The following is a 144,179-nucleotide window of genomic DNA, read 5'->3' as shown; positions in this document are numbered from 1 at the left end:
CATATCGAATTATGCATAAGCAAAGCTAGATTATACTATTAGATGGATCGCAACTACCCGCCGTATTGTGTCTCTCCTTTGAACTTGAACTACAATGTATCCTGTGCATGTAGTCTGTGGAAAGACAACAAACGAAGAACCACATAGATACATAATCAGTTCACTTATTCCTGCTACGCCATGACATCATTCCATTTGAAGCCTCAAGCAAAGACAGAGCTGAACGAAAGCGCAATATTTTTTCCTTTGAAGTGCATTTACAGGCGAAACTATCGTGCGTGGTGATGATGAAAGGTGCTAGCACTTACTCGCTTTTTCTACTGGTGTTAGCATTGGCTGTTAAATCATCGTCTCAGATTGCTAAGCGCAATAATGTATTACTGTTTGTGTTGGACGATTTTCGGCCGGCAATTGGTGCCTTCGGCGATACAAAGGCTATAACACCTAACATCGATTCCCTAGCGAAAAATGGATTCATGTTCACGAATGTTTTTGCACAGGTAGGTACGTAATTTAATTATGGAGACCGCAGACAAAAGTTCGATTTTTCCAGCAATCGCTATGTGCCCCGAGCAGAAATTCTTTTTTAACAGGCCGAAGACCGGATACAACCAAGCTGTACGATTTCTATAGCTACTGGAGACAATCCGCTGGAAACTTCACTACGATTCCTCAGTACTTCAAACAACATGGTTACCTAACCCAATCTATAGGAAAAATTTTCCACCCAGGAATTTCGTCAAATTATTCAGATGATTATCCACTTAGCTGGAGTTCTGTGCCATTCCATCCTTCAACGGAAGAGTTTATGAATAAACCAACATGCATTGATATGGCATCGGGAGACGTAAGCAAGAATCTGCTCTGTCCGGTTGTTCTAAAGTTGCAACCCGATGAGACGTTACCCGATATTCAGAGTACATGGGAAGCGAAAATGTTTTTGACAGAGCATCAAAACTCTACAACACCATTCTTTTTGGCAGTTGGATATCATAAACCACACATCCCGTTTAAGTTCCCCGCAAAATTCTTAGATTTGCATGACATTCAGAAATTCGAAGCCCAAGATCTTGACTATCCTCCACATGGTTTACCGCTTGTAGCTTGGAGCTCGTATTTGGATATCAGAAGCCGAGATGATATGAAAGCTTTGAATATCAGCTATCCTTTTGGGCCAATCCGCGAGGGAGTCAGACTGAAGATTCGACAACACTATTACGCCTCCGTTACTTATGTGGATGATTTGATCGGGCAGCTATTGAAGGATGTGAACTTTGATAACACTATTATTTTGTTAACATCAGATCATGGGTGGTCTCTGGGTGAACATGCTGAGTGGTCCAAATACAGTAATTACGATGTTGCCTTGAATGTACCGTTAATAGTCTACAGTCCAGATATGTTGCCAAAGGTCAATAAAAAGATAGATAAAGTGGTCGAGTTATTGGATCTATTTCCCACAATGGTAGATTTGGCAGGTTTGCCACCGATAGAAAAGTGCACCACTGATGTAGAGACGGCAACCTGCGTTGAAGGAAAATCTTTACTGCCATATATTTTAGATAATCCTACAGACGGCTTAGTGGAAGAAGCGTTCAGTCAGTATCCGCGACCAGAGGCGTACCCGACCTTCTATCCCAACAGTGACAAACCAAAGCTGTACCAAATTAAAATAATGGGCTACAGTATTCGTAACCGTCGTTTCCGATACACTGCTTGGGTTGGATTTGACCCTGTGACCTTCGGTCGAGGTAAGTGGAACTTCATAGTAGTAAAAATTCTCATACAAAATGAATTATTTTAAATACAGATTGGACAAAAATTTACGGTGAAGAACTCTACGACCACAGCATTGATCCTCAAGAGAATATAAATCTAACAGATCGTCCACAGATGCAAGAAACAAAGAATTGGCTTTTGTCGCGATTGAAGAAACAATTCGTTTGATTTTTGCAAGTTTTGCATTTTGTAATGAGTTTGAAGCAATCGCTAGTAGTAAATAAAGTAATCTTAGAATAACGAGCATATGCTGCCAAGACCCTTATTAACGCATCGATAATACTCCGTTAGTCCGTTTTGTTGAGGATAATATAGCAAAATATATACAATATATAATATGTATGTTATGTAGTGAGAGTGAACAGAATGAATTTGAGGGTAATACAACATACCGTATTAATTCACTTATTGATGAAGATACTGGCAAGAACTTAGAGTTGAGTGGTCTCAGCAATGGAACTTGACATATTTATTCGTGTTATACATTAATTACAATCTTTTCAAAAAAAGTTACTTTCAAATACATGCGAGATTGTTTTTAAAACGTTTCACAGCTCCATGATAAAATTAATAAGACGCACGTTGTACCATCACAAATCTGTTCGAGAAATCGATAATAAATGGTTTGTTGTTGCCAAGATGAAATACGAAATAGTTGTAATCTTTTTTTTATTTCATATAAAAGGTAATGGTGATACCCCTTCTATTTAATAGCGCACAATTAAGTTTTATTATTTCGTATGCGACTATGCATATGGAGTCTAAGCGCATTTTAAACGTGCACTTTATTTGAAATCTTAATTGCACGGTGCTCCCACAGACGGTTAGGTATTATAGAAAAAATGGACCAAAGGTTCAGAGTATATAATTCGATTCGTTATGACGTCCTGCATCTCCAGTCAAAATTTCAAAATCGTCGCACGGTACATTTATACCTTTAATGCCTTTTTGAAGGTCGTAGAGTACAAAAAAGTAATAGAAACACGACGAAATATTTATTGTAAAGCACTTTATTCAACCACCATACCATTAAATAACTTCCAAAATATTTTCTTTATATTCCAAGTGTTATATTTCATGACATTTACAATTGGTGGAATGATTAATTTGAAAATCTCACAGTGCACAGTGACATACGTAATTATCGGGGAATAGGTATAATTTCTTGCATTCCTAAACTGTTCGAAGCAATGCTAACAACTATTTCTCCAAATTAAAAACCGAATAACCGGAAGCAACATGACTTCAACATCGACCAATTTACTTGAATTTATAAATTATTCATTGAATGCAATGGATAATGAAAACAACATAGCAGCTCTTTATACAGACTCTAGCAATAGGGACGTTGCGATACCATTAAACATCGATACTTAGGATCAATACCTGTATCGAAAGCGAGTACTGATATTCCGATAGCATCGAGGCTAACGTATCGATACCTGAATGTATCGTTGTGCGATACCAGTTCATTCAAAATATGTCATAATTCTTTTTTATTATTTATTCCTCAAAACGTTTAATTCAATGAAACCATTTATATAGACAATTTCACGAGACGTTTCTGAACTCAATCTATGAATCAAATTTTGACAGAAAGCTCGGAACCGCTGACATAACGCACGTAAAAGCAACATCATCAACAGCAGAATACGTGACACCTGTCAGTTCGTAAAATGGTCTATGAATTTACTGAATCTAGAAACTTCAGCTTCTGCAGAAACTTAGTCGAAAGTCGATTATTTTTTTTTAGGGGTGGGCGAAACGGCTCTTTTGCAAGAGCGGCTCTGAACCGCTCACTCACGGTGAACGGCTCATGGTTCACAATGATTCACGAGCGTTGGCAGTTCGTGTTGTCTCGGTAAACTTCGGGTTCGCGCGAACCAAACAGCTTTGGTGCGCTCAAAGTACCGTGGTTCTTTTTCGTGAGCCGTTTGTTCTTTCGCTCTTTTTTAAGAACCGGTTCATATGAACGGCTCGTGAGCCGTTCGCCCATCCCTAACTCTTTTCCTTAATAATTGATCCTGTTTCGAAAAGAGCCGCTTGCATGGCTCTGTAGATTTTACCTTCGGATCTGAATGACCGTAGAAAAGGATCGTTCCCGTAGATTAATCTACAGAAATTTCTGTTAAATTGGCATTAACCATGAATAGTTAAGTAATATCGTGAAATTTTTCAAGTATAATTGTTGAGCTTGAATCAAAGTCTGAATGTCACCCGCCGGGAATGGGTTAATATTATACTGTAGATTTTTTAATAACTGCTAAATTTTTCACGTATCGGCCAAAGAATTATCGCTTTCTTCGTACAGTTTAAACGTCGTATCAATTTGCTCTATCATGAAGTACAACTTCTTGAGAACATCTTTGCAAATTTTCATCGAGCAATAGAGAGAAAGTTGAATAGAATTTTGGTACGGCTCGTCACGGCGCCATAAGCTAAACTTGAAACTCGATATGCATAAAATGCATAAAATGGCTTTGCCGAGTTACAGCCGGTTTTCTTCTATTTTTTATGAATGATCGTTATTAACGTCTTCGGTCGTGAATGATATTTTAATAAACAAATAACGTTCTCGGCAGAAACCGAGACCCGGCAATAAATTTTCAGTGTGTAATTAATTTCCTTTGAATAATCCAGTTGTTGAAAGTTTATCCATATCTCAACTTATGCACTCTATTAACACATACTATGTAATTAAAGAAAATAAATTAAATTAAAGAAAATTGAATTAAATTAAATTAAAATTTCATTTACTTGCTAGATATCTTTGATATTATGTCTTTCTTACATCTCAAAATTGCCTTCCGCCCTTTATTACATTTTTGGCGGTTTTTGCCAATGCGCCTGCATCAGAACCTTCAGCCATGTGCTAATTTAACACGTGTGCCGAACATAAGTTAAGACGCAGTTAGCTTTGATTTCCTTACGACTGGCTTCATACCAGGCGAGTGGAGGACTAAAGTCAAATGTAACTTGTAGTCAGGACAGGAGTGTTTGCGTTGCTACACACAAAAAATAACAAACTTCAGTGTACCTCAGGTTCAGAGTTTGCTTGGAAAAAAGACAATTTAAGTAACTTACATTTGTCGTGTGTGACTGAAAGACAAGCAAACTATATATATTAGGGTGGGGAATCGTTATATGAAAAAAATGAAACTCGATAGCAGAAAGCCAGAACCAAGTTTTGTTTTTGTTCTATTTGGAGCCCCAAACAATCCTAGATTTATCGAAAGTCGATTGGTTTAGTCTCCGCTTGGCGCATTGCATTTCAAATTTATAGTGAGATTTGTATGGAAAAACCAACGTTCCATTCTAAAGAGTCAAAGTGGCTCAAACCATAGGTTTCATGACTTCAAATGGTAGGTTTTTTGATGCCTAACAACTTGGCCGAAGATATCAAAGAGCTAGGGTGTCCCAAGAAATACTGGAGCTGTACAAAGTTGAGTATGTCGAAATTTATGTTGCAAATCATTTTTTCTGCCAACACTGCCAGTGTACCGGCGTTAGTCAGATTTCCATCAGAAGTAACCTCTGAAACACGTTGTAGATTCTACCTACGACTAGAATATTGACCTGACTTTGTTTGTTTGATCCACCTGAGTGTATAAACTCGTTACGACAGGTTATTTCTGATGGGAATTCTACTGGCGCCCGCCGGTACATTGGTAATGTTGGCAGAAAACAAGATTTTCTGCTTTTAAATCGACATTCTCAACTTTGAACAGCTATAGCTTTTCTTATGGACATCCTAGCTTCTCAGTGCCTTCTGCAAAATTGTTAGGCATCTAAAATACTATACTTTTACATAATGTAGTGCATTATTAGATCACTAAATTGAGCTTTTTATTCATACAAATCAAAATGCAATGCGCCAAGCGGAGACAAAAGTTTAGAGTTGTTTGGGGCCCCAAAAGGAACCAAAAAAAAATTGGTTCTGAAAAATCGATCACTTTTCCCCACCCTAATATATATATATTCCGACGATATCGTTTTGCAGCATATTTATTCGGCTACACTTGTACCTCTTACTTACTTTACTTTACTTTAAAGGCGACAGACCGATTATCGATCCAATGCCGAATCCAGAATACGTCGCCATGTCCCTCGGTCTTGGGCTGCTATCCTCCAATCGCCCCTAACACCTATTTCGCGTGCATCCTCGTCGACAGCACACATCCAACGAGTGCGGGGTCTACCTCGAAGTCGTCGACCTCTATCGGGATTCCTGCTAAATATAGCCTTCGCTTGACGCTCATCCGGCATTCTCGCTACATGCCCAGCCCACTGAAGCCTGCCGTGTTTTATCCGCTTGACTATATCCGCCGATTTGTATGCCTGGTACACTTCATGGTTCATGCGTCTGCGCCAAACACCATTTTCTAGTTTGCCGCCAAGGATTGAACACAAAATCCTACGCTCAAAAACACCAAGAGCTCGCTGATCAGCCTCTTTCAGCGTCCATGATTCGTGGCCGTAGAGGGCCACCGGAAGAATCAGTGTTTTATAGAGTGCAAATCCGAACTAAAGATTTGCAGACTGCGGGACCTTAGCTGGTTGTGTAATCCGTAAAAGGCCCTGTTTGCGGCTGCTATCCGTCTCTTTATCTCACGGCTAACCTCGTTGTCACATGTCACTAATGTGCACAGGTATATAAATTCGTCGACTACTTCAAATGTTTCCCCATCTAGCACCACCGCAGCACCGATGATGTCGATATCGTCCGCAAAACCGAGAAGCATGTGCGACTTCGTAATGATGGTGCCGCTTCTCTGCACACCAGCCCTCCGTATAGTACCTTCCAATGCGATGTTGAACAATAAGTTCGACAGCCCGTCACCCTGCTTCAAACCATCTAACGTCACGAACGAGTCCGATATCTCACCGGCTATCCTGACGCTTGATGTAGAACCTTCAAGGGTGGCACGTATCAGCCTAATCAGCTTTGTTGGGAAGCCATGTTCCATCATAATCTGCCATAACTCATTCCTCTTGACTGAATCGTACGCTGCCCTAAAGTCTATGAACAGATGGTGCGTCTGCAAGTTGTATTCTCGAAATTTATCGAGGATTTGTCGCAAGGTAAACATTTGGTCCGTCGTCCCCCTCGAAAACCGCATTGGTACTCGCCAACAAAGGTCTCCTGCAACGGCCTCAGTCTGTGGAACAGGATGCGGGAGAGAATTTTGTACACGGTGTTGAGAAGTGTTATGCCCCGATAATTGCTACAGTCCAGGCGATGGCCTTTTTTGTAGATCGGGCATATGAGACCCTCTAACCAGTCCGAGGGCAATTCTTCATCAGACCACACTCTCAGCATGATCCGATGGATGGCACGATACAGCTGTTCGCTCCCGACTTTGAAGAGTTCGGCGGAAATGCCGTCCTTCCCAGCTGCCTTGCAGTTTCTCAGCTCTTTCACTGCTTTCTTCACCTCGTCCATGGATGGTGGATCCACAGCTTGACCATCATTCTCAATAGTCATCCTGCTCCTTTCGACTCCACTGTTTCCCTCACCGTTCAACAGCACACTGAAGTGTTCCTTTCAACGCCTGGCCACCTCTGTTTTATCGGTTATCAGGTTCCCCTCTCTATCGTTGCACATGACAGGGGCTCACACGTTTCGATTCCTGATTCCGTTGACCTTCTTGTAGAAGCTCCTCGCATCGTGCCTGGAGAAGCAACCTTCCGCCTCCGCAAGAATACGCTCCCAATGCTGTCGTTTCTTCCGGCGGTGGAGTCTCTTTTCAGCGGCTCTTGCATCTCGATATCTACTCATGCTCTGGCGAGTCACATCCGTGGTCAACATGTGATCCCTGGCGCGGTTCTTCTCTTCCGTCACTCGCTGGCACTCAGCGTCAAACCACTCATTGGGCGCAGCTGCCGCAGTTGTACCCAACACTTCTCGCGCTGTAGTGCTGATCGAACTGTGGATGTGCCTCCACTGTTCATTCAGGTTCCCTTCAGCTCTTTCCTCAATCCGTTCATCAACTTTCTGCGAGTACTCTGCAGCTACTTCTTCAGTTGATAGCCGCTGGATGTTCAACTGCATCCTCCTCGTTGCCTTGGATTTCAGCACATTGGACAGCTTGGCGCGGATTTTGGCTACTACGAGATAGTGATCCGAGTCAACGCTCGGTCCTCTGAACGACCTCACGTCTGTAACGTCTGAAAAGTGCCGTCCATCAATCAGAACGTGGTCAATTTGAGAGCAAAGCTCTCCATTCGGGTGCATCCAGGTGTGCTTACGTATGTTCCGGCGTGCAAAATAAGTGCTACAGATAGCCATTCCCCTAGCTGCAGCGAAATTAACAAGCCTCAGGCCATTGTCGTTCGTAGTAGAGTGGAAGCTTTCCCTACCAGTTACGGGGCGGAAGAAGTCTTCCTGCCCGACCTGTGCATTTGCATCTCCGATGACAATCTTTATATCGTGTCCTGGGCACTCATTGTATGTCTTTTCCAGGAGCTCATAGAACTCCTCCTTTTCGTCATCGGGTTTCTCGTTGGTCGGCGCGTACACATTTATTAGGCTGTTATTGAAGAATTTGCCCTTAATTCTCAACACGCATATACGGTCACTGATCGGCCTCCATCTAATGACACGCTTCATCTGTTTTCAATTAGCACGAAACCGACTCCTCTTTCTGCTTTTACGCCGCCACTATAGTAGATGTGGTACTTAAATGAAGTGTCCGCAATAGGATCTACTGCTCGGAATTCGCGTTCTCCCGATTTCGGCCACCGCACCTCTTGGATAGCTGCAACCTCCACATTCACCTTCCGCAGCTCTCTAGCCAGGATACTTGCGCGTGCCGGTTCGAGTAGAGTCCTTACATTCCAAGTACCGAGTTTCCAATAATCGTTGTCCTTTTTCGTTCGCCTAGGTCCATGTCGATTATTCCGTTCCGTATTTATATCTGGATTGTTCGTAGTATTAAATATTCAGTATGCTGCCTTACTAGGGCTGCGATACCTAGTCTCGCGACGGGGCTGCCGTCTTTGATATAGCTGGCGAGACACCGCGTTTCATGATTCAGCCGCCCGTTCCGGATCAGACGCTGTTGTACGCCGCCCCTAACATGGGGAAACAGCCTTTTACCTCTATCTAGGCTAAATTTCTACGCACCTATTCGACAACTTCGAAATCAAAACATGTTTGCCATCAATCATTACCGCACAAAATATGCAAAATTCGGACCTTTCAATTGCATGATAACCACTTACAATCAATACTGCGATGCTATTGACTTTACAATATCTCGGCATAAACTTTAACACTTTTTTAGCTCAATACGCAATCACACCGCTTGTTAAATTAAAAATAGTTTGTGAGTAAACATTGTATTGGAATACTGTCCACTTCTGTTTGACGAAATGAATAAATAAATATATGTAAACAAAGTACATTTCGTCACAACACTTTTGAGGTTTAAACACCTTGTGTGTTACTGTTCTTTTCAGTGGTTTTTTAACCGATTTGAACGGAATTAGTTTCTATTAACTAAATGTTTTTGGGGTTAAAAATTACATGAAGTAACGTACTCAATCAGTTTTATAAATACATTTTTACCTAAAACCCATAAAATTTTTGAGTCCTATTGTTGGATCACGTTACTTTATGTAACATTTATCTCCCATTAGTCAGAGACGTCCACTTGCAATTAATTACATTCAAATCGGTTACAAAATCACTGAGAAGTACAAGTTTTGTTATTTCCATATACACCCCTAGCCATGAAAACTCTATTATTGATCAACATTTTATTTGAATATTGAAAATCAGGCTAGCTCTCTCAGAGACAATTTAATGAAGAAGGCAAGTGTATGAAATTCAAACACATGTATAATATATCGAGTACGATGAACTTAGTATATAACACTCGGGTCATAGAGCCTTGATTAGTTCATTATGTCTTGTTTAGAAACTTGTTTTTTTTGCAGTGATTGCAAGATAAAAGAAGGGTTGTTGGAATAAAACCAAATACAAATTTTTATTAACATGTTCATTGACATTTTCTGCAAGAAACCTGCACTTTGCTAGAAAGTGTTTAAACTTTGAGTCGCTTCTTGGTCTGAGGATATAAAATTCAAACCTCTTCGTATATATTTCGTAGTGTTCAAGCTTTCAATCTCATTTTTCTTCTAGACTTTCGGATGGTTTTTGAAGTAGAATACTTCTCTCAGGAAGTTCGGCTACATAGGGATGTGAAATGAAAATCTATAACCGAGAAAAGTGAAAAATATGTCCAATTTCAAATGCTAATAAGTCGGTTAGTATTCGATGGATATCCTTCGTTCTTGCAGCAATAGATTGGAAAATCTTCTAAGATTCTTCCAAAAAGAAGATAATTGTAATTTTATTATTCACACTATTGTACTATTGAAAATAGTCAAGCCTTGTCAAAACGAAAAATTCGACCTCTGATTGGTCGTTATATGATTGCTTCCCAAGCACGGTCGACATAATCATATACCTTGCAATTGAAAACATGCTATTTGGCCTATATAAGAGCCTGTGTCAGCCGAAGCCGCTCATAATAGTTCTAGACAGCGACAACAGCAGTCGTCCTTCCTTAGCAGCAGCACTAGCCCTTGTGTGTCACTACATCTCAGGAGCAGCGCGGTTTTTCTCAGCGTGTGTCGTCAGACTGCCATTATTCCCCCCGTGTTGGGGCAGCATGAAGATTGCCATCAGGAAATCCAATTTTGGAAATCAAAATGCCTTTTTCAAGGCAAATAAACAAGTCATTGAAAGTTAATAATTTTTGACAACGCAAGAGAGCATTCTGTGTTGGATCCTAGCAATTTATATCTGTCGCGCCCGGCTAATTCACTGAATGTGAAATAGCTTCCACAGTGCATGTTGTCCGTATATCTTAATTCCCCCACTGTTAGGCCAGCTCAAAGGTTGCGATCAGCAACCGATTTTGAACCGCAAAATGCCTTTTTCAAGGCAAATAAACGAATAACTTAAGGTTAATAATTTTCTGGCATCAACACAAGCGGACATTCTGTGCGAGATGCAATCAAATTCTGTTGTGGTTGTCTAATTTTTACTTTATTTAGTAAACCCCCCACTGTAGGGGCAGCGCAAATGCTGCGATCAGCATAACCGACTTTGAAAAAAAAAACTGCCCTGTGAGACCGCATTCACAAAGACAGTTAGTTCGACTATGCAGAGCTAATATGAAGTCGATTCAATCAATTAGCATCAACAGAATTTTGTCGTCTCCCAGCTGCCAAGTTGCAACGTGATGCAACACGCAACAGCGAGCAAACGAAATCGCTTGATGTTACAAACCGTAATAAGATACGAGTTAAAACCGTTGCGTGTGTGAGAGCAAGAGCACCATCGGTGTTTATTCGCTGGATACAAAAGTCAAATGCGAATTGTGGAATAATTTGTCTGAAGAACATTAGGGAATGGAACAACTGAACTGAAAGGCGTGGCCTATTTCATAACACCCTTCGACTATAAAAGAGTGTTTCTGGGAAAACTAGCTACATTCATTAGTCGGAAGGTGAGCTGGATGGACCGTCCGGGTTGCGCCTGTGGCTGCCTTCAAATTAAACAAATCACTTGCCCTGTGGTTGGTCACCACGTCTCAGGCCTCTGCCTGAGAACGAACGCCAACGCGAGCGATCGGGCGAGATTTTTGCCGTACATCAGCCGGCACTTCCTCTAATGGAAAAGTTGGATCATTTTGTTCAGAAGAATGAACAATTGTTCTTTTGAGGACAAATAAAACACTTAATTTGAAGAGTTAATAGTTTTGGGTACCAGTAGCAGTATGGTAACAGCCTCAGCGGTAGGTGCAGCCGGTACTTCCATGAGGCGGATGTTATAAGGAAGTAAATGGAAGCAGCACGGCGAAACAGTTCGGGTGTGCTTAGACGCGCGTCATTTTTCGTTGTTGATATTATTCCCCACATGAAACGACGCGCTTTCGTACGATAGCGGCGGTATGAGCGGTAGATGCATTTTCCAACACTTACTCCAGTAAAGCCGAGTCTAATTTTCAATGTGAAAACACCTTTCTATTGTGTTGGCCGTGCGCATTAGGCCTCTGCCAGGCTAAACGCGAAAAGCGGCGCGAACCGATTCGCCCGGCCGTAGGTTAATGTACAGCCTTAAGTAGAGCTGTGTAAAAGTATTCTACTTCAACCTTGCGGTCGTGGCTTTGCACACAACCCTCCTGTGATTTTTTTATTCGGTTTCATAGCGAAAATCACGAGCCCTACAAATGATTTAATAGATGCATTTTTTTTTAGAAAAGATAATTGCCGAATAGTTTTTTGAATAATGATTGTGTTTATTTTGCCATTGTTCCACAAAGTTAACTTCGACGGGACAACCGAAGTTCGAATGCAGGTAAAAAGTCTAATCAATAACAATAAAAACAATCGAAACATTAATACTTTGGTATCCAGAAAAGAATGAACTTTGACGATTACAAAAATACTTGTACGTTTGATGTGTTGGAGATGGAAATACTGTCCGTTGAACAGATTTGAGGAATTATAAAGAGGCGATAGTCAAGGTCTATAATAAATTCTTACCTTTCTCATTTTTTTGAGTTGGTGAACAATTTCTTTCAACTTATTATCAACACAGCTCGCAGGGATTCTTCAGAAAAAAAGACACAAACACATTTACTGCCGTTGTCAAGTGTATAATATTACTCAAATCGATTGGTGATTTTAAAACAGATAAAAGCTTACTATCGAAACTAAAAATCCTTCGTAGCACGTTCGATAAGGCTTTCGCTGAATTCCCAAAGAAGTCTCTGCTTGCGCTCGTTTCTTGTGCTATCGGCCGGTCCGCAAATGTAGCAATTGTTGAAGTAAAGTCCAGTCAGTCCGTTTAGCTCTGGGGCTGTGGCGCAATAAACGGTAGTGCTGGCTGCTTGCTGAACGGATTTCGTGAATGGTCTTATAAGTACGAAAAATAATCTCCAGAACCAATAGTTACGATTAATTTCTGTAGATACTAAGCTACCGGGATGAAGGGCAAACACGGCAATACCACGACTTCTCCAACGCTTAGCTAGCTCGAATGCAAACATAACATTGCACAATTTGGCGTCGTTGTAGGCACTGTAACTTATAAATGTTCGCGGTGGTGCAGCCAGCATACTTTCGTTTATGTCGCTAGTGCGCAGGAAGCTTGCGCGATGCAATTCGGATGAAACCACGATTATTCTGGATGTGTGATCGAACGTATCTGAGAGCAATAAGGTTAGATAGAAGTGCGACAAATGACACACCTGAAATGTTGTCTCGAAACCATCTTCAGTAAGATGTTGGGGTGGGCTGTAGACTCCAGCATTAAGAATAAGCATATCAATGTGTTTATACTGGGCTTTAACTTGGTCGGCGAACTCTTTTGTGGAGCGAAGACTGGCCAAATCTATTTTAATAAACTTGCATGCTTTTCCAGCAGAGTGCTTAATTCTTTTGATTTTCGCAATCGCTTTGCCCGTTGTTGCTTCATTGCGGCATGCGAAAATCACTTCACATCCATGCAACGCTAGAGATAAGGCCGTTTCATATCCAATTCCTGTGTTGGCTCCTGTCACTATTGCCACTTTTCCAGTGAGATCTTGTCCTTCAAGAACTTCGAGAGCACTTGTTCCACTGTTGAAACGTTGTCGCAGTTGACCCATTGTTTGCGGATCCGCTTCAACGGCAGATGCTAGTCTTGGGTCGATGTAAGTCTTTTCCTGGGTTTCTTCTTTGATAAAAGCAATTTTCCCGGTTGCTTCTTCCACTTGTTTAGTCCAGCCCTGTGGAAGATCGCGGGGAATACGTTTTATTTTCCCTGTACGGGGATGAGTCAGCTGAGTAGCGTGCTTTCCGCGATCTAGGTAGTACACAAACCCATCGTCAGTAGCTAGCTCTTCCCACGGTGGTAGCAATTCATCGTCAATTTCTGGAGTTGAAACCGACATCGTGCTGAACTATCTTTTCTAACTGGCAAAACTTTACTGCTTTGATAGTGCAAATTTAGTTGGAATAAACTATTGGAAAAGCTTCGACTGCACGCATCCCACCTAATAGTTAACAATGTTTTCTTTCTAGCAGCATTAGTTAGGTCTTGCGTGTGCAAATATATACACTTAACTGAAGTCAAACCAATGCGGCGCGAGTAAACGAAAATGAAAAATTAACTTTATCTAATCGAGCGCATGTGTACCTGCACAATCGAAATTCATTCATTGCAAACATAATTGCTTCAGTTGTTGGTGATGTATATAATGTTGGTAGTTTGCAAGATCTAATTGACCCTTACATTATGTTCTTGAATGAGTTTTCAACAAATTAGAAAATCTCTCCGTCTAGTTATCCTGATTGTTACCTTCAGTTAGAAGCGAGCTGCGAAATTATATTCAGACGCTTTTCAAACTAAACTAGTAGTTTAGTATACCATAAAGCACATTGGATAGCTTGCTACGCGAGATTCCGTACCGGATGAATAGGAAAAACTCATTACACATGGTTGCAGTGAAACCATTAAATGTGCATTACCATAACAATAGACGTCAGTTACTAACATTCAACAAAGATTGTTTTTTAGTAATTTACGATAATATTTGCTAACTGCAATCGTAATTAGTTTCAGATCCTGAGGTGTTAATTGTTATATACGTAGGTAAAAGTTAAAAAAAATCACCCACACCTATGCGAAATACACTCAACTTCTATGTGATTTATAAACAATATGACAGAAATGTATGCTGCGATCGCTGCGATACTCCACAGAACCTGGAATTACAGAGAATCTTCAAAAATCTGTCCATATGGAATGTGCATGGCCCTTTATTCTTGTTTACTTTCTTATTGGACTTTCGTGCGAAAAGATCATTTGAAACGAATTTTAACAATAAGCGTGGGTATTATCATTTTTGACTGAGCTGAGCACAGGGAAGTTCAAACTGATTCAAACAAAAGTGGGAATGCAAATTTTTACGTTCGCAAGAATTTGATTCGAAGGAAGACGAAGAGATATCTATTACAACACGCGTGGGACCCAAACGTCAACAGGTAAACCGGGCCAATAAAAAATCACCACCTTGCCCACAATATGTTGACATCATGGAAACTTCGTTTTGTTATGAAATCTTAAATCGACGACGAACCTAATTCCTCAAAACTCTTCCAATCACATTCATAATGTATCGGAAATTCATATACCTATTTTGATTCAGATTAAATCGATCGGTCGGACGCTTTTCGAACCTATTTTACCTATTACGAGTGCCAGATACGATAACGATGATTTTCGGAATGACAAAAATTTCTATCTGTAGTTAGCATATATTTGTGTCTTCATTTCAAACTTTATTCAGATAAACAATTAGTATAAGTAGATAATAAGTATCTCCCAAGACAACTTAGGTTCAATCTGATCTCTCGATTGAAATTAAACAAAAAAAAACTCAAAGTGAATAAACTCCAATTATTAGTTTGTATCAAAAAAATCTACAATCGTGACCTGAAATTAGGTTAAACCACAGCATACCATACAATACCGAAATACTTTCCACCACATGAGTTTGTGTGATTTAAAACGATTTTAAGTAGTTTTCAAATATTTTGTTATATTTCGACAGGGCACATTTAATTGTTGCGCCAGTATGAATATAGCAGATACAATAAAGACAATAACACCAAAAGGATTCTTCAAAACTTTGAGACAAGTAAGAGTGCATACATCCGGTGGTCGCTTGTACCATAAGAACGATATTCACCAACTTAGGAAATCATTGTGAAAGGGTTAAAACATACAGGGATCTGAGCATAAAACTACTTGATAATCCGTTCGATCATGCTCGCGCTGAGCTTCCAAAGCATTTCTTGCTTGCGTTCGTTTTTCGCCCCTCTACTGGGCTCGCAAACGTAGCAATTGTTGAAGTACAGTCCGGTTAGCCCGTTCAGTTCGTGCGCAGTGGCGCAATAAATAGTAGTACTGGCAGCTTGCTGCAGCGACTTGGTGAACGGTCTTACAAGGGCAAAAATCAACCTGTAAAGCCACCAGTTGCGAGAGATGTCCGATGAAATCAAATTGCCGGGATGTAGTACAAACACGGATATACCACGAGTTTTCCATCGTTTCGCCAGCTCAAACGCGAATAGAACATTGAATAACTTCACGTTGTTGTATGCAATCATGCTCCAATATTTGTTGGCGGGCAGCGAGAGGTTGCTTTCGGTTATATCACTAGTGCGAAGCATGCTGAAGCGGTGTGATTCGGATGAGACTATAACCACTCTGGATGTATGGTCCAAGATATCAGACAAGAGATTGGTTAAATAAAAGTGCGACAAATGACACACCTGGAATGTTGTCTCGTAGCCATCTTCAGTTAAAGAGTGAGGCAAAGCAAATACCCCGGCGTTAAGAATAACCATGTCAATATGCTTATATTTGGCTTTAATTTGTTCTGCAAACTCTTTTGTAGAACGCAGGCTGGCTAAATCTAGTTTGAAAAATCGGCACAACTTGCCAGCTGATTCTTTTTCGCTTTGTATCCTGGCAATGGCTTGATTAGTTGTTTTTTCATTACGGCAAGCGAATATAACTTCACATCCATGCAGTGCTAAGGAGCGGGCTGTTTCATATCCAATGCCAGTGTTGGAGCCAGTAATTATCGCTACTTTTCCGCTTAAATCGCGACCATGCAGCACCTGAAGGGCATTCGTCCCACTATCGAAACGTTGTCGAAGTTGCCCAACTACCTGAGGAGCTTCTTCAACGGCGAAGGCTAGTCTAGGGTCGGTGTAAGATTTTCTCTGGGTAGCTCCCTCACTGAACACTATCTTCCCAGTTGCTTCTTCAACTTGTTTGGTCCAGCCGATCGGAAGTTCACCAGAAACCCGTTTCATCTTCCCAGTGCGGGGATGCGTCCATTGAGTAGCTTTACTCTGATGGTTTACGTAGTAAACAAATCCATCCGTCGTCGCTCGCTCTTCCCACGCAGGAGGTAATTCATCCTCTGAATCCGAATCGGGAAGTGGCACCGGCATAGCACACTGAACTTTCTCTTTAAGCTAGCAAAACTTGACTAGTTGTTACACTACGCTAACCGGTTGCTTTTACTGCAGAAGAAACTAAAGCGCGATTCACTATTTACGCCTTAATCTATCAATCTATGCAAGCATAAAATCATCTGTACGATGCACGATGTAAGTACGACTAGTGATGGGAAACTTATCGATAATATCGATAAATGCAGGTCATCGATATTATCGTTAATTTTTTACGTTAACGATAATTATCGATATTATAAGGTCGAGCACAAGTCAGTGCGGCTGGTTACTGGAGGAGACCCAAAAGAACCTACCCTACCCCAGGAGTTGCTTTTGCCGCTAGGTATTTGTTGGGTGCTGCTATTCGACAAGATTTAGCATTGTTGGGGTGGTGTAAAGGTTCGCCCCGGGTGTCACTGAGTTTCTGAGAAATAATGGTGACTAAAAAGGTATTTATAGTTTTTAGTTTCCTAAGAACAGGTGAATTCGACAACTCAGCACTGGAGAACTTTAAAAAAAATATCCAAACTTTTTGCACCATCTCATCAAAAGCAATGATTCGAAATTGTAATAAAATGCATTTTCTTTGGCTTGCCAACTCTTATAATATGATGGACATGCATAGCGGTAGTCTATTGGCAATTCTCTGGTAATTGTTTAGTTTAACTTGGAATTGTTTAAGTTTAAAGTATCTGTTACCCAACAAACAATGTTTAGTTCCACTAAAAATCCAAATGAACGAAATTGTTGCGCCAAAAAAGTATCTTGATTTATACATGGGATAGACAAAATAATTGGGATAAATAAAATTCTCTCTAAGTTTAAATGGCCAGAACTTTACGAAAAATGAATCAATTTTGATAACCGGTTTCATTTCACTGGAAAACAGTATTATATTAGTATTACTTGGGAACTTGGTGTGACCAACCTACACCGAAAGTGTTTCGGATTTCAAGAGTGTGTGTCAAAGTGTACATTTTTGCAACGCATAGAACGTTTTAGGCAACTAAATTGTTTATCTAAAATACTTCATTTAAAAAAATCTGAGATCACCGATATTTTCTAAAATCATTTTTTGTTTTTAAAATAATATTTTTTTCAGAGTAGGATCTTTAACTCATTTTTTATATTTTTGAAGGAAAGTTCAGATAATTTTTACAAAGATATATTGATTCATAAGAAAAAGGTTCAAATACAGTTAGGTTTTCTTACGCGGGGGTTACATGCCTCGTGAAAAAAACCATGTTATTCTTGATAAGCCGCTTTAATTCAAAAATTCGCGTAAAAAAACACGTTAATTTGAAAATCTGCATAAATAACCTTTCAGAGAAAATCCGCGTGAAAATAATCTGACCTTTTTAAATGTTAATCCAGATAACTTTTCAAACACAAATTCGCAAAGTTGCTTGGTTTAATAAGACCTACACACCCACTATGTTCGATTGAATTCTGCTAGAGTGCTGCAAGCTCAAAGAAAACTAGTACCCAACAGAAAAAAAACCGCCAAAATCAACACCCATACTTAATAAATTCATACTTCAATGATTCCTTGGCGAATTTTCAATCTTTGGCTACCAATGAACCCGAAACAAATTCTGATTTATTGACAGCATATAAACCTAAGTGAAACAGAATGTCAGGAAAAGTTCTACGCGTTGCAAAAATGTACACTTTGGCACACACTCCGGAAATCCGAAACATTTCCAGTGACCCTTGGTCACGTCCAGTTTTCTAGTAATACTGGGAAACTAGGGCAGTTTTCCAGTAAAATGAAACCTGTTTTGTCCGAATTGATTCATTTTTCGTGAAGTTTTGGACGTTTAAAAATTGACAGAATTTTGCCTGCTTCAATTATTTCCCTTATTATACAACCTTCAAAGTGAACTTCGGCTTGAAACTACTCCGTAGAAAGCACTCCCGGCGTAAAACCCGAAGACTTTCCAAAACAAACTGTTTAACTCGTCCGGTTGTTTGAATTTTCATTTGTAGTATCGTAAGATTTGTCATTCAAGGCCTCAACACAATGGATACGTCGCGGATGCGTTTGCGGCAATTTGATAGTTAGCTCATACATTCACTGTCACATTGACGTCAACGCAACGCGAACGTATCCATTCTGTTTGGGCCCTCACTGTTTCTGTTTTTAACAAATTTATATAGCAAAATCGCATTTGGTGAAGAACGTTTGCGGTAAAAAAAAATTGGCAAAAATTGCCAATATTTCATGGGTTTACCTTTAATAGCACTGACGAAACTACTCATGCATCATCACTCATAGTAACCCATGAGTTAGCGAAAAAAAATTGACAGCTCTATCAGTCAAACTCTAACTGTGATGGCGAAAAAAGTGAAGCTACTCCGTTCAGAAGTGTGCGCGTTCATAGAATGGTACCCCGCCGCGTCAAAAACGGACATCGTGCGGCACTTTGTGGACGCCGGGTATGCCGGTTCTGGCATCTACAACATCTTGACACTATTGGACAACGATCAGAGCATCGAAAGAAAGCCCGGTTCCGGACGGCCAACGACCCTGAGCGACAAGAAGCTTCAAACGGTGCTGAAGAGGAAGACCGAGGAAAAAGTGGCTAAATCGCAGCGTGCACTTGGCCAAGAGGTTGGTGCATGCTCTAAAACAGTGAAAAAGCATCTGGAGACGTGGATATACATGCAGGAAGCGGGAGTCCCGTCCACTGGTCTCGCTCGGAGCTGCAGGCAATGACGCAGCGACAGCGGTTGGATAAGATGGTCAAGTCGATTTTCCCGGCGAATCGCGACGCGGCAGTGGTATTGGACGACTAGACCTATCTCACCCTGGAAGGCAACGACTAGCAGGGCTCTTCGTATTTTACCTCCCCCACGAAGGAAGTGAGCACCGAGGTAAAGTTTATTTCACAGACCAAGTTCCCCAAGAAGGTGCGGTTGTGGCTAACAATCAGCGAGAAAGGGATGTCAAAGTTGCTCTTCTTTCGCTCCGGGCTGGCCGTGAACGGGGAAATTTATAGTACGAAGTGCCTGACAGAAGTTGCGTCGTTCATCAAGAAATACCATAAGCGCGAAGATACGGTGTCCTGGCAAGATTTGACGTCGATCAACTACTCGAAGCGATCGTTGGAGGATGTGGTACCGAAGTCGGCGAATCTGCCCATTGTCCCCCACCTGCTTCCAATCGAGAATTTCTGGGCAAACGCGAAGCGCAAGATCTATTCCAAAAATTGTCGCGAAAACGGAGGAGGAATTAATAAAAAAAACGAAGAAAGAGCTTAAAAAAGGCTACACGCATGTTTTCGTCCGCCATGGCGAATGTTCCGGTTAACTGCCGGAAGACTGCACGCGAGGACGTAATATTTTTTTGTGAGGAAGCTAACATGGTAACCTTCCATGGGAAATTTATCCAACTCAACTATCTGTCATAGTTTATTTTTTCATCACCATCTGAAAACTTTTTTTTTACCGCAAACGTTAGCTGTCAAATTATCGATACTTATCGATAATATCGATAGAAGCCCCGGAATTATCGATTGTTATCGATGTCCGTTTTGGGCGATATTTCCCATCACTAAGTACGACACGTAGTAAAAATAAATGCAGGATTCGATTTTCATTCGCGTTGACGGTGTTGCTGGTATTTGTTTGGTTTTTGCATGCGAAAAAGAAGGAGGGAAATATTTTTGCTTTTGTCATCACGCACATTTTGACAATTACATATGAGTGTTCACGTAGGTGCAAACAGCCTTTAAAATCTCTTTCAACGCGAATAACCGGAATAACCCGAATTGGTGGAGTTGCTGCAGGCTGCAACCCAAGTATGATGACAGTTCTACAAGGTATGCTATTCACGTCGATGCATTAGTATTAGTGATCGTTATGAACTTTTTCCAATTTTGTATGAAATTTGAAATGATTTTGCATTTTAAACTAAACTTATAAAACATGCTTTCCTGAAAAGTTATAGAAATGATGTTGAAACATGTTTGAATTGTGGGGAATACATAAACATGCTGCGGTTTAGGTAAAATATGCTGTTTTTCATCACCTTTTTGCACTTTTCGTTTTTTTTGTACTCTAATAGCGCTTCTAAATAGAGTCGCTTATGTTTCATACAGTAACAAAAGTCATGAGCTATGACAATGACTAAGATTATGCTCCAACTATTAGAAATATAGCATTTTTATATATTTTATTTCGACATATTGTCGCAATCTTTCACACTTAATCTAAATTAATATCAATTTCTAGTGTGTTTCAACTGGAGATTCACTCTCCAACCAAAAAAAAAAACAGATATGAAACAACATAAAACGAGATATTTCCAAAAATGTTCTGAATTCCATACACAACGCGAAATTTTTCATTTGTTTGTGTGCGTGGATAGACAAAAATGTAGCATACCTTGTAGAACTGTCATCATACTTGGGGCTGCAACTATAAAATGAACACATAACAGTGTTCATTTGTAGCCGAAAGGATCGAGTTTACCAGGTTTACCCGTTTACCACGAACACAGTTATGTGTGAAAAATAATAACGCGTGTAACGTGTTGTGGTTGTACCGGCGATAGAAATGTCACTGTTCAAGGTTCAAACCTTCAAACTGATCAGCTGTAGTTTCGTTCATCTTTATCAATATCTTTACTAGTTTACCTTCCACCGCAAACCGATAGAATATTAAATAATTGTTCGTGAGTAAAGCATTTACAAATTTCGCTCTGTAAGAACACAACAGTACTGGACTTCTAAAAATTCATACAGGCGCCCTGGACTTCAAAAGTAAGCATACTGTCTATTAAGCAAGGTGTCAAAAAATAAACGGGTTAGAGATTAGGATTATATTTTGCTAGGTAGCAACGTGTTAAGTAAAGAATAAAGTTCTAATCTAACCAAAATTGTTTACCAAGGTTCCGCATTCTTTGAGCTTGTGCGTCGTTTTACACATTTTTTTGTGAAAGTGGCAAAAAATTAGAAAGGTTTACGCCCAAATACAAAAAATTGTTTTCTCTTAGCAATCCAGTTGTAAAATTTTTGATTGATTGGTTCTATAAAAGTTTCCTAACTGGCTTCAGGTCTAATGAGCTAGGCGTATGTTTCGAACCCGGGTTGGGAGAGACTGACTGTGTCAGTAAGAAGATCGTTGCACTAGTCCTCTAATATATATCCTTGTACATCATCTGTTGGTTGCGAAATTTTAATAAACAGAAGGTTGATACATAAAGTTCACGAATTGATAGAGAAATAATTGAGTACTGGTATGCATCGTTATGATGTAACGTGCCTTACAACGCAACCTCTTTATTACGTAAAGCGATTAAATGTGATTTTGAAATTTAAATGTTTTTCCTGTGTACTACAGAGTATCTAAACATGCTGAGATGGTCAGAAATCTCTTCAAGGTAATCGAAAAAAAAAAAAAACAGCTGATAAAACATGTGATATATTTTTTAAATATGTTCGTTGTTTATGTCACTTTATTAATTATACAATTTTTACTGTGAGAAATATCGAGAATATCGTATTATAACAATAATGATAGATATTGAAACGTACGATACATTAAAATTGTTAATTATGTTCCAAACAAGATTACCAGTTACTTTTATGGTAAACTAGCTGAAAACCCGATCTTGCTCGGGATTCAATATGAGCTCTTGTTATTTGGCTTAGAAGTTACTATGGTCTGATTGGTTGAACTCGGAAAATTATAATAACTGATAGCGTATAAAAGAAGCAGAAATTCTATATAAACAATATAATAAGATGTAATGACTTCCAGCAAACTAATTCATCAAGTAATTTTTCTTGTCTAAATGAAACGTTCTCTCTTTCACTGTCGCAGCTTCTCTTTTTTTCTTCAAGATGTCTTCCTTTTGATATTCTTTTTCCATTTTTGCAATTTTCTCTTGTCTTTTTCTGTGCCTATCTCTCTCTCTCTCTCTCACCACTTCTTACCTCTTACTCACCAATTATTCAAATAAATTATTTTCTATTCCAAATCAGCCATCCCACCCATTTCTTTAATCATTTACCCTATTACCTACTTTTCCTAAAAACTTCGATGCCTTCACCTCAACCATTTCTTCAATGATTACATGGTACGCTATAATTATTGCAACAAGAAACAGAGGACCGTTAACTGTGTTTTTGGGAAGTAAGAGATAACTTTTGAAATAAAAATAATTTATTGAGTAAAAACAATCAAAAACAACAACTGTTTCCATACAAACACCCGAAAAAACAGGCTCTTTCCGATGCGCAAACAACAATAATGCCGTTTACATATTGACGCGTCCTGCACTGCGGAGACGGTTCGCCTTGCCGTGGGTTAATGTACAGCTCTACTTAGCGCTGTACATGAACCCAAGGCAAGGCGAATCGTCTCCGCAAAGCAGAACGCGCCAGTATGTAAACGGCCTAAGGATCGTGCAATGCAAGAATCTTCTTGCCCGGACCATTTGTCGCCCACAACTCGCAAAACGACCGAGTGCTCGCACGAACATTAGGAGATTATGATTCAGTTGGAAGAACGATCCTTCGCTTGTTTCACCCAGCTTCTGTGATGGTTTTTGCTATAGTGATCGCCGATTCGCGAACCGAGCTGTTTTTCTTTGAAAAGGAATAAAAGTCGATGATGATTACTACCCGGATGAGATTTTGAAGAAGAATGTACTGCCCATAAATGCATAACAGTCCCATGTGAGTTTTCATCACTTTTGAGATAAACCTTAGAAACTTCTTTACATTACGTGTGCTCTCGAAAATTTACAACAAAAGTTAGGTTTGTTACTGAAATGATGAAAAAAATATTGATTTTGGTCAGTCCCACGTTACGAATAAACGCATAACAGGCTTAGAGCTGAAACCAATTAGCAGAAAATCATGGTAACTTTCATTAAAAGGCCAAATAAAGTGTACTGATCGGAACAACAATAACCTTATTGCATATAAAAGTATTCTGCACAAATATATTTACCTTGGATGAATGCTTATTTTAAATTTTTGTTTCTTTGATTGAACCCATAGGAAGGAAAAAATGCTATGGTTTACCTGCGTCTACTGCGTTTTACTCAGTTGTAGGTTTTTGGCAGTGTGACTCTTATGCGTTTATGGGCAGTGTAAGTCATGTAAGACGGTGCCCCGGCTCACACAAAGAAGACCGTTCAAGTTTGGTACAAGTCCAACACTCTCTCTGTCATCACCAAGGATGAGTGGCCTTCAAACTCGCCATATCTCAACGTAATGAACTTCTTGATTTGGGGGATGTTAGGAGCAAAGGCCTGCTTACGAAAACACACAAATTTGTACGAGTTAAAGAAGTCTGCTCAAAGCTTTGAAGGAAACTCCTCGAAAAGAAACTCGGTCCGCCGTCGAGTCTTATCCCAAGCGTCTCCGAGCTGGCATCAGAGCTAAAGGAGGACACATTGAATGAGTTGTTTTTTGAACTGCTTTTACTAAATAAATTATTTTTATTTTAAAAGTTCTCTCTTATTTGCCAAAAATGTGGTTAACGGTCCTCTGTTTCTTGTTGCAATAATTATGGCGCACCCTGTATACGATGTTTTTCTCATTATTTGGATCTCCTCCCTTATCGAGAAAATATTAAAAAATATTTACACGATAGTCTCAAAATCGCTACAAACAGGAAAAAATGCCTAATGAATGATGTTGGATGGAGCATACCGGAAAATATCGATTCACTTTAAATAAAAACCTTATCTTGAAAAAAGTGTTTGATACAAATAATTGTTCAAATTGTCACCTCTATCAATCTCTTAGTCGTCATACCGATCATTTTAACTGAGTGTTCATTGGGTGCCATTCTCGACAGTAAATTACCGAGATTCGGTAGTAATGTGTAGCAGTTTTTCGTGTACACTACAAACACTAACAGTTGGCACTGATTATTAAGCATTAATAACACAGCTATAAAGCAGCATGAACGAAATTATAGTTTTTCTCTTTCACTTCACTAAATTTTCACCTATGAACATAAATATAATTTTGATTCAAAACTTGTATGTTTTCTTTTCTGAGTACATTGAATATGAATGATTGATGAATTATAGACACGTGAAAACACTTATTGTGCAAATTGAATTATATCTATATTCAAATGGCGTAGTAATTATAGCTTACCACAATATTCATTGAATAACAACTGCCCCCTTATTCAATTACATAAGTGTTCTGTTTGTCCATGAAGTTATATTGACAAAAACTTGTTCTTGAGTGCATTGCAGCAAAATCCCTTTTTGAAATCCTTCAAAGTATTCCTACTTGTTCATTAAAGTTTCTGTAATCTCAAGGTATTCTAGACTTCTGACCCAGTGTCTACAGCTCAAGAGCAACTAATTTCCTTACTTTCATTTCCAGTTCTTCAACTGTAGTTGTAGACGAAACTGATACAGTAGGGCCGTTTTGATTGAAGAATGCAAACCATCACGGGGAGGGGGATGTCACTTTAACCGGCATTTTTTAGTTATAATCAAACTGATCCACCACAAACTAGTTATTTCCATACTGCTTCTTTGCGCTCTCTCGTCTCCTGGTGATCTTGTCCTATCTGGAATAAGGTGAGAAACTAGTATTTTCACTGTGACCAGCCTATCCATGTCCATATGTTGGTGTCTACAGTTGTAGGTAGTTGTACTCTTCACGCAGTGTGTATGAAGTAATCAATAAAACCTGCATAGGTTTCTGATTCAACTTGTACTTTTCAACGCTGGTTACTAGACTGAACTTTGTTTAGTAACGATAAGATATGCGGTTTTGCAGTTTATTAATGATCATTTTAGCTCACCCAATACATACCTACGATAAACCGGTACGTCGTGTATAGTAACGAAGATAGAGGTATGAAAATTATAGATGCAATGCGTCATTTAATAAACGTTATTTTCTGTATATTCTGCAAATATACTGATCAAAATAACAGATTTAAATTTAAATTTAAAGTTCAATATTGTATTTCTATTTTATAATATAATGATCCAGTGCGACTTATAGCTTTCAGTATTTTTCACACAAATAGCTTGCGTAATTTAAACCAAAATCTACTTTGCGAAAAAGCTCCAATAATTTTTCGTAGCACAAATGAGTTCTTGGGTTTATAAGAATAATCGTTTTGTTAATAAATAATAAACATACAAAAACTAAAACATTTTATTAGACAAGCCAAAACAGCCAAATGAAACCACTTTCTCTTTTATCTAGATAATTTACGTAGTTACTAATTATTTTCGTTTACAGTTAACAACAGCAATTTGAAGATCAACTGACTATTTCAATGACAGTGTTGAGCAACGCTTGCTCACAATGAGTGATCTGGAGCAGCCCGCATCGAAAAAGCCGCGACTAGCAACTGCCAAAGTCGATGGTCTAAATATGATACACTCCGTCCTATCGGACGAGTTTTGCAAGTCGCCCCGTATGATAGAGGTTTATGTTGGCCGCATTCTCAACACAAGCCAAACAGGCAAATTGATATCCGAATTGAACCGCTCCTTGCCAATGTCTCGGATGCAGCATTTGAAACGTGTTAGTCGCGATGGAATGATTATTATAGCGGAGGCTATCCACCTAGAAGATATATTGAAGGCAGAAATGGCGAGCAATGCAGATGATTCGATTGATGCAAATAAAGTCGATGGAGATATAAATGCCAGGTTAGCTACATATTTGAGACTGAAAAATGTTGAAGACGAGCTAGTTGATAGTCTTTGTCATAGTATTTCTAAGCGGGAAGTCGTTCTGAATCAACCCAAACTTAGGTGGCAATATGAGATTGCTAATTCACTCTGGGCCTGTAAATTTCATCCAGACAAATATCTGGAGTCTTTATACACGAATACAAACTTCAGCAGTATCGAAAGGAGTTATCACCTAATGATGATGTCTGCGTGTCTCTATCTAAGGGAGCAATTCAACGGTAACCCGTTCGGTATATGTGTAAATCCAAAGATAAATCGTGTGGCTGCTATAGGCACGGGTCAAAGCGATCAACACCCGATGATGCACTGCCCGATGGTGTTAATTGATAATGTTGCCATTTCGCAAAATGGCGGTACGTGGTTCACTGTTCGGCAGCAGGCTTCCTCAAAGGAAAATAATTTCGTCCTTAGCGGAATTGAAGCCGAATACGTGCGAATTCTCAACGACAAGTTTGATGCAATCAAGTTCGGAGCACAACCAGTTCAAGCAGAAGGTGTAAAGGAAATAGATATTACACCAGATGAGGACAATTTAGCTAAGTACGGCCCTTATCTTTGCACCGGTTACGATATTTACTTAACGCACGAACCGTGTGTTATGTGTGCGATGGCTTTAGTGCACAGTCGAGTGAGGCGAGTCTTTTTCCATCTTAGTACGAAAAACGGAGCTTTGTTATCTATCACCAAGGTTCACTGCGTGAAAGAACTAAACCATCATTATGAAGTTTTTCGAGTAGACTGACTAGTGGTATCATTGTACAGCGCAATACATGCCTTGCAATTAAAAACGCATTTTTTCGAATTTGCTGTGAAATCCTCGGCCAAAACTTCGACATGTTGAGTTGAGTATCACATAGTCCCATAGATACTGTTACAAAAAAAGCAATAACCAATACCGTGCTGGACCGAAATCCGTACACCTAAGCACATGATAATCTTCGACGGTCAATATAAAATCAAGAAATCACATATTGCTTTAAACTGACTTGTTTACTTATAGGTCTACTTATATTTTATCACTATTTTCAAGCAAAATGATTAAAATCACTCTGAAACTCGAAAAAATCATGTTTAAATAGAACATGTTTTGAAACGAAATCCGTTCACAGTTCTTGTCTGATTCAAAACCCGTACACTTTTGAATCGAAATCCGCACACACGCGATATAGACTGGATCAAAGTCCATACAGCAAAGAATCAAAATCCGTATAGATATAGAAGAACAAAAATGAACATCTTTTATTTATAATTTATCTTTAAATTTACGAATAAAAATATTTTGAGGATCAACTGGTTCCTAAAGTTTCACACGGTTTTCTAATTTTTTATATCAGCTGAAATAGTGCAGTTTTCGTAGCGTTTCGTTGCGGCACCCCTTATTATAGCGACCGGGACCTCTCGAAGCTTCCCGGTACGACTTTCCCTTGCGCATTTCAGTCACAGCTCCTTCGAAATTGTTTGCCGTACATTTATACTTGTTTTCTTCCGGTATATGCTGAAAACACACATACACACGCTGTACGGATTTCGATTCAAGCAATTAAGAAAGATCAAAATCCGTACGGCACAGTTTTTGTTGAATAAATACAGTTTACACTATCTACCAGCCAATATACAGCTTGAAAATGACAAAGACTTACCTTTTCCATCAATTTCAAAAAGATTCACAGAGTAAAACACTTATGTCCCACTTGAAAAACGTTTTTATCTGAAGATCGTTTCCTTAGTATATTCTCTAACGATACAACGAAATGACAACTGAAACCGATTCACCATTGATTTTTTATTTTTAATATTTTTATTTCATGGCCTACTGGCGCATAGTTTAATTTAACAGAAGGCCAACAGCTCAACGGACATGTACATGTAACTATCATATGAATTTTCATTTTTATAATGCTTAAAACTGAAGAAAAACATCAAAAGGTGTACGGATTTCGATACTGTACGGGTTTCGATCCAGCACGGTACTTTTGAAAAGATCATCATTAGCGTGAATACATAAAGTTTAGCGAATTAATTACATCATTAAACACATTGCATCTTGATGTTTAAATAACTTATTGACGCGAATATGGAAGCATGATAGTTACCTTTCAATGTACATTCCCTCGCAGCTCGAACCAACTATAACGCGACCAACGTATGATATCATCAATTGAGGTTAATTGAAGCAAACAATCCGTATTTGAACGGCTCGTCAATCACCATTTATTTCAACGTATTCTCAATTAAAAGGTTTCTGTCTAAAATTGTTTACTCAGGCCGTATTCGCCACTAGCATGAAATGGGAAATTCTAGACCCATTTCAAATCATCTAATAAAAAAAATATTTTTTATTATTGAAAATTAAGTTTTCGGAATGGTGGTTTTCACCTATTACAACTAAATGAAAACAAGGAGTTAAGATTTAAGTCCGACTTTGTAATGCTGCGCTTGATGTGACCGTGTCATATACAAGCTTTGTCGCCGCTGCTTTCTTCCCGCGGAATGATATTCTCATAATTACTTCTGATTAATTTGACCTTGTGCCATAAGATTGAACGACACCAGCTACTGACAACCATAAAAAAACCAGAAAAAAAATTGAAGGGAAGTTACATGTGAGCAGCATTCTTGAGCAATTTTATTCGGCAAACCGACATTATTCAGTGGAATCATCCTTTGAATGATTTTTTCGTCGAAGAATTTCTAGTGTAATATTCAGCATTCATGTGTAAACGCATATACATTTTTGGGTAATGTCCACGGTCCATAATTTTTTTTTAGAATTTATATGGGCAGTTGTCCACGGAATGCCCCTAAATAATTTAACAAAAAACAACTTTTTTTCCATTTATACATACAGTTATTTGTTACTCGCTTTTTCTAGAATGTATTTTTTATTACTTGCTTCTCACTTTCAACACCCCTACTTTCTCACTCACCCTACTAAAAATATGAGAGTTTTAAGTTTTTCAGAAGCTGGAAGTCGCCAGACACCAATTTTCACCAACTACACACAACTTTGCAGAAACCGAATATTGCCATATTAAATTTTAAAATGGCAGCTGATACCAACTTTTCAGTTTCCGTGTTTTGAGCAAGTTTTGGAAATATCAGTATTAAGGGGTATTGAAACATGATTTTTTAATTTCACCCAGCTCTCCAGAAAACGAACGAGATCATTGTGGATTTCAAAAATACCCATATTCCAGGGTATATGATCGATTTTTAGTTTTTCGGAAACCCGAAATAGCCGTGCATTTCCAAATGGCGTTGATTTCCAGTTACTAAGTATACTTGGTGGTTTTGAGCTTTCCCCACAGCTTTATACAGCGATGGCATCGAACATCGACTTCCAGCTCCAGACATGATCTAGATCGATTTGCACGTAAAAGCTTAACTTCTTTATCCGTTAAGGTCCTTTTCTCTGTCATGGGTTGCCGATTGTTCGTGTTGCTTCAATTAATCCAGAGTCAAAAAGTAAACTGTTACGGACGTATTTCTATAATATGTATCTTCTCCGGTTTGCGTCATAGGTATACCTGAATTGATTAGACAATCTTCATTAAACGATCATTCAAATATTTACCAAATTACCTACAGCACATATCATCCCTCTTTTATTCTTTTTCTTTTCCGCTAGTATCTGTCTAAAGTTAAACCAAGCTTGCTGAAGATGAGCTGAAAATGTGCATATTTGTGTTCGAGATAGGAATAGCTTCGAAATGTTCAAATTGGTGAACACTGTTCATGCATAAACTCTTCATTCTGTCTGGGTATGCTAATAGACGACATTCATTAGGAACAGGATGTGAATTCCTATCGGCATTGAAATCGCGTTTCGACAGTCGAATTGTTTCATGTTTCTGTAACAATAGCCGGTGGACCAATTATGAATGTTTGATTGTCGAAATATTCAGCATCATGCTGTGAATATTCACGTCGCGAGTAGTTTCAAATTGAAGAAATCTCTGGCAGAGGTTATATTTTTGAAATGTATTCTTGAGGTGATAAGGACAATATACCGTTAGATTTATTAACTAAGCTCATATAATAATTTAAATAAATTGTTTGTTTGAATTATACACGGCTCCTTAAGCAAATGATTCAAATGAGATTATAAAACAACAATACGCGCTTTCGATTGCTATTTATTCAGTTTTTCGTTATCTACGTGAGAAAAATATTCAATGAACAAACAACACAACTTTGCAGTGTTTCGCTTGTCGTGATATGATATGGTAAAAAACTTCCCGAACATTCTAAATTCTCGGAGATAATGATTAAAATATAAAAAGTATCACATCGATACCGCTCGATTCAGTTCTCGAAATATTTATAATACTACTTTAACATCGCTTCCTCTCGACTGGTGAAACGTGTTTTCAAAATAATTTTGAAGCAGAAACAACTCGAAAGGGGATATGTCAGATTACTTTCACCAATATCAAGTCATCGTCACTACTGATATGAGTCGGACCTTTAACAGGTGATTGAGAGTTTTCTTATTCAGCATGCACGTCTCAGATTTTTAGAAATTTTAGACATAATATTTGTTGTACCGTATAAAACAAAACTGCCTTTAATTATATATTATCAAACAAGCAAGGATTTCAAAATGATGAATTATTACTGCTGTTTTATAAATACAAAATATATACAGCCTGAAAATAGAACATGTATTCCGATTTAACCTTTTTTTTTATTACTTTATTAGGGTGGCTTTCAGCCACAGGCTGGTTCGCCACTAGCCGATTTAATCAACAATTTCAATTTATTGTCGTTTAGATGATGGTTTTTACTACACCGTTCCATAGAAAGAATATATCGAAAGGAGTTCTTAATGAAGGAACGATATAATTTGAATGAATGATGTCATAAACTTAATATTGTTAGTACATAATTAAAATGTCAAGACTTTGAAAGAGAATTCTTTGCTGAGAAATACAATACACAATACATACTATTCCGTTATTTTATCGTACTTGTGTATGCGAAAATACACCGGGTAAAACAAGGGAATATACTATCAAGTTCAATTCCGGTTGATCTTTGTCCGAACCGTAATTTGCTGCTAATGATAATCAATTATCCAAATGAATTTAATATAATTATCGCTTATTTCAAGCGAGTCCTGACGAAATACCTTTAGATTACGCTAATCTGTGATGTTCATAGAAGAATCACCAAGTCGTGGACCTCCAACATAGTAAATACGTCAATATCTTCCAAGCAACCGCAGTGTGGCCACACATTTGAGATAAAAAATTAAGATATGTGAATCACATTCTGGGATGCTTGGTTGAGTTGTCATGAACAGTTCGAGCTAATTTTCGTACTAAGTTGGGATATGGGGTGCCAATCGAGATATTCCGGTTATTTGACGAGAGATCACAAGGACTAGACTAAGAAAAGCAGAGTTTGTATGTTTTTGTGAGTGTGGCACGATATCTGCATATATTGTTGTTGTTATGGGGTGATGTCTTTTAACATAAAGGTTTGCTATAACAGGGTGCCGCAACCCTGGAAAATAAGTGAACGTTAAGGAATTTGTTTTTCGTTCAGTGAAATCAGGAAATATTACGAAAACCTTATTAGTTCAAGAGTATGCGCCTAAGTGCATCTCCCAGATGGTCTCAAGGTACGATGCTGACCTAACAAGCCAGTCGTCATAGGTTCGAGTCTTGGCTCGGGAGAGACTGTTAGTGTCAGTAGGATCGTAGCGCTAGCCCAGTGGCACCGAGGCTTTGCTTTGCTTTGCTTCTATGTGCCTAAGTGCATAAACGTAGGCTCGACGTAGGACTACAATGGTTGTTAAAATTTGACTCTGCCATACGTATACACAGGCACATATAACACACAATCCGCGTACCATGCACCTTACTTATACTTATACACATACCATACACCACATGCTATACTCACATCACGTTATATACAACACACACACGCTATATACCACACGCTTAACAGAGTGTTCAATAAGTTCGAATACACTTTAAAAATGTGTTAAAAAATGAAAATACATCCCAATCATCCTGATCTAATTATATATATAAACGGGGGTTACTCAGTTAGGCTCTTCAGCAGTCCACATAAGAGGTTGTATGTAGTAACCGAAATACGTATCTGCGGACGGTATGAGAGGGTATTCGATCTTTTCTAGTAGCATTAAATGGAAACATAGCTTATACATAAGGCCCGGGAAGTCTTATTGAGAAAATCTGTCAAATTCTCCCGACACTGCGCTTGGACGATATTCGCGTGCCTGTTGATAGACGTAATGATCCTCTCGCGAAGGACCTTCCCGTAGGTCTTTTAGTACGCGCCGTTGATTTTTCCATCACCACCACCAACCATCACCAACAGCTCTCTGGAACAACGGGATGTTTATGTGTTGGCCAACGTTGACGTGCACAGCCGATCGTTGTGGACATTGTGCTGCGGTTGCAAAACAAATAGTTTCTCATCAGGAAACAAGACCTGCAAGCCGCGAAAGTATCATTTTGGCTCTGTCTAACCTCTTCTTCGTTGTAGCCTCCACTACCCCGTTAACTCTGCGTTTTTTCACGGCTTGTATACATCGGTCAGTCTATACATGAGGCTCAAACTGACACCAATATGATTACACAGAATGCACATGGTGCGCACCTACACAACGATGAAAAGTTGTATTCGAACTTATTGAACACCCTGTATACCACGCGTTATATATCACTAAGCTCACACGTCCTACCCAAACCAAACGGTTTCCAAGTCTTCCAATAGTCCAGTCCATGCCCGGATGGCAGTAGCTTTCCACCAGTGCCGGTCTCAGTCAGTTTCGGGTTGTATTCCAACAACGATATTTGAATTTGATTACCAAAGGAGGGGTTTAAAACAAATCGGAGGGAAACCGAACTGTTCGCCTGAGCGGTCAACCAGAGAATGTGCTTCTCCCCATGCTGAATGTCCTTTTATAGCGTTACCCAGAATGAAATAGTTGGTTGATTGAAGGAAGAACCAATCCCGTGGTACCAACTTAGCTTCTTTTCCATGTCTTGTGATAAATTCCATGCCAATTGAATGCGACTGTATTGCTAGTCAATGACTGAGCGCGTGGAGTCATTTTGTCGAACTTTTTGAAGTCTGTGTTAGAGAAATAAACCGATCGTATTGGAAATGTATGTGGATATTTGACCTTGAAATTTTCTCGTAATTTTCACTATGTAATAAGAAAATAGCGAGAAAAATTATCATACTATTATAAAATTGTTGTATATTTTAGCTATTTAGCTAACGGCATATGTATTTATGTATTGAAATTGGTATAGTCGTTTGAGAACTACTAGCATTTGACAACTTACTTTCCGCTAACGAAAAACGTTAGGTGTCGTAACGTACACAAATTACGTAACGCCAAAAATATAAGATTTCTAGATCTAGTAATTTGTGTATGACGCCTAACAAGCGGTCCCCGTGGCTCTGTGGTTAGCGATTTCGGTCGACTAGCTCTCCCACACGGTTGTGATATCGGGTTCGATTTCCGATCGAGTCGAGGATCTTTTCGAGCTGGAAATTTTCTCGACTTAGCACTGGGGCACGGCGTATCGTTGTACTTATCCTACACATGCAAAATGTGCCAAAAACAACGGATTTATCCGTAGATCTACGGATTTGTTCACTTCTACGGATTTACAAATATATGGGATATCCGTAGAAAAGAAGAAGAAAACAGGGGAAATCCGTAGAATTCCATGAAAATCCGTAGAATCTACGGATTTTCACGAAATAGTTCTGGCATCTCTACCCCCAAGGCTAAGCGTGCGATATTGTTTTTTTGTGCCTAACAAGTTCATTTCAATTTTCACAGAATGTAGCTTGAGGTAGTCCTACGTCAAAAATAATCACGGAAAATATTCATATACTATCGAATATTTTTCTACTGCGATTTCAGAATTGCGTTCATATATGTTGCCGTTTTTTGTGTCAAAAAAAAAATCAGGAAAATTAGTGTTAAATTTGAAGGAAATAAGTGTTTAGATTTTATTGGTCGAGGTGATGCCCATAGCGATTTTGTCGATAAATTCGCGAGCAAGCTTATGATGTGGAAAAATATTTGTAGCTTCGGACAGAAACAAACAGGTTTCCGTGACAAACCTATGGATTTCAAAATGCCTAATTCACTAAGCTGTTACAATTGCGGAAAAGTGCTACAGTTTGTGATAAAGCAAAGCCTTGGTGCTACATTCCGTATCGGAATTCGACCTTCTGTTTTACTATACACAGACTTCGCAGCCGACTGTTAAGTGCACAGGACAATTGCGGGGCTAGCGCTACGATCCTACTGACACTAACAGTTTCTCCCGAGCCGGGACTCGAACATACGAACTGGTTAGGCCAGCGTCGTACCTCGAGACCAGCTGGGAGACTAAGGAATGTTCATTTTATAAAACGGACATTTTGAATAGACGATAAAAACTAAACATTAACTCCAAATTTGATGAATCTTCCTTTATCGTGTAGTTGAGTTTGTTGACATTGTGCCGGTGTTTTGGTTTTGGTGTCGGAACGGTTAAGTTTCGGAAAATGGCACGAATCGATCAAGATACTCGTTTTTGGATTGTTCAAAAGTACTGTTCCGAGGGACTATCCTGTAGAAATATTGCAAAACTTGTGAAAAGGTCTAAGTCTACTGTGTACCAGATCATCAGAAAGTTTGGAGAATACGATTATCTTGAAGATTTGCCAAGATCCAAAACCAGAAAAGGTGCGGCTATTCCACAAATCGAGCAGAAGTGTGTGAAGCTTTTACTGTCCAATGAATGTGACTCTGTGCGAAAAATTGCTTAAAAACTCAGAGTTAGTATAGGAACGGTTCAAAATATCAAACGAAGGAATAACATCAGAACCTACAAAAAACAGAAGACACCGAAACGGACCGAGGAACAGCATGAACGGGCAAAGGAACGATGTCAGAGGTTGGATAGGATACTGAAAAAGCAATGAAACTGTTGCATTTTAATGGATGACGAGACTTACTGAAAACTGGACGCAACAACACTTCCGGGGCCACAATTTTTCAATTCTATTGTAGGTAGGGAAGTACCAGATGTAAAACGATCGATTAGAATGGACAAGTTTGGTAAGAAAGTGCTTGTATGGCAAGCTTTTTGTTCTTGTGGAAAAAAAAGTTTGCCATATTTCACAATAGGAACCATAAGCGCTGAGAATTACCGGAAGGAGTGCATTCAAAAACGTCTTGTTGCTGTGTATCGTCAACACAAGACCCCACCAATGTTCTGGCCAGACCTTGCATCCGCCCACTACGCTGCTGCCATTCTTGAAATGCTGAAGAAATATACGATTAAATTCGTCGAAAAGGCGAATAATCCACCAAATTGTCCAGAGCTACGTCCGGTTGAACGCTATTAGGTAATTATCAAGTGGTATCTTCGAAAGGATGGTAGAGAAGCACAGTCAATTGATGAGTTCAAGAAAATGTGGTCATCTGCAAGCCGAAAAGTTAAGCCAGAAACTGTAAAGAGGCTTATGAGTGGAGTTCGAGGAAAAGTTCACCAGTTTTATAGTTAGATGAACTTAGTTAGGTTTTACATTTTGTACTTTTTGTTGAAAAATAAACCTTCATTTTGCAAAAACCGTCTAGAAATTGCTTGAAAAATAATAAAGATATCACCAAAACAAAGTGTCCGTTTGATAAAATGAACAGTCCTTACATCACAGTTTGTGATAATGGAACAACAAAATCTAGAATAGAAAATACGTGACGGAATGATGGAAGAGCGTTCTTGGTGGAGTACACGGGTATCGATCAACATATCACGGTTTCATTCAATAAGTCTTTCGAATCCAGATGAATAAAGCAGTATAATTTAATCAACTAAAAAATCGGAATTTCCCAACATGTGTTAGGGCAATTGTAAGATAATTTAAAATTTGTGTAAATCATAAATGATTTTTTTAGGCTCGAAAGAGAATGCCTGACACAGGATGGAATATACTAGAGTTATTTCCGAAAAGATAGGCATGAAAACATATTTTGAACTTTATAAAAATAATCATTTATTTTGAATACCAGTGTTAATCAACAAGGGAATTGTTAACTCAATACTGGTCAAATTGAAAGGTTAAATATATAGAGCTAAGGACAATACAACACCTGTTATCGCAGAAGACGAGGTTATAGCACTGAAGTGTTTGAGACTACATCGAAACAAGGTTGTGTCGGTTGATGTCGTTAGTATAGAGGAAAAAGTGATGTGTGAGAGTGATATCAAATATGTTAGGGATGGGTAGTAGCGCCACCGCCTCCCGTAGAGTTCTCTATGTTTTATTTCTTTCTTGTATCAAAACTCATGTTAACTTAAAATTTTAAAATCCAAATAATTTCTAAAGGTTGCTTCGTGACATAAACGAACTTTGAAAAAATGAAAGCATTTTGGAATGTTCTGGATCAAACAGTTTATGATAATCATAATTCAATAAGAATCAATTATTTCGAACAAATTATACTTTAAATTTTATTTACGCGTATTTGACTGTTTTTATAATTAAAAATGAAACTTAAATAATTCTGTTTCTAGAATTAAAAACGAAATTTATATTATTCTCGTCTGGGAGGAATCACTCAAGAATACTACTTTAAATTGAACACCCGAAATTTCACCAACACATGTGAACACGCAAGAAACAACAATTTTATTCTTACAATCAGCGATATCTAGTACTACTACCTCACATTGTTGGTTCCATTCGTGCACAATTTTTCGTCTTTCAAGCCGAATTGACTTAAAATCATCACTGACGAGCTAAATTCGTTTGACCCAAATCACGTTATCTCTCCTAGCCACTCGTCACACACATAGAGTAGCTACTAATAACGTAGTAAGATTAGGAAGGTATATACTTGTGAAGATTATTTTCTATCATTTTACATCTTTCCTATTTTACGTTGACCATGCTTCCAAATAACATACTACGGTCATGGGATAACTCTGTTATCATTTTTTATGGCGCCACCCAGTGAAGCCTGATGAAGGTAAATAATTGGATGAAGGGTTTTCATTTTCTACGACCGCAAACGTTGGTAAAGTTTTCTTTCATTCAAGTGACAGCTTTCTGTCACTCTAGTTAGACTAAAACATGTATATCATTATCATATGATTTTTATCAGGCCCTTGCTATCATGTTATTGGAAGACGGTCATTGAGAAATCCCATCATCAATTTTCTACTATCGTTCACCAACGTTGTTCAAAAAGCTATTAGGCGTCGCACACAAATTACGTAACGCTAAAAATCTAGATTTCAAACCCCCTCCCCCCCCTATGTAACAATAGGTAACGTTCGATATGACTCCCCCCCATAAAATTACGTAACGCTGAACAGTCTGACCCTCCTCCGAAATTTCCAATTTAGAGCAAACATCACAGTTACATAACAGTCTTAACTACCACCCCCCCCTCCACCCCAACGTAACAATAAGTAACGCAGACTAAACCCCCCTTCCCCCCTTCATGCGTTACGTAATTTGTGTACGGCGCCTTAAAATGTGTATCAAAAACCTGATTCAAACTATGAAAACCTTAAAGAGAATGAAGCTAAGCCTTATAGTTAAAAGGAACATGACAAACCATGATTACTCAAGAAAATTATTAGGACGACTGAAGTGAGCACATGATCCTGATCTGGTTGTCGGATGGTCGGCCGACAAACCGGTATAAGTCTAAAAGACGTTTATTTGAAACCTAGAACTATTTTTCTAAATAATGCCATATCAACTTAGTTTATTTTCACAGTGTTGTCATACTAGTGTGACGATATTATTGCCTGCAGTATTGGTTCGACAGTTGGTAACGAATTTGATTTGTGTTAAATAATGCAAAAGAGAAATTCGACATTATTGTCTTCGTTTTCATTTTAGGCTCATTAGGGATAATGGTTACTCATAGAACAATAGTTATTATGATTGAAAATCATTGTGTTATAATGAAATTTACCTACACTTGGCTGCTTTCCATGACGCAGTTTGTTTCCTGTTTATTTCCGTTGCGTAGGTAATATATGATTTATTCACACCGAAGTCAGAGTGGAGCGACTGTGGATATCGCTTAATAGAACATTAGAAAAGAACGTCATTGACGAAATGAGGCCTCCGGAGTGTTATTGGATGACGGTAGATTGTTACTGTCATTGAGTTTGCGCGATGTGAGCCGCGGAGGTGAACGGTGTTTCTCTGTTTGATGTGTACGGGCATTGAGGCGAGCTTCCACTATATTTAGATTACGCCGAAAACTCAAATGAAAATTTGTTAAAAAATTATCTGTTGCATAAACACAAACATAGCGGAAATTCAATCCATTTATTAGTGTTATTTCGGTATCTGCTGCTTTATTAATTCATCAAAATGGAGTCTGAATATGGAAGGTGGGATAATAATATTGAACCAAGTTGTTCAAAATATCCTCGCTTTCTACGATTTATTCAATTTGACAAAAAATTGCTTCGTCATATCGAATGTGACGTACCTATTCTTCTACAGTAAAATCTCATTAGAAGTTGTATTTTATATTTTATACCTTATCGGTTTTGGGTTGACTTGTGCCATCATCGCCTCTCCAGGCGCTGCATAATGAAATATAGAAATGATTAATCAATTTCCTCAAAAAAGATTCGAATGCGAACTTCTCAGATCGAGAATCATACGAAAAAAAAAAACGGTCGATTGCATTCAATTAGCAACCATCAGTTTTGAGAAAGCTTAAAATATCACAGCTGCTAGGGGAAACAGTGGTTTTTAGCACTGAACGGTATTATGATTTGAATGTTTTCTGCATCATATTATAATCTTTTTCATTGGTTTTATAATAAATTCCCAACGAAATTCTTGCCCACGTGTTGATTATCACAAGTTTGAACACTTTAAGCAAATTTTATAGTCTGTTCTGCAGACTCACAAATCGTGATCACGAGTTACAGAAATAACCGGTTGATCGCTTTTAATTAGGAACCAGAAGTTATATTTTAGTTTTAAATATCACAGCTGCCAGAAACAATAGCGCAGTTTTGATTTTCTTCTTATTTCTATTATTTTGAGTTAAATTCATTTTTGATTTCCAACAGACTAAATAAAATGAATCAAAAGCCTTGAACAGAGTTTGCTGTTTTTAATAATAAGTAATAGCACCATAAACAATTTTTAGACTGCATGCGTCTGCATTGCATCAAAACGCCCTGAACTAATTTTGAACTATCATAGCGTAAAAAGAACTAGCATGTTTTATAATATTTTATACTTTCAAAAAGATATTTTTTAGCTTTTATTCAAACTTAGTAAGTTAATTTGAGCGCAGCTTACAAGGTTCTCTCTCAAATTCTATACCACCGTCGATTATCTCCGTTTGCGAGAAAGTTTAGTGATGGGAAATATCGCCAGAAACGGATATCGATAACAATCCATAATTCCGGGGTTTTTATCGATATCGATAATTTGAAAGGTATTTGACAACTGACATTTTGGTATGTAAATCTATGGAAATCAAAGACAGAGAATGGCAAATCTTACGATACTACGAATGAAAATTCAAACAACCGAACGAGTTTAAAAGTTTGCTTTGGATCCACTAGGAGCGAATTTGTTTATTACTTTTTGTTCAAATTCTCTGGGTTTTACACCGTGAGTACTTGCAACGGACCAGTTTTAAGCCGAAGTTGATTTCAAAGGTTGTATAACTAGGGATACCATTTGGTCGGAATTTTAAATCAGGACACTTTTTAGGCGTAAATTTGAGGTTAAAATAAATTTAACACTCTATCTGTAATTTGCATTTTAGAATACACCAGAATATTCAATCGTTTATTCAAAGTATTTCTTTGACAAATTTTTACCAACAATTTTGAAGAATTAGGCATTAAAATTGTTTGTTGGGTAGTTGACCCCTTAAAAATTTAGCACACGTTAACAGTTCCAAGTAAAATTAGTCAATTATATTTTTTTTAATTATTCTGACTTCTTTTTCGTGATTCTTCCATGATTGGACAGTCCGCAATGTTCAGGTAATCTCTTGAAAACATTTTTTTAGATGAGCTTTTTTAGATAGTAATTTTTTTCTTTCAATTTTTTTTCAGAGTGTATGTTTTTCGGAAAGACAAAGTTAATATCTACAACTTTGCCGAAGACGTCACACCGTTCGAACGAGCCGTTTTGATTCTAAAAATATTTATAATTTTCAATATCTTCTCAACATAACATTTTTCAATAGCTTCTCAAAAATCAGTCGGTGTTTAAAAAATTAAACCAATAGCACGAAATGGCATCTTTTGTCCATAGGAACGTCTATGCCAAGTTTCAGCCAAATCAAAAATGGTCGATCAAATTCGTTGCCCGTTTTATTGTGCAATTGCACCTAGACTGTAGAAATGGTCGGGTTTCGGGTTTACAAATGTCTATTTTCAGCGACAAAATATTTCCGATTTCAGACCATATCATATTTTCTTTAAACGATTTGGTTTTAAGCTCTTCGAATGATGATTATTAAAAGTCACGATTTTTCGTGTGATAAGATTTTTCAAGATTTTCCAATCGAATTAAATAATGCTTATTTTACCTCTGCGCTGGCATCAATTTGCGTATTTTTCTGATACAATAAAATTTTTATTTTATTTTATTTTATACTCAATTTAATGTTCAACGTTTTGTGTTTAATGTTTTGACTTCGAACTTTAATGAAAGTTTTTCAGAACTCTGTCTCCAGAAAGTGTGTTTTTCTCTTGTTTATTGTTTTTTTTGCTACCCAATTTTTTCTTTGCGCAATAAATTATTGCTCTCCTGCTGAAGGATTTTGCTGCGAAAAAACGTTCTGCTACATTTTCTGATATTTGAATCGTGTTTTTAAGCATGTGACCACCGAATTAATTCTACTTACTTTACCTTACCAGTCAGCTCCAGGCCCAAGTGCCTTGCTATTCGAAGAAGTCGTCTCCATTTAATTAGGTTCATGGCTGCAGCTCGCTAACCATGTCGTCTGCGGTGGCCAACCATGTCGTCTCTGGAGGCCACTCCTTGCTTGCTGCGCGCCTCGTCGACTCGTTCTAGTCGAGTCGTTATCAAGGACCATTTTTACCGGACTGTCGTCCGACATCCTTACGACATGCCCAGCCCACCGTAGTCTCTCGATTTTCACCGTTTCGACGATGAGTGGTTCTCCCAACAGCTGAGGCAACTCGTGTATCGTACCACAGATGGTACGCAGCACCTTCCGTTTCGGGTTTGGTGAAATAAAAATTTTTCTGGTTCGGATCAGATTCGGGTTTGAAAATGTCGGGTTCGGGTCAGGTACGGGTTTGAAAAACATTAAACCCGACCGTCTCTACTAGGCTGCCACTATGCAAGTCCGTTCTATTACAAAGATTAGCAACCATCGTCGACTTGACCAACCATGTTAGTTTATCCGGGAAACCGTAATCGTTTCCAATCTGCCATTGCTGATGTCGATCGATTGTATCGGACGCCGGTTTATAGTCGATGAACAAGTGATGTGTGGTCACGTTATAATAAAGGCATTTCTGTAGGACCAGCCGTTCCGCGAATATTTGGTCCGTGGTGGCACGGGCACCCATAAATCCTGCCTGACAAAATCCTCAAGTGGGAGTGTAATAATTGTGTAATTATTGCACAAAGTAAAAATTGGGTAGCAAAAAACCAATACGTTCCAGCAGCGGCGTAGCGTGACCGGGTGACACCCGTGGCGGAAAATTTGGGTGTCACCCCTTTCTCCTGGCTGTCATCCCCACCAGGTTGCAGTAAAATCATTTTGTTAGCTCGTTTTCAATTGCACTAAATCTACCCATTTTTGAAAAATAGGTAAGATTATACTCTTGAAACAAATTTATATAATTTTCACCGCGACCTCCACCTAATTGATGAATAATCTCACGGATATCACCCTTTTGAACGTGATACGTATGAAAATTTTCCTCATGGGTGTCACCCCCTAAAAAGTGACACCAGGGGCGGACCGCCCCCGCCGCCCCACGGCGCTACGCCAGTGCGTTCCAGAGAAAAACACACTTTCTGGAGACAGCAAATTGATGCCGGAGGTAAAATAAACATTATTCAAATCGATTGAAAAATCTATCACACGAAAAATCGTGACTTCTAATAAATATCTGCCTTGTCTTCAATATATATTTTTATTGTGTATTTTGACGCAAAACCAAATTTCCTCGAGTTTGAACATATTTTAACTTAAGGCGCAACAATGGCGCCATTTTGAATATTTGAGAATTCGGAAATTATTGTTGTTTTTTCGACGCCATTATGTTTTAGGACCAAATATCAAAATTCTAAGAGTTTGTCCAAATATTAGCATCTTCTTACCCATCTTAAAAAGTAAAACGAATCTTTAATCATAGCATTGCATAGCATATTTGATCGCCCGTGTGTTGCCCGCGATTGACCAGAATCAGCTGAAATTGCACAAAGAACCGTCAAAATGGTGCCTAGGAGTAGCAAGCCATTCTCAATGTACAATTCCTGGTGATCTTTTTTTCACTGGTCAATAACGATGCTGGCCACGCCCAATGCAGATCAATAGAGGAAGGGATATAGGGAGTGTTAGTTTAATACTTGTTGCTACTAGAGACCGTGGAATCCTCTGCATCATCCACAAGTATCAAAGGAAGGAATTAGTGTTAGTGGAAAGGAATTGATCTGGATCCATCGAGGATGATGGTGCGACCTTTTCTACACAAATTCGCGCACGATATGGTTACTTCTCGGTCTCTGGGCAACCGGCCACCAGGAGACGATATAAATAGAACCGCGCCACGATCTAGTTATTTTCGGCAACCTACCAATCGTTAACAGTCTGTATCACACCAAACTTCGCGTTTAGTGCCGTGAACTTAATTCAAATTTACCTAAAAACGAATGGAATTCGTAAAACGCAACAACCGCATGCCGAACGCAAACTACTGGCCCCAGCTCAAATAACGGATAGAGCACTGTATTAAGATAGTCACACTGAGCGCAGTCAAAATACCGCGTGCGAAACTGAACTGCCTTCTCCGAAAGCAAACAAGAGCGTGCCAACCACTGGTATTACGAAAAAGCCAAAACACCCGTTTATTAAAAAGAAAAAAAAAAGGAAAAAGAATGGAACCGGCAACACAGGAATAGATTTGGCATCCATGCAGGGTTTGTCTTTGTCGCGATTTAATAATTACAATATTTATCGAACGAACGAAACCTACTATGAATCGCAACGTGCTAAAAAGAACCAACAGACGTACAGTCCCCGAAATAATGATTTGGTACATCTCGGAAATCACAATACACCGATAATCCTTAGATAAGCAAAGCTCACCAAGGCCGAAGACACGTTTACACAGGAACATTATGTACGACCGCTCTATTCCCTCTAACCCACGCATACGCGAGAGGACACGGTGCTTCGCCCGATAAGCTTCTGTTTTGTATTTAAGTTAAGATACCTACTGAGTATAAAAACTGGCAAAGTTTCATGCACTCATAGCTCAAAAATTTAAAGAAATGCAATATGCATATCGAACAAGACAGAATTCTAAGTTGATTGATAAAATGCCAAAGCAATCGCAATCAAAATTTAGTTGCTATTCCGACCAACAAGATTTTAACATACACTAAAGTCGCTTTTTACGCGGGGGATACGTGCCGCGTAAAAAGAAACCGCGTAAAAAAAACCGCGTAAATTCCGGAATCCGCGTAAAAAAACCGCGTAAATTCCGGAATCCGCGTAAAAAAAAACCATCGTTAATTTTGCATTCCGAGTGAAGGGGAACCGAAATCCGGGCAAAAAAAAATACCGCGTAAATTCCGGAATCCGCGTAAAAAAAACCGCGTAAATTCCGGAATCCGCGTAAAAAAACCGCGTAAATTCCGGAATCCGCGTAAATAAAAACCGCGTAAATTCCGGAATCCGCGTAAAAAAAACCCGCGTGAAAAAAAAAACCGCGTAAAAAGCGACCTTAGTGTAATTAAAAAAATTTTCTATGTGTTTCAATATTTGTTCAAAAGCTAGAAAAATCATAAAACAAGGGTTTAAAACTGGGCCAACTGTTCGTAACCGTTCGGTCAGGCCGCGATAAGTTTCTGAATTATATTGTAATGCTACCAGTTTCGTGTTGTGAGAGCCAGCGTGTACAAAGGTTCAAAGCTCTCACCTATTGGGGTGATTATTCAAGCAGAGCTTTAGCAACTGAAACAACTCCACAAAACCACGCTAAAATAAATCTCGACATATTGTAAGCAATGCACCCAGATTTGCATCTACCAAAAAAAAAAAATAAAATAAATAAATAGACCAATTATTTTCAAAACGGCTAATTGACAACGCAGGCAGGGCGTTTAAAGTATCCCTGCCGACGTCAGTGCACTGCTCACCCGAGACGCATGAAACGCAAAAACTAAACATAACACTTACTGCTTGTAAATTTATTTAACTATAAAAATTAAAATATTTTTTTTCTGTGTCTATATCGAAGAAATATCGATTAACACGTAACAACTTGCACATCCCTACAGACAGACAATGCAGGTGTTACAGCAAAATTTTCCAATTAGAATTATCTCTCTAGCGCTTTCTCATTGAAACAATTTTTTCTAACTGGCGCTAGTTATATTAAACAATAATTGAACGAATAAAAGCAGAATACTTAGCTTTACATAGGTTCTTCGACCCTTTTCCTTCCGCCTTCGTTCAACATTTACTATAGCACTTGCCACTGTATGACGTAACACTTTGACAAATTTTTCTTCGTTGGATTTTGGCTTACAAAAAAAAAACAGAAAAATAAAACACATTCTGCCGGACGATTTTCACATGATATCGTTTTTTCGAACTATTATGTCAATTAAAACTGCAGACTCTTTTTCCATAAATCCAGCAGAATACGCTCGAATTATGCGAAAATATTACGGAGTAATTTTTAACGCGCCTACCAATGGCCGTGCTGCCAGAAACTCTCTTTAAAACGAATCTTTAATCGGACAAAAACTGAGCCTAGAACGGTGATTCTTCGCAACCGGTTTTGGCATGGTTTTAGTACAGACAACCAGACGTGCCTCTTCGAAGAAAAATCCTGGAAAATCTTCGTCCTTATTCGAAACGTTACACTCATGCGCCACCATGCGACCTTATTGCCTACTAACTTATTTTCGTGAATCGGTTTTTGTCTTTGTGTGCACGCTTGCTTAAATCAACACCAGCGGCATTACTGACGGTTTTTGTCTTTGATAATGAATGTGAAAGCTTGCTTATAGTGACACCAGTGGCATTATTGCCTACTAAGCAAAACTTCAAAATAATCGTTTCTTTTCTGGTCGATGAAATCGTCATCGAGTGGCACGTCTATTTGTCTGTGGTTTTAGTATATTTCACAAAGCAAAGTAATATCGAGTATGTTTGAGCAATAATGGTAATGCGCTAATATCTAAAAGTGATAGTAAAATTATGTCTTATATTGAGTAAAAAAATCTCAGGAATCGATTGATTGGTGTCTGATCTACGTTAAATGTCAGCAACATATCAATTTTGCCCCGATTCCCTTACAATACTAAAATAGGTTCGCCTCGACGTTAGATTAATTTATTTGAAATCTGTTTAATGTAATATCAAGAGTATAAGCGATATTCAAAGATACAATAACAATGTGTCTTCACATTTGCGGGGAAGGGGTTGCATTTTGGCCAGGGCCGGTCGAAACATAGAAATCTCGCTTCAGCTATGAGACAGAATCATCGCGTCTTCGATAAAGTTAAATGCTCCCGCAAAGAGGAAAGGATTATGTGAAGACAAATTGTTATTGTATCTTTGAGTATCGCTAACACTTTTGATATTACATTAAACAGATTTCAATAAAGGTAATTTAACGTCGAGATAAAACTATTTTAGTATTGTAGGGGAATTGGGGCAAAATCGACATGTTGCTGACATTTTACCTAGATCGGACACCTACCAAAAAATTTCTAAGACTTTTTTACTCAATATAAGACATAACTTGACTACCACTTCTGGGTATTAGCGCATTACCAATAATGATCTACATTCTCGATATTATTTTGCTTTATGAAATATCTAAAACCATGCCAACCGGTTTCGTAGAATCACCGTTTTGAGATCAGTTTTTGTCCGATTTAAGATCTTTTTTTTCCAAAAACATGAGTAAGAAGATGCTAATATGTGGACAAACTCTTAGAATTTTGAAATTTTGGCCTTAAAACAAAATGGCGTCGAAAAGCATCGAAAATTTAGGATTTCTAAAAAAATTCAGAATGGCGCCATTGTTGCCCCTGTAACTTGAAATATGTTCAAAATCGGGGGAATTTATTTTCGCATCAAACTCCATCAAAAAATCATACATAGAAGCCAAGGCAAAAAATTTGTTGCACTGTGGTATCATTCGAAGAGTTTAAAACCAAATCATTAAGAAAAAATTATGATATGGTGTGAAATCGAAAACATTTTGTCGCTAAAAATAGACATGACTTGTTTTGATCCCAATTCCAATGAAGTTACTTTACGCAAGGGATACGTAATGGGTAAATTTCGAAATCCGCATGAAAACAGCTGTGTACAAAGTGACTTTCGAGGACCAACTTCGTTTCGTGGAAAGCAACAAATCGATATTGTAGCTGATTTCTTCGTCAATAAATTATGTAAACATAGATGGCATTTTTTTGTTCATGAGTATTTTGTATGAAATATCTATTTCAAATATTATAGAACTACAAAGAGTTTTACAGCACATGTTGATTGATAAAAAGATGAGTTGAAAATCAATCATTTTGGTTTAGTTTTGCAGCATTCAACCAATCACCAACTCGCTTTTAAAGCAGTGAATAGGATGGTATAGTGTAGAATTTTGCTTGCCATGTGCCGTATCGAATGCATGCAATGTAACTTTTACTCGATAGATCTTGAACACAAATGTCTTAATCCATTGGTAAAGTTTTCACTAACCTTTTGGTATAATATTTGACATATCTTTCAAATTGCAAAAAAGTGAAAAAATCCACTAAAAATCAATTGCAAAGGAAGCGGCTATCCTATCACGAACTCGCTTTATATCCCTGATGTTTATTTTATTTTCTGACTAGCTCCGCTTTTATTCCCAGTCTGTCCCAGTTTCGCAATACGAATGTATGAAAAATAAATCTCATATATGTTGGCTACCAGCGAAACTGGACCGATGGAGTTCGCACAAACGCAACAGTATAACCGTGTTGTAGTTTAGAAGGAAGACAATCAAATTGTTCTCGTGTTGGATGCAAGCAAATACCAAGAGTGCATCTGTTGCGTGGTGCATGTTGCCGATGTGCGACTAGGGGATAATTCTGTTCGTGCTAACGTTAACTAGTGTCAGACATGAGTATGACATTCGAAATTCTGCTGTGATGTCAAACTATAACTGTCTTTTTCAAGACATTACATTTTTTTTTATTGAAGTGTTGTGAATTTTCTCAAACGGATTCAGCGTTGTTAGCAGGACATGTCGAGCTTTTCTGTTTTTCTAACAAAAACTTTTTCAAGCGGCTCCATACATGGTCGCTTAGAACAGGGAAAGCTCACATAATTTCCTAGAAGTCATCCCTCGACAACTTTTCTCTAACTCTTGTCATTATTTTACCTTTAGGAGTTCACAAAAAAGTTTTCGTCAGAAAACGTCTTTTCGTTAAGAGTGCTAACTTCGATTTGTTCAGAAAAATCTTAGGTGACTGAGTTGTCTATCTAAAAGACTTACTTAAAAAATATTTGAGAGAACAGATTTTTTAAAAATCATTTTTTTTTAAATGTTTTTTTTTCGGTGTAAGACATGAAATTCAGTTTATTGTTGGATTAAATAAAAACTTCACACAAGACATTCGGTCGTAATTGTAGATAACACTGGTAAACACAGGTGCAAAGCTCAAACTAGAAAAAATGAAAAATTATAGCTTTTCAATAATTCCTGTTAATTTTGGTGTCTCTAGTGAAGATATATTTTACAGTAAGTTAAATGAGTCTTCTTATAAGCCAATGTAGAACCGACGAATCCAGTGAGCAATTGTGGCATTTTTGAGGACTTTTGCATACACTAGGGGCAAAATTTACAGGAATGGTTAAAAAGCTACCATCTATTTGGGGAAATTTTAAGCTTTAGGGCAACATTTTTTTGCTTTTGTCGACCAGTGTAATTGAATGTAGACATATGTAGATAAAATACTAGCATTTAAAAATGCTAATTTTCGTAAATGTGCCCTTTGAACAAAGTAATATCTTTTTTATGTATAGGGAAAAATTTACCTTCACATTTACTAAACAATGAACGATTGAATGAACTTTTTAAAGTAAATCTTTATCATCATCTGTGCATTTTACCAGTTTTCAAACTCAATCAATATTAATAGTATTTTTTGGCGCGAGCAAATACCTATAAATTTTACACATTCTAACGAGTAAAAATATACTTCATTCTAGATGCAACCATTCTCAAATTATTGGAAAGCCTACAATTGAATACTGTGCATCATACAAAAATAGTTTAATATTTGATTTTTCTAAACATAATCATAGTTTTGTGCAATTCAAAGTGGTTGAGAAAAACATGGTGTTTTTTTCTGTATTTTCCTAAACCCCAAAACAGTAAGTTATAAAATATAAAAATATTCAATGAAAGCAGCAGTAGCACATATACATTCTCGTGAGAGTTGAAAAAGAAATAATTGATCTAATTTATTATTTTTGTTTTGACTTAATTCCCCATATAGCATCAATGAATTGAGCGACATGTGAAACATTAACATACATACACATAGCTCGGAATTCCAAATCCAACCGAATACATACACTCGATCCGTTTTTGCGTGAGTGATATGTTATGCAAAAAGATATCATGAAAAATTTTACTCGGTTTTCTGAACTAACGTGGAACATTTTTACATCTCCCATAGCACATTTTTTTGCAAGTCAAGCAATTTCATACAAATAATGATTCGATAGATAAAACCAAGTCATTCAAAGATACCAAAAAAAAAGCTGGACAAATAAATTCTGTACGAAAAAAATCGTACAAAAAGATAATCAGGAGTATTGTGTAGAAATAAAGCCAACATTTTTTATCGATTCGCAAACTTTCATAGTTTGAGTACGGCAAAAAAGCGTGCTTCATAGTCCCGCGCGTCATAACGTGGGAGTATTGAACCTGAAAACATAAAATGTGCCGAAAATAGAAAAATCGTTGATGATGTGGAATGTACTTACCATTCTGCGCAACAAAAAAGAAACAGGTTAGTAGTATTGTAATCGAAGCGGGGAGAAAACATTCGAAAAGTATTTCCACGAGCCGCGAGACTTGCGTAAAGGCTTTCGTTCGAGGGTTTCAAACCAGGTTTGAATTCTTCTGATAAAATAAACGGGTTTTGCATATCAAACCATGTGTTTAGGTGGTAGTAGTAGATTTCGAGGCCGCATGAAAAATTGAGAGAAAACGTGTTGAGCGAGCTGAAGAGAAATGTTTGCTCAGCTTCAAAGGACAAAATACCTGTCTGCTATGTAAACAAGTCGCTGACAGTTGGATGTCGTTGCGGTTTATCGGTAACCTAAAGAGTATACTTCTAGTAGTACAGGAAACTTAGCTTCGACGCCCGCTCTGCTTCGGAGCATTTTTATCGCGTTTCTCCTACAGTGTTTGCTGATTCTTAACTCTCATCGACCTCTGGGCTTAATCACACACATCGGCAGAGTCGAGTGTCGTATTTGCGTGTTAAGATAAAATCGTTAATAGTACATTTTTTCCTTTTCAGTTGATTCGCGCGATTCGGTTGAGTGATACGTCTCCAAGTCGGAGCCTCGTTTTGAACAGGAAAGTGCTTTAAACTGCGAGAGAAGGAATCGCAACTGTATGAGGAGCCACCATTTTTGTTTTGTTTCGTGATCAGGGAACAGACGGAACTCGTTTTGATATACAGACAGAGGCAGCAAAAATAGCCAGCAGCGTGTGAATGACTTTAGACGCATACCTAGACGCCAACGTGGAAGTTGATTATTAACGAGATACTCTGCGCGGTTGTCGGACAGTGCTAAGCGTGAGGCGTTCGAATTTAAAATTTAGTGATTAGTGAATATAGAGGATAGACGAATCGAATACTGAGCGCTACTTCGGTTATCGAAACGCTAACAAACGGAACGGAAACAAACAAGTGTTTTCCATTGAAGACGCATATTGTCTGAGAAGAGAAGACGACGATTATTTGCTAAAGTGAAAAGTATAAACGCAAACAGAAGAACGAGAGCAGTAAATTAGAGCTGTATCAAGTGATGATATGAATAAAATTACAATCTGACAAGCTAAAGTTACGCGAGTGTCCAGGCCAAGACATACCATGCTGCCGTCGCTCTATTGGGTTCAATAAATCTTAATTTAAAGTAAAATAAGTTGATTGCTATGTCTGCTGCTGTGCCGTGAATAGGCCCCGCATAACATCAAATTAAACAAGTCAGCAAGTGGTGTAGAAGTGAGCTACTGTTCCCGTTTGAGTGAGAACCACATTTCGTTTTGTGTTCTGGAAGAGATAACACGCCAAAAATGCTTTGTGCGCTGGAATATTGCGCGAAGCTATGCTTCAGCATTTAGTAGGGAAGAAATACTAGCTGCCTTCAGCTATTATTATGGATTGTATCAGATTGTTTGAATATTATATCAACGATTAGGCGTTGGGACTTACCACAGGAGGAGATAATCGTCTACCGCGCGCGCGCGTGTGTTCGGTTGTACCGTTTCTCGACGCCACTACCATTACCAATAGCGAGGCGATATCAAAAATTTTTCCATTGGAATCACTCGCCATTCGTGCTTGTGGACGGAATGAAGCAAGTGAACATACTAGCGGTTGTGCTAATCTGTATTAATTGATCGCTAAAAAGCTAAGTGTTTACCAACAGTGCGAAAAGTGGAACCCAGACAAGGGAGGAAAAAAAAAGTTTCGTTGAAGAAGTTCTCGAGAATCAAGCCGAAGAAGGCTCTGCCGAAGATACTAGCGAACATTAGCAAAGTGGAGCTGCTACTGAACAAAGTGCGCGAACAGTTGTCTTTGAAATTCTGCGCCATTAGTGTGCCATATGGAGTCGGAATATAAGTGCCCGGAGTTCGTCATTTTTATGGTTAACAAAATGCTGGTTGAAATTGACAATTCTTTACTTCAAAACCATCGACAGCGTGAGACTACAGGAATCAAAAAGCTGTATAACTCGTTTTTCGTACTATTTTAACTGACTCGCTGATTCACGAACCTAACTTTTTGTGCATGTCCAATCCAATATGTGTACTTAGTGTAATCATATGAGCAAATATAATTCCCGAGAAAATAGTAGTGAAACTGCAAATTTAAGATATATTCTTCAGATAAATTATATATTAGAAGCAATAAGATTAAGCCACATAGGGAGCAAGTAGCTACATCGTTTGGTCAACAAATTAGGGTAACCAGCATCCGGATATGTAAACTCCTTACGCTATCATCCGTACGTAGCGAATTGTGAACACGATTAAACACCATCAGTTGCACCTGGAACAATTTTAAACGTCGGAAAGACCCACTTTTGAAGTCGAAGAACCTGGTTGTCAGTCATCGCATGTGATAGCGCATTTAACAACAGAACAACAGAGTGTGAATTAAACTCTATTTTGTGACTGCAAGTGAGATATCGAGCCCTGTTATCCAACGAGGAAAACAAACCGCTGTCGTCTACGCACATGTGTAATAACTGAGTTTTGGTGATAAAAGCACCTTTACTGTTTACTCTTTTCGGGGTTCACTATTTCTTTGAATACGAGTGCATTCTTAGAAAAGCCAAGTGTAACAACTTAGCAGCAGACCAGCAAAACCTTTCCATGCGATAGAACCACGAATGGCGGTGTCTTTGCTGGCAAACTTATGTAATAGTGGATTCGAGCAGCTCTGCCAGACACCTGAGCCGTTGAAATTCTACTACCACACCAGCGAGCAGCATTTACAGGCCGGCATTGAGTCTAACCGTATAGAGGAAGAACAACAAATGGAATACTCTACGTCTTTCTACAATAGTCAGCAGCAGCAACAACAACAGCAACAGCAGCAGCAGCAACAGCAATCAACTCAACAACCAAATCATCCGCAGAATCAGCAAGATTTTGAAGAGGTACGTTTCTGGGATGTTGCGTTCTATATAATATTGGTCGACATGGGGGTTTGGATTGGAGACAAAATTGACACTCCCATAACTGCCATTCACTCTTTATAGCTGGAAATTCTGGTTCAGGTTCTTCGTTTTCACAAATTAAAATAATTATTTATGCAAACCTGAGTTTTTGTATCGCGGTTATCATAATAGCCTTCATCTTTTTTTAAGCGAAACGCGATATTTATATCTTGCATTTATTAAACTATTTTGATAAGTCAGACTAAAATGCATAGTGTAAAACAAAATATAGGCTTCAAAGCCCGAAAATTAAATCATACTACGCACAATAGTGTTTAATTGGAGAATTATGACTGGTTAAAACGATCGGATAGAGTGACAAAACTCTCGAGACAGCGATGTACACCGGTATTACGTAATCAGAAAATCGCACGTCTAGAAAAAGCTGGTTCCTAGAGTTGTGATTTTTAGTATACAAAATGTAACATTACCGGTGTCAACTTTTGTGATTGGATATTTTTCAACTTTCGTTTTTGTTTACTGACCAATCTACGTACACTGTTGTCAATAGACTGTCAAAAGTGGGTGTGGTCACTACACTAATTATGGATTTTTTTTCTAGTGTGGTTTATTTTAGGTGTGTTTTCTGCAGTGGTTTGATGTTAAGTGCTTGTCTCTTCTCAGATTTCAAGCTAATGCAAGCATCAATTTTGATACATTATTTTTCGATTCTTTGTCATACACGTATTTGTATACATGGGAAAGTTTGAGCTACATTGAGCTAACTTGAAGAAGGTTTGTCAGCTTATCAAAAGCTTCCACCAAACACCAATATTCCATGTAAAGTATCTGGAACAGTTTCTCATTTTTTTTTCTAATTCCATAGAATAAAGAAAATACACCATCGAGTTAGATTTTTTTACTCGTTGATCATAGTATTGAATGAAGTTCAGGCTCAGAGTCTTCTACAGAATATCTAATCATCAGTATACAACGATTGCAAATTTCAACAACGAAGGACTGCTGTACCAATCAATGAAAAGACTGTAAACTTTCCATTCTGTCGCAGGCTAGTAATGGCTTGCAGTTAATGAATGAACCGTTTTTTTTTTTTTCAAAGAAACCTTCGGTTGAATGGAAAATAACAAAAATATTCGATTTTTCTACCCCCATAACCACTCGGTTACTGCAATGATCCATAATTTAGAACATGGTTAGGACAAAAACCTCAATAAAATGCCACCTCGGTACACACGAAAGTCAAATAATGACTATATGTATTTCTATACACGATGATTGTCTGATAATAAAACCTCATTGAGTTGGCCACCAGTTACTGAAACACAAAATAAACTGTCGTCGTGCCTGATACAGAGCAAATCAATTTTGAAGCAGCATGACGCAGATAGGACATTGAAAAAAAGAAACATCTTTTCTTTTTTTACTTTATGGCAGCGCTAAAAAAACGCGAATGAGTTACAGCGCTCTTTCGGTAATTCGGTATTTATATTTGAATGTTTCTGCTTTCAATACTACTGAAGTTTTTGTCGTAGCCCAATTAATTTTTTTCGAGCATTGTATTTCTATGGTCACTTTTTTGACAAGTTGATGTATGAAGGTTGTTCTCGTCGCATTATCTGTCCACTGCTCTGTCGTTTTTATATGTCTGGCTCTTGTTGAAACACTCACAAAGCAGCCAAATGCGTGCAACAAAAAAATTCCACCTTTTTTCATGTACGCAGTTGTAGACCATCTCAACCGCGAATAGAGTCTGATTCGATTCACACAAGCCGCGAGCTCACTCAAACATGTGTTTTATACATCGCTTGCAGCTGAATTAACTTAACTAGCACAGAAGCAGCGGCAACAAACCGGTAAGCTCACCCACAAACCTTCACGTTTCGCAGTATACAGTTGACGTGTATATCGGTGTTTTATGGACAATCGCTCTGCAGTAGGTAGTATTATTATAGACCGTCCGAAATGAAACAGACACTGTTATTTCCACCTGATGGCTATTCGTCTATTACTTGGCGCACTCATGCAAGTTCAGCGCACATACATAACAAAGAATAGGAAATGCCTTAAAAACTCTTAACTTTTTCGTATCAAGGACGACACGCGTTTTATGTATACATACAAATACAACACATCTTTGAAATACGCATATAGCATTATAGATAAGCAAGCTTCAGCGGTTTGCTTTTTTGCTTTAATCGATTAATGTGAAAAAATACAAATTGCAATAGTCATACAGTGCTGCAAAAATACGGGTTTTTAACATGTTATAATGTTTGCGGGATTTCCTGTAGGAACTCGGACTAATAGGTTCGCGTAATGATGGAAAAGTCCATTGTTACATTGTCAAATCACTCGAGTTCAACACATTTATAAAGTTCAGAGTGTGTTCGAAATGACTATCCAGGTAAATTATAACCCCTTAATTATAACGTATTTTCGTTATATACATTCATTTCAGATCCACTAATTTTTAATGATACATTTATCGACACCATGATTTTAAACATTTACTGTCTGACTCCCGAATTTTGAAAACCCAATTCCATTTTTTGATACATTCAACACGCCTAACTGAAAGCATAGCCTTAGTGCTACATTCCGCAACCGAAATTTGATCTTCTGTTTAAGTTTGTATATACTGTTAGGTGTACAGGACAATTGCTGGGCTAGGCGCTGCGATCCAATTAACACTAACAGTATCTCCTGGGCCGGGATGAGTAGCTTGTTGGACTAGCATCGTATCTCGAGACCAACTGGGAAGCTGGGCTAACTAAAGCTGTTTAAAAATAAGCAGTAAACGGGCTTTCATAGTGCAGAAAACCCAAAGTATATTTCCCGTTTCCGGCGGGTGATGCCATATGGCTTTAACTAATTATAGTTTAACTATTATACTTGACATTTTGCACGATGAAACTATTCAGTATGGTTAGAGAACATATTGATTTATAATATGCAATACAGTTTGTATAAGTTGTGCATAAAAAACTGAATTGCTCTCCGCCGGAATAGGGTTAAACAGTATGCGCTGTATGCTGAGCTGTACACGAAGACTATCTTGAACAAGAGTAGAAAAATATAAAGTTAATTCGGGAAAACAAAGCGAGTAAATTGGGATACATATATGTCAGCGGTGGTGTAACAGAAACGCATCTGACCGGAGACTAGATTAGACAAAGCGGGTAAGTTAAACACATAAAACATTTACATTTGGAGACACTTTCGTTTCATGCAACCAAACGAGAGACTTTTTTACTTGAAGAAAATTAGCGGTATGTTTTGATTGTTTGATAAAAGGTTTAAAAAACAGATCAGCTAATTATTGCGTGTGGGTAATATAAAGTGGTGGTTTTACACAAATTTTAAAAAGTGTGATAAAGACCATTAAGATTTGGTTTCGTTCGTAATTATTGTTGAGAAGGTATTCTTTTTAGTAGCAAACTGATTTCCTTTCTGAGTCGAGCTTACTGCTTTACTATAGCAGGGCTTTTTCCCCTATCGCCTAAAAACAATTCGCTAGAGAGACTTTGAAAATGTTTCTATGGCCGGTTTTATTATAAAAGAGGCTTACTTTGTCAAGAGAAAAAAATTTTCTAATGTCAATAAGTTTTATTACAATTCCCTGGATAGGGCTTATATTCTTCTGGTCAGTTTTATTCTAAGAATTTATTTTGTCAATAGGAAGAAATCATATCGAAACCTCGTTCCTCCTGCCAATATTGCGACACAATAACAACTTCCTGAAGAGAATTTTCATACGTATTATAAGATAGACCTATTTTATCAAGAGGAAAATCATCAAAGGCATTGTAAAATTCAGCGTGGAGGAAGGGTATGTGCTTGGGGAGCCCGAGGATAAATTTATGTTGAACCCTTGTTAAGTCCATTGACAACCAAAATGACTGACCATGATCCCACTTGTCATAGCGGTCAAAGCGGAACAATAAAACTCCTTCAATTAAACAAGTTTTCTCATCGGTGGCTTCAAAAAAGGTGGTTTTTTGTTTTCGAGGTGATCTTTTGCATTTATTTAAAGTTAAGTTTGGATATGAGAAAACAATTTTGGTTAAAAATAAACCTATTAACAACATTGCATGGCGGCTCTTTGTTAACAACAAAAACGGCGTGCACAATTTTGACCATCTTTTTCACCTGTAACACATAGTGAAATATTCGGAAGCGTCTTCCGCATATAATAATACTCTTTAAGCAAAAACTGTCCAAAAATGAATATAAAATATATTATTTATTCAATAACACCCTATTTTCGACACAAGAGTTTTCAAAATTAAAAAAAAAAAAAAAACAAAAAACCAAGGTGGAATAGTTATTTTTCATATTATAGTTATCTTTCTTTGTAATCACAAATCACCAATACAGCATGACCTGTCGTGTAAGATTATTAATGCGTCCGCTACTTTGTTTTTTTTTCACAAAATTTTTTTTCTTATGCAGTGAGCCAGTCGTCTGGTAAAGTTTTTAAAGTGGTAGTCGTCGATGCAATGTCTGGCGAATACAGTGTAAGGCAACAGACCACATCAAGACAGTTTTTGCAACATGTGCCCGCAAAGTGCAAAGTGTTTTGTTTTTGTAGACTGTGTAAGTCATACTAACATGGTGCCCAGTGGATTTCCAATTTCAACATTCTGGTTATTACTCGAAGTTTTCAAAATAATTAGAGCGGATTTTCAGACCTCGAATAGAGTTAATTTTTCGCCTTTCTTGGATCTCTTGCGATGATCGTTTGTGGCAATTTTAAATTTGTCTAAGAACGATGTTGTTTTTGCATGTTTTAACTTCATTGTTAGCCATTTTCTGGTATTTAAGCGCATATTTTGATAATTTTAAAAAAATTGAAGATCGTTTTTGATTTCTCTAGACTTAGTTTCGAAATATATTTTATACTGAGGTTTTTAATCTTTCACTAGCTTATTTTAACTACTTTGAAACAATTTATGCCTCTCCGGTCTCAATCCCCCGCTTTCAAGATTTCAGATTTTTTACCTTACAAAATAATTTGATTTTATTACTGTTATAGTAATTTTTTTTTAAGTTTGCTGGCCCAAAAAAGTAAAAGCTGCAAGAACCATATTCACTATTTCTGACCTCAACTTAACATCTGATTCCTTCAGATTCCAGCTTTCGAAGTATTTTTATCGAAGATCTTCGATAACACGTGCATATTTTTTAACTTTTTTGGTTTTGAAAGAGTATTCAAGCAATTTAAAATATAATTTCGAGTCAGGTTATCAGGTTCCTCAAGCTTTAAGAATATCATTTCATAAGTTTTGATTTCAATTAAAATGTTTTTGTTTTTTCGAACTGAATTTCTATTTTTAAAAGAGGCCTTTTCCCGTTAATACGCAAGTTCATTAGGCAGACAGTATGTGAAGTAGAGAGAATAAAATAAGCGAACTGGAAATATGATACAGATTTCGAAAAAAATACCGCATCCCGACGGGACTTGAACCCGCAAACTCCCTGTCTCCGGCATGGTGTTTTGACCAATTAAACTACGGGGGACGGTGGTACTGTTCCACAACCTATATCGTATCACATTCCGCTGCCGACTTATTCTATTGCTCATCCCTAACTACACACACTGCTGTGCAAGCGTTATTTATAGACTGAAAGGAATGTCTCATCACACACAGAAGAGTCAGCTGATGCTGATAACTCTTATAGACCTGTGTGATCGAGACCAAAGTCAGTCTGCATCGTGCTTGCAAGTGCGACACAACTACGGAAGGTGCTCTGTACGGCTAAATTTTTCGAACTGAATTTATATTTTTAACAACGGCTTGTACCCGTTAACACGCAAGTTCATTAAGCAGACAGTATGTGAAGTAGAGAGAACGAAGAATAAGCGAACTGGAAATATGATACAGATTTCGAAAAAAATACCGCATCCCGACGGGACTTGAACCCGCAATCTCCCTGTCTCCGGCATGGTGTTTTGACCAATTAAACTACGGGGGACGGTGGTACTGTTCCACAATCTATATCGTATCACATTCCGCTGCCGACTTATTCTATTGCTCATCCCTAACTACACACACTGCTGTGCAAGCGTTATTTATAGACTGAAAGGAATGTCTCATCACACACAGAAGAGTCAGCTGATGCTGATAACTCTTATAGACCTGTGTGATCGAGACCAAAGTCAGTCTGCATCGTGCTTGCAAGTGCGACACAACTACGGAAGGTGCTCTGTACGGCTAAATTTTTCGAACTGAATTTCTATTTTTAACAACGGCTTGTCCCCGTTAACACGCAAGTTCATTAAGCAGACAGTATGTGAAGTAGAGAGAACGAAGAATAAGCGAACTGGAAATATGATACAGATTTGGAAAAACATACCGCATCCCGTCGGGATGCGGTATATTTTTCCAAATCTGTATCATATTTTTAAAATTTTTTTGCTTTACTTTTTGTTTTCGAAACGCCAATTCTTTGAAATAATTTTCTTAGGCAATTTCAAGCATCCCGTCGGGATGCGGTATATTTTTCCAAATCTGTATCATATTTTTAAAATTTTTTTGCTTTACTTTTTGTTTTCGAAACGCCAATTCTTTGAAATAATTTTCTTAGGCAATTTCAAGCTTAAGTTATTTTTTTTTTATTTTCACTTATTTCCCGTCGGTCTTGTTCCGCTACTGTTGTACCAATCGTACTCATTACTCTAATATATGATCCGTTGTTCTCTAATATATGATCCGAGGATAAATTTATGTTGAACCATTGTTAAGTCCATTGACAACCAAAATAACTGACCATGAACCCACTTGTCATAGCGGTCAAAGCGGAACAATAAAGCTCCTTTAATTAAAGAAGTTTCCTCATCGGTGGCTTCAAAAAAGGCGGTTTCTTGTTTTCGAGGTGATCCTTTACATTTTTAAGTTAAATTTAAAAGTTTTAGATACTTTTTCATAGTTTAGTCTCCGTCCATTTTAAGTTCAATGTATGAAGCCTGATTAGAATCATTTTTGGCTTTTCTGGCCTTCAGAATATTTTTGGCGATTTTAAGATTTAACCTTTCCTGTTTTTAAGAATATTTTTATATCAATTCTAAATAATTCGGTATAAAACTTGTAAACATACACAGCTATTCAGACGCTGGGTTTGTAAAGTTATAGTTGTTTTGACGTTTGATCGGCGCTCACTATTGAAGTGCCGATCAGTGCGAATGAGAAGGAGGACAAATTAGTGAAAATCAAACATTCAGAAAAACAAAGCCCAGCTGCATGTCGCAGTTTAGAGATGGCAGAAAATATAATGCGCGTTGAACTAATTACAAGAGATCTTAAGCATGCAGTAAACGAAAAATAAAGTTTAAATCCAACATATTAAATTTCTTGGTTTCCAAGGTTTTCCCGGTACATTTTCGAATTCTCGTTTTTTTCTTTTCTCGTTTCCCGATTTCCTTTTTTTTCAATTTCAATTTAAACATTTTCGAGAATAATCAAATTCAAATGATGCAATACGGTTCTCATAGTAATTTTAAATCATAAAGCTTTTGGCAACTAACTTTCTAAATGTATTCGTTTTAAAGATATTTTAAAATTATGTTTGGTAAATTAATTTTTTATATAAACGCAACTTTTTCACACGTTATTCGTGATTCTCCAGCAACAAGTATAAATTCGTTGAAATGTGTGATCAATATACCATAACTCATTTTTTGAATTTCGTTTGAATAACTCAAAAGTTAGCTCGGTTCTTTGAATTATTATGACTTCTGATTTATTTATCCAATCTTTTTACTGTCGATGAATGAAGTGTGTTATATGCATCAAACATTTCAATGACGCTGTGCTTGTTGATTGAGAATTGCAAACAACTTACGAAAAAAACGTTTTCATAAAAAAATCTGATTACACTAGTAATTATTTGAGCAGTGCTAACGTAAGAGCTTCACAATACAACACTGATAAAACGGACACGTAATCGGGACCAGACAACAACACTTATTGCTCTTACTTAATATTAAGGATATGTTATGAAATTTACCTTTTAGAGTCGACCGGTTTCGAGCAAAATCATGCTCATCTACAGGACAAGGCCCGATGTCCAACTGACAGTGGTGGGCACCGCTAATCGAAAATTTAGCGAAGCTAATCGGAAAATTTAGCTCAATAATCGCTAAACGCTAAACCCACATTAGCGGAACTTTCGCTAATCGCTAATTTATTAATAAGTAAATAGTAATATCGCTATATTTATTGCTCGTGTTTTGTATGTTTTGGGCCACTTTGATCTTTTGTGGTAAAGCAAACGAAAACAATTACTTTTTAGAGCTATTTACAATAAGAGGTTCATAAAACGGTGTTCATACTTGATTTTGTAAAAACAAGGAATAACAGGAGTTATTCAGCTTGCATTAAAAATAAATACTTTTAGGAATGTTTTCATAAAAATTCAATTATTATCTGAAACGAAAAAGTATAACCAAAGTTGTCATAACTTCAAGCGCATTGCAATTTACAAAAGTCTTCTTCTAGACCTTGAGCTTGTTTTTCAAAATGCTTCTGTGGCTTGTAAGATAACTGGAACTCCATTCTAGGGTAAAAAGACTGACTTGCACTTGTGTCGTAAAGAAAGAAACTCTAGACGATTGAGACAATTGAACGTTCGAAGCAATTTACGTTTCGTTTCGAAGCAATTTACGTACGCACTTCAAAGTTTTTCTAGAAAGTTCTATTGTCGCTTCTCCACAAAATTTAGCGAATTAGGGATTAGCGTTTAGGCCAACATTTCAGCGACGCTAACAGTTTCGCTAACCAGCTTAAAAATTAGCAAAATCGCTAAACCGCTAACTGAATATTAGCGTCACTAATAAGCGATTAACGAATTAGCGGAATGGTGCCCATCACTGCCAACTGATAACAAATGTTTTCTGCTACAGATTCCAAGTCTCAGAGAGATGGGGAACTCCCTACTCTCTTTTTAGGTAGATTGATGAGAGGCGAAATAACTGGTGCGTCATCTTCGTTTATTAACGGTTTCTCTGCGTTAGCAATGTACATTGATTCCCATCCATTGAGAAATGCTGATTAGCCAAATTTAATTTAGGAAGTTAGTCGTCCGGAGTTTCATGATTTGAAATTACAGCTTAAATCATATTGCATCGTTGAGCTTGATTATAATGATGATGATGATGATGGTTCCGCCACATACCTCTATGAAGGTTTGAGCTAGACAATTCATCTATAGATAACTAATGTAGTCACACTTGAAATCAGTTATCAAAAAAAAAAACGAACTGATTCATTTTCAGATATAATCGTCTTTTAAAACTGTTTACTACTAACCACAACTACTTAATGATTTTTCTCTCACGAAGAATTCATTTATATTCAAAACCCGCGCGCGAGGCGTGTAGTCACCATTATCCATTATTTTTTAAGCTACTACAACATAAAACGAAAGAATCTAAAATAAATAGTTCATCCAAAATAAATCCGTTATTTAAACTTCGTCAAACTTTTAATTTTTGTTCTGTACAAGACAAACTATCACGTGTGAAATACATTGTCTCTCGAACTCCGCAAATGTTGGTACCGCGTGGATGTGGTATCATACCCTCAGGGCCCGAGTTAAACAACCCTATGTCCCAATTCGTGATATCCTGGCCAGCAGAACATGGTAACAGAGACATCGTCATTTACCACGGTGCGCGAGAAAATCATAAATTCAGTTTTATCGACATTCAATTTCAATTGCTTATACTATCTGCTTGAAGAACGTAAATTTTCATTCAAGTGTGAAACTGCGTATTCTACATTCTTAGCTGCAGTGAAAAACACGGTGTCATTGGTACAAAGTTTAAAATCACAAAAACGTAAAACTCGTCGTATGTCATTTATATACATAACAAAAGGGGCCCTAATACGCTTCCCTGGGAAACTCCAAGATCATTATCCACAGAACTAGATACAGAGTCATTAAAAACAGTCCATTGAGTTCTGTCAGACAAATAGCTTACAAACCATTTGAATGCAGTAATCGAAATTCCAAAGCACAATTAGTGTTTAACAACAAGGGCCTGGAAATTGTATCAAAAGCGCCTTTCAGATCCAAAAATATAGCAACTATTGTGTTTCTATTCTCTAAGTTATCTTTCCGTTTTGTAAGCACCAAATACAACACATGGCCTTCCCGGTAGCCAGATTGTTTCGAAATTAAAAACGAGTTACTATTTAAATATTCTAACAGCTGGCCTTTAACAAATAGGTCATATATCTTTTCTAATGTGTGTAACATGTTGATGGGACGAAACTCTTCGGTTCTAATCGCTCCAGCAAGCTTTTGAACCGAAACAACCAACGATTCTTTCCATACTTTAGGCACGTGCCCAGTTTGCAATGATTCATAACCAAGGTCCAGCAAAGTTTGACCAATGACATTGAAGCAATCTTGAATAACTCTAACAATAACATTGTCTACTCTAGCCGTTTTTCCTATTGAAAAACAAATATTTTCAAGTTCATCTAATGAAGGTCAGTTTAATCTAACATGTCAAATTTTGATGCAAAGTTTCCTGTTTTTAGACGATGATTTCAACAAATATGAAACAAACATAAACAAATTTGGTGTTAGTGTACCTTATTTTAATAACAGGATATTACATTTTTGATATAAAAAAAACTAATTTAATCAGGAATCCTCTACTGAATAAAAATCAAAAATATGTGTCAAAAACTAACGTTTTTTTGTTTTTTATCAAGATGAATGGAGTTATTCTAAATTGGTCTGTCAATGTTAAGTACTTTGGTCTAATTTGCGATAAAAAATTTATTTACAATAAGAACATTGAGAGCATACAGGCAAAGTGCATCAAATATACGAGATTTTTATATCCTCTCAATAGCAGTTATTCTGGACTTTGCCTAAATAATAAAGTTTTGATTTACACATAAATTTTCAGACCAGCTTTGCTTTATACTGTTCCCTTTTGGACAAGATACTGTTCAACAAAGAAGAAAATGCATTTAAAGATTCAGAGTAAGATGGTTTTGAAGCGTCATCCTTGGTTTGGTTTGCAAGAATTACATAGACTTACTGGAATCGAAACATTTGAAGCTGTGTCAAAAAATGATTACCATCTTTCAACGAAAATCGTTGCAATCCTCAATTGCTACAATAAGATCTCTTTATAGTTCTTAATTATCTCCTTTTCCTTGACAAGTAGGTTTAAAACCATACGAATGATGAGTCCTAATTGCGAATGCAAACAAATCCTATCAATTAAAATTAAAAACAATAATTAACAGTGATAAGAAGTCAGCATTTGTGATTGGTTACACAAACTAATCAATTGATGTTTATTATGAGATACTTAAGATACAAACAAACTCCTTTTGAAAAAAAAAACATTTTACTTTGCTCAAGAATATTTCTGTGTTACCAATATTCATTTTTGTTTCAATTTTACATCGAACCGACTTGCATCAAACACTCATGATTAAAGATGTGATTTACTAAGAAATGCTATTTGTAATGTTAACCCCAACAGATTTCCCAAAACTACAATTTGGAAAGTGACGACACGTACAGTGGATCCCCGAACAATTTCCAGGACTATCGCAATAACTTCGTCGATTCTCCTCCAGACTCCAAGGAAGCTTGGCCCGTTGAATATAGCAAGATGCAATCGGAGCTTGTTGCCGCTAGCAATGCATCGAACACTAATGCAACTACCACAACCACCGTGGCGGCAGTGGCGGCAGCAGCAGCAGCGGCGGCGGCAGCGGCAGCGGCTGTATCCGTGCAGCAGGATGGCGCCCCATTCACAGTCATACCGACGCGCAAACGGCGCATCGAGTGGGCCACTACTGCGCAACAGGAGGAGGAAAATGATAGTTCCGAACCTAAGATTGCAGCTACTGAGAAGGACCGCGAGGTTAGACGTAAAGGTAAGATAAATACTGTTTTGTTGGCAACTGCTTGTTGCTATTGAGGGATTACATACTGGATTATAGCGCGTTGCTTGATAAGATTCTCCCCAAAGACGAAACAAAATTGACAACTGTCCTAAACGTTTGATAATTGCAAAATATTCGTGAAAACAGATCCTATTTATACTTCTTGAACTGTTTTATATTTAACTGGAAGCAGAAATGGATTGCAAGTGGCGTACAGATCAGCAACAAATTGATTGCCAATCGAAATCGATTCAGAAGTGCTTAAATAAATTTTACGTAGCCATCTGGAATGCATCAAATCTTTGGAAGTTGAGTAAACATTTCTGGGTTAATTTCTTTGAAGTTTTTTTTTCTGGTGGAGATGAACGACTTGAGCTATGGTCATCTGCTATCAATAAGTCCTTAAACTAAAGGTAGTTCCACACCCTTGAACTCTGTACCAGATTGGTGAGTGAAACGTGAGTAAGTAAATAACGATGGTACATAAGGAACATGCATATGAGCTCATCCTGAAGCGTTAGTGTGGATTCGATTGGGTCGGTTATATATTTTTTGTAGTCGTTTATTGGGACCATGATAGTGAACACTGTAAAAGACCACAAATTTATTAAATAATTCCATCATAGCAGTAGTACTCGCTGGGATATTTGAGATGTATGAAAACCTTTATTACGAGCATGTTCTTTTCTAACCGTTTTGAAACTTGTATTCTTTTATAATCAACTAGCAACTTATTCTTTTCGTCTAGAGTGGTTGGTTTAGCTACTCCCAAACTGGAGAGAAATGCCTACATACCCGAAATAATTTCTTGATATCCAAAATTCAAACATGTCATTTTTCGTTTTTCATACAAAAATGTCAATCTACCGGTTGTCGATCCTTCTCGTATATGGACAAATGATTCGTTCCCATCATCAATTACTTTGTCGAAATTAGTTTTTTTTGCATATACACAGTCACGCAAGTCATGTGATGTTTTTGCATTCACGCACCAATTATTTTGCCTTGCAGACCCTGTTATTTTACTAGCAACAAAAACAACGACAACAACGAAAAAGCGGGGTTTTTCTGCCGATGAGAAGGAGCTGGTCAAACTTGTTTTACATCAACGATATTTGTTGCTCGATGATGATACACAGATGTTTTTCATACCACAGCTGTATGAAAGAGACAGTGCTTAAAACTGTTTGGATGTTCTTTCACATTAATCAAAGCTCAATGCGTGAGTACAAATGTAGAATGAAAACATTATTCCAAACGAAAAGCTTTGAAACATAAGAGAACAAAGGTTAATGACTGCTTTACCGATTTGACCTTGAACTTGTAGACGAAGTGTCCTTATGTAAATGATGACTTTTAGGTTGGATGGTTTGGAGCAATCAAGCAAATCTCATTTTCATAATATAGTGTACATTAGGTGTCATTAAAACCTCTGGATTCTCGGAATCTGAATCAGCCGTCGGAGTACCGCCCAAATGCCAAACGCTAATACCCCGACATCGAAAGCGCGCTTTCGCTAGTTATCCTTTTTCGTGGGTTTCCTTTCAATCCAATGGTCCGTTAGTCAGAAAGGACTTTATCGATCTAATGAAAATATATGCTTATATACTATGTGCTTCTATACTATGAACCGACTGACAAAACGCACAAAACCCATGGGGACTCGTCCTAGGTTTAATAAGTATTGAAAAAAAAATGTATATCGCTGTGTATAGTTGCGAATGTATGTAAGATAAAACAGCGTAGGACCGGCGACAGAGCTGCGAGTATATGCAGACAACAATACTGTTTATTGAACGTAACTATCTAATTTCGGGAAATTCCACAGCTGACATCAAGATAAATGGTTTTACTGCGTAGCCATAGTTCAATGACTTGAATGAGCATTTAATTAATGTAGGAGGTTTTCTATGTATACCAATTCTATTTCTCCTTCTAATCAACAGCATGATATGGCAGTGTGTGTTGCCCATACGTCAGTACAGTGTGATAGATATCAATAGAAGTGGATGGGTATCAAACCTATCTTATTGAGAAAATCGTCGATGTATTTCTATGTTGCAAATGCATACGACGGTCCTCAGAATTTTATAAATCGTGCTCAAAATGTCGAAAAAAAGAAATACGAAAAAGGATATCGACTATAAGAGAGGATGAAAAAATACTAAAACATGTTTTTTGTTATTGTTGTTTTGTTTATTTTTAAGATAGTTTTTACTTTCAAACATACGGATTTAAGCCCATCATTGTTAAGGTACTTTAACTTTTTGGTGTTGCTGGGTTTCCGGAATAAAATATAATTCCGATTTTTTTCACAACTACAGGGTGCGACAGCAAAAATGCGAAAATTTATGGCATTTCTTTTAATCCCACTTCCAACTACTTTAAGCAAATATCTTCATTAGGTTCTTTCAAACAAAGGTACTTGATGTGATCTTCATTATTATGGATTACATCCTCAGAAGATTCAGCAACATATCTACTTTGAAATCAGTACCAATAGTGCCCCGAAAAAATTTTCTCGTTCCTGGAAATCCGGTTTTTTGGAGATATGTTCCGAAACTGAGGTTTTCTTTGAATATTCAATAATGTTATTGGTATAAATATAACTGATACCTCATGTGAGTACTTCCGAAACCGGGATGATGTTCAGAGACCTGCAAACGACCATATTATATTTTCAATATCAAAATGGCGACTACCGGTTTCTGGAAATGAAATAAAATTGGCAGAATACCATCGAATATAGGTATTTCAGGAATCGGAATAAAGCCCAGATGCAAGAAATCAATTTCAGACGCCGTTTTAAAATTCAAGATGGCCACTTACAGTTTTTGAAAAACAGCTCAAATTGACCAAATAACACGTCATATGAGTAGTTTCGGAATCAAAATAATGCCAGAGACCAGTAAACGACCCCAGAGGCCATTTTGAATTGAAAATGGCAACTTTCGGTATCTAGAAATGAACCAAAAATGACCAAATACCACCCCTTTTGAATTTCGAGATGGTGACTTCCGATTTCTGTGAAACAGCCAAAATAAAAATAAACCACCTTATATGAGTACTCTAGCGATCGGTATGATGTCCAGAGACCTGAAAACGACCTTAGCAGCCATTTTGAATATCAAAATGGCGACTTCCGGTTTCTAACAAAAAACATGGCAGAACACCACTCAAGACGATATTTCCGGAATCGGGATGATTTCTAGAGATTTATTTTTTCCTTCTTCAACAAAAAAGCAATCCCTCAAAAAAGTCACATGTAACTCCTTTATCCATTCTAGCATTGGAAGATGCTTGGAGTCTTCTGTGATGATTCTTCGCATCCATTTAACAAAAATGTTGGCTTCCTTGACAAGTTTCCTGATAAATGTACCGGGCTGAGAGGAATCTTTGCGTGGACTAATTTGATCACGTTTAGCGTACGTGCAAACCGCGGACCTCCACGGGTTCCGTTGCTTAGAACCTTACTGTAGCGACTTATGAATGTAAAAAATTGTGGCCAAATGACATCCTACCGCCCTGAAACCTTTGACGTCTCCTGAGCGAGCAGTAAACTTGTAATACTTTATTTGGCCCATCTTTTCACAAATTTGCAATGAAATAATTTCGATGTTATGATACACTACTTGAAAGAAAACGTAACCAAAAATACTGTTAACAAAAATAGGTCATGAGTTACACAAATCAACCAAATAATGCAGAATCATTTCAAATCGCCTGTAAATGTAAAATCGACCATTTTTTATTTGAATGAAACTTTGCACACGTATTTGGCTTAGCATACTGAGCATTTTTCACAGGTGCAGAGATTTTTTACACCCATGAGTTACATTCTAAAAGGGCGTATGCCTTTTGGCATAGGTTTTATTCGAAGCATTGTAGCCCAGAAACCGTTGGTTGTATAGAAAAACTGTCTGAGAATGAGTTGTAGGGAATTAAAAATGCACCATAAAAAAATATACACTGTACAAAAACCAAAAAAAATTAAGAATAAACATTAAATTTCAATTTAAAAAAAAAGAGTCGAATTTTTTTCTTATTTTTTTTTTAAGAAACTTGACGTTAATACGCTACTTTTAAAAAAAAAATCCAGGATGGAAAAATGAAAAATAATTTTTGTATGGTAGATTAATTTTTTAATGAAAATTCTAATTTAAACATTTTTCAAAATATTTGTATTCTGATGATTTTAAAAGATGCAGAGAGTCATTTTAAATCAAAAAGCTCTTGGTAGTTAACATTCTAAAGGCATTGGTTTTCGAGTTATTTCTAATTTAAGCTCGAAAAATTATAATTAGTTGGGAAAATACACGTTTTTCTTAATTTGTCCATGGTTCTCCAGCAAAAACCTTACGTTCATTGGAATGCTTGATCAAAAATATACAATTCATTTTTTGACAACAAAACGATTGGGCGAACGGTTCTCAAGAAAAGAGTTAAATGTTTTAAGTGAAAAAATATATATAAGAATCAAATATTTATTTTCGAGTTTTATTATCTTAAGAACATATTTTTTTATGACATAGATACTTTACAGAACTAGTTTCACCTTATATTTCATATACATCATAAGTAAATGATTCGTCATCTTTTGAAAACAGCTTCGTTTGTATCTTATTTTCTGAAATCGAAACAAAAGAGTAATACTTTTGTGTGGCAGCTATTTTTATAGATTTTTTGAAAATATTTCTCCATTCTGTTACTTCTTGTTCATATTCTTCATATTATACCCAACTAAATGACATTTTTGATGAATTTTTATTACTTTTCTGATTAGACCAATCATACAATTCTTTTGCGCTTGTAATGGAATGTTCATGTTCTTTAGCTAAACTTGCATTTCCTGCCATTCGTTTTAATATGCCACCAATTGCATCGCATGGGCCTTTAACATGAGATGTCGCAAAAAAATGCCACTCTGCATCGACGTTATATTTTGTTTTGAACTTGCAAAGTCTTTTCTATTTTTGTATTGGGAGGCAGCTCCATCAGACATTAATATCGCTTTTTTCAACTCATTCATTTGGCAATGAACACCTGAACCGCAACAGTATCATGATGGAGCACTTCCGATATTATGATGAAGCTGGTATTCTTAAGTGTTCCAGATTCTGTATAGTAAACAACGAAGGGATGAATGGTGGCTTCACTATCATTCAAATAACTAAACGAATCACAAATTGATAAAGACGTATTAAAATGAGCTTGACTGTTCAATGTTTTTAATCTTGCAATAACGTTTTCGTTTAATTTGCGTAAGCTTGATGAGCACCGATGACCAGGAAAGGGTTTACAGCATTTGGGCTTGGTGTATTCCATTTTCACATTATTCATCTTCATAAAATGCAAACTGTTACAAACACATCTGGAGTAGTGCAATCGTATTTATATACGAAAACAGATATTATAAGTAACCCAGTAGTTATTGGTTGCGTACTTTAAAAACAGTTAGTATTAGTAAACAAGTAGGTAGTGTTGCACGACAAACATTTTTTTATAAAACATTCGGCAAGGGGGAACGTGTAGGTAGGCTAAGTTTTAGCGCTTGAGTTATTTATCCAATCGTTTTGTTGTCGAAGAATGAATTGTATATTTTTGATCAAGCATTCCAATTAACGTAAGGTTTTTACTGGAGAACCATGGACAAATTAAGAAAAACGTGTATTTTCCGAAATATAATTAATTTATCGAGCTTAAATTTAAAATAACTCGAAAACCAATGCGTTTAGAATGTTTACTACCAAGAGCTTTTTGATTCGAAATGACTCTCTGCATCTTTTAAAATCATCAGAATACAAATATTTTGAAAAATGTTTGAATTAGAATTTTTATGAAAAACTTAATCTACCATAAAAAAATTATTTTTCATTTCTCCATCCTGGACTTTTTTTCAAAAGTTGCGTATTAACGTCAAGTTTCTTTAAAAAAAAAATAAGAAAAAAATTCAACTCTTTTTTTTTTAAAGTAAAATTTAATGTTTATTTTTAATTTTTTTTGGTAAAAAATTTTTTTTTTTGTACAGTGTATATTTTTTTTATGGTGCATTTTTAATTCCCTACAAATCATTCTCAGACAGTTTTTCTATACAACCAACGGTTTCTGGGCTACAATGCTTCGAATAAAACCTATGCCAAAAGGCATACGCCCTTTTAGAATGTAACTCATGGGTGTAAAAAATCTCTGCACCTGTGAAAAATGCTCAGTTTGCTAAGCCAAATACGTGTGCAAAGTTTCATTCAAATCAAAAATGGTCGATATTCGACCATCGGTGAATTGGCGCGATCTTGCTCTTTATTCTTTTTCGCTTCTTTTTTCTGAGTAAACAACAATCTTTTAATAATTCCCTGATTGAACGGGACATCTATTTGTTTTCAAATAATAAAAATGCCTAAAAATCTATTCTATCCCATCCTGAAAAGATTATGTATAGAGTTATTTGCAGGAATTTTTAAAATCTTCGTGAAGTTTGTCCAAAATTTTCCACAACATCAGCTGGTGGAAGAAGTACCAAAGTAATATATTGACAATCAAATTGAATTTTACGATTTTGGTTGTATTCCAATGGTTTTGTAGAGTAGATTTCATAGTTGGTTGTAATACAAAACAAAAAATTACAGCTTTAAAATTCTTGTTGTAGCCTATATAATGATTGAACATGATAAACAACCTTCTGAGGAAGGTATGCATTCACTGTCGACATCTTTCTTTCTCTCGAACAGTGTAATTTTGAAATGCTCCCAATAGTTTATGAACCAATTTTACGTATAGACACACGTCATCTATCAGCGTCGGGTGTTTATTTTTGGCGAAAATTGTGTCGTATAGCTTTCAAGCCCTTGGTTTTACGCTTGGGAGTTCTTTTCGGTTGTTGTTATTTTTTTAAGTCTTGATCATTAATCTTATATCAGCATGATCGTCATAGGTTTTGGTGTTCCCAACTGTTTTACTACAATACAAACTGAGTAATCTTTTATTCAGCTAGAGCTTAATCGATATGTTGAGTAATTTAGGGTTTTTTGCTTTTCTTATTTTTTGTAGCAGCATTCAAATAAAAAGCCTCCCACACCAACATTTTTCTTTTTCTAGTCAATTTTTATAATATCTCTAGGACCAACGGTGTCGTTAAGCCGTTTAAATGTTGTTTGAGTCAGTTGTCTGATTAAGCGCAAGAACAAAAACAACTTCTAGGAATTGATAGTAAGCCACTTTTTGCCACACGTTCGTTTGCGTTGTCTCGCAAGAATGTCATTTCGCCAACTGTGCATTTAGCAACTTTGAATAGCATATCTCACGAACTTCAATCAAAAGATGGAAGTTTATCACGGAATGACCGCCAAATTTTTAAATTGAATTTTGCAAAAATTTCAAATTTTTGGCAGCCCGGCCTGGATCAGAGAACTGCTTGTGCATACAACGTTTTCAAGCGATTTTTTTCCGTCGTGAAGTCGTGATAAACACGTGAAACGTTTCATTTTTACGCGCTAACTTTGTCGTTTGAATGTAAATAACAAGATGCAATTCTAATGAACTTTGAATGAATCAGCTCGAAGCGTGTCATTACATTCTGAGAACATTCTGCGATTTGGGATTTCCACTGATTTATTTCACGTGAAACAATATCATCAAAATTTTTAGCGTGAAAAAGTTTAAAAAAATTCAAATTGCTGGTGAAATTCTCTACAAAAAATGCGTAGTTGTGCTTTTCAAGAAATAGGTACGTTTTGAATCTAGAGTGAATCTATGAGAATTTCAGATGCAGTTTTGAGAACAGTCGAAATATATGCAAAACTTAATTGGAATAGTTGAATATATTTTAACCCAGAATAACGAAGTTTATAAGGAATAATAACTAGAGGGTTTTAATCTTAAATTGGAACTAGTTTTTCCAATCAGTTTGAACTAGCTGTGTCGTTAGTTAGATTTGTTTTGCTAAACCAGGTCAGCATATGTTGAACGGCTGCTCAGTTTATGAACATTCAACTGTCATAGCTACCGGATCATGCTCGGTCACTGATTATGGTCAAGCGTACTCATTAGTTGTACTCTATAATTTTCTACGACATGCTTGACGAGGAGCTCAGTGTTGAATACAGAGATTAGTGTGCGAATTTTGGATAACGATGGTAATTATGAATTGAAATCTATGCAACGAAGTTATTTTATATAATATCCAATCAAGTGCTATATGTATGTACTATTAATACGTTTACTTTCCATGACACGTAACACATAGGGCGCGTTCTATGTCGCAACATTGAAGGTATAATTTCTGTACGGAATATAAATGACAACAATGTAATAGATTATAAACAGAAATACGGACGTGCAAGGAGTAACCATTTTTGTATGACAAACATCTGCTGGTTTTTTTATTGTGCTGTGTCAAGGCAACATATTAATACAATGCCCCGCGGTCGAAAGCCTATTATTTAGGTCCAAGTCATATTTCCGATGCAGGCTTTCGAACCAACATCACATATACCAATCGGCTCGGTTTTAAAAATGAACTACTCACGTGTAGGTGATATTTAGGTAACTTTCGCAGGTATCTAATGTCTCTTTGTATTATGATTTTAAAAATAGTTATAAAAATATCGCTGGATGAATTTCTGCGTCAGCGAAAGCACTGAAAATCTTGATTCAAAGAACATCCGCTTGGTGAATATCAGACGATACTGTTGATGTTCATGTTCATTATAATATCACGATCGACGATAGGTTCAAAACGCACCATACCGGTTATCAAAGTTGACATCCGAGTAAATCGCGAAATATTTCTTGCCGAATCCTTTAGAAAGTCCATAGAAAGCAAAAGTATTACCTCGTCGAAATAAAAATAGTTCAATACATTCGTCACTACATCGTCGTGCTATTAGCAGTGCAGCTCTTTATGAATACAATCGTCAGATTCACCTCAGTGAGATGTGCTAAAATCCTGCGCTTGTTGCTATCACTCATGAAGAAGCAACTTCTACACACACCCAGCAGTCGTTTCGAAAGCAACCTCCATGCTGGTGGTGGTGTGACAAAATGTTTTTGATTTATTTAATAATTACGACGTGTAAATTTTTCGAGATAACCGTTTCCACAAACAAAACTCAGTTGCTTGCAGCACTGGCTCTGGCTGCTGGCGGAATCCGTCTCGTCTGATATCAGTCAGCTTGTTGATTTGGTTTCGAGAATCTACATTTGTGGTCTTGTTAGCTGGCTCGCCTGTTTACTTAATCATTTGCGACGAGTGAAGATGTTGAAGTGAGCGACTAGTGTATTCTGTTTAACCGATTTTGACTCATTTGGCTAGTGAAGCACAGCCAATCGACATTCGCAGCCAACCACTACGCTGCCGATTTCTAACGGTGACGTAGGACACGCGCTTTCCAGTCCACTTCAAAACCACGAGGAACATCAGTATACGCAGCGGGATCAAGTTCACTGGCTGTTATCGCGGCCCCTTACTGTAGCAGCGCTCCGATGAATAAAAAACTTGTTTGCTTGAATGGCATTCAACTAGTATAACAAATCCTGTTTGTCGGATTGTTTACGCCTCAGGCATTATTTAAAATCTGATCTGTTATGCGACGATCGGGGAATCTCAGCTCTACAGGTCGCCTGATAACAATATGCCCACGCGCTAGTTTGTCACGAATAGAAGTCAGTCCGTTTTGAATAAATTTAGCTAAACAGGTTTCGGAAATGAGTGATGGCTACGGCATTGAAGAAACCATGGAGAAAGACTTTTTGCGTAAAAAGCTGAAATGTTTTAACGCAAACACAAGCAATACTGTAAATGATCTAAGTGATTGCAGCTAAATATAAAACTTGAACAGCCATAATCTAATCGGAATTTTCTTAATTTCAGGTGCAATTCGATGGCCAGAAGAATTAGATCTTGATTTGAGCAATGAATTGTCTAATAACGGATATATGAGGTGGGTACAACATAGCAGCATATATTTTACATCAGTTAGTAATAGTTTGATTTATTTTTTCAGCGATTCGTTATTAAACTTCCCTGTTTTCAAGCAAGAATTACCATCACCTCCCCAGAAAATTGTTCACGAAGTAATCAAAAGCACAAAAAACTCAGACACGACTAGCTCGATTAATCAACAACAACAACAGCAACAGCAGCATCACCACCACCAACATCAGCAGTTACAGAACCAAGATCAACATCATCATTCACAGCAGCAACAACAACAACAACAACAGCAACATCACAGTCAAGCTAGCGCACAGCAAAATTTAGGTAACACTGGTAGTACCAATGGAACCCAACAGCAATCCTCTGTCGGTAATGAGCAAACGCTCGTGGGGGGAGTTGCCACTGGGGCACATGTTACCATGAGCACTATCGGTGGATTGCAAAACTTTATGCACAGTAACCGTTTTGATAGCGCAGGTTAGTGAATTCATCGTAAGGGGATTTACAGTGGGTATCATCATTGGAACAAAAAATGAAACATGCGGACAAAAAACGAACTTGAATGCGCGAACCTGTCTCGTTCGGGCAAGACGCTTTGGTCTCTTGCGGTTGTTGTTGTGAGCATTCTTATATGTAGGGGTAAATTTGAACAAAATTCACGGATAACATTTTACCATTCAACACATCAGCTCACTTTTGGAGGCCTTGTACACGCTTTATTTATTGGGAGCCAAATCGTTCGATTTCCTATTCCAATGCTTAGATCAACGAACATCTCAGGGTGCTTCAAGTATAGATTTAAAGATTTCAGTGTATAGAAACGGGAGGCATAACAATAACTTCATTGGAGGTTTGAAGGTGTATTGAAAATACCAAAATAGGTTAATAGGTAGCATCTTTAGCTGGTTCGGTACAAAATTACGGTACAAATTTAAACTGGTTCGGTACTAAATTATCACTAAAATGGGTTCCCCAGTTATGATCCCGAATAAAATTGGAGAGTTTTCTGACAAACTGTATTTATATGCATGACTGTTTGGATGGATTATTCAGCAAAATTTCAACCTGTAATTTATTGGAAGCTCCTTGCTAACCCGTCACTCCAGAGTACGTTCCATGTTGAATTATCACAGACACACGATGGTGTACGATTGGCATCTTTGTTGGGCAATTCCAGTTTCGAGGTTAAATTATTATTATGAAATTATGTATTATGACATCAGAAATCCATTTTCTGTTTTATTATAATATAAGTTATCGCATACATGAGAAAAGGTTGTTCTTTACTTTTGTAATCTAGAGTACACTTTTTTGTTTAATAAATTTTTCGTTCTCGTGGAAAACTTAAGTTTGATTATTTTGTCATGGGTGGCCGTCCTGCTATTGGTTCACCTATGATACAATTCCCTTTCCATTCGTAGGGTTTTAGAAGAAAACATGATCAATGGAGTTTTAGAAGCATTGGAAAAAATTTCTTGCTTATGCAAGTAGCGGGTGATAGCTAAAATTTTCGTTTTTTTGCTATGCTATTAAAAAAAGAAAAACTGCTTTATAAGCTTTTACATGATGCCGAAAAAAGAGCGATGTACGGCCTTTCCGTCGACTTTTCGAATGCATCTCTTGATGCTAGCAGATTGTTGCTTTTTAGTTATTTTTGTACTTCAAGGAACTCAAAATCCCAAAAAAATCTTCGATTGGACGACACTAAGATAAATTTGGGTTGGGTTGCGTATTTTAAGTACAAATGGGGTCGAGTGGTTGTTGAGAAACGTTTGTATTTTTTGGCGTAATGTGATAATGCTTTATCTGGCCAAAACACATGCCTTCTATCGGCATGACGTTTTCAAAGAAATAGAATCATAATTTTCTCGTAATATTATAGTACACATCTTAATTGAACCCAAACCACTAGACGTGAACCATGATTTAGACGAGAAAAACGAAGTCCTTTTTTGTTCATTACTTTGGCCGGTCTTCCACTACCTACCTGGTGAATTATTCCTAAGGTTTTCGCTTTTAAAATGGTTTACCGCGATCTTTTTGTCAAGATTTTTATGCAGTTTTGTTAGAACAACGCGCTTGCGCAATGCTTCTTGTTCCGACGCCATTTAGAACAGAAATAAAAATTTATAAGCAAAACGAAATACTCTAGCATAAAGAGGAGAAAGAGTTCACCTTAATGGTTTGCTACCTCAATATTTGTGTGATATAATTGAAAAAGGACGTGATTTTCATAGATATAACACTAGAAGCGCGGATGCCATGAAACACCTTTTTTTCTAGTACTTCATAGAATGCATTATTTTATAAAGGTATATTTTTTTCAATTCGATGCCAAGATATGTTAAACGTGCACCGACACTTACGGAGTTCAAGAGACAATGTATTTCACACGTGAAAATTTTTGCTGTTCAGAACGAAAATTAGAAGTTTTATGAGAATGACGCGAGATTATCTTACGAAGTTTAAACAACGGATTTATTTTGGATGAACTATTAATTTTTGGAACCTATTTACTTATTGATTGTTTTAAAGTGACGAAGGTTTTACGAACGGATCTGATTTTGTTGTAAAACTTTATTCATATTTTATATTAGATCTTTTTTAACATGTACTAATAAGAACTACCATGGTCGTCACGGTAGTGATGATGTTGTTGTTGTGGCTTTGAGCAAAATAATAGAATGTGACTAAGTTTGAGCCTCGCGCGCGGGTTTCCGATAGAATTGGATTCTTTTACAATTGAAATTAAAATTGTTTTTTGAATGCACAGAGAAAAATCATAAAGTAGTTGTTGTTAGTCTGACTGAAGGTCATGAAAATTCTGTGCTAGTTTTGTGCAGCTCTATAGCTCTTAATATTTTTACCTGTGTGAATCAAGTAAATAGTTTTTGAAAAAGTTCATATCTGGAGGTAAAATCATTTCGTTTTTTTTTCGTATAACTGATTTCATGACTCATTTTTCTTATAACCGATCATGATCGGACCAATTTAGACTATTTTCATGGTACATCACTTTTCTGACACATTTTCACCATATTACATTTAACGGGGGGCCCTACTCTGAAAGATGGAAAAATTATACATTTTCGTATTCTATTTTCGGATATTTAGAGTAAAGTGATGTGTTCGGGTATTTTGGCTATTGATTAAGGTATATTTGGAGATATATTTTGCATGTTCTGGATACAAATGAAGTGAGTATTACGCTATTTGCAGCGTTTCCCGCGGAACTATGTTTTTCAACTGGTGGTACGTTTTTCTCAGCATCTTCAATAGATTTGGCTTTGGATTTGGCTGAAATTATTATCTAACTTGTTACGTTTTTTCCAAAAAATTTTTCATGAAAAATCATTACTTAAAAATTCACAAAACATTGAAAAATTTAGATATCGAAAAACAACTATGTAACAAGTTAGGTAATTCATTTTTACAAGCTGTTAAAAAATTTCAGCCAGATCGGTTCAGTAGATGCTGAGAAAAATTTACCACCAGTTAAAAAAACATGGTTTCGTAGAAAACGCTGTCAACAGCGTAATATTTAATTAAATAGAGTCCACGACACGCAAAATACATCTTCAAATATACCTGAATCAATGGCCAAAATATCCGAACACTTCACATTTTTCTAAACATCAAAAAAAAATATCACAAAAATTTATTATTTTTCAACTTTCCACAGTAGGGTTTCCCCTTAGTCACAAATAAAATACATTTATCGGAAATAATTCCGATGTGAATTCATATAAATATATTATTTTCTCTGATCATCAAATTTGTACCATGAACGGACGCAAAAATGTATCATAAACGAATCAGCAGTGTACTTCTGAGACTTCAAGCGATTTTCTGTTTCGCGTGCTGGGCTTTACTTGCATGGTGTTTGGTTTGGGCTTGAAAAATTAGATATTTGTGAATATTTTTTCGTGATTCTGAAAATATTTTCGAACACTTTTCATATTATTTCGAAAACGTTATAAATTATTGCCGTTTCGTTTTGCCGATAGCTCACTCCACAAGTAAAATTTTGAGAAACGATGTAGGGGAACTGCTCCATTATTCATCTCAGCCCATATATTCATCTCATGAAACATGAAAACACAATTGAAAACAGGGAAAACACATATTTTCTTCTTAAACCAATCTGCTAATCCATAGAATGGATTCTTCTTAGTTCACTTTAGATTCCTGATAAAGTATAATCCTCAAAAACTCACTTAAAAGCACTAAATTCGATATTATAGTCGGGCATATGCACTCGAAAACTCATTTAATTCAATCACCTACCTCAGAAAACAAAATCCGAGCATTGTTCTTTACGGCTACAACGGGACTCGGTCAGCAACCAACCAAAGTTTTTTTCATCACTAGTGGACCACTTTTTATTTTATTCACTAAACAAAATCACTCACTACACTAAGTATACTTTATTCTTTGAAATGTTCACCTCAAACTTCCTAAAACAAGCTTGAATTAGCAGAAATATATGAGATGAATTTCAACAATTCCTAAATTTTAACTGTATGTATTTTCAATTGTTTTCATGGCGTTGAAGAAAATCAAAAGTTTCCAAATCAGTTTCTGTTAATACGAAAAAATCATACTGAAAATATGGAATTATTCCGACATAATTGACATAAATCTACAGCACTGTACTGGTTACCTAGGTTACCAATTTTGCACGTAAACAACTGCAGCGGATATCTAGGTAACCTACTTCGACGGGCTGCGGCTACGTTCTTTCATAATAATGTGATTCATTCATGATTGACAGTGTGATGAATATGGGGGCGTCGTGAGATGAATAATTGAGCAGCGATTCAAGTTTTGAGATGGATATGGAAGCGTTGTGAAGAATGGTTTGTTTTACAAAATTCAGGATAAATATAACTAAGTTTACTAAATATACAATGCTGAACGATTCCATAAGAGCACGTAAGCGTATTCTGTTCATTTGTTCAATGATTTCGTGGAAATTTGGTGTTTAATCCGTGCATTCTTCGTGAATATCGGCTTAATGAGATGAATAATGGAGCAGTTCCCCTATGACAAACTGCTAGTCCCTAAGTAGTACTACAAGTTTGCCGAATAGTGCGACGCTCACTCTTATGCCTGAAGTGTGAGAGCGTTATTCAGTGCGATATTCAGCCAATATTCATGAATAGCATAATAATTTCTACTGAAATTTTAAAACCTATATTTACATTTCAGTAATACTTTAGTCGAATTTTCAACGAAATAATTCAAACCCTATTTATAGATAAATCGTTCAGCTTCAACCTTTGTAGGGGTATGTGGCGGGATGGATGATCATCATCATGGAAAATTGAATGTTAGTTTCTATGTCTGGAAGAGTAGCTCAGTAGTATTATTATCTCGTATCAGTAATTCTGGGTTCATGAGTTGTTGGATGTCCGAAATCCATACTGTTCATCTGCAAAAATTGAATTCTCATCGATATCTGACATCTTCCTGTTAACATTAATAATTACTCGAAATCTCAGCTGGATTCTAATCCGACTTTAGAAAAACATGCAGTTTCGAAACAGTTATTGAAAATTTTTACTGAGACTTGCATTCTGCTTTTAGGAAGATGTTTGAATGAAATGTAAAAAATAGCAAGCGCTTTCATATTTTGAAATTTCTAATAATTGTTCTAATCTCATTTAATTAGCTTCAAATACTTCATCGAGCAAAAATTGCTGGGCAGAAATCACATTGCCGAATGACTTCATCACCAATGGAACTGACAAAATTTGGATTTCGAATTATGAACGCTCTCAAACTGCTGAGTAAGCGTTTGAGCTTCTTTTTTTACCTCTTTCTGTGAATATTCATAAATAGTTTTTAAAACTGGGTCACGAGAGCGTTGCTGTTGGTTGACGCCTGCGTACTTTTCTCAAGCGTCGGTAAGAAACTAAATTTTTTTGTCAATTCCACTGGTCGAAAAAATAAAAAAAGTGCATTCCAAAGACTCAAACCGGAAAAAAGGGATGATTGTAGCTATTCAACCATTCCTATGAATTTCGGCGCCTCTAGTCAATGCCAAAAACGCGTCAATTCACGTGAGAGCTCGCATAGTAATTGCACGCCAGGTTCGTCGCTCCAAGGTTATGTTTACGGGAAAACTCATTGTGGCTAGGGACACCAAAATTCACAGGAATGGTTGAATAGCTATAATATTTCTTTTTTTCCGGTTTGAGCTTTTGGAGTGCACCTGTGTTGACCAATAATTGAGCCGTTGAGAGCAAAAGTGGTACATGTGCCATTAGGTAAATTTTTCAGGAGATGCGGTAAACAAAAATAGTCAAATAGTAAATTATTTCCAACAATTTTTTTCAACACAACTGCCATAAATCATTGCTGGAAAGGTTTCAAAAGACGGTACATGAAAGCATAACGAGTTCTGGTTGAGAAACTTACACAAACTTCAATGGAGAAACATGTACCACTTTTGTTCTATGGGAAAAATAATGACAACCAGAAAACGTTGAGAGCAAAAGTGGTACATGTCCAGTGTGAGCATGAAGGATGCATTATAGCTGTCTAGTCTTAGGACATAGAACATTTGTATCTTCAGCAAAGTTGGTCGAGTGATTGAGTACTTTCAGATGAAGATCTGTTTGTTGCGGAATTCTGTCTCTTCGTGGCGCTAGTGTTTATGTATTTGGTAACAGCATATGAGTTTATACTGAAATTGGTAAAATGATTTCTGTTAGAAAAAAGTTACGGATACACTAGCACCACGTAGTGAGAAAATTCCAAAGCAGACAGATCTTTATCTGAAAGTAGTCAATCACTTGACCAACTTTGCTGAAGACATGATTGTTTTATATCCTAAGATCCTCGACTTACAATTCATCTAACATGCACAGATTGGACGTGTACCACTTTTGCTCTCAACTAAATGGTGATTATGTTCATTACCAAAAATTGTGTTGGCTATAACTTTGGTTTAGGTTATCAGATCGCGGTTTTATTTGGATATTCTGGTACATTATTGCGTTCTGCATCAATTTATGCAAAAAACCCAAAAAGTGTAAAAATGGCACATGTACCACTTTTTCTCTCAACGGCTCAACTATTAAATCATATTTCATTTGAGCTTTTGAAGCAGAATAGTTTCTGGCATTACAAATTGTGCATTTTAATGCTTTTAAAGCGGTATCAATACCTATTTCATTTCGCAGATCTATTCTAATTGTGACTTTCATATCTTTAGGGTCTATAGAAAGATGATCATATTTGGGGATAAAATGGAATAATATCCTGAGGAACAACATTAAGCAATATTTTTTCATTGGAATTACTTAGAAAATTATTCCAGAATCGGTGTTTAGCGTTAAAATCAGTGATTATGAAAAACATAAGTTTTTGCAAATCACCTTTGATATTTTTATGAACACATGAACATGTGCATTGGAATGGTGAATATGCTACGGACCTTTCGTCTAAATATGGGCAAGAGGACGTCCCGTCTGGACGAGGGAAATTTTTTCTAAGCCTAAAGGTCACACCTTCTATTCCCGTTCATTTTCGCATCCTCGCAAACTGCATACATTGCCCGCTTTACTAAAACTTAAGAGGACGATGTTTAACTTGGTGATGGAATATAATTGCAACTCCACCGCCAAAACCCTGTATCCTATCAAATCTTTGAATCACGTAATTGGTATCACATTTTAATTTAACATATGGTTTGAGAGCTAAATTTATAATACTTTTGGAAAGCTATTTAAAAATAATTGCAAGTTTACATAATCCCATATCTAATGGACTTACAATTTTGTAATATTTTTTATAAATGTTCTAATCGATTAATCTCTTCAAAATGCTACATAATTGAAATTCGTTTATTCTTACTCGCAAAAGTTGGATGGAGCGAAACCACACCAATGCTGTGCGAAATAAGCACAACTTCTAAGATTAAGTTTGAAACCTGGATAACGAATGTGTGTTGACCATAGGAGGCTCTTAAGCACTACACTAATGAAGTATCAACCGGTGTTGGTATCGTAATGAGTTGTACTCATATTATTAATGTTTTTTTCAAAAGGCTATTATCGTTGAAGCAGTGCCATTAGCAATCAGTACTGATTATTTAAGTACTGACTAAATCAATGAAAATATTACCTGATCGAGTTACTTATATTACTAAAGTCTCTTGAAAACATCATTGAACCAACAGCGAGAAGAAAGACAGTTAGATTTGTAACTGCACCAGCGTAATTGAATTATGTGGCAGCGATCAGCGCTAATGGCTGTTTTGGTTATAGACAGTAATTTAGGGATGGGCGAAAGGCTCACGAGTCGGTCACATAAAGCGACTCACGAAAATGAATCAAGGTTTTTGAGCACCCGCTGATCGTTCGCCCAAGACCAAAGTTTACCGAAATATTACAATATTTGCATTTTTTTGCCGTCCTTTTTTGAAAATTATTAAAAAATGTTCCTGTGCATTTTATGCCGAAACATATATTTTCTTTTCAAAAACAAAAAATGTATTGAAAAATACAATTTCATTTTTTTTTTCAATCCAATTGCTGTTTTCAAACAGTATACATTTTTTCGAACTAATTTCTATTTTAAACAACGACTTTTACCCGTTAACATTCAAATTCATTAAGGCAGACAGTGTCTTGAATGACAATGATAACGGAAAATAAGCGAACTGGATATATGATACAGATTTGGAAAAATATACCGCATCCAGACGGGACTTGAACCCGCAATCTCCCTGTCTCCAGCATGGTATAACTTGCACAGCAGCGTGTGTAGTGTAGTTAGGGATGAGCAATAGAATAACTCGGCAGTGGAATGGGTTACGCATATAGATTGTGGAAAAGTACCACCGTCCCAGTAGTTTCATTGATCAAAACACCATGCCGGAGACAGGGAGATTGCGGGTTCAAGTCTCATCTGGATGCGGTATATTTTTCCAAATCTGTATCATATTTCCAGTTCGCTGATTTTTCGCTTCCCCTGCTGCACACATTGTCTGCCTTAATGAACGCATTTTTTTGTTATTAAAAAGCAAAGCCTTGGTACTACATTCCGATTCGGAGCTTGGCCTTCTGTTTACTATACACAGACTTTGCAGCCAACCGTTAAGTGTACAGGACAATTGCGGGGCTAGCGCTACGATCCTACTGACACTAACAGTTTCTCCCGAGTCGAGACTCGAACCTACGACGACTGGTTTGTTAGGCCAGCATCGTATCTCGAGACCAGCTGTGGTTTTTATTTTTTAAAAAAAGGTTAAAATTTGCTAAATTTCAAGTTGGTTTCAAATAAAACAAACATATAGCTCGTAAAATGTTCAACTTTCCCACATACACTAAGGTCGCTTTTTACGCGGTTTTTTTACGCGAATTCCGGAATTTACGCGGTTTTTTTACGCGGATTCCGGAATTTACGCGTTTTTTTTACGCGGATTCCGGAATTTACGCGGTATTTTTTTTTGCTCGGATTTCGGTTTATCTTCATTCGGATTGCAGAATTAACGCAGGTTTTTTTTACGCGGCACGTATCCCCCGCGTAAAAAGCGACTTTGGTGTACATTCCGCCGTTTGTTCTTTGCGATACTTTTATATATCTCTTATGAGTAGGTTACACTAACTACGAGCAAAATCTGAAAAAGTTCAAGCGGAAAACACAATGAAAGGTGATTTCATTTCGTTTGAATTTTGTTGCTCTATCTATGCAGTCATAAATTGCTTTACCAAGCCATGATACAAGTTTTTAAAATTCTGAAACGAAGCAGCTTCATCCAAGCTGTTTAGGGAGAGATGAATGATTGTTTTCAGACTAGGTGTCACCATCAATTTTGTTGAAAAGGGGTTGCATAGTTTTTTGTAATTTCAGCATCTCTTTTGACTCTGCTGAAAAGGAGACGCATAGTTATTTTCTAATTAAGTTTCAATCAAAAGCCAATTAGGTCATGATTGCAAATCATAGTTGCATGCAATTTCAAATTAAAATTCAAACAATAATGGGGTCTGCATCGAGTAATAAATTGAAAAGTTACCAAACGCTGCTGAAAACAAAAACAGTATGATATATTTGATTTTTTTATTTTAGAAAATCTCAACAAGCAAGGCGACAGCATAGAGCGATCCGGAAAGACACGCGATGACAATAGGTAACTTTTAATTAAAACACAAGGTCAATATTATGTTTGAAACATATCGCTTTTCAATTCACTTCCAGATTCCAATACGTACTGGGAGCAGCAACATCTATTGCCACAAAGAATAACGAAGAATCTCTCACCTATCTAAACCAAGGTCAGAGCTACGAGATCAAGTTGAAAAAGCTGGGCGACCTTTCGCCCTTCCGTGGAAAAATACTGAAAAGTATTATAAAAATTTGTTTCCATGAGCGTCGTCTGCAGTACATGGAGCGCGAACAGATGCAGCTCTGGCAAACGTCTCGACCAGGAGAAAGGATTTTAGACGTCAGTTTTTGCTGCCATTCTCTGTTTGTCACCCTAACTTTGCTAATGTGTTTCGTTCCATCAGGTTGATATTCCACTTTCCTACGGATTGATTCAGGTGCAACCTAATATTAGCAATCTGTTAAATACAATGGAGATTTACTGGGATCCCATGAAGGAGGTTGGAGTTTACGTTAAAGTGAACTGTATTTCAACAGAGTTTACGCCCAAGAAACATGGTGGCGAAAAAGGAGTTCCGTTCCGGATTCAGGTTGAAACTTATTTGGATAGTGCATTAAACAACACTGGTACCGGCACTAATGGATTGGACAGTCCGGTCAGGCCTTTGCATGCGGCAGCATGTCAGATCAAGGTTAATTTTATTTTATTAGGTAGATTTTGTCTTATTTATAAATTATTTGCTTTTCACAGGTTTTCAAATTGAAGGGAGCCGATCGCAAGCACAAACAGGATCGAGAGAAGATCCTTAAACGACCGCCTGCAGAGCAGGACAAGTATCAGCGGAGCTGTGAATGTACATTTTTGACAGATATTACTACCGAATCCATGTTTACACCACTTGTTGGCAGCTACAGTCCTGAGCAGTGAGTTTGTTTTTATGATGTAGTTCTTTTGTATTGACTTTTTCAATAATGTACTCTTTAGCATTAAACGAAATATATCACCTTTACTGGTTGCTCCGGCTTCACCGGTGCAGATCAACAAACTGGAGAACATTATGTCATCGTTCTGTAATGCACCGACGACCCCCACCAGTAAGACAGCAGTGATGGCCGCGGCGGTTGCTGCCGCCGTAAGCAGCAACCCAATTGCAATCAGCAACGTTTCTTCAACAAACAGCATCTGCAAGCTGATGGATCAAAACGTACTCTCACCGCCGCAAGTTAGCGTCGAGATGGACGACTTTGTACCGAACATTACAAAGGATTCCAGCCCATCGTCATTGAGCCAATGGCTAAGCTACCACCGGCTTAGTGTGTATGCAAAGACATTTGCACAGTTTTCTGGGTCCGATTTATTAAGGTGGGCTCAATTACCAACTTGCAAAAGTACAAACGAAAAATGCATGCCTGTCTTCTATTACAGAATGTCCAAAGACGATCTTTGCAAAATTTGTGGATTAGCTGATGGAATTCGTATGTTCAACATTCTTCATTCAAAGTAAGTACCTACTTACATACTTTGGGCAGAAATTCTTTTTACCAACAACCATAATATTTTTCAGGGCAATCACACCTCGTTTGACTATTTACGTGTGCCTTGAAAGCAATATGTACCACGCCATATATTTACATGCTAATACGCTGCCGGAGTTGATTTGCGCCCTGCAAAAGATCCCTGGCTTTATGGAAGCCGTCCACGGCGGGGCCAGCTCTTCGGATATTAACAACATGTGGTCAGGAAATTACAAGCGATCAATGAAGAGCAGCAGCAAGTATTCCAACGTTAGTACTAGCGATGCGCACACCTCGGTACCTTCACCGTCGTCTCCGATTTCTTCGTCAGTTGTTGTCCCACCACGGATCAACTTGTTCGTGAATGGCCCGAACGGGATACATGTTTTAATGACCGAAGACGTGCTGAGCAACGTAAAGGATGATAGTTTGTTTCAGCTCGAGGTCAAATCAAATGGAAACGTTTTAATGAAATCCGTTGCTGCAACCGGAAGTAGTTCTGGTTCTGGAGAAAATGATATGAATTAACTCTGTTTTTTTGTGTGTTGTGCTTCTGTTGTGCAGAAGTTATACACCAATCGTTCTATTACCGTTCTCTCTTGCAGATGGTTTACTCGTTGTTTTGCAATACTTTTTGAAATATTTCACAATGCGTGGTGTTGGATGTTTTTTTAAAATAAATTATTACTTACAATACGAACAATTCATTTGCCCTAATCGCTTATTGTTGCGCAAGATTCTATAGTCGTACAGATTATTCTGCTTTGATAATGAAATTTTTTTACTTCTCTCAGAACGTAGAGTGATATCACTCCGTCTTATCTTACATCAAATAAAATCATGTGCGATGAAAAGCTTCAGAGTAATCTAATTGTTCAAATGAAAGATGTGAAAAAAGTAATAATATATGTCGGTTTTATCATGATTTTTGAGATTCTGTCAATTTGCATTCAATGTTGTATTTTACAAATGATAGGCGACAGCAATAACAGCGATTGCGCAATATTGATGTAGCTATTTTAAAAGATTTTTAATCATCTACAATATACTATTTAGTGCAAGCTGAGTGCGTTGCACGATTAAAATTAAAGAGTTAAGAAATTTCGTACAAGTACAAAAATAGGTCATTCAATGTCGAACACAAATTTATTATAATGCATTGGTTATCCGCAAACTTTCTTTGCTGCGTACATGTGCCTTATTGTCGATGCTGTGAATACAGTACTATAATCATCAAAAATTGTAGCGTTTGAAAAATAAAATGTTGACATCAAAACCTCATATAGTTCGTAAATACAGTAGCAAGCGGTTACATCTAAAATGAGCTTAGTTCTGCAGCTGGACCAACTTATGTGGCTATATGGTATTTTTATAATGAAACAAATGTTTTGTAAACAGGAAAACTATATTACTTCATATTCAAAAATAAAACATGAAAAACCGCAAATATTGTGTAATTATTGATCCGGACTCAAGTCAAACTGGCATGTTGTACTATTAGGAAGCATGCTTTTACAGGTAAACCTAACAATACCATAAATTCTTGTTCCTTTCGTTCATACAAGTCTCGCGTAACTTTTCAAAAGGACCTAAGTAACATTGAAAGACTCTCGTTGTTCACTTTCGCTTTGATTATTAACTATCTTATTTTTACATACCAGTACCATATAATACTCTTTGCATGGTAAGCTAGCAAAACATTACAATCTTTCGATTTGTGGCAAGAAATCGGTGAAAGCTTTAATAATGACGCTGTAATTAGCGATACAGAGCCAGAGAGAAGAGAATCGCTCATTGTTGCTCAGGTCCTTTCCAAAAGTTACGCGAGAAATGATCTATTTGCTATCTATTTTGCCATTTGTTCACTATCCGCAGTCGGCATGCATAAAAGAATGCTGCACACCTAACTTTATATGACGTCTTGAAAGTTTTTTGATTTACAGCAGGACCCATAAGGCTGAATTACAGAAGCTTCGACGGATAACTCGTGGTATATAAAACACATGGACGAGTCGAGTCGACTTGATTCTGTAATAGAGCTCATGTCCTCCAAAACCACTCTGAAGCTACGAAGCTCAACTGAAGGTTTATAAGATACCTTAATGATTTCTGCATGGCGTCTCACTGTACCATATAATTCGAGCAGTTGAGTATAGCTTGCGGTTCATGCGATTGTGCCACATCTTATCTCCAATTTCACCTCTGAGAATTGATAGCAGAATTTTACGCATGGAAACATCAATAGCACGTCCACAGGCTTCTTTCAACGTGAATGATTTTCAGATGCAGTGAATTTATATCGTTTGAACATGTTATTATTGTATCAAAATGGCTGACTGTTTCATTTTCCCGCTAAGCCATTTCACCTAACTGAATATGGTGCTGCCTTAAAATCTATTATTTAGAGTAAGTCCCTGTGAGAGCATATCCTAAGCTCTGGGTTCTGATTTTGTGAATCAAGTCTTCATATCGCTGGTAAAGTAATTGTCAGCCTCAGCAGAAAGCAATTGCAAGAATTTCTTACTTAGCTTAGGTGAGCGCAAGTAACCGCAAGGTTACAGAGTTCGCTTTGTCGAGTGGATGGTCGTGGATTCGAATCTTCGTAGAATTAGGCCATTCGATGTCAAAAAGGACTTAAGCATGGGTTTATTCTCAGGCACCCTACCACTTACCCTTCTTTTACACTGAATTCTATAATACCTTTGCGTGACTTCCCCTTAGCGAAAAATAAATCCCTCTTATCTATAAAACTGGCCAGAAGCACGTACGACGAAGCTTCTCCAGGGAATTATAGTTGGCGATGTTTGGCAGGAGAAAGGAGGAAGAAAAAGGGAAATCGCATTACACACAAGCACGGATAAAAGCAATAATAATAATAAGCATGCCACTTCTTAATAGCGGTATTACTAACAATTGAAGTGTGGGATACAGCAGACACCCATGCATATCTTACAATAGATCAACGACTCTGGTTGCAGTGAGGAAGTCCATACAGGAAAAAAATACTTTTTTTTATTCTCGCTTATTTTCCGTCGGTCTAGTTCCGCCACTGTTGTGCCAATCACCGACGCCCGGGAGACGACTCCACCCAGGACCCTAACTCACGACCCGTTGATTAACGGACCGACGCCAACGGCTTTACCTCCTCATGCGATGGAAGGCGTGATCCCAGAGATTTTTCGCCTCAGAAAATCTCCCGGTGTCCGTTTAGCTTGAATCTAGACCAGTTGGGTTGGTTGTGAGTGGATCACGCCACCTCACAACCATCGACACCTATGTCGGCGTTGTGATTCGAACCCAGGCGTCGAGCGTGGTTGGCGGAGACGTTACCAAGGCCCCCGCCTGAAAAAAATACTTAGCTTTACTGATTGCACATATCTATGGTTGCTACTCTGTGATTGATCCGAATCAGTAAAATTGCACAGTGAATCAACTGAATTGGACTGACCGACCTTTCTCATTATGCAAGTTTTAGTGTCTTGTATACTCAGAGCCGGATTAAGGGGGGGGGGGGAGGGGATAATGGGGGGCTCGGGCCCCATCGTGAGAAAGCAAATGAATTCGGACCTAAGGAGGTGGTTATGAAATATACGCATACTTAAGTCCTTTGATAACCAAAAATGACCTGCTTCTACTAAAGATTTGAACTCACGACCATCAGCTCATTAAAGCGGCCGCTGTAACCTTGCGGCTACTAGCTCTCGGAATTTCTTATTGTGATAAAGCGTAAGATATATTTTCCTTTTGATAAATTGTATGAAGACTTCAAACTGACGTAAGCAGAATTGTCAAAAGGGTGAGTAATTAATTTCGAACTTTGCATTATAGCGTCCGCCATTATGGCGCGTAAAAAGCTGGATAGTTTCACTGTCCTGACACCCAGGGCATTGCTTTTTAGCTTCTTGAAATTTGCTCTAACGTGTCATTAGTTGTTGCGTCTTGGAACTCGGAAGCGGTTTTTCATCGCCCATAGCATGCTAGAATTTTGCCAAATCAGTCACTGAAGGTGGGTACCGTCTATTTACTTGTTTTTATGTAGATTAGATGTTTTGACTTACAATCAGAAATGCTCTTAGTTAACACATTCCTAAGTGTAGCAGTTTTTGAGATTTTAAAGAAAACAGTTCTGTTAGTAAAAACAGTAATTTTGATTTAAAAAAAACTGTCGAAATATAAAATAGCCTCGAATACGGAAGATGATGAACCAGTTCGTAGAGCAAATCCATCAATTTATTGGTCGTATCGAAAGCAGAATGAACGAAGCACAGGTAAATTATTATGTTGTTGGACGTTTCGGACGACTCTCATCAGACACTTTTTGATCCCTAATAAGAAAACTCGCTTACTAAGCAATTCTTGAGCCTAGAGAATATTTCATTTGAATGATATTTGTACAATTTGATTCTCAACAACAATAGCCTACATGAATTCTAAACGCTGTAACTACATTGCGTATTTATTTTAGTCCAATATTTTAGAACGCAGCTGGGTGAACTATCAATTCTGTTTCTTAGATAACACAAAATCTTGACGTATTTTGCATTTCTAAGACATTTGGCATCAAAAAAACATTTTTTTAGGTATCGAAATTTTTTTTTTCATCGGTCAAAAAGTTGTAACTTTGATTGCTTCAAGACACGGATCGAGTTCTTATTCGTTTTGTTGCTGAAAATAACTCGAATATTTATCAATAGATCACGAATCAATCAATTTTCAAGACTTATCGCATCTTCGTGGAAACATTTCACCGTTCAAAATGGTCGAGAAATAATTCCACGCGAAACGTCGCTTATTCCGTTTTCACTTCAGTGATATGACACTCATAATAACCCAGATTTCACGGCAGATGTCACTTAGCGACGTTTTTCCTACTTAAGTGAGTCCCGTAATAGGGCTTTATTCACTTCACTCTGATTTCACCATGAAGTGACTCCCATAATAAGCACCACTGTCTCCGACAAAAAACGTTGAGAAAATAGTTGCCTGAAAATAGTGGCCAAGTCACTGAAAAGTGACCCGCTTCGAGCCCTGCTCTGAGGAGAAAAAGCCCCAGTATTATGGGCCAATATGCTTTTCGTGCGAAACCGCTGCATTAATGAGCTAAACTCTTAAGTTTTCGAATTAATGTCGGTAGACTCCCGACAGCTGATAATTTGTTGTTGTTTTCACCACAGTCGCAAAAAGTCGGCCGTGGAAAATATGGCTAGAATTCGAGAAAATCATCGTTTTATTCAACAAAATGAATGAAACTGTAAATAATTGATATGTCGGCCGTGGAAAATATGGCTAGAATTCGAGAAAATCATCGTTTTATTCAACAAAATGAATGAAACTGTAAATAATTGATATGTATTTATCGAATTATAAAATATCCGTTCTAAATTTCTTACTTTTACTATTATTATTCGCTGCTAAAAATTGGCCTATATTACTGGTCATGAAATTCGGTTTTCCCAGTGTTATAGACCACCCTGTGATATCGGCTAGGCTATATTTTGTATTGGTTTTTAACGTATGTTAATGACTTTTGATGGTCAAATTGTAGTTTAGAGAAGGTGAACAACATTTCTCTGCATGACTCTGCATGTTTCCTGCACTAATGAGCATAACTCTTGAATGTATTTATGTTTCGGCATTTCAAGTAGTGTAGAAACTGGCACTTATGTTCGTTCATCCTGAATTTTCATTATCTTGCTTTAAAGTCAATTTTTTACCATGTAAAACATTTCTAATCTTTGATTACCGCACCCAGTTTAAAAATTCAGGCTTCTTCTTGACTTAATGAGCGCTCGCTGATGGTTCATCCCGCATTTTCACAGTTATCAATTGCGCTGTTATGCTCTAAGGCAGCCGACCGAATTTCCAACATCGAAATGACAGATGACTGTATTGGGAATCGATCTCTAGCCTTCCAGACTGGACTGCTGTGCTCTTTCCAACGAAGTTATAGGGCCCTATTGTATAAACATATGAGTATTCAAAGCATGAAAAAAACAAAAACTTTGATACAACCCAGAGCAAAATAAAACAATAATGTATTATCGTATTTATGATATTCTAACCTTCCTCTCGATGTTAACTTCACTGTCGAAATTACTCTTTAAAATAATGTCTTTGTCTTTGAAACAAAAAAAATATTCGTCTGGCTCTTAATACTGGGAGCATTGGCCCATAATACTGGAAAAGTCAAAAAGTGGCCCACAGGGCCGGCGTCACATTATATTCCCGAGTGGGTAGTAAGGAATAGGGAAGGTTCATGGGTCACAAAGGCGTAGCCGGAGAGGGGGGGGGGCGACCTACTGATACCTGAACATATTTTAAGAAAAATCGATAGTGCATCATCAATTGGGTGCCAATGAAATGTTTAAGAGAAGTTAGATATTCGAATTTCGTTCAGTAGTAATGTTTCCCATGAGTTTCCTAGGGAAGGTAATTATATAGGCTCATTAGCAAAAGCAATTCCACGCACTTGCGAGTGGCTTGACGAGAGTTTACCGAAACATTCGCCATGGTGGACGGAAACATGGTGTAGGCATGTTTTTGAGTTCTTCCTTAGTTTTATTTATCAATTCCTCCTCAATTTTCGCGTCAAAATTGTTGGAGTAGGTTTTACGCTCCTGGTTTGCCCAGAAACTCTGGATGGGACGCAGCTGGGGAACGCTGGGTGAGTTGGTCGACCTGAGTACCGCGTCAATTTTCAGCCGCCTTATCTCCTCCAACGATTGCTTCGAGTAGTGAGCCGACACCAGATCCGGCTAGAGCACCGCGTCTTCGCCCCTATGGTATTTTTTGATGAACGACGCAACTTCCGGCAGGCACTTCGTACTATAAATTTCCCCGTTCACGGCCAGTACGGAGCTTCTCGCTGATTGACAGCCACAGCAGCACCTTCTTTGGAAACTTGGTGTGTGAAATGAATTTAACCCCAGAGGTCACTTCCTTCATGAGGAAAGTAAAATACGGAGTGCCCTGCCAGTCGTTGTTATCCAGGGTGAGATACTGCCGTGAGATAACAAAGTGACGTAAATACCATTATTTCGAATATGGGGTTTTTATGCCAATTTGTTCGTTATTCAAAGACCCATCTTTTGGTATCTTTCTTTTAGTTGTTACTTATTCGTACGTTGCATAAAGTCAAGAAAACAAAGTAGCGTAGGCACCATTTTCATAAAAAAAAGACAAGGAACCCGTTCGTTTTTGGGCCGTATTGAAAAATAGATCAAATGGATGTACGTCACAATGTCATATCACGGCAAGATAGGTCTCGGTGTCGACCACCACCATCACGTCGCGATTCGCCGGAAAAATCGGCTCGACCATCTTATTCAGCAGCTGTCATTGCCTGCAGGCTGGCTGCAGCTCCGAGACCAATGGACGGGACTGCCGCTTTCGTCAGGTAGGCTTTTCCACTGTTTGGCCGGTTGAACCGACCTTCCGATCAAGCGTACGCAACGATGTAGCCACTTTCCCTTCGGTCTTCCTCTTCAGCATTTTTGGTGCTTCTTGTCGCTCAGGGCCGTCAGTCGTCCGGAACCGGTCTTTCTTTCGATGCTCTGATTGTAGTCCAACAGTGCCAAGATGTTGTAGATACCGGAACAAGCGTAACTGGCGTCCCTTTTCCGTCTGTTTTCGCGGCGGGGTAATGTTCTTTGATCGCGTACACTTCTGAACGGAATAGCTTCATTGTTTTCGCCATTACGGTTAGAGTTCGAGTCAATTTTTTTCTGCTGACTCATGGCTTACTGTGATTGACGCTGCATGGGTAGTTTCGTCAGTGCGTGTCAAGGTAAACTCATGAAAAATCAGCTTTTTGGGCATTTTTTTTCAATACAAAAGTCAGGGCACAGAAACTTTTTCTTCTCGAAAAAAGTCTCCATCCAAAATTTGAGCTTAATCGAACTTCTGATAAGGTTTCACTCACAATCGTGAAAATCTTACATGTTTGACCAACCTTAAAATGCACAAGAGTAGTTGTTTAAGTTTCCGAAATCATTTTTTTTATAGCAAATCTCTTAGAAATGCATGAAATGTAGAGATCTGATGTTGTTTCATTAAAATTTGTTTTAAAAACCAAAAATAAAAATCAGGGACATAAAAACTTTTGCGTTGGTAGACTCGAGCTACACCAGAACACATAAAAATTATTCCCAGCTCAAACATTTCTTTCATCGATCAAAAAACTGTAACTTTGACCGTTTTTAAACTCTACTTCCCGAAGTCCGATCGAGCTCAAATTAGGCATGGGAAATTTTTACGATAAAACAAAACTTTAGAACTCTGTCGTTAATGAAATTTAGAACTCTATCGTAAATGAAACAATTAAAAGAATAATCATTTTCCCTGAGAAACGTTACAACTGTACATAAATATGTAGATTTATAACCTCTCGGTCAACGATATAAAAAAAAATCTGTTGCTCGCAACATTACATTTCTTTTTGGTTTTTCCCGATAGTTCCGTGTGGGTAAGTACCCACATGGATATTTTCCGAGTGGGTACTACTACCCATACTACCCACATGAAACGCCGGCCCTGGTGGCCCATAAATAAATGTTGTGTGAACAAAAAAAATCGGGAGAGCATATCATTTTGTGGGTTTTTGATTGAATAAGTTTTGTAAGAACGGAAAAGTATTTTCAACATCAAGCTTCAATGTATTTACTACGAGTTAGTTAAAAAACGAAGGTGTAATCTTATTTTTTTCGACTTTTAATCGTTAATTCAAAATTACAATTATGCGTAGCTGGCCCTTAATACTGGGATGACTGTAGATTGATGATTGCAAATATTTTTAGAACCAGAACGGTTCGTTCGATCAGTAAGACGTCTTTGGTAAAGTTGTAGATAATAATTGTATTCTCTCGAAAAAAAAAAAATTACACTGTGAAAAAACATAAAAAATTCAGATGTTTTTTTTTTCTTTTTTTCCATTTCGTCAAGTTTTTTTTTCTCTGTGTGGACTTATCACTGCAACCAGAGACAATTGATCTATTGTATTGCCCAGTTGTTTTCTGTATTTCGCAGTTCTTATATTGGCAGTATCATCATTGAAGTAAGTGATACACTTATCATTTATATCCGTACTTGTGTATAAGGTTTCACCCTTCCGTTTCAAGCTTACTGCTCTACTATACCAAGTATCTTTCCATACTACTAATATCACCAAATTACAATGCCGTAGAGAGAGACTTCAGCTAACAGTCCTCTCTGGCCCGGTTTATTGTGAGACAGACTTATTATGTCAAGAGGAAGGAGTCTTATCGAAACCTCGTTCCTTGTACCGATATCGCCAATCACGATTCCCTGGACAAGAACTTCTGAACCTGATTTCCAAGATCAAGCTTCACAAAAAAGCGCAAGGGTATTAGCGTGACTGCTGTACATTTTGTTTTGTTATGTTTTACACAATGTTTGAAATAAAAATAATCAAAAAATATTTTCTGTTCTTTTAATGGAGAGTATTATTAGCTTGTTTGCAGATTACTCTAGTTATTTTCATAAATTACTAGATATATGAAAAATCATTTGAATCAACAAAAAAAAAATGATGGCTTCAATTACTTTGCAAAAGATTGCCAAGGTGTACTCGATGTATGCTATAGAAAAGTAGCGTATTTTTACCTTGAAACGGGAGACTCCTCATGGCATAAATTCCTAACAAACTTTTTTGGTTGAAGAATTGATTGCAGAAGCACCAACTAAAATGTAATAATTTTGAAACGAAATGTAACTATCGTTCTTTCTATTGTTTCCCCTTAAGGTTTGATTCCAGCATTTCACAAAGACATAAATTTAAAAAAAAAACTTCATTACACCATATTGAATAAACATCTTTAAAAAGCTCTCAATTTCATTCACATCTTTAACTACCCTAACTTATATGTTATTAGGAGTCTTACTTTCTACAGAGTGTTTGTACATAAACTGTCGTTAAACGTCAACATAAATATTGTCATCGGCAAGTATAATACAGTGGAATGGGGTGAAATTGATCAACTGAAAATTCGTGATAAAAAATACTAATTAACCCTCTAGTGCCCAGTGCCGCCTCTAGGCGGTCCTCAGTCGAACCTCTAAAAAGCTTCAATAAGAACTTTAAAAATGTTTATGAGGCTTAATAGTGATTTTTTCGAATTCCGTCTAAAAATTAATTTGGGTACTAGAGGGTTAAAAGTTATTGCTCTTACAACACTAGGCAATGTTAACGTGTCCTTAAACGCGACGTTTGCATGATTCACATACCTGTCGAAGTTAACCCTTGCATGCCCGGTGCAATTTTTCATATTTTCGAAAAATTCTTCTAACTCAGTCAAAACTCAATCAAATTTGATCAAACAAGTTTCCAAATAACAAAAACAAAGTATTGAATTTTTTAAAAGTAATCTTAGTTGAGGGTTAATTACGTTAAATTTGGAGAAGTGAGTAAAGTTTGATAAAAACTCAAGAAATATAATTTTCAACAATGATCATTCCATACCATTAAAGAAATACTGATTCGCAGGAAACCACACAGATTTTAATTTCAGAGCTAGTTTTTGAGCTTTTGCAACAAACCGAATTGAAATCGGTCTAACGACGATCAAATAAGGGCAAATTTAGCAACAAGCGGCTCGTGAACCAAAATCAACAAATTTTAACCTGAAATATCGTTATTTTCGTTTCCAAACTAGCTGTAAATGATATTTTTCAGTACAGAAATCATCATTTATCTTTAGCATATCGAAAAAAAGCACATTGTCAAAAGAATGTATGGATTTCAATGGTGTTCAATTTCACCCCAATTCACCTCATAGTACCTTATAGAATGATCGAATTTATTTCATGAAGTAGACGATAGAAATTTCACCAATAGCCATAGAGGTTTACTGGAGCAAATACCAGTACTTGTTTTAAAATTATACTATTTCGTGGAAAATGTATATAAAGCTAGTAAAGCTTGGAAATTGTTATAAAAATTGATCAATTTCACCCCGTTCCATGGTACCAAAAGTGCTAACAAATTTGATAACACGGTGAGGAAGAGTTGAATGGATAGAAAATGTATATGAAGATCACGGTTGATAAAAAAAGTCAAAATCAAATATCTCTCTTATCAATGATAAAATACACTCTACCGATTGTGAGTTGCCTGGTTCTCGGATATGTTGTGAAACATGAAATGTGCACTTATTCTTTTTTCACTTTCAAGAGTTTAATAAACCGTCATATATATGTATACCATTTACCGACAGAAAAATATTTCCATTCACAACTAATATCAGCTACTTCAAGAAGTGTTGCAAACTTTGATTCGGCTCTTTAACATGTATAAGTAAAATATTGTATTTGTCCTGAATTTTTCTCGTAGTACCTTTGCCAGACTTTTTCGAATGGGTACTGGAAAATGTATTCAACAAGTTTCAAAATAACGAATTTAAACTATGTGACGTTTGTTACATAATAAATTTGCATCTGCTAGGTAGACTTTTTCTGTGCTCCAATAGATTATAACATATTATTTTGTATTGCAACTGTTAGAAACAAAAACAAGTATGGAGTAATTGTTAGTCACTGATCAAACTATTCATATAAAGTCTCACTTAATTGCATTTAGTGGGGTGTAGCACGGAGGATACCAACCGAGCGTAGTCTACGAGTCTTTTACGTGTGGAATGTTTTTGTGCAGATGGTTGTGGCGGGCTGTTTTACTTCCGGTGCATCCGCTACAGCTGCCACGCTGAACTAGCGCTCATTTCTTCTTTTTGGCTTGTTTAGCCTTTAGTTTTTCCTCCCGTTTGCGCTCCTTTTCCGTTAAGGAAAGGTACAGTTTGTAACCGAAGAATACTAAAAGGAAAGAGTGAAAATGCTCAATGAACAGAATAAAATTAGTTTTAACACTATTTTTACAAGCGATGTTTTCATGAAAATTTATACTTAAACTAACCAACAAACAATAGGATTAACGAGCCGAAGGCTATCACCAGATAGAAATTGATCTCTTCCTGAAACACTGCGGGTGCCCCAAAGTGTGGTATCGATTGCTGTGCATTTAAGTTTTCCTCAGCCACCTTTTCTTGCTTGACCATTTCATTTAGACTTTTCAATTGATTCACAAACTGGCCCTTAAATTCCCGAACAAACTGATGTTTTTCATCGTCGGAAAGGGTAACGAACATTGCCGATAGTTTCTTCAAGTTAGCAACTAAGCTATTGGCTAATTCCCGCTTGTCCTTGTTCTGGAGCAGCTCGGAGATCGCTTCCGACTGCAGTGCTTCGGTGAAGGGGTTCTGCTCGATGTTCGAATCCATTTCCTCACAGTTATGTTGTCCGATAAAATGATGCTAATTCAACTAACTCGGTCAACCGAAGGTTCGTTTCACTGAGTAAATATAAACATTCTATTCACACCGTGTTATTCTCGAGGGTAGACCTCGACATAACGGTGGGAACTCTACGCCTGTTATAAAAAACAATTGTTTTTGGAATTCACTCAATTAACGTGCGTGTCGCGTGCGGTAGTTGAATAAATGCAAAACCGCGAACTTTCATAGAACATCTGCGGTAGGTATCGAATTTGATACTGAATCGTCTTGAGCAGCGAAGTGCTATTTCGCTCGAAAAGGTGACGTCTTTATCTATGTATCAGCAGGTTTGAATGCAAACAACGTTCCCTTGCACTCAGACAGATTACTTTGTTATCTTAGCAACTCAAGTATTGATTAGATCCCCAGAGAAACCCACGTGGCACCTGTTTGCCTGCGCTAGTGAAAGTAACCTCGTGGATATGTTCGTTAGACAACGAATTATTTTTAGATAAGCAATATTTTTCTATAGGAATAGTTTCCTGACATCAATCTCTGCAAATAATAAATATTTTTACATATTATTGATTTTCAAAAATTGAATCAAGCGGATCGATAATTGTAACGTTATTTCTTTTATTATAATCTCGTATAGGTACTTGCAGCATCAACCATTTAAATGGGAAAATGTAACGCAAATTAATTTGTTAACTCGCACAGAATGGGTTGTGCGTGTGGTACCTACATGCTTCAAATATTCTACTCAAATATTTACCCGCCGTTAAAGTTTGATACGTTTAACGAAGTAGTTAGGATTTCCGAGCTAAGACATACGTAAATCTTTGATCAAATAAAAACCAGATTTCACTGTTAGGCGTACGGAAGAATGAAGGCTGCATGCGTTATTGTTTGTTGACTGCTGTCTCTGTTTATTGACTATTCTGACACAGAGAAGCGGACGTGTCACTTATCAACTTTACAACAATCACCAAAAATTCACGCAGGTACGCTGTTTGCAGTTTTTATGGTTAACTCAGAAGAGTCTTCATAGCTAAATAAAGGTTAATTGACACAAAATGATGTAATTACAACCTTACAGTAAGAAAGCTGTCTAAGGGTATGCTATTAATTTTTTCAAGAATTACGTCTGTACGCTTAGCATTGATTACCATGTCAGCCATCGGCATAAAACATTTAAAATTCGCAAGATTGAATAAAATATTTGAAATTCGCAAGATATAGATTGTCAGAATATGCGTGATGACAAAAGGAAAAAAAATTCTTTCCTTTACTCTCTTATGCAAAAAACCAAACAAATATCAGCAGCTTTGTAGTCTCGAATTAAGGCCCAAACACAATGGATACGTTTGCGTTGCGTTGACGTTGTTTTGACAGAAACTGTATGGGCTAACTGTCAAATTGCCGCAAACGCAGCCGCTACGTATCCATTGTGTTTGGGTCTTTAGAACAGTAAGCATCTCTGCGATCATAACGTTGATCATTTTGAACGATGTTTGAATCGGTTTTGTTTCTATTTTTATTTATTAGACAAAAAAATTACTACATGACTTTTTCAGTATACAAATGCTTCCCAATTAGTCTCGAGGTACGACACTGGTTGTAAGTCGTCGTATGTTCGAATCCGGGTTCGAGAGACTGCTAGTGTCAGTGCAATTGTAGCGCTGGTCACGCAACTGTACTGTACACTAATAGTTGACCGCGAAGTCAATCAAAAGATCATGATCCGATGGCGGAAATTTGGAACATAATATTATTTGAAATTATTGTTTTAATGAAGTTTGTATATTTTTGAGAAAATTAAAATTCACTAACCAATTTTCTTGAAAATATGTCACTTGGTTCACAAAAAGTTAGGGTATTTTGCAAATCATAATTTTTAGTTCATAAATTAGTAAACGTTATTACTTTCCTTAATTTTTTTTAATCAAAATAAAAATTAGGTAATCATCTTGTTCTTGACACTATTAAATCGACCAAATTTCAAGTTAGTATTTTTTTAATAAATTAATAACGAATTAATACGAACGTATGTCTTTGTTACTTTTCAGCTTTTCGAGTCTGTTTATGCGGTCTTTTCAAGCGATGTGGTATGTAAACCTACCGTGAATAAAGTCAAAGGGTAATATCTATTTTTATGCCTGATATTTTATGTACCGTAAAACTGCAAAGAAGAAAACTAACGTGTTCTCAAATAACAGTACAATCACATATGATACGAGATTTCCAAATACATAAAATTCTTACCAAAAACTGATGCTATGATCACCACCATTGTTAAGAATACAAGATAATCTGAGAAACCAGTTTCTAATCTCCGTCCCTTCATTGAATTTCTCAGTACTTCGCTTTTTAGCTGCTCTTTCTCTTCATCCGACATGCTGTCCATGGTCTCCAGCATTTCGAGAAACTGCTCCAAACTGGGCATCTTGAAGTTGCCTTCATTGCCGATAGGCATTTGAGGGATTTCCTGGCTGGCATCGTTAGAGCCAACCGTTTCAAACATTGCTTCGTCAATTACGTTATCCATGACCTTGCAGGCTCTCGAAAGGATACTTTAAAATTGATAATTTTTGACCACGTTGCAAAGCGACTTAATTCGACTAGACCAACTCATCGACAACACAAACACTGAATGTGAATCCAAAATACTCACAAGAAGCAATCGAAATGCGGGAAAATAGGAAGGTACAGTAAAACAGTAAAGTGATAAGACGTACCTGAACGACATTATCAGTGCCGGGTACTAAAAACCACAAAAGTGCATTGATGGAGTAAGATGAAATACATATTTACTTTCATTTCCCCTAAAATACATAGCAAAAATAGAAAATGTTTTCCAAAACTTTGTAGCTTGTTTTACATGCTTTGTATGTTGTGAAAATAAACTAATTTAGCTGCCTTAACCCATTCTTCGCGGGTTAGGTTTTTTCGTACCAATGGGTAACTCAATTTTGATTCCATTTTAAAAATTATACAATAATTAACAGCCGTACGAAATAGGATTAAAAGCCGTAGGAAAATAAATATGTAGATCTTTCATTCGAAGAACAGTTTGCCCGTGGTTTTGGAGATGAAGTTACATTTTTCTTTGCGAGGGATAAAGGAATTTAAGGATACATGTTTCAACTTTAGATAGGCACTTCTCTGTGGATTAATCTATAGGTTACCCAGAGAATTAATCTGCAAATACCCAGTGTAGACTCTTATCACAAATTCGCTTATCAGGACTCGGTAAAAATTATTGGTAACACACGATTTCAACTTCAGTTTAAAGTTTGCTTCGCTACCATATGGAGTGACGTGCTTCCACGTTGAACCACTTTGTTTACTTGATGACGAAAAACTAAGTTAAATTTCTTCAGTACTTACCGGATAGGCCGACGACCACAATTGCTGGAATGACGAAAACAATGTTTGGAAATCCGTGTTGAAATGGATCATTACTGGAGCTTAGCTCAACCATTTTTGAAAATTTGGCTTTTGGTAGGATGTTTTTATTACAATCTAAATGTCTGTTTTAGAAAATATATAATTTGTATCTTTATCAGTCAGTAGTATATATCAAACTACCTACAGCGGGTTTCCGTTAAAAAGATGGGATTTTCACGCTGAAATCCGGCAAACTTTCGAGGGTTTATTAAAATCTTTCAAATCCAACAAGTTAAATTCATTCACAACACGTAGGCAGTAATGCTGTAAAAATTTCAGATGTGTGCGTGTCATTTGTTTCGCTGTCATTCTAAGTGCGATGTATTAATCAATGATCAAAAGAAATGGTGAAGATAGGGATAGGCAAACGGTTTACGAGCCGTTCACGTGAACCGGTTCGTAGAGAACATCAAACGAACGGTTCACATGAAACTGAAACCTAATAAGACGAGCAATAACAAGACACACAGCTCCATGAATGTGACAGTCAACAAGGTCAAAGCGCCTCCAACGCGTCCAGACCCATGTCATGGCAACTGTTTCCTGAAGCCACCGCTGACGATGATGGCGCTAGTGTTGAAAATATGGTCTTAAGATCCGTTCATTGTGCCGCATCAGTAACACATGGTTTTTTGAGTGCTTCTAACTATATTGAATGTAGGGTTATCCGGAACGTGTTAGAACATGTTTGAACGTGACCATTTATGTCCTGCATAAAATCCATAAAAAGTTCGAAACAAAACAAACGTTCTTGGCGCTTCGCATTTCTACATACCACTTGCAGAAACAGTTGATCTCGCATGAACGGAACTTATCTGACTGTTTCGCGAGCACTGACAGCCTTTTGACGTATAATCGAGCCAGAGAGCCAGAGAAAAACGGCTTCAAGCAGAATGTATGGAAATAACGTTCTTGACAGGGATGTGAACGCGTCCAAGAAGCATCAACTGTGTCTGTGTGCGTGTTATCGATTTGACACGTTTGACAAGACATTTCCGTAGTTGATATTGTCAAGCTTGTCTATTCCGAAATAGATAACCTCACTTTGAAAACATGGGACGTAAAACCTGTTGCGTACCAGGTTAGTTTAGTACCTCGGTATACGAAAAAATCGGTCTTCAAAACAATATTTTATTTATATTTAAATATATTAAATTATTCGATAAAATATCAATACAGCAATATTTATGCAGTGCAACTGAGGCACCACAAGACAGATGTCGTTAGTGTATCCAGCTTTCCACGAGCGGTAATGGCGGACAATGCACGAAACGCGGTAAACACGCACGAGCGGTAATGGCGTGCACATTCTTTATCAAAGACAACAACCATCACTAATGTCACTTGGGTTGATTGAAGCAAGCATGCACAGCCATTAGCAAAGACATAAACCATTTTACGAAAATAAGTTAGTAAGCAATAAGCTCACATTGTGGCGCATGAGTATAACGTTTCGAATAAGGAAGAAGATTTTTCAGGATTTTTGTTCGAAGAGGCACGTCTGTTTGTTTGTGCTAATACCACTATGCTAATAATGCTAATACCATAAGACATACGTAACACTGACGTTTTTTTTCTGGTACACGTTGCCCCATAGTATATACACTGTTCCCCGTCTTGTCCAACTGCTCGACAAATAATGAACAAAATGAATTTTCTTTTTCTCGGCCTCATCGAGCCCCAAAGAAAATCCCATAAGAAACTGTCAAAAAGTTCATTACAAAATCAATGCAGCATTTTTCGAGTAAGAACGAGACAAATGCAGGGCTGCGCAGGTACACCGCCTTCTAAAACTACTTGAACAGTGATTTTATTTAGAGTATAGACACATACATAAGACATACGTAACACTCAGGAAGAAATCTTCCAAAAAAGTTGGTACAAAATGAACTACTCGAATGGTACCACCCTCTGAGTTAAATTACTGTTTGAGTTGTTTTTTAAGGCAGTGTACCTGCGCAGCCCTGCTCATGTCTCGTTCCTACTCGAAAAATACTGCATTGATTTTGTAAATAATTTTTTGACAGTTCCTTATGGGATTTTCTTTGGGGCTCAATAAAGTCGAGAAAAAGAAAATTCATTTTGTTCATTATTTGTCGAGCAGTTGGACAGGACGAGATACGGAGTACTATGGGGCAACGTGTACCACAAAAAAACGCCAGTGTTACGTATGTCTTATGGTATTAGCATTATTAGCATAGTGGTATTAGCACAAACAAACAGACGTGCCTCTTCGAACAAAAATCCTGTTTACGTTTTATGTTTTATATACGTGGTATAGACCTTTTTACGTACGAATGTGTTAGTGCCACTAGTTGAGGAAAATATTTACAAATAGCTGTTTTGTTCGCAATGCTATGTTTTTAGCAGCTGGACAAATATTCAGTTGAACACTCATCATGTGTTTTGAATTTGTTTCTGTATAAATATTTTCATTCGTAATCAGAAATCAGAAGAAGCTGCTGAACATAATCGACCAAAAATTATAAAAAGTGATAAAAGTCGAAGCAACGAGATGCGATGATTTACAGTTTGGAGGAAACAAAAGCAACTGTACACGGGTTTACACGTTTACTAGTGTGCGAAGGTGAGAGGTCACTTATCTCTATAGACCTTTTTAGGTACGAATGTGTTAGCACATACATCAGACAAACGTAACACTGGCGTTTTTTTTCTGGTACACGTTGCCCCATAGTACTCCGTACCCCGTTCTGTCCAACTGTTCGACAACCGGTAAAACTATGTCAAAAATAATGAACTTTGCTCATCTGTCTTGCTGCCGTAGTAAATATTTTATGTATTTGGTCATTACTTTATCATAGGAAAAATCCAACGAGAAGCCAAATGATAAAGCGCAAGCACATCACTCTACTTCTTGCTTAAAAAATGGAGCATCGCTACGCTGGAGATTTCCGGTGACGGCGTTGAAGAAATAAAAGAACGAACAACCGAACAATAAACCTCTCAATTACACACAAAATGTTGTAATGTTGTAACAAGTATTTTTTAAATTAGTACACGATTGATTATGCCAGAAGTGTCCAGCTAATAGCGCTGAGAAACAAACTTATCAATGCTGAATGGATTAAGCGTAATAATTAAACACGTTTACAAATTTTTTTAAACAAAATTATTTTAGTTATATTATTTTCACTCTTCGAAGCCCTGAAATGCATTTGAACGACGTTGAATTCTGACATTAGAGTGCTTTTTAGTTGGATGACAGCCCAACTAGCGAACCCCCAACTAACGAACCCCCAACGAGCGAATCATCACTGTATTAAAAGGATTAAAAGCGATAGATACCTTATGTTTTATGTGTAGGTTTTTTCTACGTTTTTGTTAGCTGCTTTTCATCAAGCGTGTGAAATAAAACTTTTCTGGCAGCTCTGTTACGTCGTAAACAAACCGCGCAAAACTGATAAACAAGTAGTGACGGTAAAATTAATCAAAGTATCGATTCTCGAATCGATACTGGTATCGATTCTCGAATCGATACTGGTATCGAGAAAAAATACTGATACTTTGATAATATCGCTTCCAGAGTATCGATTTTGTTAAGTATCGGATCGTTCGAATAGTTTTTCAAGAACAATGTTTTGAATAACGTTTAAAATAATATTATTGTTTATTGCAACTTAAGTAACATATATTTATTCTAATTAAACCATTCGGCCTCATCAATACTTCCCAGAAAACAAAGCTTCTGTCGATATGTCGCCGATAAACCGTTTCTTTTTTCCGATATCAATGACCCAGCTTTCGAAAACAGGCGCTCGCACGGAACTGAAGTAATTTAATCACTCAACGTTAATTTAGGATAAACCGCTAATTCATCCCCCGCTTGAGTATGTTTATTTTGCGTATCAAATGTTAATAGCTTGTGATGTTCCCAAAAGTCGTATAGTTTTTCATGTGATTTATGGTGTATCTGCGTATCTACACTCGCGTCAACTTTTTTGGCTCCATTCGCTTTTGGCTCCATGACGTTACGGATTTTACTCACCGCTTTAGCACAAGCAGCAGAATCCTGAAAATGAATGTTTTCAAATCTCGGATCTAGGATTGTCGCGAACTTTCTGTTACCGCTAAAAAAACGACACGAAGCTAAAGCATATTATATAGCCTGCTCGCACCTACACGAAACTCTATAATAAACTATGTACTAAAAAGAAGCATAAATGTTTGCCTTCCTTTTTTTAACTCAAAAGTCAGGAGAACAGCAGAAGTGTTGTAGTCGCGAATTATTTTTTTCGATTCTAACAAAATGTATCGATATCTCAAAAGTATCGAGCTCGAGCATCGATACCAATTTGTCGCGTATCGTAAAAAAAGAATCGATTATGGATCGGTATCGGCAGAATCGTAACGTGACTATAAACAAGCACATTAGATTAAAAAGCAGACAAGCAGCCTTTTTTATTTCAACTTCTATATTGTATTTCCGTGATCATAGCTAAAATGCCAGTTTTAGATAATGAAGTAATCAAAACACGTAAGTTTTTGAAAATTCGACTTCAGAGAGATTCCGCTACTTTTCGTGGATATGACAAGGAAGTGCAACACATTCGTGATTTACTTTTCCGAACGGCGGAATTTGGTGAATCGAATAGCGCTCTCCTATTAGGTCCCAGAGGATGCGGCAAAACAACGGTAGGTTTGAATTGTACTTACCTATGTATTTTGAAAAAGAAGTTACCTATTTTTAAACCGTAGCTCGTTACTTCTGTTCTGACGGGTTTACTGCGAGAGAAAGGCTTTCGCAGTAATACCCTGATTGTTTACCTCAACGGGCTCCTGCATACGGATGATCGTTTGGCATTAAAATCGGCAACAGCACAGATGAACCTGGAAAACGCCGTGGACGGTAAGGTTTTCGGATCATTTGCTGAAAACCTAGCATTTTTACTGGGTTGCCTCAAAGCTGGTGATAAGAACTCGAAAAGTGTGATATTTATTCTGGAAGAGTTCGATCTGTTCTGCTCACATCACAATCAAACGCTGCTGTACAATTTGTTCGACGTTGCCCAGTCGGCACAGGCACCCATTTGCGTACTAGGTACAGGCTTTGTTAAACTATGCTCAAAACTTTACTTAGGCAATGCTGTTGATGTTACAGGAATCACCGCTCGATTAGATGTTATAGAGTTACTGGAAAAACGTGTTAAATCACGGTTCTCCCACCGGCAGATATTTCTGCTTCCAAAAGAAGATGACTTCGATGGGCGAGTTAAGCTTTTTGTTACTCTTTTAAAATTACCAACAGATAAGGTATTACATTGTAATTATTACATTATTGTTATGGCTGTTTGATGCTGGTTTCTTTGCAGGAGATGAAAGAATACAATAAAACTAACAAAGCAATTCCTCAAGATGCTGTACAAAATCGTGAGCTGCCCTTACTGCGCAATCTTTTCAATCCCAGCGATTTCGGGTTTACTTCTAAATGGGTGTCTCAATGGAACAAACATATAGATGCGCTGGCTTCATCCTCGACCGTTTTATCTACACTGCAAAACATGTATGACTATGAGGTTCTTGAAGGACCGTTCAGAAGTTCCCTCTTTGAATTGGTGTCACAGTTGAGTGAATCTAATCCACTCATCTCTGTAGAACAGATTCAGTCCTTGGAACAGCAGCTCAACAACGATGACAAGGTCGTGCTACTCTGCGGTTTATCAGTTTTGGAACTATGTCTTCTAATTGCAATGAAACATCACTCGGAAATTTACGACCGAGACCCGTTCAATTTTGAGATGATTCTGACGCGGTACAATAAATTTGCTAATTCAAGTTCCACGATGCAGGGGATTGAGCGAAACGTTATACTAAAAGCTTATGAACATGTGAAAAACTTGGAATTGATCGCACCGATTAGTGGTGCCGCCTCAAAAGTTCAAAAGGAATATCAACTTCATCATTTGCTGCTTACATACGGACAGATTAATCAAGCAGTGCTGAAGTCGCAGAATTTGCCCACCGAGATCAGCCAGTGGGCACAGCGTTCGTTTGTTTAGTTACGTCGTTGTTAATGTTTAAATAATAGTTAGGTGAAGTCTGTTGCTGTGAAGTTTTATTCGCGTATAAATATAAAAATAGGTACGTTATGCTTTGTCTAAGTTAAGTTTTGTCTAAAAAATACATCTATATATATAACATACCAACATTTTCGAGTTCAGTTATCTTTATTAGGTTCTGTCTGACAAATTTACACGATGTTTCCTCCATTTTTTTTCAATAACAGCTGCATAAGTCTGTTTGATATTTTTCTGGAAGGTTAAATAAAAAGAGCGGGGATTACAAACACGAGGGCACGATATTCCAAAAGTCGGTTAAACTGTATTTTTTTAAAGGGGGTTTGTTAGTAGCTTAAGTATTTATGATAAAAATAGGTAAATAATGAGTGTTTGTGGCAATCACAAATGGTGACTTCTCATAACTGTTAGAAATTTGTAATTTTAATTGTTAGGATTTTAGGGATCTAAATCTACTTGTCAAAATAAGGGAAATAAACTAACAACTAACCTAATTGCTAACTTATTGGCTATAAATAGAGCTTTTCGTGGCAATTGAGGATTTCAACGATTTTTGTCGAAAAATGGTAATTATTTTATTTGACATAGCTTCTAATATTTCTACACTGCCGCTATTTGCATAACAGTCCTATGTAAAAGTCCTATGTTTTCTTGTTTTTTTGCGGAAAAGGGTTCATTTTGGTATGCTCTACAAGAGTAGCAATCAAAATCGAGATTGTGGGAATCAAACCTTACTTTTTTAATGGCTTTTCTCCATATTTGTGCCGTGTCAAATAAACTTTAGATGAAGAAAAAAAAATGGCTTTTCTTGAAAAACATACCAAAATGGACCCATTTTCGCAAAATTTACATAGGACTCGCAACTTTTACATAGGACTCTTATGCCAATAGCGGCAGTACATTAGTAAGTCTATGTAGTTGGAGTGTACCAAACCAAGGAGGATGTTTCAAAATCATTTTCAGAATTTTATTCTGAATTCTTTAAAGCGTTTTCTTCCCCGTTATACAACAGTTGGACCAGATCGGTACAGTAAAAGCATTGCTGGTCTCAGTTGAACTGTTTGGTTCCGCCAAACAGACGTTGACAGTTTACAGGACACTGATCAAACTGGTAGTACGGCCATAAGACATGGACTATGCTTGTGGAGTACCAACGTGCCCTTGCGGTCTTCGAGCGAAAGGTGTTGCATACCATCTTCAGTAGACTGCAGATTTAAAACTGAATGTGAAAAAGGCGAATAAACCATGAAGTGCAGAAGCTGTTTAGAGGAGATATCTATTGTCCACACCGCTAAGTTTGGTAGGTTGCGGTGGGATCAAACTGGTGAAAGACGACCTACGGAGTCTACACAAACTGCAGAGGTGGCGAACTGCAGTTATGGACCGAGTGGAGTGGAGACAACTCTCACGTACAGCAAAGGAAACACCACGCTTTAGGACTGTTTAGTAAGGTAAGTATGTTCAGCACGACAGCGGAAGCTAGAGCATGACTTTTGAACGTAGTCCTCCAGCATCGATTGCTATGCCAATGTGTGCGTTATGGAAGATTCCAGGCTCTCCACACTAAGGTGATCTGCTTCGCAAGCTTGTACTTAAACATATGCTCAAATCAAATAAACCAACAAGGCAAAGTCCAGACTGCTAGGGGACCACAAATCTTTTTACCAAAACTAGAGATACTCAGAGAGAGCGAGAGAGAGAGAGAGAGAGAGAGAGAGAGAGAGAGAGAGAGAGAGAGAGAGATAAGCTAAAATTTGAACATTTTCGCATTTTTCTGTCGCACCCTGTATACGCGGCGTATAGCAGCGTCTGATCCAAAGTGGGTTGATTATTGAAATGCGGTGTGTTGACAGCTACATTCAATCAGCAAGTCGACAAAGCACAACAGAACGAAGTACCCGTTTACTGTTGTTTAGTTGCATGCCTAATTTTCAATGACCGTATAAGCAAGGCCAAAGCTCAGCTTTTGATAAACACCGAGGCAAAAACGCTCAAGATTTTTATACGTTATGATTTATAAACACGCATGATTTTGATTTTATAAGACGCCTATACAATATACAGGTACGCTCTGAATTTATTATATACGTCATTTGCATTTCATAAGCGCGACTGGTTTTTTGTAAACGTCATTATTGTAAAAATGTCATGGCAGCATTTTACAATAAATAGGTACACACAATAAAAATGAATTGTTTGGCAAAAAAATTTAATAAACACATAATTTTAATTTACAATGTAAAGTTTTTTCAATTTTTATAGAGAAACTAGAAGCAATTTCTAATCAAAAGTCAAGCATGGAGAAATGAAAAATATTTCTTTTGAAGAAAGGTAAGTAAAAAATATAATTTCGACATTTATCGAATTACAAAAACAATTGAAATAGTGGTTTTAAATCGAGAAGCTTATAATGGTTACTTCTTGTAAGCATCCGTTTTCAAGTTATTTTGAATTTGATTTAAAAAAAATTAGACAATAAACACTAAATTATACTCTATACTAAATAGGAAATGAATTTTCCCACACGCATGGGCGTGGGTGCAACAACAGATATCCTCTATACTTGGTGGGTGGCGGCGACTCTCATTAGACGATCTAATGCGGTCTGCCTTGGTAAATATACGCCTAATGAAACGTAGACAGATATTGAAACTCTTCATATTATACATCACCTACGTTAATGAAGTTAACGGTAGGATCGATGTTGGCGAGCTAGAATTTCACATAAGATGTGCATCTGTATAATATGTTAATAATTTTTTTGAAACAATAAACAATACTTTTTTACACAAAAAAAAAAGACGAGAGCTGTAGTGGCTCGTGCTGTATCAAGAAGTTGTTGCCATGCTGCTCGGTTTTGGGCTGTGTTTTGCCAGTTCCCAGACGTCAAGTCTCTTTCGATCTGGTCGAGCCATCGTGCACGCTGCGCACTTCGAGTTCTATTGCCGGTGCAGTTGCTGAAGAGAAGTGATTCTATCGTCCGGCATCCTTACGACGTGACCGGCCCACCGCAACTATTGACTTTTGCCAGGTGTGCAATGGGGTTCTCTCCAAGCAGCGCGTACAGCTCATGGTTCAAGCACTGTCGCCATTATCCGTCGTCCGTCTGCACTCCACCGTAGATAGTCCTCAGCACCTTCCGTTCGAAAATTTCAAGAGCGTTAACGCCTTCCGCCAGAAGCGTCGTTGTATCCATTCCGTAGAGGACTACCTGTCGTTTCAGGTTCATCGTCAACTTTTCGCTTCGTCGCACTATACACGATCGAAGTGGTCATGTCCGAGCAAATATCCGCATTGCAATTTTGCAATCCAGGTTTCAGAACCATTGCGCATATGATCAGGCTCACCGGGGCACTTGATTTTTGCTTTATTAACCTCGGCAACAGTGAAAAACTTGGCTGTAGAGCGTGCTCATAGCGGTTGTCAAGATGTTCTGATGGTATGCTTAATTTTAAATGATGCGCCGATAATTCTTGATTCTTTCGGAAAGTTACCATACAGTCGTCCACATGGATACTGAAAAAACTGTTTCACCTTTCAGCAGTCATGTCTTGGCCTTGTTGTCAGTTGATTTTGACGTTAAGTATACATCATATTAACAGTTTATAAATTAGTTCAACTTTTGCTCACGCGCAGCGACAATGATGTCCGATGAACTCTGCAAGAGCCAGGTATCTTGTTCTAGTCATCTTTGAGGTTGTTCAGGAGATCTCCAGGTGGTTTTGCGGATGTTCTTTTTGACTGTCAGTCTGCGGGAAGCCGCGGAATTGACGCATCGCTGGCCGTTGTCGTTCGTCGTGATGTTCGTAGTGATGTCTCTACGCGAGCAGCTGTATCGTAGAGCTTCTCCAGCTGTGCATAGAACGTTTCTTTCTCCATATCGGGTCGTCCTTCGCGAGTGCAATATACATTGAGGATAGTGTAATTGTAGAGTTGTGTTCTATTCTCAACAAACACTACCTGTCGCTGATCGCCTGCCACTTGATCGTACGATTTTGCATCCTGCCCAGCACTAAGAAGCCGGTAACTAGCTCATTGGTTGGGACGCCGCTCTGGTAGTACTGTGCTCTGCGGCCACAAATCCGCCGTACCTACTCTCCTTTCCGGCAAAGCGCAACGATGTTGAAGTGGCGGGGTTCTAACTGATCCAGCAGAATTCGGTCGCTACATGGGGCGTTTAGCGATCTCCTGTACATGTATCGAGCTTCTGATCGTCGTCCTTATTTCGTCGACTAGGTCATTGCCGATTGTTCCGATTCGTTTTCAATTCTTGATTGTTCGTACACGCAAAAGTTGGATGGTGCGAAACCAGTACAAAATTGTGCGTTTTTAGCGCAATTGTTGATGTAATTCGGAACCAGTAAAATGATTGCGTGTTGGGCATAACGCAATTAATGCTCTAGCGTTTCTTAAATGTATTTGGCAGCTCCAAACTACTACACCCAAACAGTTTCAACTGGTATCAAGCAGCATTGCAAAGCGAGCGAGAAGCAAAACCTTTCTCCTCCTTTCTGCTTGAGGACGAGACATATGCTACGCTTTTCAAGTCTTTTGCACACACGCTTTCGAGATACTTTTTCTTCTTCATGCATTCCTCTGAATAGCAGCAAGCACGCACCGACAGTATGAGTGAGAGATTAACAACACTGGTATCAAGTATGTACAGCACGGTTGTCTCGCTCATTTCGTGAAGCAACGAGATATCGCCTTGCGCGTCGCATAGTCTTGTCGCACATACATGGAAATTCTACGAGCGAGAGAGAAATTTCTCACGTCGCTTGAGAAAAAAGCGCGTGCAGTCACTAACACACTCGACGTGAGAAATAAAGTGTCGGCGTATGATACATATTCTGATTTCATTCTATGTCAATGTATTCGCAGTACAACTGTTGCGTTATGCGTTTCACACATTTATTGTGCGATTTCTGTGCAACATTTGGGCGAATCGGGAAGACACAATGATTGTACAAGACTTCAACTTTTGCGTGTAGTATCTGGTGAAACACCGCATGTCACAGTTTATGCGTCCGCCTCGAATTAGTCGCTATTTGAGCCGCCCCCATCCTGGGGGGGGGACGGGACACGAGGCATATGGACGCTAGGCATATGGATGTTGGGCATAGTACGCTAGGCATACAGACGCGAGGCATAATGGATGTGAGGCATAATGGATGTGAGGCATAATGGATACGAGGCATACTGCCAAAAGGCATAACGGACGCGAGGCCGAATGGACACAAGGCCGAATGGACGCGAGGCCGAATGGACGCGAGGCCGAATGGACGCGAGGCCGGATGGACGCGAGGCCGGATGGACGCGAGGCCGGATGGACGCGAGGCCGAATGGACGCGAGGCCGAATGGACGCGAGGCCGAATTGACGCGAGGCCGAATGCGATGTTGTACGATCGCATGAGATCCAAATATGTAGTTCACGTTTTATTATATTCCTAAAGAGTTTAAGTTGGGTATAATACTTTTCTTGAAATCATGCGGCGAAGACGCATAATCGAGGGCAAGGAAACGAGGCGGCACTAACCGCCGTGGTTTCCGCAGTCCGAGCCGGCCGCCGACCCGCCGTCGGAAGCGGCGGCCTCTCGCACCCAAACAACTGATCTACTGGTTTGCTAGGTCTACTCAAACAGAGTTTTCTTCCCTTAGTTAAGTCCGAACGAGCGGTAGCGAGTAAGGACAGCATTCGCTCGAACAGCGAGTCGGCCGAAGGCCGCGAGTGTATTGCTTTCCAAATGACGCTTTGAAGCGAAATACATGTTATTGAATGCTGTGATGATGATGACGATAACATATTCCGCATCACTTCCCCTTGGACTTGTGTCCTTTCGACCTTGTATCCATTCGGCCTAGCGACCATTCGGCCTCTCGTCCATTCGGCCTCTCGTCCATTCGGCCTCGCGTCCATTCGGCCTCGCGTCCATTCGGCCTCGCGTCCATATGCCTCGTGTCCGTATGCCTGCCGTCCATTATGCCTTGCGTACTATGCCTCGCGTCCGTATGCCTCGTGTCTGTATGCTTAACGGGGTGTCATCATCCTGGGGAACAGACGCTCAGACAAGCTGCTCTCCAAGGAGAACAACTACTTCTTCCCTGTCAGCATACGACAAAGTTCCCACTGATACACCGAACTTCCCTTGGTGGCTCGTGTTCCAACCGGTACCACATGGAGGTAGGGATTGGCTTAATATAAGATTATTTAGTCTCTAGATAAGTAATGTCGCTAGTGTTCCCATTGTGTTCGAGGTAAATCATGTTGCGCAAAAGATCCCAAGCACTAGTGTCGATTTGAGCGATTCGACTTAAAAATTGCTTTGAGAATCATGATCTAGTAGACCTACCTCTATTTTAAGCTTTATTTTGGGCAAAAACTGCCAAAAGAAAAAGCAGACTACACTGAACCAAATTGCTCGCACTTAAATGTACTATCATTGCTTGACTTTAGCCCCATAACGATTGTACCTCATTTTAGAACTGATTATCATCTTTTGCTTGCGCAGTTCATCAATTATTATATGCGTCAACTGAAAATAATCTCAAACTGTTGTTGTTTTTTAGCAAACTGTACTATCATATAAAAATAAATTCTATTCTAGCTTTTAAAGTCTATTAATTATTTATTCTTCAAATGCATGTATAAAGGATTAGACTGTAAATATATGTGACAGTTTTTAGAGGGCCAAACTTATGAATTACAATAAATAGGAACGTCAAAACCACACCGATGTCTTAAATTACACTGCAACCATGAATCACTAATTGCACTTGTTAGCTGCTCAGTAAAAGAACCAGATCCGAATCGCTTGTCGATGTGATGATTTCATTGCTGGTACTCCACATTTTCCTTGCCAAGTTGATTGTTCCGTTCTTCTCCATCGGTGCGATAAATATAGGCCTTGTTAGAGTGGGTTTCTGCTGGACTGCCTTCAAGCGGGACATATTGAACGAGTTCATTCTTGTCGGTGGACAATAATTGTTTCAATTGGTGAACCTCCTTATCACGGGCCAAAGCACTGAGTTTAGCCATCAGATCGGGATCTTCCTCTAGTGCCTTGTCCAGCACATCCCAGGAAATGAACTTAAGATCTGATCCGAAGAACAAATCGTCCGAAAGGATGTCTATAATGTGGTGTAGATCCAGGGGACGCACTTTGCTGTAAGTTCGACTGTTTTCCGTTGGCTCGGTATTATCGGTGAGTGGGCGCTTGGAAGGTCGAAGGAGTCGATCGAACCAATTGCTCGAGGTGTCTTGCGATGAGGCCTGTGTTGAAAAAAATAGGTTCCGAAATAGTTGAGGCAAAGTTTTAATTGATACTTACCATAAATCCGCTGCGTCTGCCGATGCGAGGTACACTTTTAGACTGTTTTAAAAAGAAATTTTCGAAATCACCGCGACGTCCAATGCGAGGAACACTTTTAGACAGTTTTATGAAGAACCCGGGTGTCTCCGCTGCTGATGCAGCATAGACGACGGTTAGCAATAGTAGAAGTCTCATGACGTTGGAACAGTAACTTATTTCGACGAAGATTGGCTTGTTCACTGGAACAAACAAGTGGTTTATATACCAAACAGTGTTAAACGTATGCAAAACTACCCGCATCGTGGCGCATTTATTTGAATAATTATGCTATTGATTTTTACTAAAACACTACTATCTTGCAAAGGCATTGAACTTACTTGACTAAGATACAGTCCTGTGGAGGTATGTTTACGAAGCTCAACAAAAAATTAGCTTTTTTTTTCTAAATACCTAAGCAGATTAAAAGATGAATCAATTAGATCCGCGCAGCGCGGATCTTCTTTGACTTTAACTGCAAAATTTATGTATATATGATTTCCATTAACAAATTTCATTTGATGTTCCTTGAGGCCTCGATGCCTGTGTCCATCATAATGTAGCATCTACTTTCATGTAACAGCGAATCGAATTGTTCGAGCAATAGTTGTTTATTGGTCGGTTGAACTGTTGAACACTAAAATACTATCGGTACTTCTATACCTAAACACTTTAGAAATTCATTAATTTACTGGGCCTATCTCCATTCTTATTGTAAGGGGTAAGCAGAGTGATTGTTTTAATTACGCGAAAGCAATTTTATGTAAAAAAATAAAACAGGTAAGTCGATAGAAACAATTTTTTTCGAAAACGTATTTTTTATTTAATTAAAAAAAACCTTAAAAAAAGTTACGGCATTTATGCATGCTCCCCGCCCTTTTTAAAGTCTGAAATATAAAATAAATGTTTTGTGTCATTCATTTTTCATTCTTTTTTTAACAAAATAAATGTTTTTTGGTTGGAAAACATTGGTATTGATTCTATATGTTACTTCCGATCAAAAAGGAAAGCAAGTAGATTATTTTATGTGCACTTGTGTGCCTTTTCGTTTTTGTTGTAATAGAAAGTAGTACCATGGAAACGGGGTGAAATTATATTTAAAACAAGTACTGGTATGTGCCCTAAAAAACCACTATGGATATTAGTGAAATTTCTATCGTCTACTTCATGAATTAAATTCGAGAATTCTATGAGATACTATGAAATAAATCGGGGTGAAATTGATCACCCTTGAAATCCATACATTCTATTGAAAATGTGCTTTTTTCGATATCTTCATGATAAATGATGATTTCTGAACTGAAAAATACCAATCACAGCTAGTTTGGAAACGAAAATAACGATATTTCAGGTTAAAATTTATTCATTTTGGTTCACGAGCTGCAATTTGCTAAATTTGCTCTCATTTGATCATCATTTGATCGAATTCAATTCTGTTTGTTGTAAAAGCTAAAAAACTAGCACTGAAATTAAAATCTCCGTGGTTTCCTGCGAATTCATCAGTATTACTTTAATAATATGGAATAATCATTGTTGAAAATTATATTTTTTGAGCTTTAATCAAACTTTACTCACTTCTCCAAATTTAACGTAATTAACCCTGGATTAAGATTACTTTAAGTGAACTCAATACTTTTATTTTGTTATTTGGAAACTTGTTTAAACAAATTTGATTGAGTTTTGATTGAATTAGAAATTTTTTTCGAAAATATGTAAATTTGCACCGGGTAGGCAAGGGTTAACTTTGACAGGTATGTGAATCTTGCAAAAGTTGCATTTTAGGACCCGACATTGCCTAGTGTTGTGAGATCAGTATCTTTTGATTAGTATTTTTATCACGAATTTTCAGGTGATCAACATCACCCTACTGATCAATTTCACCTCATTCCACGGGACCTATATTTTAGTTGTATGCATGAAAAATATCAAAACTAATTGCTCTATAGATTAATGGTAAGCAGATATACTTCTGGTTTAACTGTAAGCATTACTAGGAAGTTACAGGGTGCGGCAGGAGAAAATGCGAAAATGTTTAAACTTCAATACTGGGTTAAATTACGTAACTAATTCCGTAACGTTCTACCAGCAACCTCATGAGCATGATTTCGAGATTTCGAGACTGGCAGTAAAGTAATTGGATACTAAAAAGGTAATTTTCTCTAACAAAAACATTGAAAAAACCTAAATTAATCCACCTAGCGGTCAGACCCAGCCTTTCTCATTCAATTTTTTATTTGTAAAAATAGATTTACATGAACGCTTCAATCCAATAAATGTATATTCACTCTTTAGGTTCTAAAATATTGATGTTGTAATCTTTACATATAAAAATGCAGTCAAGTCTGTCTGTCTGTCTGATCCATATAGGCCCGAAAACTACCGCACCGATCGACATGAAAATTTGTATATAGGGGTTTTTGGTGCCGATAAAGGTTCCTATGATAGTTTGAGACCCCTCCCTCTTCTGGAAGGGGGGGGGTCCCATACAAATGAAACATAAATTTCTGCACAACTCAAGAACAAACCAAGCAAATGAAACCGAATTTGGCATGTGGATGTTTTAAGGGGTAACTAATATGTCCATAATAGTTGGATGAAACACAAATTTGTGCACATCTCGAGAACTAATCAACCAAATGGAACAAAATTTGGCAGGTAAATGTTTTTAGCGGTAACAAATATGTACATAATGGTTTGAAACCCGACTCCCTCTTCTATAAGGGAGGAATCCCATAAAAATGAAACACAAATTTCGCACAGCTCAAGAACCAATCAAGAAAATACAACCAAATTTGGTATGTGAATGTTTTTAGAGTTAACAAATATGTCAATAATGGTTTGACGCCCCTCCCTCTTCTGGAAGTACATGTTTCTTCACAAATTTCTGCACATCTCGCGAACTGTTCAGTGCATAACATATTAGCGAGGCCCTTGATGATATTGGCTCACAAACAAACAAATAGCCACTGAACTGAAACCACTAACTAGCAGATGTCAGGGATTGTGAGATGCCACTTGTCACAAGCTTGGGATTGCACAATCATCCAAGTGGCGGAAGACTGAAGATTGATACACGTGAATCTCTTTAAAGATCGTTCATTAGAAGTATATATTCAATATTTCATTTATATTTTAGAAACCTAATTGCTTTAAAATTATTTACAATTGTTACTCTGTTCGTCAGAAATTAAATTCGGACACTAGATTGTAAGTAGATAAACATAATTTGGTGGATGGAAATTAATAAACCCTATTTTAGCTTTAGCTGGTTATTCGATAAAATCGAGTAGTTTGCTGTTAGAATTCCGAAATACAAACGTCGACGAACAGAAACTAAAGAATCTACGGATAGATAATGGAATTCCACCGTTCTAATGTGCGACAAACACGTTCAATGACGCGAGCCGCTGCCAAGAAGGCAAAGAAATCTAACCTCCAATCTAGAGAGAAAGATTTTCATGATGTGCCTTTGGAAGGGACAGTGATCGATTCCGATCGTGCTAAGGAACATGACTGTGCCGGCTGCGATCGTACAAATGATGCCGAGATTTATATGGTGCAATGTAGTACCTGTAATCAATGGTACCATTTCTCGTGTGGTAATGTGACAACGGCTTCTATTCGTGATACTCCATTCACATGCGTTCCTTGTGTTAGAAAGATCTTGATTCCACCGTCAAGCTCGGCTGCGGGTCAGTCGAGTAAATCAAGCACAAGAAGAGCTCAGATTGCACTTGAACTAGAGCGACTCGAAGAGGAAAAGAGATTGATGAATGAACTGGAAAATGAACAGTTGGCACAGGAGAAAGCTTTATTGCAGAAGGTCAAATCGGATAAACTGGAACGTATGAAACTCTATTTGGCCAAGAAAAACGATCTGCAAAGTCAGCAGAATGATAGCGATGATAATGCGAGTGCAAACAGATTTTGTGATAACCGAACAAGCAGGAATAGGGTACAAGAATGGATCTTGAGTCAGCGAGAAGTTGCCTCCGACACTGGCCTCGTGATAGCGAAACGAGTGACTGTTCCCAAGTCAGTTAATCCGATTCTGCCAACCACTGCGACTCCGGTCGAAATGTTGGATGCAAACTTTACATCGACTCCTCTGACGAAACAAAATAATGAGAAGACCGCACCACCACTTATATCGTTAAACTCAGAGATAGGTAAAAATATAAGTTCTCTCGAGCGCACTATGGGAAGCTCTGTAGCAGACGAGAGCGTGAGTAATGCCGATGCCGTTCTCAAAGGCAAATCGGATCAAAAGATCATCCCAGTTAATGTACAACCACTATTGGATATTCTGACGGAAGCCGAAGCCGGCCCCTCTAAAGAAAGCCTTGTTCCAAAAACTGGTAAAATTGTACCATCATACGATCTTTGACGTCAGCAGAATGAAGTTTTGCGTAATCTAGAGGCACAAGATCGAAAAGAACGTGAAGAAAGGATAAGACGGGAATTGGCTCTGGAAGAACGAGTGAAAATGTTGGAAGTAGAGCGAATAAATGTCTTACATGATCAACAGCGCAAAGAAAACGAAATGCAAGTGCAACTTGCGCGTATGCAACAATGCCAGCGATTATATGAGGAGCAGAACGGTGAACTGCAGCGTTTGCGTGCGTTAGAGGACGATTTTAAAAAACAACTCGAACTATATCATCAACACGCAGCGACCCACACAAGTGCATCTGGTAATGATACACAAAGTGAAAAAGTGTCAGTGGGTCCGAGGAACAGAATGCTTGATGAGAGATTGAGGCGGTTGTTTGCATCAAATGTTCACTTGGACATGGGAAATTATAAAAATTCACGAAAAGAGGGTGAGCACCAATTCAACATTGACAATATTGAATATAGTTGTGGTGCCGCTCCGGTAAGTGATCAATCTATCCATCTCCCCCCGTTGTCTGAAATAAATTGTAGCGTATCGTTTCCTTACCGACAACCCAGTGATGCATCCGCAGAAACTCCCATTGGAGGTCGTACTAACTATACATTATCAATGTCGTCATCAGGTTATTCACAAAATAAACCTGAGAATACTCTTGGTAATACTCCGCATTCTCAGCCCGTTTTGTCACCGTTACTGTTCGTGCCCGAATCTCGTACGGGTAACAAAATTTCGACATTTTCGAACATACCAAACACACAACAGTTAGCTGCCAGACAGGTTGTTTCACAGAAGTTGCCAATTTTCAGTGGAGATCCAATTGATTAGCCGCTGTTCATCAGCAGCTATCAACACTCAACGAAACTCGTAGTCGGCAGCGAGGATAAAAAATTTGCTTTTAGTTATTAAGATACTTTAGAAAGTAAGCTACCAGATATAATTGGCGCCGTTAAACATTAAATTGAATTTGTGCCGTGTCAAATAAATTATAGATGAAGAAAAAAAAAACACTCTACGAAGGTTTGCGGTCTATCAAATGAGGAGAATTTGTTCCGGCTACAACAATGCCTCAAGGGAAATGCGAAGGAGGCAGTGAGCAGCTTTCTCCTCCACCCCTCTACCGTACCGCAAATTTTGATTGCTCTCGAAACGCTATATGGACGTCCGGAAAAGATTGTACAAACAATGATTGCAAAGGTACGAGAAACTCCCGCTCTAAAAGCGAATCGGCTAGACACTTTAGTGAAGTTCGGTTTGATGGTTCAGAACCTAACTGCACACCTACGGGCGGTTCGACAGGAAAGGCATCTAACTAATCCAGTGCTGTTACAAGAGTTGGTCGATAAGTTGCCAGAAACGGTCAAGTTTAACTGGGCTTTACATCAACAGCAGCTACCGTCAGTTGACTTAGGCACATTTAGTGACTATATGGCTAATGTTGCGTCTGCTGCAAGTGGAATAACATCCAGTACAGCCGATATAAAATACACTCAGCGAGATGACCGTAAAAAGAAAGAAAGGGGTTACTTGAATACACATACCATGGCGAAAGGGGAAATACCTTCACGAGAATTTGTTGATAAATATGATTTTTCCGCAGGACAATCCCGGCAGTCTTCGAGCATAGTGACGAAAAGGATCGAATGTCCGGTTTGTAGAGGTGGGGGTCATATAGCGATTAACTGCGCTACCTTTAAAAAGCAGAACATAGATGAGAGATGGAAAATTGTTAAGGATCGTAAGCTTTGTCGACGTTGTCTTACATCCCATGCTAAGTGGCCGTGTAACGGTGAAATATGCGGAATAAATGGATGTCAAAAGCGGCATAATCGCTTTCTACATTATGACCAACTGCCAGCAGAATCCATTCAATCGAAGTCGGTTAATGCAACAGTTACCATTCACCGGCAGACAATAACGCAAACTTTGTTCCGGATGATTCCCGTGACTTTATATGGAGTAAAGGGACAGTTAACAACTTTGGCGTTTCTTGATGACGGTTCATCCGTTACATTGGTGGAGGAAACGATAGTTGATTCATTGGGTATAAAGGGACACAAAGAGTCACTTTGCATTCAGTGGACCGGGGGAATAAATAAGAAACTTTCAGATGCAAGACGCGTCGAAATGCGAATATCGAATGCTGATGGTGGAAAACAGCATATGATATCAGACGTGTACACAGTTACTAATCTCGGCCTTCCGGAACAAACTTTGAATTTCGATGATATGAAAAATCAGTTCAAATATTTAAAGGGTTTACCGGTTAAAAGTTTTAAATCGAAAAGCGAAACGAGTGACTGTTCCCAAGTCAGTTAATCCGATTCTGCCAACCACTGCGACTCCGGTCGAAATGTTGGATGCAAACTTTACATCGACTCCTCTGACGAAACAAAATAATGAGAAGACCGCACCACCACTTATATCGTTAAACTCAGAGATAGGTAAAAATATAAGTTCTCTCGAGCGCACTATGGGAAGCTCTGTAGCAGACGAGAGCGTGAGTAATGCCGATGCCGTTCTCAAAGGCAAATCGGATCAAAAGATCATCCCAGTTAATGTACAACCACTATTGGATATTCTGACGGAAGCCGAAGCCGGCCCCTCTAAAGAAAGCCTTGTTCCAAAAACTGGTAAAATTGTACCATCATACGATCTTTGACGTCAGCAGAATGAAGTTTTGCGTAATCTAGAGGCACAAGATCGAAAAGAACGTGAAGAAAGGATAAGACGGGAATTGGCTCTGGAAGAACGAGTGAAAATGTTGGAAGTAGAGCGAATAAATGTCTTACATGATCAACAGCGCAAAGAAAACGAAATGCAAGTGCAACTTGCGCGTATGCAACAATGCCAGCGATTATATGAGGAGCAGAACGGTGAACTGCAGCGTTTGCGTGCGTTAGAGGACGATTTTAAAAAACAACTCGAACTATATCATCAACACGCAGCGACCCACACAAGTGCATCTGGTAATGATACACAAAGTGAAAAAGTGTCAGTGGGTCCGAGGAACAGAATGCTTGATGAGAGATTGAGGCGGTTGTTTGCATCAAATGTTCACTTGGACATGGGAAATTATAAAAATTCACGAAAAGAGGGTGAGCACCAATTCAACATTGACAATATTGAATATAGTTGTGGTGCCGCTCCGGTAAGTGATCAATCTATCCATCTCCCCCCGTTGTCTGAAATAAATTGTAGCGTATCGTTTCCTTACCGACAACCCAGTGATGCATCCGCAGAAACTCCCATTGGAGGTCGTACTAACTATACATTATCAATGTCGTCATCAGGTTATTCACAAAATAAACCTGAGAATACTCTTGGTAATACTCCGCATTCTCAGCCCGTTTTGTCACCGTTACTGTTCGTGCCCGAATCTCGTACGGGTAACAAAATTTCGACATTTTCGAACATACCAAACACACAACAGTTAGCTGCCAGACAGGTTGTTTCACAGAAGTTGCCAATTTTCAGTGGAGATCCAATTGATTAGCCGCTGTTCATCAGCAGCTATCAACACTCAACGAAACTCGTAGTCGGCAGCGAGGATAAAAAATTTGCTTTTAGTTATTAAGATACTTTAGAAAGTAAGCTACCAGATATAATTGGCGCCGTTAAACATTAAATTGAATTTGTGCCGTGTCAAATAAATTATAGATGAAGAAAAAAAAAACACTCTACGAAGGTTTGCGGTCTATCAAATGAGGAGAATTTGTTCCGGCTACAACAATGCCTCAAGGGAAATGCGAAGGAGGCAGTGAGCAGCTTTCTCCTCCACCCCTCTACCGTACCGCAAATTTTGATTGCTCTCGAAACGCTATATGGACGTCCGGAAAAGATTGTACAAACAATGATTGCAAAGGTACGAGAAACTCCCGCTCTAAAAGCGAATCGGCTAGACACTTTAGTGAAGTTCGGTTTGATGGTTCAGAACCTAACTGCACACCTACGGGCGGTTCGACAGGAAAGGCATCTAACTAATCCAGTGCTGTTACAAGAGTTGGTCGATAAGTTGCCAGAAACGGTCAAGTTTAACTGGGCTTTACATCAACAGCAGCTACCGTCAGTTGACTTAGGCACATTTAGTGACTATATGGCTAATGTTGCGTCTGCTGCAAGTGGAATAACATCCAGTACAGCCGATATAAAATACACTCAGCGAGATGACCGTAAAAAGAAAGAAAGGGGTTACTTGAATACACATACCATGGCGAAAGGGGAAATACCTTCACGAGAATTTGTTGATAAATATGATTTTTCCGCAGGACAATCCCGGCAGTCTTCGAGCATAGTGACGAAAAGGATCGAATGTCCGGTTTGTAGAGGTGGGGGTCATATAGCGATTAACTGCGCTACCTTTAAAAAGCAGAACATAGATGAGAGATGGAAAATTGTTAAGGATCGTAAGCTTTGTCGACGTTGTCTTACATCCCATGCTAAGTGGCCGTGTAACGGTGAAATATGCGGAATAAATGGATGTCAAAAGCGGCATAATCGCTTTCTACATTATGACCAACTGCCAGCAGAATCCATTCAATCGAAGTCGGTTAATGCAACAGTTACCATTCACCGGCAGACAATAACGCAAACTTTGTTCCGGATGATTCCCGTGACTTTATATGGAGTAAAGGGACAGTTAACAACTTTGGCGTTTCTTGATGACGGTTCATCCGTTACATTGGTGGAGGAAACGATAGTTGATTCATTGGGTATAAAGGGACACAAAGAGTCACTTTGCATTCAGTGGACCGGGGGAATAAATAAGAAACTTTCAGATGCAAGACGCGTCGAAATGCGAATATCGAATGCTGATGGTGGAAAACAGCATATGATATCAGACGTGTACACAGTTACTAATCTCGGCCTTCCGGAACAAACTTTGAATTTCGATGATATGAAAAATCAGTTCAAATATTTAAAGGGTTTACCGGTTAAAAGTTTTAAATCGTCGGTGCCAGGCATACTTATAGGCTTAAACAACACCCACTTGTTGGCTACACTAAAACTCCGAGAAGGTCTTCCACACGAACCAATCGCTACAAAGACGCGGCTTGGATGGACGGTGTACGGAAGCGTAGAAGGAGCAAAAACATCACTCCAGCACCATCAGATGCACATTTGAACTGAAGCAAATGACCGTAATCTTCATGAGTATGTGCGTAGTTTCTTTTCGATAGAAAGCTTGGGTGTATCGGTGGCTCCACAAGTCGACGGAGCGGAAATACAAAGAGCACGGCAGATTCTCGAGGAGACTACTATTCGAACTGCCAGTGGACGCTATTCAACCGGTCTTCTATGGAAGCACGATGAATTTAAGTTTCCAGACAGTCGCCCTATGGCCGAAAAGCGCTTGAGATGCTTAGAGAGACGTTTGGAGAAAAACCCAGAATTATATGACAATGTACGATAACAAATTGCGGAGTTTCAAGAAAAAGGCTATGCACACAAGGCGACTGCAGCAGAACTGGCTAGATTCGACCCATCACGTACGTGGTATTTGCCGATAGGAATTATTTTAAACTCCAAAAAACCGGGAGAAGTGAGATTGATCTGGGACGCCGCTGCCCAAGTTAAGGGTGTCTCTCTTAACACAATGTTATTGAAAGGACCAGATTTATTAACCCCGTTGTTGTCCGTGTTATTCCAATACCGTCAGCGTGAAATAGCTATATGTTCCGATATAAAGGAAATGTTTCACCAAATCCTAATAAGAGAGGAGGATCGAAGTGCTCAACTATTCATATGGCGAGATAACCCACAGGATCCGATCGAAACAAGGGTAACAGACGTGGCGATATTTGGAGCTTCGTGTTCGCCAACCCAATCGCAATACGTAAAAAACTTGAACGCGACCGAACATGAGCGACAGCTTCCCAGAGAGGCGGAAGCAATTAAGAATAGACATTACGTCGATGACTATCTGGAAAGCGTGGACACTGTGGAGGAAGCTGTTGAGTTAGTTCTAGACGTTACCAACGTGCATGCCAAAGCGGGGTTTCAAATCCGTAACTGGCTTTCCAACGATCGCTCAGTATTGGAAAAAATCGGCGAATTCAACGCGACTGCAGTTAAATATGTCTTCACCGACAAAGAACTGAAACATGAACGGCTAGGGATGATTTGGCAACCAGAAAAGGATGTGTTTTCCTTCTCACTAAGCTTACGGGATGACATTCAACGTATAGTACTGGGAGAAGTCATTCCAACAAAAAGAGAGCTTTTGCGGGTAGTTATGAGCATCTACGATCCTCTGGGGCTTGTCGCTGCCTTTGTGATTCACGGAAAAGTTATCGCTATCGACCATACGTAGCCTTTCGAGTGAACGAAATTTTGACCCTATCAAGCGCTGATGAATGGAGATGGGTTCCGACGCGTCTCAACCCTTCTGATGAAGCCACTAAGTGGAAAAAAGATCCGATTTTTGAAAGCAATGCAAGATGGTTCAACGGTCCACAGTTTCTATACGACACAGAAGATAAGTGGCCCAAAGATTCACGAAAAGTAAACCAAACTACAGAAGTGCTACGACCTGCAAACGTCTTCGCACACTTTTTGTTGCAACCAATAGTAAAATTTGGAAGGTTTTCAAAATGGGAACGTTTGCTTCGAAGCTTAGCGTACGTGCACCGTTTTACAAACCAATTTCTGCATAAGGGATTTAATAAGCTTCATGGAATTGTAGATTTGCAAAGGGATGAACTACAAAGAGCGGAACGCACTTTATGGCGTTTGGCACAAGCAGAAGAGTTTCCGGATGAAGTAGCTGCGTTGAAGTATAATGCGGAGGTAAACAAACAGGAGCAGCAAATTGAGAAGAGTAGTCCAATTGCGTCAGCGACACCCATAATCGATGAATACGGTGTTCTGCGAGTAGGTGGGCGAATGGAGAATGCTGCTTGCATTTCGTTTGAGGTAAAATATCCCGTAATATTGCCAAAAAATCACAGAGTGACAAAACTGTTGTTGGATTGGTATCATCGGAAATACTGCCACGCCAACGAAGAAACTATAGCGAATGAGATTAAACAGAAGTTTTACATCCCTAGGCTCAGAGTACTGATTAAACTGGCTAAAAAAGAGTGTATGTGGTGTCGCGTACAAAAGACGGTTCCTGCTGTGCCGAAAAGGGCCCCACTGCCACGTGTACGGCTGACTCCGTTCGTCCGACCATTTACGTTTGTTGGCATCGACTACTTCGTAGTCGATCCGTACTTGATTAAAATTGGTAGAAGTGCAGTAAAACGCTGGGCAGTATTATTCACATGCCTAACCATCAGAGCCATCCACTTAGAAGTAGCAGCAAGTCTATCCACAGATTCATGCAAGAAAGCTATACGTCGTTTTAGCGCTAGAAGGGGGGCCCCACAAGAAATCTTCACTGACAACGGAACTAATTTCGTGGGTGCGAGTCGTGAGCTCCAGGAAAGTTTAAATAAAATGAACGCAACACTAGGTAATAGTTTTACTGACGGATATACACAGTGGCGATTCAACCCCTCAGCTGCACCGCATATGGGAGGCTGCTGGGAAAGAATGGTACGATCGGTAAAGGTGGCATTGAGAGTTATTCCGGTTGAGAACAAATTTGACGAAGAATCCTTTGCAACAGTATTAGCGGAAGCCGAACATATGATAAATTCTCGTCCTTTGACTTTCGTTCCACTGGGTTCGGAAGATGAGGAGTCACTAAGCCCAAACCATTTTTTAATGCTTAGTTCAAATGGGGACCAACAGTCGGTTAAGAGTCCAGTTGATGAGGGAGCTACAATCCGGGGGAGTTGGGACTTGATCCAAAAAATGTTAGATCAATTCTGGAGACGGTGGATCCGGGAGTATCTACCAACACTCACTCGAAGAACCAAATGGTTCAGCAACGTACAGGAAATCAAGACAGGTGAATTAGTGATTATAGTAGACGAGAAACCTAGAAACAGATGGATTCGGGGTCGTGTGCTACGTACGTTTCCTGGTCGTGATGGGATTGTCCGGTGTGCAGAAGTGTCAACTACAGGAGGTATTCTACAAAGACCCATCGCTAAATTAGCCCTGTTAGATGTTGGAGCATGTGACGCCGACCAAGAGGCTCAGGCGACACGAGGGGGAGAATGTTCAGTGCATAACATATTAGCGAGGCCCCTTGATGATATTGGCTCACAAACAAACAAATAGCCACTGAACTGAAACCACTAACTAGCAGATGTCAGGGATTGTGAGATGCCACTTGTCACAAGCTTAGGATTGCACAATCATCCAAGTGGCGGAAGACTGAAGATTGATACACGTGAATCTCTTTAAAGATCGTTCATTAGAAGTATATATTCAATATTTCATTTATATTTTAGAAACCTAATTGCTTTAAAATTATTTACAATTGTTACTCTGTTCGTTAGAAATTAAATTCGGACACTAGATTGTAAGTAGATAAACATAATTTGGTGGATGGAAATTAATAAACCCTATTTTAGCTTTAGCTGGTTATTCGATAAAATCGAGTAGTTTGCTGTTAGAATTCCGAAATACAAACGTCGACGAACATGAACTTATCAACTAAATGGAACCATATTGGCAGGTGAATGTTTTTAGTGGTAACAAATATGTTCCATAATCGACCTCAGACAACATTTTGGATTGTAAGATGGCAACTTCCGGTTTTTGGAAAACAGCCGAAAATGGCCGATTTCCACCCAATATAATAATTTCCGGATCTAGAATAATACACAGGTGCTAAAATCGACCACAGATAGCATTTGAAATTCTAAGATGGCGACTTCCGGTTTCTGAAAACATCAGAAAATGACCAAATACCACCCAATATGAGTTTTTCTTTAACCAGTATGCCGTTCAAAATCCAGAAATTGTCTCCAAATGCCATTATGAAATCAAAAATGGCGACTTCAGGTGTCGGAAAAACAGCGGCAAATGACCAAATACCACCCAATATATGTATTTCCGGAACCGTAATGATGCACTGGAGCCACAAATCGACTTCAGACAACATTTTGAATTGTAAGATGGCAACTTCCGGTTTCTGGAAAACAGCCTGAAATGGACGATTCCCATTGAATGTTAGTATTTCTGGAACCAGAAAGATGCACAGAAGCTAAAAATTGATCACAGACACAATCATGAATGTTAAGATGGTGACTTCCGGTGTCTGGCAAACAGCCGGAAATGACCAAATAACATTCAATATGAATGTTTTCGGAATTAGAATTACGCCCAGATGACAGAAATTGATTTCACAGGCAATTTTTAATTCCAAAATGACGACTTTCGGCTTCTGCAAAACAGTCCAAAGTGACCAAATATCACCCAATATGAGTTTTTCTTTAACCAGTATCCTAAATACCATTTTGAAATCCAAGGATGGCGACTACCGGTTTGTGAAAAACAGCCTAAAATAAACAAATACTATCCAATATGAGTATCTCTGGAACCAGAATGATGCAAGGATCTAACAATTGAGCTAACAGGCACCATTTTGAATTGCTAAATGGCAACTTATAGGCAACAGTCGGAAATGACCGAATAATACTCAATATGGATGTTTCCGTAAACGTGATGATGCATAGAAACCAAAAATTGACCCTGGACACTATTTTGAATTTGAAGACGACCACTATTAGTTTCTGGAAAACAACCAAAAATACCTCCCAATATGGGTATTTCCGGTGTCAGATTGATGCCAGAAAGTCTGCTGATAATGACAGAATACCACCCAATATGAATATATTCAGAATTAAGGCGATGTACAGAAGCCAAAAGACGAGGATGTTGTCATTTCGATAGAACCAATCATTTCAAACGATTTGATATTTGACTTTGATCATATCCTATGGCCGATTCGTCGTGCATTTGCAGACTTCAAACAAACCGCAAGGAATCAATGAACTTGGAAGGTTGAGGTATAGTTAGCAGGTATAGTTTAAAATAGTCTTTGAATTTCTCTTCTTTCCATAAATTTTGAGCCACATATCAAATTGTTATGAAGTTTGTTATTTGTAAGTTTGAAAGATGACTCGTTCGTATGACACTAGTTATGTTCAAATAAGTCATATAAAATAAGTCATGTAATCTTTGAGATAATAAACTTTCGTTGTTTTATTAACAATTTAATACATAACGGTTGCTTAAGTTCGATTATAATCAAATGAAACGGGAACATGTAGAGAAGCCAAACTTTGAAACCACGTGTTCAATCATAATTCATCAGTTAACCCTTAACTAGCCCGCTCATCTGATAATAATAATCAAATCGGTTGTGTAGTTTCTGAGATAATGAAGTTTCGTGATTTTCACAAGTCGACAAATTACAAATGAAGTTACAGTTCGATTACAGTAAAATTCAATAGGGTCTTCTGAGGCAGCTAGACCATTCATTTGACACTAATTTTGTGGAAATCGGGTCGGCCATCTCTGAGTGAGTTCAACTAATCTTCGGAATATGTTCCTTTTCATAGTTGGATTTCACATTTTTAAACATAACAGGCAAAGTTATAGTCCGATTGCAAAACAAATCAATAGGGTCTTATTGGGCAATTAGACCTTCCATTTGACACTGATTTTATGAAAATCGGTACAGCCATCTCTGAGAAACATGAGTGAGATTAAACAGTCTTCAAAACACATTTCTTTAATTTACTTTGAACCACAAGTTCAATCTTTATGAAATTCAAAACTTAACGGTTTTCTAGGTAGCCCGTTCTTTTGAGATCAATTTTGTTCAAATCGGTTGCGTAGTTTCTAAGATATTGATGTTTCATGATTTTCACATTTTAAAACATAACCTCTAAACTAAAAATCCGATTACAATAAAATTCAATAGGGTCTTATGGGGCAACAAGACCATTCATTTGCAATTAATTTCATGAAAATCGGTCCAGCCATCTCTGAGAAAAGTGAGTGAGAATAAAAATCTGCACATACACACACACACACATACACACACACACACATACACACACACACCCACACATACAGAGAATGCTCAGCTCGTCGAGCTGAGTCGAGTGATATATGCCATTCGGCTCTTTGGAGCACTTTTATACTTTCGGTTGTGCAAGTGATTGCTATACCTTTCTAGGAGAAAGGCAAAACGATGAAAAATACACACAAAAGTGTAATAAATCCAAAGATTTAGATGTGTTTGAATCGCCTAAACAATAAAAAAAATTGTCTAATTAAGACGAATATATATTTTGAATTATATTTATTATAGCTGTAATAAAGCTGAAAAAGCACTTTTTCAGAAAGACAGAATGTACATTTTTAGCCATGGAATCGTCATAAAGGCGCTTATTTAGACTATAAGCCTACTGTTGGCTGTAAAAGAGTTTTTGCACAAAGAATGATTAATCGCTTCTACAGGATCGATCAGCATGTATAAAAGTTGTTCAAATGGCTGAGTTATTTCTTATTAAGCCCTTGTTCGGCTATTCGGAAAGCCGAATGTAACAAGTAGCTAATTTAGTTCTCCAAAACCGACTGATTTAAAGCTGATAAAACGCTAAGAAATACATTATTCGACCTATGTCCAGCCGTCAGCTGAAAAAGATTAGCTATAAAAGCGCTTATTTAGCCAAAAAATGTTTCTTGGGTTATTTCTGTTAGCAGAATATTTAACGTTACGTTTCCAGGGTGGTAGGATGTCAGTTGGCCAAGTTTATTTCACCAAAAAGTTTCTACAGGATTCTTCTAAGCAGCGGAACTCGAAAAGTGGAGGTCTGTGGTTTGCACGTACACTAAACGTGATCAACTTGGCCCGCGCAAAATACCTCTTAGCCCGGATGCTCCACCAGAAAACTTGCTGAGGAAACCAACATTTCTGTAAAATCGATGCAGAGAATTATTATAGAAGATTTTACGTATCTTCCAGTGCTAGAATGGAACACTACTTCATTGAGAAGCGGGTAAAGGAGCTACGAGTGACTCTTTAGAAGAGATTACTTTTTTGTTGAACAAGGAAAAAATGATAATCCTGTTCTTCAACAAATAGCTGTTCAATATCGACGCTGTATCCTACAGTCACACAGACCATTTCATTTCACTGAAGAAATTTGTGGATTTTTCGAGGAAAGTGATATGTATTTAAGTTCCAAATCAAGCATTCCATGACGTTTAGCTTGGTGGTGCCCAACTGTTTGAAATTCATTTATGCTGGTGTTAAGATCAATACCGTACAGGTCGGACTCGATTATCCGGAACATCAAAAATTTTTTCATTCCGGATAATCGAGTTTTCCGGATAATCGAATCACACAATAAATATTGAAATTTTGCGATTAACGAACATAAAATAGATAATCATTTTCTTTTCTTTTACTTGTATGATGCAGGGGCGTAACCAGAAGTTATTTCTGAGGCGAAAAGGGGTTAAATCTTAAAAAGCAAAAAAAAATAAATTGGACATTGATTATTTTCACTTAATTCGAACATGTTCCAAACATGTCGAAAGTGACTTAAATGGTAACAAATATGCCAGAAGGGATGGTGAAGGCAAAATTTCGGGATAAAAAATTGAAAACAGATACCAAAAACATGAAATTCCGGATAATTGAGTCTAAAATTTTGGATAATCGAATTCCGGATAATCGAGTTTTCGGATAATCGAGTCTTCGGATAATCGAGTCCGACCTGTAGTGTATACCGTTGTTTTATTGAATCAAGTGCTTTCCTGGGTGAAAGCCAACTTCTCTTAGGATCAATACGTTGTTCTGCAATTGGATGGAGTGCCATGTCCAGGTCAAATCGGAACCAATGCAGGTTGATGGAAAACTATATTTTGGTCGAAAGATTTGTGGCTCTCTAGAGGTCCGGACCGTAACCCGTTTTTCGATTTGATTATTCGATTTGAGTGTATGCTATTGGACAAGGCGTCAAATTTCCTTCACGCATCGCGAAAATCCGAACTACTTGCACTTCAAGTTGGCAAAACTGTAGAATGTGTCCAAAGCAACCGTCGCCAACGTTAAGGCACTAGAAGAGGAATGAAAGCAGAGATTTTCAAACACATCAGGTTATTCCTTTACAAACTCGGACTGTAAAGAAATATCTCGTGTGGCAGGCTATCTGTTCCAGTGGTTTGAAGAGCATCATTTTCGTCACAAAAGGTTTCGTCAACTAGGAAATTTACGAGCAAAAAGCAAAGCCCATGTGCTACATTCCTTTCGGAATTTGACCTTCTGTGTACTTTAATCTCCCAGATGGTCTCGAGGTACGATGCTGGCCTAACAAGTCAGTCGTCGTAGGTTCAAGTCTCGGCTCGGGAGAGACTGTTAGTGTCAGTAGGAGCGTAGCGCAAGCCCCGCAATTGTCCTGTACACTAAAACAGTCCTCTGCGAAATCTGTGTATAAATAAACAGAAGGTCAAGTTCCGAATCGGAATATAGCACCAAGGCTTTGCTTTGTGTTTTAATGTACAGGACAATTGCGAGGCTAGCGCCAATATCGAGATCCGTCCCAGCCGAGATTCAATATTTGATCCTTTTTCCCGTACGTGTTGAACTTGACAAAGAAACATGGTTTTATTTTTTAATAAAAAATGACTAATTAACACACATTTTTGTTTGGCCGGTTTTTGACCGTAAAACACTTTCTAGTTTGAAGAGTTTTGTTATAACGCACGTGCGTTGTCGATACTTACCAGAGAACTGCGTGCTGCTTCCGGCGTTGTCTTGAGGATTTTTTTTTCACACAACATTTATTTGACATGTCTTGAGGATGTCAATGATAAAATGGAGGATACGTTGAGTTTTTTTAAAACCTAATAAAGATAACTGAACTCGAAAATGTTTATATTATTGCTTGAGGTAGTTTAAAACGGGTTGCGGAGAAGTATTATAAATTTCAGCATTTTTCCTACACTGTAGGTCAGGCTTTTAAAGGTATCTTTAACTGGAAGGTGAAAAAAATTCGGAAGTGTCAAATTACGGTGTCCATAAAGTTGACAAAAGTGTGATTCTTTATATGAGCCGTTGCGAAACAGAGTTGTCTACAGACCATTTTTTTCGAAAATGAGTTTTTTGCATAAATCGCATCTACTCAAAGAGCTGAAGTTGGGATATTACGAAAATTTCGAAACATCGAAATCCTCTAATCCTTGAGAAAGCTGAAATAAATCATCGAAACGTCGGATAGTTGAAGCGAAACATCGTTTAGCTGCTCTAAATAGACTGAAAAGCCGAAAATCTTCCCCCCAGGTTAAAACATTTTTTTTTGAAAGAACCCGTTGAACAGAATTTTATTCAGAGATTTTTCGAAAATTGCTTCTCCTCAAAAATTTGCTCGATGGCACATAGACCACTCTGTTCCGCAACGGCTCATATGAATGCTCTCTTCTAGTTTTTTGATAACCAAAATTATGATGAATTCTAAAATCAATTTTTCAAATTCTGATTCAATGGAGATTAGTTATGATAAACAGTAATCGTAATTTTGTTATAGTTTTCCTTTAAATCTCCTCCAGGTGTGTAAAAATATTCTTGTTTAGAAACTTGGAAATCCAATCCAAGCGGGAGACTTGAGAATGATTGAAATAAGCAATCAATCTTGTTTCAAAAAATGATATGAATAAAATAATATGATTTTCAATCCATAAGAAAGATGAATGATTGTAAGCCGCGGTGTCAAGGTCCATTTATGATTAGGAAATTTCAATGAGCAATGAATTCCCTCATAATCATACTTTTATTGTTGGCTCCTAAAAGGTCGGAAGTCAGTTCAACAGTCATTCTTGACTATTTTTCAATAAATAATTATTTTCTTTGTGTCTTGATTTTGGTAAATTAACAAACGCTGTTGAGCTTTAACTGGCATTTACTTTTCAGTTGTTTTGTGCAATATAATTAATAACATTGTTGGAATAAAGTTACAGAGCTGTTATAGTTACAGTTTATAGTGTTTCGTTAAAGTTTAATCAAACTTTTCTTTGAAGTTTTTTTTGTCTATGTTTTTGAGGTTTTCAGACTGCGGCTGGTTCGCCTCATTTCTTTGAAGTTGAGTTTGTCATAAAAATGCAAGCATTTGATCGCTATCCTTTTTTTCAATCGATTTTTATAGATTACTGTTTGATTGTTATTAATTACTGCTCTATTTTATTACAATTCGCGATTGCAATTAAAATTCTTGGTTCAGAAATTGTTTTACGTAGAATTCGCTGTTACTTTTTATTACTGGCAAAATTTAACATAATTGTTCCAAGGCTGCCATATTGATCTAACTGTTTGTTAATGAATTTGTCTCAGCCACTAAGACGAGCAATGAAACTTCAAAATTTTTCGATAAACATAAATTCCGCGTTCAGTTCCGGCAGTTGAATGTATAGTGAATAGATAGTATTGTGTTACGTTCACTCGATCCAACCGTTTGGGGTAAGGCGAACGAGGCACTGCGAATTGTGGAAACGCGCACAGATGCGATGGGCGGAGCTTGGCGCATGTTGTTGTTACACCAATCACGCTCAGGTTCCCATGGCAACCGTTAAGCGGGGATTGCAGTGTTGAGTAACACGATGCTACACAGCCGTAAGCTTTGACGATCGTCATTTTCGATCAATGATCGAACGAATGAAACAACTGCAGTGCGAACAACGTTTTCTACAGATGCATCGCGTATTTTGGTACGTGGCCTTCATGGTTAGTATGTTTTTCATAGACATGACGCTTTCGGTAAGTAGAAATCATCATTGCTGAAGCATGCTGTAAAAGTGAGGAAGAAGAATAAAAAAAAAAAGGGAGTCATGGAGGGGATGTTCAAGAATGATGCACAACCAGCCTCGTTTGCATGTGAACCTCAGCAATTCATAGCAATCAAGTTATGATTCCTTGATTATCGTCTTTGATGAGGATAATAACAATCATCAAATTCATTATTTGTGTTTATTCATCATCCGAGTCTGGTCGAATAGCTCTTTTGGTCTACCAGAGAGTTTGGTTATGGTTTGTGAGTTCACGGCGATCACGCTGGATGAACATTCTTTTAACGGTAATGAGTGCACACGCCAGAAATAAGGGGTAAAAGGTGTGAAGTAAGGTGTAGAAGTATCAAATTTACTGTAAATAAACGCAAATAACTACCGATTGCACGAGCGTTTATGCGGTTTTAAACGATTCATTAGGTTGTTGCAGCACTGGACATCCATTAGGATCGGATCGAAAACGGTGATTATCGTTGGTGAACCTATTGGTGCCAACATATCGGGATGATGAATAGATAGCAAAACAGCAGATTCAAATCCGCGGTTTTTGACGTAGGACTACGTCTTTGTTTTCTATACTAGATTACACTTTGTGAAAATGAAAATGAAACTGGCAAATGTTGCGTCAGATTTCAAACGGTTATAGCAAGCGAACGATTTAATGCATCTTAGTCATTTATATTTCGGTGAATAGATAAAATGTGTAACAATTTTTTGATTTATGTTCAACATTGTTGCTTTACTGCTTAATGGTGGAAAAAGGTGAAAAGTTCCAAGGTCAAGCTTTCCCATACATTTCCCTTGTTCTTGGCTTGCTTCCCAGGCACAGATAACAATAACATGGACGAAATAAATTCCACTGCCTACATATTTTGACTCAACAAAGTGTTTTGGTTTGTTTGTCTTTGTCTAAGCTGCATGGCCACGCCTTAATGGTAAAAATCTACGCTGAACTCGATACAAAAGACTGCGTGTGGAAAATTCAGCTTCAGTTTAGTTTGTTCCACAATAGCGAGTGCGGTGCAGCCGTTAAAGCTTTGCGACATTGAGAAACGAGAGCTGCATACGAGTCAACTTCCAGGCACCGCGGAGCATGTTACCTGTATTCTGCACACGGCAGCAATAATAACCATTGTACGCTGCGGGATATTTTGCTGGCAAAGCTGCTGGAGGGCACAGCGGAGAGCAAATTTTATATTTTATCGTTGCTACCGGTGGTGGTGTGATTATCAGCATTCTGTAGCATACATTTCGAGCTGAAGGTTATCGAATCGGTTCTTTTTAGAACTATAAATGCTTGAAGATAAGAGTTACGAGAATTTTCACAACTACTCCTAGTGTGAAATGTCCATCTATTTCTCAATAATCATTTTTACAATAACGACCAGGGCGCACCAAAGATAAACGGTATTGTGATTTTCCGGTTTAATTGTTTGTTTGTGTTCACTCGAACACCGTTATCAGTCAAATATTAGCAACGAAAATTGGTTAATCTAAGAACCAGAGTGATTTGCGCATCGGGAAAGCAAAAACTTTCTTTTGATGCTTATGAAAATCACTCAGTAGTATTGAAGATGTATTGGTTAGTTTCTCTTCCTTTCTATAAGCTACGTGGCCACGCCTTAATGGTAAAAATCTACGCTGAACTCGATACAAAAGACTGCGTGTGGAAAATTCAGCTTCAGTATAGTTTGTTACACATAAGCGAGAGCAGTGCAGCTGTTAAAGGTACGCGACATTGAGAAACGAAAGCTGCATACGAGTCAACTTCCAGGCACCGCGGAGCATGTTACCTGTATTCTGCACACGGCAGCAACAATAACCATCGTACGCTGCAGGATATTTTGCTGGCACAGCTGCTGGAGGGCACAGCGGAGAGCAAATTTTATACGCGGCCAACAAAATAATCGATGCTACCGGTGGTGGTGTGATCATCAGCATTCTGTAGCATACATTTCGAGCTGAAGATTATCGAATCGGTTCTTTTTAGAACTATAAATGCTTGAAGATAAGAGTTACGAGAATTTCCATAACTACTCCTAGTGTGAAATGTCCATCTATTTCTCAATAATCATTTTTACAATAACGACCAGGGCGCACCAAAAATAAACGGTAGTGTTGCCTATGAATAGTTTATCACAACAAGACATAACCCTCATTTCAAGAATTTTCACTGCTAAATTGAGTGATTTTCCGGTTTAATTGTATGTTTGTGCCCACTCGAACACCGTTATCAGTCAAACATAAGAAACGAAAATCAGTTAATCTAAGAACCAGAGTGATTTTCGCAGCGGGAAAGCAAAAACTTTCTTTTGATGCTTATGAAAATCACTCAGTAGTATTGAAGATGTATTGGTTTGTTTCTCTTTCTTTCTATAAGCTACGTGGCCACGCCTTAATGGTAAAAATCGACGCTGAACTCGATACAAAAAAATTGTGTGTGAAAAATTCAGCTTCAGTTTAGTTTGTTCCACAATAGCGAGTGCGGTGCAGCTGTTAAAGCTTTGCGACATTGAGAAACGAAAGCTGCATACGAGTCAACTTCCAGGCTCCGCGGAGCATGTTCCTTTATTCTGCACACGGCAGCAACAGTTACCATCGTACGCTGCAGGATATTTTGCTGGCACAGCTGCTGGAGGGCACAGCGGAGAGCAAATTTTATCGCGGCCAACAAAATAATCAATGCTACCGGTGGTGGTGTGATTATCAGCATTCTGTAGCATACATTTCGAGCTGAAGATTATCGAATCGGTTCTTTTTAGAACTATAAATGCTTGAAGATAAGAGTTACGAGAATTTTCACAACTACTCCTAGTGTGAAATGTCCATCTATTTCTCAATAATCAGTTTTACAATAACGACCAGGGCGCACCAAAGATAAACGGTAGTGTTGCCTATGAATAGTTTATCACAACAAGACATAACCCTAATTTCAAGAATTTTCACTGCTAAATTGAGTGATTTTCCGGTTTAATTGTTCGTTTGTGTTCACCCGAACACCGTTATCAGTCAAACATAAGAAACGAAAATTAGTTAATCTAAGAACCAGAGTGATTTTCGCAGCGGGAAAGCAAAAACTTTCTTTTGATGCTTATGAAAATCACTCAGTAGTATTGAAGATGTATTGGTTTGTTTCTCTTTCTTTCTATAAGCTACGTGGCCACGCCTTAATGGTAAAAATCGACGCTGAACTCGATACAAAAGATTGCGTGTGGAAAATTCAGCTTCAGTTTAGTTTGTTCCACAATAGCGAGTGCGGTGCAGCTGTTAAAGCTTTGCGACATTGAGAAACGATAGCTGCATACGAGTCAACATCCAGGCACCGCCGAGTATGTTACCTGTATTCTGCACACGGCAGCAGCAATAACCATCGTACGCTGCAGGATATTTTGCTGGCACAGCTGCTGGAGGGCACAGCGGAGAGCAAATTTTATACGCGGCCAACAAAATAATCGATGCTATCATCAGCATTCTGTAGCTACATTTCGAGCTGAAGATTATGAAATCGGTTCTTTTCAGAACTATAAGATGATGAAGATAAGAGTTATGAGAATTTTCACAACTACTACTAGTGTGAAATTTTTATCTATTTCTAAATAATTAGTTTTACAATAACGACCAGGACGCACCAAATATAAACGGTAGTGTTACCTATGAATAGTTTATTACAACAAGATATAACCCTCATTTCAAGAATTTGCACCGCTAAATTGAGTGATTCCCCGGTTTAATTGTTTGTTTGTGTTCACTCGAACACCGTTATCAGTCAAATGTTAGAAACGAAAATTAGTTAATCTAAGAACCAGAGTGATTTGCGCATCGGGAAAGCAAAACCTTTCTTTTGATGCTTATGAAAATCACTCAGTAGTATCGAAGGTGTTTTGGTTTGTTCCTCTTTCTCGAAGCTACGTAGCTTCAGTTTAGTTTGTTACACATAAGCGAGAGCAGTGCAGCTGTTAAAGGTACGCGACATTGAGAAACGAGAGCTGCATACGAGTCAACTCAAAATATTCATGGTGCGATTATCAGCGTTCTGTAGCACGAATTTTTAACTGAATATTATGGAATCGGTTCTTTTCAGAACTATAGATGCTTGAAGATAAGAGTTATGAGAATTTTCGCAACTACTACTAGTGTAAAATTTTCATGTATTCATGCATCGTTAGTTTTAAAATAACGACTATCAAAAATAAACGGTAGCAGGGCCGGATTTACGATTGTGGGGGCCCGGGGCCCAGTTATAGTGGGGGGCCCAAAATAAAACAAAATTGTTTTTTATCGTACGAGTTAGAAGCATTTATTTGCTATTGAAAAATTACCAAAAATTTGTTAGAATTTTTTCTTAAGCTCTATTTAGAGCTCCAAGCGAAGTGAAAATCTCATACAACATGTTCATTTTTTCACGCTCGTGAAAAATGCAACCTGCAAAAAATTTCACTTCGCTTGGAACTGTAAACAAATTCGATCCAGCAAAATCGATGGTTGTGGATCTCATCTTTTTCACTTGTTTATTTCTTTCACGCATGAAAGCGCTAGTGAAAAAAGGAGCAGCAAGCGAAAACTTGCGTGCGTTTCTATTCTGTCAGTTGCAGCCAATTTTCACTTCGCTCGGAGTGTAAACTCGTGAGTTTCACTTCACTTAAACTGTAAACTGCAGGGTGGTGAAATACCTGCGTGTTCCACAAACGGGTTGTCACGACAGATTTCGCAAGCGAAAATTTACGCTTTTTCACTTGTCAAATTTTTCACTTCGCTTGGAACTGTGAACTATGCTTTACGAGTTTTTTTGCAGAAAACTTATTAATTAAATAATCAACATTCAACTTCTTCAGTATACTCGTACTCGAAACTTAATAATGCTAAGTTTGACTGCCTTTCATTCTTCACAGTCGCACGCAACCTATTTTTAATAAGTTTCATCTTCAAGTTTTTTCTTGATACCTGAAAAAAAAAACTACCGCAATTTGAAAAAAAAATGCGATCCACAGGCAAAAATTTGCACACAATTTGAGAAAGACGGCGCAAGTATAAGACGACTCTGACAATAATAGAAACTAGGAAAAAACTACACACATCTGCAGGTCAATAAAATCTGCACACGAGCTCAGAAAATCTGCATTTTGAAAAGCACATCTGGTATCCCTGATTCGGACAAGTAAGCAAAAGCAATGCATTTTAAAAAATATGTGGGTTATTTTCTTTCTTTGCTTTACCTCCCATGCACGCTAAAGCTCTAGAGTTAAAGTTTGGCCGACTGTCACTGAAATGTTCCAATCAAACAGTCAACAGTTTTTTCATCATAGTTTTAACATTGCTGATGTTCGATTGGAACGAGTTTTGACAGTTCGATTGGCGCTTTTAGTGACAGTCGGCTAAACTTTAACTCTAGGCGTTTAATGCGCGCTGGTTCGATTCAAATGGTGTGTTAATGTGTGTCATTCCAAGAGAATCCAAGGTGAACTCTTATGGATGCAGTTGTGATATTGGCGCTCGCGAAAAAATAACACTGAAGGAAAGTGTCAGATTGAAATGGTCTGTTCAAATTTTCTTACTGTAAATCGAACTTTTGATTAAATCTCATTTTTAAAGAGAAAATTCTTTTTGTCGATTTGTGGGGGCCCTAAAAATGTGGGGGCCCGGGGCCCGGGCCCTCCTGGGCCCCCCCATAAATCCGGCTCTGAACGGTAGTGTTACCTATGAACAGTTAAGCGCAGCATATAATAATATTTAGTTTAGCATATACTAAATATTTAGTCCTACGTCACCATTTCATACAACCCCTAGGGCTGTATACCTTGTAGTATTTTGTAAGCAAGTTGAAACCTAATTATCGAATCAATTATTTAACACCCAAGTTAAGCGTGTCTAAATTTGAATTTAACGGGGATGATCCTGATTATTGGAAGTTTTATCGATCCTCTGTCACTTTCAGAAAAAAATTAACTATAAGATTGTTTCAGTTATAATCAGATTTTCATATTACCATTCGTTGCTTGGGAAGTTTCTCTCTAATTCAGGTTTGTATGAATATTAGGTACACATGTTCTTTGTTACTAATTTTACTAATGTGCGCATTTAGTTGATTATAACGATAACAATGTATATCGTTTCAATCTGTAATTGCAATTTGTATTCAAAATAAATCGATACTCAACCAAAATTCAATTTACGAGGTTATTATTTTATTATTCCATAGGTTATTAATTCACATACTTTTTATCTGTATAACTTTTATGATTTTGCGATACATATTATGATTTTATGAATTCATAATTTCATGATTTTTCGATGTTATGATTTTATGATTTCGTGATTCTATGATTTTATGATGCAGCAATTTCATGATTCTGTGATTTTAAACTTTTTAGATTTTAGCAGAGTAGGCAGTGTGACTTTGCACTCGTACTCAAGTGAGTTTTAAAACTTGCTTGCACATTTGTTTTCGGTTTGCACGTAAACCCTACTAACAGTGCAGTACACTTGAGTTAGATTTGAGTTTGAATCCTGCATAATAACAATTGCATAAAAATCGAATTGCGATGAAATTCGCGCCGCGTATGCTGCAACAGTTTGTTGCATTGTCCTTTGAAAGCATGAATTCGATCTAAAAACAAAACTCATCGCGTCACATCATCGCCTGCATCGTTGGATACATCGTGCACTGTATGCATTGCACGCATTTAAACTCAATCGATCAGAGTGTGCGGTGCAAAAAACTCAAACTATCGTGAGGAAGCAGATTCAAGTTGAATTTAAATCTAAAAAAGTGTTACTCAGTTCAACTTTGCACGAGTTCATGCCATTACTGGATTTTATGATTAATAAATTTATGATTTTAAGATTCTGTACTTTTTTATTTCAAGATTTTATGATTTTATAAATTTATGATTTAACCATTTTACGATTTTGTTATTTTATGATTTTATTAATATATGATTTTATGATGTTATGTTTTTAAGATTTTATGATTTTATGATTTAATGACTTTATGATTTAGTGATTTTTTGATTTTATGATTTGATGATTTGATGATTTTATGATTTTATGATTTTATGATTTTATGATTTTATGATTTCATGATTTTATGATTTTATGATTTTATGATTTTATGATTTTATGATTTTATGATTTTATGATTTTATGATTTTATGATTTTATGATTTTATGATTTTATGATTTTATGATTTTATGATTTTATGACTTTATGATTTTATGATTTTATGATTTTATGATTTTATGATTTTATGATTTTATGATTTTATGATTTTATGATTTTATGATTTTATGATTTTATGATTTTATGATTTTATGATTTGATGATTTGATGATTTGATGATTTTATGATTTGATGATTTGATGATTTGATGATTTGGTGATTTTATGATTTTATGATTTTATGATTTTATGATTTTATGATTTTATGATTTAATGATTTAATGATTTAATGATTTAATGATTTAATGATTTTATGATTTGATGATTTTATGATTTTATGATTTTATGATTTTATGATTTTATGATTTTATGATTTTATGATTTTATGATTTTATGATTTTATGATTTTATGATTTTATGTTTTTATGATTTTATGATTTTATGATTTTATGATTTTATGATTTTATGATTTTATGATTTTATGATTTTATAATTTTATGATTTTATGATTTTATGATTTTATGATTTTATGATTTGATGATTTTATGATTTTATGATTTTATGATTTAATGATTTTATGATTTTATGATTTTATGATTTTATGATTTTATGAATTTATGATTTTATGATTTTATGATTTTATAATTTTATGATTTTATGATTTAATGATTTTATGATTTGATGATTTGATGATTTTATGATTTTATGATTTTATGATTTTATGATTTTATGATTTTATGATTTTATGATTTTATGATTTTATGATTTTATGATTTTATGATTTTATGATTTTATGATTTTATGATATTATGATTTTATGATTTTATGATGTTATGATTTTATGATTTTATGATTTTATGATTTTATGATTTTATGATTTTATGATTTTATGATCTTATGATTTTATGATTTTATGATTTTATGATTTTATGATTTTATGATTTTATGATTTTATGATTTTATGATTTTATGCTTTAGTGATAATAGTTATCAATTAAATGGTTTTTGAAAGATTTTTTGAGTTCGTTCCAGGTTTATGAATGCCAAAAATTTCTACACTGCTTCTTGCGGTAAACACAGGTTTGACTTTAGAGCTCAAACTTATAATGAAAGAGTATAGCTTTTCACTCATTCCTGCTAATTTTATGTTTTTTATTTCTTAAGCAAACGCAGAAGCGACGAACCCCGCGTGCAATTACTCTGCTTGGTTGCGGTTATCTGTTCGTTTATCGTTAGAAAAGTACTACATACATCATTTTCTCATGCAAAATGCACCTGACCATTTCGCAATTTCGTTAAAAAAGGAACATAAATCTTAGATGGACTGTATTTTGCATCTTATGACCACTGCTGATGAAGGCAGTTAAAAAATTTATCATGAGTAGTGATTACTTTTCATTCAATTAACATGCTTCCCACGAATTTCAACTTGAAAGTAATCAAATATATCTCGGTAAGGATGAAACAGTACATCTGAAATTATTGCAACCACCGACGGGGTCGGTCGGTCAGCTGGGGGTTTTAATTTTAACTTTAACGATTTCGCAGCCAGAATGTGGCGGAAAATTACGAAGATTTTTAATTAATAGCTTCACACCTAGCCGAGCTTCTGTTACGGCTGCCGCATGCG

The 144,179-nt window shown here is 37.7% G+C and overlaps 9 protein-coding genes and 1 long non-coding RNA gene across 15 annotated transcripts; 5 read left to right on the top strand and 5 right to left on the bottom strand.

Moving 5' to 3' along the window:
* The first annotated feature begins 174 nt into the window (after positions 1–174).
* LOC129725118 (iduronate 2-sulfatase) lies at positions 175–2,115 on the top strand. The gene is made up of 3 exons (XM_055680578.1): positions 175–500; positions 554–1,751; positions 1,811–2,115. Exons 1-3 carry the CDS (start codon positions 285–287, stop codon positions 1,945–1,947), a joined length of 1,551 nt encoding a protein of 516 aa, XP_055536553.1. The 5' UTR covers positions 175–284; the 3' UTR covers positions 1,948–2,115.
* A 10,394-nt stretch (positions 2,116–12,509) lies between these two features.
* Positions 12,510–14,968, bottom strand: LOC129725120 (WW domain-containing oxidoreductase-like). Its single transcript, XM_055680580.1, has one exon. The coding sequence runs from the start codon at positions 13,728–13,730 to the stop codon at positions 12,510–12,512; it is 1,221 nt and encodes a 406-aa protein (XP_055536555.1). The 5' UTR covers positions 13,731–14,968.
* Positions 14,969–15,290: 322 nt separating this feature from the next.
* Positions 15,291–16,989, bottom strand: LOC129725119 (WW domain-containing oxidoreductase-like). The gene has a single exon (XM_055680579.1). It carries the CDS (start codon positions 16,804–16,806, stop codon positions 15,586–15,588), a length of 1,221 nt encoding a protein of 406 aa, XP_055536554.1. The 5' UTR covers positions 16,807–16,989; the 3' UTR covers positions 15,291–15,585.
* Positions 16,990–21,274: 4,285 nt separating this feature from the next.
* LOC129725121 (probable inactive tRNA-specific adenosine deaminase-like protein 3) lies at positions 21,275–27,297 on the top strand. The gene is made up of 2 exons (XM_055680581.1): positions 21,275–21,575; positions 26,049–27,297. Exon 2 carries the CDS (start codon positions 26,115–26,117, stop codon positions 27,249–27,251), a length of 1,137 nt encoding a protein of 378 aa, XP_055536556.1. The 5' UTR covers positions 21,275–21,575; positions 26,049–26,114; the 3' UTR covers positions 27,252–27,297.
* Positions 27,298–50,217: 22,920 nt separating this feature from the next.
* On the top strand, positions 50,218–51,779 carry LOC129725123 (uncharacterized). The gene has a single exon (XM_055680584.1). It carries the CDS (start codon positions 51,630–51,632, stop codon positions 51,777–51,779), a length of 150 nt encoding a protein of 49 aa, XP_055536559.1. The 5' UTR covers positions 50,218–51,629.
* Positions 51,780–52,418: 639 nt separating this feature from the next.
* On the top strand, positions 52,419–87,639 carry LOC129725116 (transcription factor CP2-like protein 1). 4 transcript variants are annotated; one of them, XM_055680572.1, is made up of 11 exons: positions 52,419–52,688; positions 64,222–64,621; positions 74,496–74,565; positions 74,629–74,885; positions 84,642–84,702; positions 84,771–85,017; positions 85,082–85,369; positions 85,429–85,601; positions 85,663–86,040; positions 86,104–86,178; positions 86,243–87,639. In XM_055680572.1, the coding sequence occupies exons 1-11, from the start codon at positions 52,419–52,421 to the stop codon at positions 86,718–86,720; spliced, it is 2,697 nt and encodes an 898-aa protein (XP_055536547.1). In that variant the 3' UTR covers positions 86,721–87,639. The 4 variants fall into 4 exon arrangements, with proteins under 4 accessions (XP_055536547.1, XP_055536546.1, XP_055536549.1 ...); XM_055680571.1 differs by having other exon boundaries at positions 74,629–75,038; XM_055680575.1 differs by lacking the exons at positions 52,419–52,688; positions 64,222–64,621 and adding an exon at positions 73,865–74,432 and having other exon boundaries at positions 74,629–75,038.
* Positions 87,640–97,358: 9,719 nt separating this feature from the next.
* LOC129725114 (uncharacterized) lies at positions 97,359–101,845 on the bottom strand. 3 transcript variants are annotated; one of them, XR_008728018.1, is made up of 3 exons: positions 98,116–100,725; positions 97,772–98,015; positions 97,359–97,702 (listed from the first exon to the last, which is right to left on the bottom strand). XR_008728018.1 is itself a non-coding variant. In XM_055680569.1 (3 exons), exons 2-3 carry the CDS (start codon positions 98,477–98,479, stop codon positions 97,921–97,923), a joined length of 459 nt encoding a protein of 152 aa, XP_055536544.1. In that variant the 5' UTR covers positions 98,480–99,028; positions 101,685–101,845; the 3' UTR covers positions 97,359–97,920. The 3 variants fall into 3 exon arrangements, 2 of the variants coding, with proteins under 2 accessions (XP_055536544.1, XP_055536545.1); XM_055680569.1 differs by adding an exon at positions 101,685–101,845 and having other exon boundaries at positions 97,359–98,015; positions 98,116–99,028; XM_055680570.1 differs by lacking the exon at positions 98,116–100,725 and adding an exon at positions 100,739–101,839 and having other exon boundaries at positions 97,359–98,015.
* Positions 101,846–105,532: 3,687 nt separating this feature from the next.
* On the bottom strand, positions 105,533–106,289 carry LOC129722352 (uncharacterized). Its single transcript, XR_008727592.1, has 2 exons — positions 106,010–106,289; positions 105,533–105,953 (listed from the first exon to the last, which is right to left on the bottom strand). It is a non-coding gene; the product is annotated as an uncharacterized LOC129722352 (long non-coding RNA).
* On the top strand, positions 105,924–108,631 carry LOC129722351 (origin recognition complex subunit 4). Its single transcript, XM_055675731.1, has 4 exons — positions 105,924–106,576; positions 106,640–106,982; positions 107,043–107,194; positions 107,254–108,631. The coding sequence occupies exons 1-4, from the start codon at positions 106,385–106,387 to the stop codon at positions 107,938–107,940; spliced, it is 1,374 nt and encodes a 457-aa protein (XP_055531706.1). The 5' UTR covers positions 105,924–106,384; the 3' UTR covers positions 107,941–108,631.
* Positions 108,632–114,608: 5,977 nt separating this feature from the next.
* Positions 114,609–115,497, bottom strand: LOC129724074 (uncharacterized). The gene is made up of 2 exons (XM_055678680.1): positions 115,288–115,497; positions 114,609–115,229 (listed from the first exon to the last, which is right to left on the bottom strand). The coding sequence occupies exons 1-2, from the start codon at positions 115,462–115,464 to the stop codon at positions 114,789–114,791; spliced, it is 618 nt and encodes a 205-aa protein (XP_055534655.1). The 5' UTR covers positions 115,465–115,497; the 3' UTR covers positions 114,609–114,788.
* Positions 115,498–144,179: the final 28,682 nt, after the last annotated feature.

This window comes from Wyeomyia smithii, chromosome 2 (assembly GCF_029784165.1).
Source record: "Wyeomyia smithii strain HCP4-BCI-WySm-NY-G18 chromosome 2, ASM2978416v1, whole genome shotgun sequence".
NCBI lineage: Eukaryota > Metazoa > Arthropoda > Insecta > Diptera > Culicidae > Wyeomyia > Wyeomyia smithii.
The sequence above is the reverse complement of the archived record's forward strand: the minus strand, read 5'-3'. Positions and strand labels throughout refer to the sequence as shown.

Coding starts and splice junctions, on each gene's coding strand:
- LOC129725118 (XM_055680578.1), top strand. CDS start 285: ATGATGAAAGGTGCTAGCACTTACTCGCTTTTTCTACTGGTGTTAGCA. Junction 501..553: donor TCACGAATGTTTTTGCACAG/GTAGGTACGTAA, acceptor CGATTTTTCCAG/CAATCGCTATGTGCCCCGAG. Junction 1,752..1,810: donor CCCTGTGACCTTCGGTCGAG/GTAAGTGGAACT, acceptor TTTTAAATACAG/ATTGGACAAAAATTTACGGT.
- LOC129725120 (XM_055680580.1), bottom strand. CDS start 13,730: ATGTCGGTTTCAACTCCAGAAATTGACGATGAATTGCTACCACCGTGG.
- LOC129725121 (XM_055680581.1), top strand. CDS start 26,115: ATGAGTGATCTGGAGCAGCCCGCATCGAAAAAGCCGCGACTAGCAACT.
- LOC129724074 (XM_055678680.1), bottom strand. CDS start 115,464: ATGAGACTTCTACTATTGCTAACCGTCGTCTATGCTGCATCAGCAGCG. Junction 115,230..115,287: donor GCAGACGCAGCGGATTTATG/GTAAGTATCAAT, acceptor TTTTCAACACAG/GCCTCATCGCAAGACACCTC.
- LOC129722351 (XM_055675731.1), top strand. CDS start 106,385: ATGCCAGTTTTAGATAATGAAGTAATCAAAACACGTAAGTTTTTGAAA. Junction 106,577..106,639: donor GAGGATGCGGCAAAACAACG/GTAGGTTTGAAT, acceptor TTTAAACCGTAG/CTCGTTACTTCTGTTCTGAC. Junction 106,983..107,042: donor GGCACCCATTTGCGTACTAG/GTACAGGCTTTG, acceptor TTGATGTTACAG/GAATCACCGCTCGATTAGAT.
- LOC129725116 (XM_055680571.1), top strand. CDS start 52,419: ATGGCGGTGTCTTTGCTGGCAAACTTATGTAATAGTGGATTCGAGCAG. Junction 86,041..86,103: donor TCTGGGTCCGATTTATTAAG/GTGGGCTCAATT, acceptor CTTCTATTACAG/AATGTCCAAAGACGATCTTT. Junction 86,179..86,242: donor TTCAACATTCTTCATTCAAA/GTAAGTACCTAC, acceptor AATATTTTTCAG/GGCAATCACACCTCGTTTGA.
- LOC129725123 (XM_055680584.1), top strand. CDS start 51,630: ATGGAGTCGGAATATAAGTGCCCGGAGTTCGTCATTTTTATGGTTAAC.
- LOC129725114 (XM_055680569.1), bottom strand. CDS start 98,479: ATGGATTCGAACATCGAGCAGAACCCCTTCACCGAAGCACTGCAGTCG. Junction 98,016..98,115: donor GTTAATCCTATTGTTTGTTG/GTTAGTTTAAGT, acceptor CTTTCCTTTTAG/TATTCTTCGGTTACAAACTG.
- LOC129725119 (XM_055680579.1), bottom strand. CDS start 16,806: ATGCCGGTGCCACTTCCCGATTCGGATTCAGAGGATGAATTACCTCCT.